At 40.8% G+C, this 144,179-nt stretch overlaps 1 protein-coding gene across 2 annotated transcripts; it reads right to left on the bottom strand.

The window, feature by feature from the left end:
* Nucleotides 1-43,909: 43,909 nt before the first annotated feature.
* On the bottom strand, nucleotides 43,910-122,869 carry LOC148011439 (regulator of nonsense transcripts UPF2). 2 transcript variants are annotated; one of them, XM_087670128.1, is made up of 16 exons: nucleotides 122,692-122,869; nucleotides 109,290-109,377; nucleotides 108,582-108,784; nucleotides 108,069-108,413; nucleotides 107,880-107,984; nucleotides 107,629-107,756; nucleotides 95,582-95,755; nucleotides 74,920-75,001; nucleotides 74,479-74,775; nucleotides 73,878-74,075; nucleotides 68,582-68,683; nucleotides 47,212-47,463; nucleotides 46,908-47,126; nucleotides 46,649-46,819; nucleotides 46,267-46,452; nucleotides 43,910-46,188 (listed from the first exon to the last, which is right to left on the bottom strand). In XM_087670128.1, the coding sequence occupies exons 1-16, from the start codon at nucleotides 122,737-122,739 to the stop codon at nucleotides 45,199-45,201; spliced, it is 3,588 nt and encodes a 1,195-aa protein (XP_087526254.1). In that variant the 5' UTR covers nucleotides 122,740-122,869; the 3' UTR covers nucleotides 43,910-45,198. The 2 variants fall into 2 exon arrangements, with proteins under 2 accessions (XP_087526254.1, XP_087526252.1); XM_087670126.1 differs by having other exon boundaries at nucleotides 74,914-75,001; nucleotides 122,692-122,868.
* Nucleotides 122,870-144,179: the final 21,310 nt, after the last annotated feature.

Here is a 144,179-nt window from a genome sequence, read left to right as displayed (position 1 = left end):
AACACGAAGAAAGCAAAAAGAAGTGGAAAAGACGCATGGCAAAGGCGGAAAAAAGGTAGCTCGACTGAAGAAAGAAAAGGAGAAAAGGCCAAAAGTGCAAGGGCAACCTTAAAAGTCCAAGGCAAAGGCAAAAGGGGAAAGGCGCATTTTAAAATAAAAAGGTGCACCCTGAAATCTTGTAAAAGAGCGCCGGGCTCTCACCCGTGCAATTTGTAAATGTAGATGGGTGGTGGAAAGGAAGCTAGGAAGATAGAAGGACAATGGGAAAAAGGGCCTAAGCTATGGCTGGCTATGTAAAAAGGGGAAAAAGGGGATGACCGCCCAAAAGGGATTTAGGGTTTTGTATATAAAGTTGAAAAGTGAATGAGAAGCTCATTCTTGTGTGTGGCCAAAAGTAGCTCTCCTCTTCTTCTTCTTCTTCTTGTTTTTGCTTGCTTGAGCTTGTGCTTGAGAGAGGGAGTGTGAGAGTGTGAGGGAGTGAGTGTGTGAGGGTGAGGGACCGAGGAGGAGAAGCTCTCCATCTTCTCCTCTCTTCTTCTCTTCTCTTCTCTTCTCTTCTCTTGCTCGCAGTAATGGAGCTTGGAGCTTGGAGGTGGAGGAGGATTGAGCTTGCTTGAAGCTTGCACTTGGATCGTGGAGCTACCGGAGTGTGCGGGAGAGGAGGTAACTCGAACGGCACGAAGGTAAGCTCACTACACCCGTAGATATGGATGGCGCGTCAGTTATGTGAGAGGTAGCCATTAGTGCTCGGCTTGGAACGCTTAAAACAATAAGCGGTCCGTGGGTCTTGGCGGTTGAGTGAAAGCTCCCACACTCCCTTAGGAGTAGACTCTATTATGAACCTTCCTTTGGGTTTGTGAAAGTTGACTAGTATTAATGGCTCTAACTCTATTGACTAGGTTTATGTGAGTTTCTCTTGTAGGAGTAGACTCCAATTTGAAACTCCCTTATGATTGTGTGTGTTTCTTAGTATTAATGGATCTAACTCTATCTCTTCTTTCTTATCCTTCATGGCTTGTTGAATGTGATATACATTAAATGTTGTATATATGCAAAACTATTATATTTCATATGGATGGGGGTGTGTGTGTGTGTGTGTGTGTGTGTGACACAAGTATACACATGCACGTGCCCGCGCACGCGCACATACACACCCCTCCACACACACAAATACATTGATATTATAGATGCTAAGAATTTGGGCATTTGGTAAATGTATACACACATCCATAGTTATCAATAAATATGTGAGAACTCAATAAATACATACACATGTATACAAGCATGCACATGCACATACACATGCATTTAAAGCTAGGATGAGTGGATGTTTTGGTGAGGTTGGGACTTTATGAAGAGGCTAACTTGGAAGAGACGAGTGTAGATTCAAAATGAATAGATGGGGCTATCTTTATTTCAGATTATGTATCCAATTTATTAAATAGTTGAAAAGTAAATGATAGCATGATAACATCACAAAAGATAACACAACATGTATACTCTAACAAATGCACAAATGGCTAAGAGACATCAAAAGATGTAGACAAAAGATAAATTTCCATTGCCACCTTGCAATATGAATCTCCATTTGTATTGCTCTAATCAAAGACAACACAAACATCTGCATTATAAAACCGATAAAAGAACATGCCTCAAAACCAAGAAATACAAGAAATAAGCAATGAATTAACCAAGAATAAGAAAATGGTAGTTGAGCTATTTGAGGAAAAAAACAACATACAACCAATGTGTAGCACAAGGTGGGAAACCCTAGACAATGATTCAAGTTTATCACTTTGTAGTTACTTTTGCAATTCATAGTTGGGGTGCATGATGATTTAGTTGATCCCTTGCTAGAGTCTCCTTCATGCTAGAGTGTCACTACAATAGAATTAGAGCAATAGAATTGGAGTAGAGATGTGGTAACATGACATGATTTTATGGCTATGTTTGTGAAAGGAGGGAAGCCAAGCTCCATATGTTTCAAATGATGCAAGCTCTTACAGAGATAAAGTTCTCTTCTCCTTTTCCTTTGGTCTCTCAATGTCTAGATCCTTTTTTTTCTATGTTTGTGCTATGCTTTTTGAAAGGTACTTTTGATTAACATGAACTTGAAAAAGCTCTCTGCATGGACTGTGTGGATCAAGAATCGCACGTGTTGGTGTGGATAAATAGGTGCAAAATGTGCAGACATGTATTAAAATGCATTCTTATGCACATCCAAAAATGTACACAATTGATTTGAACACCTCTATATAAAAATAGCTCTCTATGATGTTGTCATAACAATAGTGTGCCATTGAGCATGTAACAACATGGGCAAGTTGTAGGGGGTGTGGAACATGTATTTTTACATGTGTCTCCAAACGCACTTTGATTTGACCGCATCACTATAAAACAAATCTCTATGTTGTGCAAACTCACAACTATGAGTGAGTGTGTAACATGGTCGGTGAATTACAGTGGTGTGGGAAATACATTCTTACATGCTTTCCTAAATGAGGTCCATTGATTTGATAACCTCTACATTAAAAAAACTCTATGTGTTGTGTGGACTAAAACTTTAAAAAATGCATTAGCATGGCCATCTATGAGCCTAATTCCTTGTAGTGTATTGATAGAGATATGCTTCTCATGACTATAGAATAATGGTGGTTTGCTAAGAGTCCCATCTTAGAGGTGTGTGACATGCATAATGGTGTAAGCTTTGTATAGAGCTTTTTGGATGTGACATGTCCTCTTTGGGGATTAGCTTTCTCGAGGTGGTATAGCCCCATTGATACATGCATGCATGGCTTCTAAGCATCCATGCTACTCATTTTATTTTGTGGTCTTGATCCATAGGTTGACTACATTGTGTGTCCCTTGGTAGAGAGATCTCTTCTAGCTCATAGGGTGACAGTGAGGAAGATAATATAAGAAGTTGGTACTTTAGGATTTGTGAGCTACTTCTTCATGGATTTGAAATGAAAATCAATTGCTTGGTTTCTAGCTTTTCACTCTTACCGTGCTCAATTTAAAGTTAAACATGCTTGGGGTGTGATGTTTCTAGAATTGACTAAGTTAATCACTCAGTCAAATGAAATCTTTGAGAGGTGTGGTCTTGAGAATAGGCCCATGATTGTGGCAAATTCCAACGTTGATGTTGTAGTGATTGGTTTGAGGCTAGGGCTCTAGTCCTAGGAAGGAGTGGGAGTCACCTTGCCATTTTTCCAAAGTGATATGTAGTGAGATCTCTTAAGTTTTCAAAACATCAAGCATTAACTTCATATCCCCATCTTTTGACAACTTTTTTAAGTGAATAAGAGTGTTGGGACTATCAAAATATGTCATATTTTCAAGATCTAAAAAAAAAAGAGAATTGTGAAATGATTAGTGTTATCCATAAGCAGAGCCAAGGATATTATATTCTTGTACATGTGGCAAACTCTCTTTAGCCCTTTGCTTATCTATGGATTAACAAAGGGCCCTTTTTTGAAGAATTTTGTTCCTAATGTCTTTCATGTTAGTAGGGCTTTGGGTACCCATCAAAGTGTCATACAAGGACACCATCAAGTTCTTTTTTTTTTTCAACAACCTCTCTTATGAGACTATTTGATGTCCTAAGTAGATTTTGGTCCTTGTTGGGAATTGTTCTTAGGCCTCCATTAAAATCTAGATGATATAAGTTTTGATATTTTGGGAGTTCTTTGAAAAGGGTTGCATCCTTTGGTTTTGCTTATTGTTGAGAGAGGGGAGTAGTAGGAATAGGGTTTGTCATGTACCCCATAGTCAAGTCATCAGAATTAAAGATATACATTATCCTTATGTCAACAATCTATAAGTGAATTTTATTATCAACATAGGTTATATTATAATTTTTTAGAGAATATACATATAGAGGCATTTATAAATAGGCCTTGAATAGATATATATATTGCCCTTGTTGTGTAGCTAAATTAAAAGATCAAGGATATTTAAATACCCTTGTCAATCTAGAGTACAATCCTACCTTGTATGAAAAACCTACTTTTTCACCCAATGTATATAAATAAAAGCCCTAATCTTTTGTATATAGTAATAAAAAATTAATATTTTAAAACTAGATTTAAAAAAAGTTAAAACATATCACACATATTGTAACCTAGTTTGTCAAGATATGAAGATTGAATCATTTTTTTCACAAGAGATTTTTTTGGTAATGAGGTAAGGGTGAGTGTATTAGAAACATATTTTCTCTATTAGATAATTGTTAGACCAGAGTGCTTCCTTGTTGTCATGAAAATGCCAACTCCACAACCCCTTCAACTTGTGGTCATACTACCTCCAATGCTCGTCAAAGGCCCCCTCAATGAACATAAAATTGTGTTCACTCCTCAACAGGCAATATTTCAATATAGAAGTAATGATGTGGAGAGTAGGTCATCTCAAATTTTGGGCATTCACAAACCTTGAGAACCTCATCAACAAGTACCAAAATACTAGGAAGTTGATAGCCAGTTATGGATTAGCTATTAGATCTATATGAACTCACATTCACTTCACGACATGTGAAGTTTTCATCAAAACTTATGATCCAAATACAAGAACTATCCTGCTCATCTACAAGCTGAAATTTGGCATGTTTTGAGGAAACCATATCAATATTAATTTTATATAAAAATTGACAGAATAGATCTTAGGAATCAAAGTAGGAACATGAAGCTAACATTAAAGCATAAAAAATGCCCCAAGTGTCTCAAAGATGGGATAATCCAATGGTAAAGAATGATGGAATTGTACTAAAGGAAACATGAGAAGAGGAATCAAGGGTCTCTACTCAAGCATTCCATTACTTGTTCACCTAGAACAAGACCATAAACATGATGGCAAGTCGTCCCAAATGGTTGATGGAGGATATTTTAATAGGGAACTTAGTCAAGCAAGTCCTAAATGTCTTATGGCTAGAGTGTATTACTGAGTCCTTGGCACAATTCCATAAGGTCTTACACAAAGATCCAAGAGCAAAGCTCAACTCAATATAAGCAAAAAAGAGTATCATCAACTATGGTACTACTTTTACCACAATTAATGCTATTAGCCTAGGAGTTTTCATCCAAGACATCTTGTCATTTGAATATCTCAATCCATCTCCACTATGAAGGGACCTATTTAAAGAACATGGAACCTAGGAGGGTTCTAGAAGAGACTAGTACATGAACAATCCATGTAAGAAAATGAGAAGTGGTAGAGGAAAAAAAGATTAGACCTAATCCTAAGTGAAGGACAAGGGATCCCAAAAAAGAGAGAAAGGGAGGAAACATAGATAAGCTCATCTTAAAAGATCTCTAGGGAGGGAAACCAAAGAATAGCATATCACAATCTATGCCACCAAGAAGAGATGAAAGAAGGAATGGAAGAAACTAGAGACCAAAATTAGGAAGAACCAAGAAGACTAAAAAAGATCTCATTGAGAAAAGGAAAAATCACTTCCACACAAGTAGAGGTATTTTTTTCCAAAATGGGAGAAGGCAACTTTAGCAAAGGGAAAGAGAAGATTGTGGAGAGCGTATAGCTTTTCGACCACCTAGCAACTCTCCACTAGTAGCCAACATTGACAATAAGAACTATGCAATCACAAATTTATAAGCTAGCCAAAGAAAAAAACATAGAGGAAATTATCATCATGTCCAAGGAAGGTAGGTAACATTTTGCAAAGTCCACACTCAACCCATGGGAGCATCGCTTGTTGATGCCCAATACAACAAGTGGCTTAAGCACCCTAGAACAACTGTATGAGGATCTCTAAAGAGAAAAGGCCAAAGTTACTTAAGGTTGTCATAAACTATAACTACACTAGATGAGACTAGGGAGATTTATAAGAAATTTTTATGCAACATGATTGGCAAACCTAAGTTATAAGATCTACATATAGAAGAGGATGATAAATTATTGAAAGACAAGGGTAGAGAATTACAAGAGAAAAATGAGAAAAGAGAAGAAAAGAACAAGGAGTTAGGAGAGGTGAAATCTCATTGGCAAAGACTTGAGATAAAGTAGCAAAAGGAACAAGACGTCAAAATCTACTTACCAAATCAAGAGATTTCGATCTTCTACTCCCAATGCCTCTCTTATGCGGCATTTTAGTTTTCTTTCTAAAGAGATAATGCTCACAAAAACCAATATTTTAAAATTTAGACAAGGAAGATAATTCAAATGACACAAAGCTTTCATTCCAATAATTGACATATGCCCCAAATGGCAATGTCATAAAGAAACAAATGGCTACTTGGTAACAACTACAACGTGGTCTTTAATACTAGAAACATGCAAAGGATAAAAAGTACCACATTTTGGCCCTCTAGTGACAACAAGAGATCCCTTGCAAATCTTCCATACACGATCACCAAAGATCACTCCATAACGACAATAATCAAGATCTCATGTACTAATCAAAATTTTTGTCAATTCTAGAACATGCTATACATTCTACAAGACAAAACAAGAACCACTTGGTAGTGAAAAGTGCATATACCAACTCCAAAAGTGATATGTGCATAGTTCTTTTGAAGATGAATGCATCCTCTCTTTCCAACATCATAAATAGTAAACCACTCTCTATGAGAAGTGACATGAAATGATGCTCGAGTATCCCAAAAGCCAATTTTGAGACATGCTATTATCCATGGCAACCAAGAATGCATCACCCAAGGAGGATACATACAAAAAACTTTTGCATTCATTTACCTCCTCTATCTTTGCCTTGATTTTCTCTATCTTTTTTCCATCACTCTCTCATTTGTCTTTTTTCTGTTTTGCTTGTTCTTCCACTTATAACAGTCCTTTTTTATGCCTCCCTTCTTACAAAAGAAACATTCTACATCCTTTTTGTTGCATGACTTACCTCTCATGAGAGTCCCCCCTTACATTTGACCTTCCTCTCACCATAAGTGCACTAGAGAACTTTGAACATACATTGTTTCTATTATTCACCTCTTTAGCAAGACGAGCAAACTACTTTCAACATTAGCACTCATAAGACTACTAGAGGGTGTAGAGTTACTTGTAGCACTTCTAAAAAAATCCCAACTCTTAGGCAAGGTAACTAAATAAGAACATAGTCTTCACTGAGTTATGAAAGACAATCTTTTGAGATATTAGTTGGTTGAAAATAGTGTTAAACCTATTGAGGTGATTAGACATTGAAGCCCCCTCCATGTGGAGATCAATGAGTTTTTCCACCTTGCAAGGTTGCACTTTCTTTTTCATATAAGTCACCAAGATTTTTCCATGTACCATATACACCTTTCTTGATTTTTAAATTAAAATACACAAAGATTGAGAGTGTTAACATAATAGTGGAGCATTCTAGCTCATCCAATTCCTCTTCGACATTTGCATCCATGCCCTTAGGCTCTATCCAACTATATTTTATTGGCTTCACTTGCTTCTTTTGGACCAATATATTATATATTTTCTCTTTTCAATAAGTAAAGTTCTAGCATCAAGCTTTTCAATATTGAAAAAATCATTTTTTGAACTTGATAAAGAAGCTGTAATGATAATAAGTAGAAATGCACACAAAAACAACAAGAGATACCCAACTACAAACTCAAAATAGACCAACCAACTACAAATGGAGTGTCCTAGAAAGTCAAGCAATGGCTATCTAAATATCAAACTAGCATCAAAGTAATGCAATTCAACACTTCTAAAGGTATATGAGTTTTTTGCAAGCTTTCACAAGTACTCCAACTATCTTTTGAGCATAAAACAACCACTGATGAAGACTAGGCAAATTGCCTTCACAAATTGATTTCAATCCATAGAATGATTGCAAGGTGAGCATAAACTAGTATAAGAAAATCTCCAACATGACTAATTTATCAAAATCTATGTGCAATATAAAGCAATGAGTAATTGGAGTGCCTCCAAGTAGGATCTAGTATTATTGACTAATGTTCCGATCTTATAGAAGGGAGTCTGTGATAAAATAGATGCCCTCCTTTAGCTTCCTTGAATATTAAAAAAATGGGAAGCGAGCATGAGTAGCTTGACTAACCAAAATCCATCAATACATGTTGTTTTTAGCATATACAACCTCATAGAGCATCGAATAAGAAATGTAACCCCCTCATAGACGTTGCAATCTCAACAAATCATTAACCCTCTCTGTCTCTCTCATTTTCTCTCTTATAAACACAAGCATAGCCTCTACTTAAGGACCTAAATCAAGCCCCCTACTTAAACCTTCTATTTGCAACAAGTAGGCCACCTACCTACAAAGAGAAGTTGTTCCCACTACTTAAGAAGGCCCTATGCTTGCATACATCAAAACCATGTTCCAACATCTCTTCCCAAGTATCCAAAGCCTTTTCACTTCAATCCTTGCCAGTATTAGGTGTCCAAATCACCCAAATGGACTATTGCAACTTCAAATAGAGCCTCAATGCCTCTCAAATACTTGCTTGACTTAGATCTAGATCCCAATTATGTGAATAGTACCTCCATCAATGTAGAAGTAGCAAGCATTAATGTCAAAGAAGAAGCTCTAGTCCTAAACCTTCACATTAATGCTTGCTCCCATCAACACCAAACCCCACTTTGATATCAATTGAGAGAGGAAGCAATGGTGGGATGCATGGTAGAGGAATACAAGAGAGTTATGTGGGTACAGAATAAATTATACATTTATTCTTTGTTATCTTCACTTATATATGACTACAATATGTACATATACAAGGGGCGCATGCATGGTGATAGGTAATTGGCCTTTACCCCAACATGTATGATATTAAATATCCTCTAACATGGTTTCACTTAACCCGCCATTGATATGTTTCACATTAACTCTCTACCCACATTGTCTATCTAACCCACTAGCTAATCACCACCCAAAGAAGATTCCCAAGAATATTCTCCAAATTCCCATAATTCACACTTAGTCTATACCATCAACTCTTTCTTACTTGACCCAATGGTCAAGTCCAGATAGACCATCTTATATCCATCTAGTCTTCAAGATTAATCCCTTTGAGTGGCTTGAAATGTTGCCAATGCCCCAATGCCCATTATGGTTTCTCCTCATTTGGGAGCCTTGCAAAATTTGGTACTTTGATCATGCACAAGTAACTCGAGAGGTGGGAATTTAATTGAACTCTAACATCTCTTGTAAGTAGGATCTTATTACTTTATTATTCTCAGTATCACTCAAAGAATATAGAATGAGTGTGCACATGTATAGTTAAGGTTAATGACTAAGATAAGCAGCTAGCTACATTGGCTTTACTTCGACAACACAAACACTCATGCACACATGCATAACAAATACTTACTTCCACACATACACTCTACACACACACATACTTCACCCCCATACACTATGACTTTCACATATACACTTGTGCACACTCAAACACTCCTACGTATACATTTTAGCGCGCGCGCGCACACACACACACACACACTTCACTCACACTATTATGGAAATTGCTATGGAAAAAATATGATTATTTATTTGTTTCTTTTAATTTTATTTGTCTATATGCTTCATGATTATGGCTTGTTATGCACATGTTTGTATGCAACACAAATCAATAGATGGTAGAAACTAAAGTGTTTTGTATTGTGGTGAGCAAACTATTAGGTACAATTAAGTAAATGAAATTTTTATGAGTAGTGTACATCATAACACATCAATTTTATATATTTTGGGGTGCTTTATCAATATGAGATCATTATATTTTTGTAGGTGCTTCTTAGCACAAGGTTATTGTGTATGTACACATGTAAGTTATATACTTGGTTATAATTTCTTGAAAGAAAGCTTGGAAAGGCTAATATATTATTTTTGTTGTTAAAATCCTAGGATAGATTTATAGTCTGATATTTCTAGGCAAAAACATGTCATGTAAGGAAAAGAAAATAAAATGCCCAAAAGGGATGCCCTTTTGAATGGGAAAGCTACTCACCCATGCATGGGGGGAGATTGTACCCATTGATTGTGTTGTGCACTCTTTCTCTATTCTCTTCTCTCTTGCAATTTGTGAGTTGATTCAATTTTAAATTAATATTTATTATTATATGATGAAGAACTATAACATTGATATCAGAGCAAGCTGATTGGTCTATGTATCAACATCATTGGGAGGCATAGATTCATCCTTGAAAGCTATATCATCACCATTATCAAGAATCTCTTCTTTAACCACAAGTCCAAATTTTTATTCATTGATTCATGATTTGAAGGATCTTCTTTCATATACTATCAAAAGGGGTGAATAGATGTCAAGAAGATACAAAACTCTTTTCTTCTTCACTATAACATGAAGCATAGACTCAAACCATTTCTTCAATAGGAACATCATATACCAATAGTGGTCTTGGAAGAGTAGGCGGTATTGCCAAGTAATATAAGAGACAAGAATTGGAAAACACAAATTTCAAGGCACTGCTACAATGGCCTCAAAGCCACCATCTAGACCTTTAGATTTTGTTATCAAGTCCATCATCAATAGATGGCAATTGACATCTCCTATACATTTCGTTGCCTCTAAAAGTTAATGTAAGATTTATTTTAAAGATTTGAAGTTTCAAAGCTAATACAGATTTGATGATTTGAGTGGATTGAGGTTTTTCTAAAAAGGTGATATTATTTAACTCCCCTTACTTACATTATAGCCTTTTTAAGGTTTCAAGTGAAACCTTTTATACCCCTATTCATATGCACACACTAAAAATTTCATCCACTAAGACTTGGTTCACATGCATAGAATTAAAAATCACTTTGCAAGCTCCAATTTTTTAAAGAAGCATGTTCACATGAAATAACTATTATTCTACGTGATTATTTATTTTAAGGGAGTTCAAAAGCTCATTCCTACACATTGAATTCCATCTATAACATTGTCAAGTCATTCCAACATGGATGCAGCATATACGAAATCACCTTTTCCCTAGATAACTTGATAGAGACAAATTGATTTACTTCAATGTAATCTCAATGAAGTTATTAAAGCACTTCAAGATTTGAAAAGGCAATAAAATCCGTATAGTGCAAAGATGAAAATGACCACATTGCTTGCATTCTATGAGGCACCTTCAAAGCATAACAAACCAAGAATGACCAAAAAATCAGCCATAGGTCATTCCAATTTTTTGAACTTTATGGTAAAAAGGATGGGAAAACTAATTTGTCTTGATTAGACCAGTTCCACAAACTACTTCAATAAATAAACCTTGGAGAAAATGGAAAAATCAAGTGTGACACCAAATATACAACAAACATTCCATTGATGGAACTTCCTCCATCATAATACCAACCAAAAACATGAAAAAAGTTTCAAGAAAAAAGTAAAAGAATATTTCCTTTCACCTCAATTCCATCTTTATGCAATGAAAAATTGGGAAACTTTGATGTGGCAAGAAGGTGATAGCATAGCTATCTATACTGAAAGATTTTGGCAACAACTTTTGATGTTGCAGATACTTTGAGGAAGTCCTCGAGAGTATGCCACAATAGAAATATGAAGACGATCTTCAATGTGGCATCCAAGTTAATCTAAATCATCTTAAACACAAAACTCATAACGATGTTATTTCCTATGCTCATGATTCGGATAAAGAATTCCAAACCATCTCCCAAATTCTTCTTGGAAAATAAATAAACTAACAAATTGCGGCCCTTCAACAATAATCACAACCTTAAAAAACCCTTCAATCTTTATCACTCTAATTCTTTTCTACCAAACCAGCCTCCAAATTTCCAAAGTAGAAGCAATACTTATCAAAAAGTTAGAGACAATAAGGTGTTTTATCCATAAATCCAAATTCTCAATGCAAAATATTCAAGCCTACTTATTATCAAAGTGAATACCCTAGTCATCTTTAAGTGAATTGCCATGTAAAGCTTCCATCTAACAACAACAATAATAGTACGACTCAACTACACAACATTGAGGAGGTACTTAAGTATACACTTGATTGGACTAGGAATTCTTTACAATAAGAGGTATCAAACGATAAAAATTTGGGTACACATATCTCTTCGTATGATTTTCTTAAAATGAAAGGATTAATGAAAGATTTCGATGTTACTATTTTGTATGACAATAGTTCCCATGATTTTATTGTTGCAATTAGAGTCTAGTCCTTCATTTATAAAGTCAAGTCTACATTTTAAGGCATCATATCTAATGGTACACAATAATTTAACAGGCTAAAATTTTCCATGGGCACAAAAAAAGGAAAGTGTGACTTCCTAGTTTCACCTCTTTAATCATTAAACACTATCTTTAGTATCCTTTTAGACATTAGTACAATCCACACACACACACACACACACAATAACTTTAAAATTTCAAGGCCAATCTATTTCATTGATTAGTGACCCTAAAATTGAATTATTCCTGCCAATTAGCCACACACACAAGCTAAATGAGCTCTCAAAAAATAATAAAAAGCATGTATGATTTTTGTGAGTGGAATTAAACCTTCTGAGACAAATCTTTTTATTTACCACAATACTTGGATTCATATGAACATATTTGTACTCATAACTATCCTCCTAAATTGCCACTATCTCATGGAGACCCAAATCACAATGTAGAACTTTTCCTTGGGTTAATTCCACCACACAAAGCTGCAGATAGGCATAGTCATTTGCATTAGAAAGAAATTCAAAGACAAGTGATTGAGTTATTAGGGAAAAAGGTTCAATCCAATCTATCTCTTCACCATTTGGTGCACCTATCCTTTTTGTTGAAATGGAAAACAAAATGTATTAGATTTGTATTGGTTACAAGGTACTAAACAAAGTGATAGGAAAAACCCTATTTCAAGAGTAGATGATCTATCGGATAGAAATAGGGGGACCAAAAGTTTTTGTAAAATAGAACTTAAATCGAGATATCATAAAATTTCATGGATTCTGCCAATGTTTTTAAGATCATATTTAGGACATAGATCGGTCATTATGGATTTATAGTCATGCTTTTTTCAGACTTACTAATGCACCAACTACATTTGTACAGATGATAATTAAAATATTCTTAGATTCTACTTGCTCTCTCTTCATCATCCTTCTTTCACGCACATATATATATCTCTCTTTTGGACACAACACTTGCTTTTCTCTTTGTGCATCTTGCTTTATCTATGGACGAGGTGAAAGGTGAGAAGGATCGAAGCTTGCACTCGAGAGCTATGGCAGGAGAGCAAGAGCAAGAAAGAGAGAGACAAGAAATGGGAACTCCAACAGTCACAATGTGTGACCGGGCCTTCCTTTATTCAAACTATCACTAAAAGAATAAAGAATAAAGTGACAGTGAACGGGCGCTCGCCACCTGCAGTGTGTAGTGACGGTGACTGTCAGTGTAGTAATACACGGGCGGCTAGGCAAAGGCACCTTTACCCCCAAAAACCTCCCACTTAAAGGCAAATCTGCCCTAGTGAGGAGTGAAAAGAAAAAAGAAGAAAGACAGTACAACATGTACACATGTACAACAGGATGAGGAAAGACATCTTCTCATCCCACGCCCATCAACCTCCTGAGGAAGGCAAAGCGCTCTGTAGAGAGGCTTTTCGTGAGAAGATCTACAGGATTCTGGTTAGTTGAGATCTTGACAAGATCAACAGACTTATCCTCAACGATCCCACGTATGAAGTGATACCTCACCTCAATGTGTTTCGTCTTCGTATGGAAGACCGATTCTTGGCTAACTGAATAACACTCATAGAATCCGAATGCAGTGTAGGGATAGCATCAATACCAAGGTCAGCAACCAAATGACCCAACCAAATGGCCTCCTTGCAAGCCTCAGTGGCTGCAACACACTTGACCTCTATAGTAGAAAGGGTCGTGCATTTCTGCACCTTGGACATCCAAGAAACAACACCTCCAACATAGGTGAATACATAGCCAGAAGTGGACTTTCTACTATCTGCATGTCATGCATAATCAGAGTTAGTGTACCCCACGACTCCTGTATCCTGGCTGCCATAGCATATGCACATATCTGCAGTGCCCTTCAGGTACCTCATGATACCCTTAATGGCATCCCAATGCTTCTTGCCAGGTGTAGCCATATAGCATGCCACAACACCAACTGCAAAGGCAATATCTAGATGAGTGGCGATCATGGCATACGTAAGACTGCCCACTATAGATGCATAGGGAATCTTGGCCATCTCGGCCCTCTACTCATCTGTCTGTGGACAATCAGCCTGTGATACCTTCACATAAGAAGGCAATGGATAGCCAATAGGCTTTACGTCTTGCATGCAGAAGCACTCAAGGACTTTATGAATATACTCCCTCTGTGACAAGTAGAGGAGTCCCTGATGCGTGTCGCGTCTAATGCGCATACCAAGTATGTGAGAGGCTTGTCTTTCATCTCAAAGCTCTTCTTGAGCTGAGCCTTAAGAGCATCTAGCTCATCATGAGCTTTCCTTGCTATCAGCATATCATCCACATAGAGTACCAAAATCAATAAAGAACCATCACGGGCTTTCTTCATGTGAAGACACGAATCCATAGCACTCCTGTTGTAGCCCTGTGACTGCATAAAGGCATCAAAATTATGATACCACTCCCTAGGCGCCTGCTTCAAGCCATAAAGACTTTTCTTCAATTTTCACACTAGATGCTCCCTGCTAAGTTCTGCAAAGCCCTTAGGCTGCTCCATATAAATCTCATCATGCAAGTCCCCATGTAAGAAAGCCATCTTGACATCCATCTAGTATAAATCCAAGTCAAGCTGAGTAATCAAAGCCAAGACTAAGTGCAGGATGGTCATCTTAACCACACGAGAAAAGACCTCATCAAAGTCCACACCATGATCCTGCTTAAAACCTTTTGCTACCAATCTAGCCTTGTATGCCGTCTTGGGGTGTCCAGGGGTACTTTTCAGCTTGGACACCCACTTGCATGACAAAGCCTTCTTGCTCGTAGGCAAGGAAACCAAATCCCAAGTGTCATTCTTATGCAAGAAGTCTATCTTAGACTGCAGAGCTCTCTCCCAAGAGTGACTGTCACCCCTGCGCATAGCCTCATCATGAGTGAAAGGCTCTCATGCATCTATAACCAAGACATAATGCATCGAGGGCTGAAATCTATCTGGTGGACGTCTATCTCTAGTAGACCGTCTCACAGCAGGCTCTGCTGCCTATCCAACACCCTGACCATGAGCATCTGCTGCAGTTGTAGGCTGTCCAACTGACTGTGCGGGAGCTCTCGGATCCTCTTGAAACAACAACTCTCTCAGGCTGTCGATGCATCTTGTCTTCATGGAAGACTACATCATGACTATGGATGACTTCCCGTGCCGCCTGCGGATCCCAGAGATGGTAACCCATCTCACCTGCATCCCCATAACCAAGGAAAATGCATTTGACACTCTTAGGATCCAGCTTACTTCTCTTGTCCCTGGGCACATGGCAAAATGCCTCACATCCAAAGACACGGAGATGCGCATAAGAGGGAGGTTTTCCAGTCCATACCTCCTCTGCAACCTGGAAAACCAAACCACTAGAAGGTGATCTATTTATGACATGCATAGCTGTACTAGCTGCCTTAGCCCAAAAGCTCTGTGGTAGGCTTGCATGGCTAAGCATACTATGTACATGCTCCTGGGTGGTTTGATTCATCTGCTCAGCCAAACCATTCTGGGGGGGTGTAGGGGGTGGTCAACTGACGTTTAATACCCCTCTCATCACATAACTACTCAAAATCACGTGAGACATACTCACCCCCATTCTCTATCCTTAGGCATTTTAACCGATACCCAGACTGGTTCTCAACCAATGCAAGCCATCTTTGAAACACAGCCAAGACATCGGATTTCAACTTAATGGGATAAGCCCAAACTTTCTGTGAAAAATCATCTATGAAAGTAACAAAATACTTTGCACCACCCATAAACTAACAAGGCATGGGCCCACAGAAATCCGAATGTACCAATGCCAAGGGCTCACTCATGCGTGGCCTACCAGATTTCTTATGCGTAGACCTAGTCTGCCTACCATAAAGACAATGCTCACATGAATCAAAACATGCATAATCAAGGGACAGTAAGTACTGCAAACCAGAAAGCATTTTCATTCCCTTCAAAGACATATGGCCCAAACGGGCATGCCAAAGAGATACATGTGGGATAGAATCCACAAACAAAACATGATCAAGGGAAGAAGCGGATACAATCAAGGGATAGAGGGTGCTAGCCTTGGTACCTCTCGCAATCACAAGTCTGTCACGAGTGATCTTCCACGCAGAGTCTCCAAAAGATACATGATAACGTGCATCATCAAGCTGTCCAACTGACATGAGACTGCATGTCAAAGCAAGTACATGACGTAAATCTTGCATAACAAAACTGCTTCCAGAAGAAAACTGCAGCCTAACATCATCAATGCCCACAATATCAAGAGAGTTGTCATCACCCAAGCGCACAGAACTTGAAATAGTATGGTATGAATGAAACCACTCTCGGCAAGGTGTCACATGAAAGGACGCACCTAAGTCCAAGATCCAACATTGTGCATACATAGAGTGTATCTCTGTCATCTAGGAAGTACTAGAAGAAGCTGCAAGGTTATAATCATCATCAATATCCTCAGGCTACATAACATTGATCTCTTCAATTTTAACACTGGACTTTGTAGGCATTATGCTGCGATCAGAAAACTTATCTTGCACTTTGTCTTTCCCCTTATCTTTGCGCAGTTCATGGCATTGTGGGCTAATATGGCTCTTTTTCCCACAATGGTGACAAGTAACATTTGCATTCCTGCCACGGGATTTGTTACGTGACTTTCCACGAGACTTGGACTGAGATTTCTAAGAATCCCGTCCACGGCCATTGCCACTGCCATGTTTTCCATATACATCATTCCTGCCTCTAACTATCATAGCATGCGACACACAAGAGACATCCAAATTCTTACGATTAACCTCTTCCTGCAGAAGAGCACTCTCAACATCAAATAATTTCTAGCAATAGAGGCACATAATGCAGTGCAGAATATATCCCATGACTCATTAAGAGTACCAAGCAAGAAAAGAGAAGTGACATCCTCTGCAAAAGTGATGTCCTGCGAAGTCAAGTTCTTGAGTATAGCATGGAACTAGCTCAAGTGAGCAGACATGGCCACATTCTCCTTCATGCACAGATCCATAAGCTGCTTCAGCCAATACATCTGACTCACTAGACTTTTCTTGTCATAGAGATTCTTAATTTTATCCCACAACTGCCATGCACTCTGTTCTTCCTCAAATACATTGTAATTAACCTATTTTGTGAGAGATAATACAATAGTGGACTTGCATAACTCATCAAGCTCAAACCATTCCTCATCTGGCATAGTTGCAGGCGGCTGTCCCTTGAACCTCAATGGTTTGATTTGTGATTTCTGCACCAATACTTGCCAAATCTGGCTCTTCCAATAAGAGTAATTCATACCATCAAGCTTAGTGATGTTGAAAATAGCATGATCAATGGACAAACTTGCCATAATGCAGGCTGGAAGACTGTAGACAGTTTAAAACTGCTTGTTGTTTATTGTAGAAAATGACAAAAAAATCACCAAAATCGAGAGAACAGAGTTATATGCTTGCTATAATAAATGACAGCAAGGTACTGTGAGAGGCAATTGCTGACCAAATCACTACACCAAGTCAAGAAATGACAGCCAAGATATGACCAGCTATAAACGGGCATAAATCAGCACCAAACAGTCATTAAGACCTTGAGCAAACACCCAAACATGTCGCCAAAGCATCCGTCAATGAAGTAGGCATACCCCCTGGACAATAGGGCAAAGTATATAACACTAGCAAGACCTGACACCAGTAGGTGTATGCTCACAAGAGTGCAAAGCCCAAGCTCAGTTCAAAAGCAATTCCAAGATATCAATGCATGAACCATGCAATATGTAAGTGTAAGAGATCCCAAAGTCTCAAGTATCTGCAAAATGCTCAAATAGCATAAACCTCTTGCTCAATGTTGGTCAAGCATACAAGATGCTCCCACTGGCTCAAAAGGCAGATAAACGAGCTCAACATCTCAAGCAAACCAAGTCAAAGTACCAAAGACATGTAACCAAGACAATGCCTCAATAGCATCCAAGGTCGTAATGGAAAAAACCAAGTCATAACGGAAAAATCCAAGTCAATGTCCAACTACTCAAGGGAATACTCAAATGAATGTCGAGACGAGCTCAAACAACTACAATCCATAGCCAAAGCATAAAGCATTCACCAAGACATCATAACTCGTACTAGTTAGCGTAGGCATAAACCATGTCATAGATGAAATGCCAGCTGCAAAGAAGTGATAGTCAAAGCCAAATCGAGCTCTAATCTTAGCTCAAAAGCATTTCAGAGCATAAACAAGACATGTAGCATAGTCCAAATACATCATGACATCATACCGAGTAGCCGAGAGCACCCCGTGACCAATAGGCATAACCCAACTGTAGCATAAATAGCTTCAGCCCTAAAGTTTCCAGCAACATATAACCTCTATAAATTGAGCAAATCAGTGCTCAATCCAAGCTCAAATCCATAGGCAAACCATAGGCATACATTGCCATATGTATAGGCATCAACCGGGCATAATCGGGCATCAAATGTCAAGACCTGTAAGCATAAAATTGAAGTAACAGGTGGCTGCCCTGTTTTGGACAGATCTGGGATTGTTCAAAACAGTCAATGGCTGAGCTAAATCACCTCCAAATATGTCTCACATAAGAGGCATAACATCCACAAGTGATCCAGTATCAATAGACATCAGTATAAGCATCACATAAGCCATAGGCATACAAATACATGTTGTCTCATACCTAAAATCTATTACAGAATATTCTATCATCAAAATTTGGCAAATCCAACATCACCATTGTATCCAGAGTGTGTCAAAATCCCAACTTAGACTCTTACCTTGCCTAAATCGAGTTCCGAATGCCCGAGATATGACAAAAAGAGTGATTTTTGGGCTAGATTTTGAAACAGGTGCAAAAAAAATGTGAGTTAGCTAGGGGGGTCTACTGTCCCACATGTCAACAATGGGGCCCAAAGGGGACACAAATGGGGGCCAAAGAAGGCCTACACCAAGCCTCAGTAAGCCTTGATAGGCTGGAAGCAAGATCCAGGTGAAGGAAGCTCCAAGAGGTGTGAGCTATGGCTGCGCATAACCTGTGAAAACCCTGTTTACCTAGACCTGTGGACTAAAGTAAAACTTTGAAATAATGAAGAAATACCTCAATGTCAATGCCTTGATGGTGCCTCAATAGGCAGGGAAGAAGCTCGGGAAGCTGGGGAGTGACGGGAGCTCAAGAGAATGAGCTATGGCTGCCGGGAAGGAGACCCAATAATGTGAGTGGGGAGTCGATGGGAAGATGAGAATGCCACGAGCCAAGCTCAAGAGTCAGGAAGACATGCTCTGATACCAGTTGAAAGGTGAGAAGGATCAAAGCTTGCACTCGAGAGCTATGGCGGGAGAGCAAGAGCAAGAAAGAGAGAGACAAGAAATGGGAACTCCAATAGTCACAATGTGTGACCAGGCCTTCCTTTATTCAAACTGTCACTAAAAGAATAAAGAATAAAGTGACGGTGACGGGTGCCCGCCACCTACAGTGTGCAGTGGCGGTGACTGTCAGTGTAGTAATACACGAGCGGCTAGGCAGAGACACCTTTACCCCCAACACGAGGGAGATAGTGAGGATGATGAGAATGCAAATCTTTTGTGTACCTAGTTTGTGGAAGAGAAGAGGGACAAGCTTGAGGTTGAAAGCTCAGCATTCTACATAGATTTTGTGGGAGCATTCCTTTGTTTTTCTTTCTTCTTTTGGTGTTTGTGGGAGGGTCATTCAAAGTGGTGTACAACTTGGGGAAGCTCAACCTTAAGTCAAGAAAGACAGAATGTGAAGTGGAAGTTATGAGTAGGATTGAATGTGATGATTGAGAAGACAACAAAATTTCTATTACCAAAATTTTCTTTGCAGTGTGACAACAATAGATTACTTTTCTCGATTCAATTCATGGCTAGCCTCTCCACGCAGATAGATCTTGTTATCTCCTTTAGCAAAAGAAAATATTGATGTTGTTGGTCTATTTGGGCAACACTAGTATATCCAACATCTTGCACACTATGATTCAACAGTGACTTTGCTAGTGCAAGAAAGAGCTAGTTTACATTCCAAAGAATATATCAAGCCGGCTTAGCGCAGGTTTATCATTCAATGTTGGGTTGTCTTCCATGTTTCAACATCCTTCACATCCCTCCTTCTCACGGATTAGGCACCCTCTCACTTTGAAGATCTTGACTGCATGTTCTTCACGAGAGTTCTAGCAAAGCTTCCAACTTCTTTTCCTCCCCAAAACCTTATTGTCTTTTTGCAAAAAGTTCTTTATTAAACCATATAACTTTTAAAAAATTAAAACCCAATACAGAGACCCTTCTTCACATGCTACGTTGGGCACATAAATATGTGGCATGCTATCATGCTCACAAGCAAATTGGTGGGCATCTTCATGGATTGTTGTGGAGTAACATTCCTTTTGGAGACTATATGATGTTTTTTAGTGTGGGAGTTTTCACGAGTCCCTTCCCTGCAAGCTCATGGCAAGTCATCTTTCCCCTTTTTGGTTCCCCTTTTCCCATATTTGTAAGGATTAAATCCAATATAGAGTAATCATAAAATAATGTACCTTGTTTTATCATATCCTCTAGTTTTAATACAAGTAATATATTGTCAAAATGATTGCTTAAGTTGAAATCTTATTCTTTTTTTAATCTAGCTTGCCCAACCCTTTTTCATTAACCCATTTCAATTTTAAGTAGGTGATGATTCTTCTTCAATGATTCAAAAGGATGCTTCACTTCTTTGTGTGGGAGTATGATGAAGCCCAAACATATGTAAAATTTACGATATTTCAAAAGGATTCTACCTCAAGTAACCTCCTGTCACTTATCTTTCTTATGTATTTTCAAAGATAAATTCCTTGGTGTAATGCAAAATGTTATATGGTCTATCATGTGGACAAAGTGTCAAGGTTCTAAAGTCCTCATTTTTTTATGTCATCAAAAGACTTTTTGAAAAGAAATATTAATATTGGAAGAGTCGTGTGAGACATGGTTTGGGGAGTTGCAACTACTTGCTCTCTCCTTATCATCCTTCCTTCTCTCTCTCTCTCTCTCTCTCTCTCTCTCTCTCTCTCTCTCTCTCTCTCTCTCTCTCTCTCTCTCTCTCTCTCTCTCTCTCTCTCTCTCTCTCTATGCATCTTGCTTTATCTATGGATGAGGGAGACAGTGTAACGTGTCCACCTGTTCCCTTTCAGGACACGTCTTAGCAGCCCATCGGGAAGAGAGTCTAGAAAGCTCTGCCCGGCACTCCCATGGAATGTTACGGGGTTTGCGATCTAGGTCTTCCCGAGTCTGCCACGTAGCGGAAGTATTCCAGTCGTTCCCACTTAGGACCGACCTGAATCAGGGTTTCCCTAATGGTCAAATTTCTAGAACGATAGCTAGCGTCGAACCCCAAGCAAACTACTTTACGCAGAAACGTTAGGGTCGAAGCGGATTCATGCTGCACTTGGTTCAAGGAGAATGGGAAACGAGAGGGATGCAAAGTTTGACCTCTCTTCCCATAAGGCATAGTCCCATTCCATTCCCCTAAAACAGCATAAATCGGGATTCCAGTAACCTGAACTCTAGGTCAGCGTTGCCTACTATTCATTTCCTTCGAGAAAAGTTCCTTGTTGACCATTTCATTTGAGAAAAGTTCATGGCCAACCGGGACCACCCATCCATAGGACAGACCCATGGCCACATCCACCGCACTTTCCTCATGGTTGCTTTAGTTGTCTAATTACCTACCACATTTAGTTGGACACACATAAAACAGCTTCCTTAATTAGCCAGTTAGACACCAGTTCCTTCACGTAATCTTAGCACTTGACATAGAAAAGCAGTTTCAAACAAGTTCCTTTTCAACAGGTTATCTTATTATCTTCGAAAAGCATCATATAATCCAGCCCGTAGGCTAATCCATAAATCTGCTTAAAGGCAATTCATAATCCGCCCGAAGGCTATCCAGCAATCCACAGGGATTACTAATCGAAGATTCCGCCCGTAGACTAGTATGCAGGCCTCGAGATCCAATCCAGAGTCACGTTGGCCTCTTGTGCAAGGCTCGGAAGGCAAGGGATTTACGGGCAGAGCCCCCTGGCACCAAAGTGTCCTCCTGCTCCAAGTAGTGCCCAACGGAGAGACCTCTCACGGGGGGTTCGGTCCACGTTCCCGACGTGGCTAACAACCCCCTTGGTTAGGGTCAGGCAGACAGTCGGGAGTAACTAATGGTGCCTCTCCCTTCAGGCCTTCAACCTGAAGCATTAATTATCTTTCCATCTTTTAGTTCCTTGAGCAAACAATGCAAACAGTGCTCCTAAACTGTTATAAGCACAATCAATCTAGTGGTCATTTATTTGGCCAACTGCTAAGGAGTGAATCCTTCTCTCCGAATGCACCCAACATTCAATCCGGGATCAATTGCAACTTAGCAAGGTCCCCAAGGGTTTGTTTGTTCACCCTTTTGTCCTTGGGTTAGGGTCATACCTTGTTAACCCAACTTAACCAACACCTTAGGTTTCATACATTAACAGTAAATCCTGGCGACCATGTCGCTCTAACTTGACACACGACGCAGGGTTTAGGGTGTCTTCTTACCCAACCCAACCCTAATTGTACTAGGCCGACAATTGGTCCTAGGGTTTCCAAACTCAATCCGAGTTTTAGCATTAGGTCAAACGATCCTTAGGGTAGAAACCCTAGATCATTGTTTGCATGAGTGTCCAATTGACCCAAACATTCCGTGAATGTGGGTAGGACCTTTGGGTTTGAGGACTTCGACTTGGCATCCAAGTACGATACTAGGCTGCATTTCTGGCATGCCAAGCCCTAGCTAGTACTTGAGGTGTTTATTGTGTCGACTAGTTATGCCTATATGAAACCCTAACAGTTATAATATCACAAGTGATTTGGATAAATTGACCTACTTGTCTTGCGACAAGGACAATCCTTTCCTAGAGATGCTAAACTAGTTTGCAAGACGTCACAATACATGTAAACATGCGAATCATTACTTCTACACACCAAAAGGTTTGCAATAACCCTAACTTTTCTTGCTAAAGTCATTACGCATAATAATTTGGAGAGTAACTTACATAGGGCCTACTAGGTTTTACATCAAAGAATCATGCCTACAACCCTTTTGTCTAAGCTTTAGAATTTCATGCTTTGATAAGCCATGCAATCTTTTCTAAATGCAACTCGATGAAATGAAATCATTAGACTCTCAACCCTTTCCCCTCTCTTCTCCTCTCTCTCAAGCTAATAAACCTTTAGAATTTCCCTCCTAAATCACCCTCAAATCATCCTTAATTGTAGTAGTAATGTATAAATTCTCACTACTCTCTCTCCATTATTGCTAGATATAATCTTATTTTATGAAGATTCTCTATATTTTTTAATAGGAGAGCTCTTGGACTCAAGCTATGGGGGCGAGAATTGAGACAACTCACCTATGATGGAACTTGATTAAGTACAAAATTGGTCAATAAAACATCTAGATGGAGCTTCCACATTGGTGGAACCGCCTTAATGCAGCTTTGGTGGTGTTAATTCCTATTCTATCTTAATCTCCTCCCTAAACACCCTCAAGGCCTATATAAAGAGGCCTTCTCCTTTGTAATTTTCAAGAGAGAGCCAAGATTCCTTCTTCAGCCCTATTGAGCCTTCCCCATTTTCTCTCATGAGCTTATGCAATTCATTCCCTTACTATAGCTTATGCATGCTCTACAATATAATAAGCCCATGCTATTGGTGTCCATATTGTGTATATTGGTTATGTCTTGAGGGTTCTCCATCTCTTGTGCCCTCTCAAGTTTTATTGATTCATCCATTTTTTGTAGTTCTCTCTCTCTCTCTCTCTCTCTCTCTCTCTCTCTCTCTCTCTCTCTTTTCCTCTCTTCTCCCTCACAAGCTCCTCTCCCTCTTGCATAGCATCCTAGTCCGCTCTTCCATGACTAGGTGGTACCTTACCTCATTCACTTTGTGGCGGAAGGGAGTTTGGCATAGTATAGAGGCTGCCATACCGAATTTCCTTTGTCAACTCGAGTGGAAAACCCTACTAGTGCTCCTTAGTTGTATCATCCCTTTAAACGCTTCAATGGAATTACATATAAGATGTATCATTATTCTAAGGGACCACTAGTTGGTTATTAACAAGCTAAGATCAATATGCAAAATATGCGAGAGGTTATATTACCTCATCCCAAAGAAAGGGTGATGGATTTTACTATCTATGGAAATGGAGTGGAACCACAACTTAGATGGTTTGAACATGCGACACCTAGGGATTTTGTAGAACTTAAACAAGTCATACATTATCTGGGTTGTCAAATTCAAGGTGAAAAAATCGAGGATCTGCATTTATTAATTCTTAAGCTTAAGGATAAACAACGGTCTTGGAGTTTAGATGATCAAGAATGTTTAGAAAAGAACAATAAAATCTTACGTCAATATCGTCGTAAGTTGCATGCTCAATATCCATGTGATTCAAAGTAGATACCTAGCATAATTGATTTTATCCAGTCCGCATTTATAATGAAGTCTAATAAGGATTTAAATGCCACTAATGATTTCTTGGGTAAAAACTGGGAAATATATATCGTAAAATCATTTTCTGAGATAGAAAATGTCTATAGAATAGAGATTGATGGTGCTACTCAAAACAATCTCGCTATTATTCCCTATACGGCTTTATCCTTGGTACATTCTATGAATGCGAGGAAAGAAAGAACCAAAATCGAGTGCCATGAATATTTTGCTTGAAAATGTATCAATGGGATATTTGAGAATCTACCTACAATCAAGCCTTGAAAAATAGCCTCTTTGTTGCTTGAAGAGCCCGAAGTGGAAGTGATTAAAATAGAAATGGCAGAAGGGAAATATTTAAGTCTAGGAGCTCAATTGGAATCCCAAGATCTATCCTATTACATATAGTGAATGGGTTTCCCCTATTGTGGTAGTACCCAAGAAGAACTGTAAGAAGATTCGCATTTGTGTTGATTATAGAAATCTTAATAGCAAAACGTGTAAAGACAATTTTCCTTTGCCATTTACAGATCAAGTACTTGATAAAGTCGCAGGCCATGAGCTATATTCATTCATGGATGGATTTAGCGGCTACAACCAAGTGTTAATCCATCCTGAAGATCAATCCAAGACTACCTTTACTAATGAATGAGGTACATTCACTTATAAAGTAATGCCTTTTGGCTTATGTAATATACTCGTGACATTTCAAATAGTTATGATTATTGCTTATCAATATTTTCTTCAACAATGGATGGAAGTTTTTCTAGACGATTTTTGTGTCTATGGAATGGCAAAAGAAATACCCGATCAATTGGTGCAAGTGTTTAAACGTAGTGACAAAGTAGGTATCTCCTTGAACCCTGATAAATGTATTTTTGGAGTGCCAAAAGGAACGTTGTTGGGGCATATCGTTTCTAAAGAAGGCATTGCTATGGATCCGGCTAAAATTTCTAAGATTTTTACACTTTCACCTCCAACAAACCTTAAGCAATTATGTAGATTTTTGGGGCATTTAAATTCTTATCGACAATTCATTTTTGATTTCGTAAAAGTGGCCTCACCTTTGACAAATTTGCTATGAAAGGATACTCCTTTCAATTGGGATGATGTCTACTAGAAGAATTTCTTAGCAAAAGTTAATTGAAGGACTAGTATTGGCACCCTTGGATTGGATGAAAGAATTCCATATTCATGTTGATGCATCTATGTATGCTATAGGAGCTATTTTATGTCAAGCTTATGACAATAAGGTGGATCATCCAATTTATTATGCAAGCCATAATTTAAGTGATGTGGAAAGAAATTATACTACCATTGAGAAAGAATGCTTATCAATGGTATTTGTGGTGGAAATTTTTTTCATTATTTATTAGGGAATAAATTTACCATTTATGTGGATCATGAGGCATTGAACTATTTACTTAATAAAGCAAAACTTTTGAGATGTGTGATTCCTTGGATGTTGTTATTTCAAGAGTTTGATTTTCAAATAGTTACTCGTCCTGGTAGAGCTCATGTTCTAGCAAATCATCTTTCACGATTATTAACGTCTGATAAGGAAGAACATGTGGAGGATGATTTAGCAGATGCATCACTTTTTATTGTGGAGACGCAAGTTCCATAGTATGCCAATATTGCAAATTTTCTTAGCACAGCTCATTATCCATCTGGTGTTGATAAACGATGAAAGCGAAAAATTTTAATGCAAGCACGCTCCTACAGATTATTAGGTGGTTACCTTTATAAATTCTTTCCACATGAGGGTATTTATCGACGATGTGTAAGGGAAGATGAAGTCCATGTGGTTCTTAAGGCATTGCATGATGAGCCATGTGGTGGCCATTTTGCCGGTGAATCAACAACGCGGAAAGTTCTATTAGGTGGTTATTGGTGGCCTACCCTATCTAAAGATGCTTATTATTATTGTCGAAAATGTGATGTCTTGGTCATCCTTCAAAGAGTTTTGCTACACCTTTGACACATATATTGGCATTAGTACCTTTTGAGAAGTGGGGGAATTGATATTGTGGTTCCAATTGATCCGCCTACCAGATATAGATCTAATCGTTATATCTCGGTCAATATACTAACTATATTACAAAGTGGGTAGAAGTGAAAGTGCTTAAGACGAATAAATCCATTGATGTGTCTAAGTTTACGTATGAGAATATCATTACGCATTTTGGTTGCCCACTTGAATTAGTAATTGACCGAGGCTCCCATTTCTTGAATGGTCTTATTAATAAGTTAATAGAACTATATCAAATTAAGCACTGCAAATCAACGCCTTATTATCCCCGAGCTCACAGGCAGGTTGAAGTAACCGATCACATTATTTGCAGGATTTTAACTAAAAAAGTTGCTTCTCACATGTGAGATTTTGATGAACATTTGTATGAGGCATTATGGGCCTATAGAACCACTCGTAAGGAGACAATGCAAAATACACCCTTCAATTTAGTTTATGGAACTAATGTTATATTACCAATTGAGCAAGAGTTGCCTACTCTATGAATTGCCGTCTCGTTACAATTAGGTGAGGATGAATCGTTGAAGCAAAGGATTTTACAATTGGTGAGGCTTATAGAGCTTAGAAGCAATGCAAAAACATCGTAAAGTGTGGCATGATCAAAACATTAAAATACGAGAGTTTAAAGAAGACGATTTAGTTTTATTATATGATAGTCGATACTACAAAATTTCTAGGAAGCTCAAAATTCATTGCTTAGGACATTTTAAGGTTGTTAAAGTTTATGATAATGGTTCTCTTGATGTACAAGATATTAATGTTGAAAATGAGATATTTAGAGTTAATGGCCTATGCCTTAAACATTTTGTGACTTAGTTTAGCTGGGTATAGTTAGGTTAGTGGTTAGAATAATCCTTTAACTAATATATATTTGGATTTCTTTTCTTTTGGGGGTTTTTAATGGGATGCAGGTATGGCTTTTCTGTGGATAGATGCGCTTTACCCTCGTCTTGATGTTGATAGTTATTATCCTATTCATGTCGGGCCTTATAGTATTCCGCATTTTCAGACGCATGACAAGTTCTTATATGCACTGAGAGGAGAGGCCTACTGCGGTTCTTCTTTTGTGATCATTTTTTGTTTGCAATACCATCCACCCTTTGGTTGTAGACAGTGTCAGCAGCACTTTTTCATGCATGTCAACTTCTGTGTTGGCAATGTCATACACACTTTCGACGCTAATGGAACTATTGTCATGCAAGATGCTATAGGTTACACTTATCAACACCACAATTATGATAATGTATTCTCACCTGAGCATGGTGTTTCTCAATCTAGGAGAGAGCAACAGGATATCAAGCTATTGTTTACCGTTTTACTCCATCATATCCCGATGATCAAGTTAATGTTAGTTGTCATTGTTGGGATTATATATGTTGGTATATGGATGTGACCGAGGGCTACTCTTTAGAATGTTTACTAGTGGCACCTATGCCCTATTATGACGATGTAGCTGCGGTTCTGCTCCATGATGTGATGGAAGTTTTTAGGGATGCACTTGATAGCCGGTCTATGACACCTAATGCGTCTACATTGGAGGCTATTCATGAGTATCCTATATCTGATGGTTTAGTTGATAGACTTGACTTAGATAGTGTGGATGATTTTGGATAAGGGTTGTTGCTTGCAGTAGAAGATCTTAGAGAGTTTGAATATTTTAGTTTACATCTTTTGTTTTCTTAGAGTCTTTTGGGGTTTCTAATTTATTCTATATATTTTTTAAAAAATATACAAAACAAATAGTCATCTTTTTAAAAAACTTTTGGCTTGTTGATACCTTTACATTTTAGGTTCTAGCGCACTTAAGTTTAGTTAGTCTTCACATGGTTAGGTAGTTAGTTGCACGCATGGTTGGGATACTCCTTTAGTGTGCTAGGAGCTCATTATAAGGCAGTTTGACTAGATAGTTTTTACATTAATTTCACTCTTTATTGATCTAACATATTAATGGTTTAGTGGTTAGTGGTTGAGTTCTGTGTAGGTTTGATGATTATTGCAATTTGCAAACCACTATATGTTTATCTTCTCATTATTTTGGAGTTGCAATATCCACGTACATAACAGGTTGTTTCATATCTAATCTCTCTATTTATATTTGTTTGAAATAAGGAAAAGTTCAAAATATAACTTGATTGAAATCATTTAGAGTTTTTAAAACCTAAATACCTACAGAAGAAACACAAAACTTAAATTTTCAAACACATACACTGAAAGATATATAACCAATTTAGTCTATATGAGAGTCCACCCACATGGGATGGGACTTAGCACCAGGGAGTAATTGAAAGGGGGCGATGTGTGTGCATGACATAGTGAATTTCCTTGTATGGAAGTCTGATTAGAAATCCAATAGGGTTTTTTCCTATCTTTTTGGTCTTTTTTTTTTAAATGATGTCGGGGTAGCTGAATAAAAAGGTTCTCTCCATGAAATTTTGACTAGGAGTAGCGTGGACGAGAGATGCTGAGCTGATGAGTATTTTTGCATATCATTTGCCTAGCCAGTGTGACTAGTATTATGTGCAAGATTAGATTCCTCAAGCAAAGTTGTTGGGCTAAAATGTTTGTCCGTTCAATTAAGTGATGTATTCTTAGCCTTCTAGTTGATTTGTTTAAAAAAAACTAAACACAAACTTTAAATCCAGTCCAAATAATAAAAGTTTAGAAGAGCCTATCTATTTTTTCTTTGAAAAGAAATAAAAAAAAGAAAAAAATGCCCTGAGACTGCATTGTTAAAGAAAGAAAAAACAACACCGAAAGAAGATAACCATCGCCTCTGAGGTCCTAGTAGGCTATAGGGATTTCCTTGATAGGTGCCCTGCATCCGATGCCTTGCATCTCTTTGGGTTGGAACCTTTTGGGAAGGATAATAAATGTATATACTCTTTTGGCATTGAAAGATATCCACTACTATTTTTTTAAAAAAATAAACAAACACACAAAAACTCTGGACAGTTGGAAGTTAGGGACCATTGACTAGTTGTTCTAGTAGAACATGGAGGGTTAGCAACTAAACCATTGGCATCCTATTTGGTGTCGTAATATTAGCTTGCTTTGTTTGGGTTCTTTGTTAGGCATGGACCTTGTCAATGATGCTATTTTAGAAGCAATATTCCTAGTGGGATAGTAGTGTGGCATTTTCTTGCTAGAGGGATTCTTGTTGTTTAACAGCTCTAGAAAGCTTCCTAATTGGTATATTCTATGCACTGGATGAAGCTATGTTAGGCACTTTATTGGGGAGAGTGAGTTAGGGGAATGTTAGTATGCACAAATTTTTCTTAATTGAAACATTTGTCTTGCTTGCTTACTAATATGACACAAATAAATATTTTCCTATCTTTTCAGTGTCTACTACTTTTCTATGTGTGGTTTTGCAGTTCTTGTAGTTGTGCTCACGAGGACGCTTCGTAATCAAGTGAGTGAGAGTATATTTTTCTTTTAAGGTTGTGTAGTAGTGCTCGTGATAGCTGTATTCGCGATGCTAGATGTTCGTGATGTAGCTCTGCTCGTGAGGATACTTCACAATTAAGTGGGGGAGAATGATAACACCTAGAACCAATGCCTAATATTTCAAAATTTTACACAATTGGCACGTTGTTACCAACTTTTTATATTAATTTAATGTAGATGGAGTGCTCATTGTTGTTGTTTTTGGAGGTCATGTCTCTGCAGTCCTGGTGGCCAGGAGATGACAATACAAGGAAGCTTTTGTATGGGAGAAAGATGGTGCTATAGACAAAATCTAATAGATTTCCTTAGTGAATCCCAACCATGACCAATCTAAAATTTTCCCATAGGGAATTATTATCACCTAGAGAAGATAAGATCTTGTCTTCTTTCCCATGACTCCCCTCTTTCCAATACCAAATTTACTTTTGCTCTGCAATGCAAAGCACAATTCATTTGGGGGCAGTTTCAAAGCCAGTAGATTGGTTGCGTGACATTGAGTTCTTTAGCAACATGCTAGCAATCTTTGAAGATCTCTAGAGAAGTATGGAGACACTTGAAGATGTGATGTTACTTGCACTTGTTATGCTATTTTTCTATTCACTGATTGGACTTCAGTTCTTTGGGTCAGAAACTATTCTAGCGAGCATTCTAAAAGATGTGGTACTTGAGAAGGACAAGAAATTGACATGGAGCGAAATATTTAAAATCAAATTTGAACAAATGAGGACGAACTATCAATCTAAGGTTAAAACTATGTTTTATGTAGAAAAGATTTTGGGTAATGCTGCATCAATCGATACAATAACCATAATAATGGTTTTATTAAGGTTTAGAAAAGGGGAGGGGAAAGGGAAGTATCAACTTACAATGCTGGAATTATTCATTCCCCAAGTTGTAATGTTACCGGATGGGAGCCGGCTAGATCCAAGGAAGAGGATCAAGGATTGTTTTCAAGATGGATTTGAAAGCTGTAATAGAGTGATCAAGGATTGTTTTCAAGATGGATTTGAAAGCTGTTATAGAGTGCTCAAGTGGTCCTACGTCTTTCACCTTGAACTGCGAGAGCAACGATTTGGATGCAAGAAACCATTGAGTTGATTTCAATGGTGAGAATCATTCATTGTTTGACTGAGATGGATTAAAGAAAAATGGATTCAAATGGTGCAAAGAGAGTTCTGGACATGATTGATTGGTTATCTTATGGTATTAAAGATGGACTAGGTGCAAAAGCAATACTGAGTCTGTATGTTGGAGTTTTCCAAGCATTACTTATTTGATATAGTTGCCAAGGAAAAGAGTTAGAAGACAAGGACTTTGGATTGTTGAATGAGAATCAATTTCTCTAGATTTTTCAGCCAACTAGAAATAAAATTGATGACAACTGTTTAGCGCAAATATTTTGGAGCTTGATAAAAGGAAAGGGGAAAGGATATGAATTACAAGAAAATTTAAAAAATCAAAAAGGAGGCCATTGGTGGACGTTGGGAAAAAAAGAAAATGGGGTCATAAAGATTAAAAGGGTGCCATCAAGGAGAGAGAGAGAGAGAGAGAGAGAGAGAGAGAGATACTAATACCCATATCAGTTTCCTCATAATCTCTAATCGCCTACTTGAGCAAATAGGAACACCCGTGATTTCCTTAAAGAAGAGAGCTCCATCTGCAACCATACCCACTTCCCCCTTTGAAGCCGAAAGAGGCAATGCTATGTTTATTGCAAATTCAGATGCCTGCCACACAACGAGTCGTGTCTTGCATGCTTTGATGCAGAACCATTTGGAGGTATAAATTGATATGCCTTCATCACTTCAAGACCATGTGTTGTGGCTATTTGAAAGGGCTAAATGAAGCCAGAGATCAAGAACGGCAGAGAGAGAGAGAGTTATTTGATCATTATCAGCGAAAAGGGTGGTTAGTACGTGTCAGTTAGATGGTTTGATGGATCCGTTTGCCTTGGCATTATCGGCACCCCCTAAGGGTGGTTAGTACATGACTCTGAGAAAAGAGAGAGATGTCTCCGTGATCAGGTATTCCAAACCTCAATGTCGCGGGTGGTGATGGTAGCACGCATGAGGCTAGCAGAGACACACTCCCGCACCACCTCAACCAGGAGGAGGGCCGACCTGAAGCGCGACGGCAACCATGGGGGCCTCAACAATATTAGCCTCTACAACAACCGAATGAACTCCATCCTCCTCGGCATCCTCTGTAATTCCCTTCTCCTCTTCAATCGGATAACTCCTGCACGCGCTCAATCGGAGTACTGAGTGACGTGTATTTATCGATGGATGGATGGATGGATGGATAGAGAGAGAGAGAGAGAGAGAGAGAGAGAGAGAGAGAGAGAGAGAGAGAGAGAGAGAGAGAGAGAGAGAGAGAGAGAGAGAGAGAGAGAGAGAGAGAGAGAGAGAGAGAGAACATGAGGAAGAGGGCGCCATCTTTCTGAATGAATTGGAGAGATGGAGAGATAGGAGGCTTTCCAAGCCAATCGAAACTAGAAGATTGCAAAAGAATGTAATTGGAGAGCACGACGGGAGAATTGAAGTCAATGCTTTGTCATTGAAGATCTTCACCATGTCCTTCATGCCAATCTGGAACTTCAATACCTACCTAATCTGAAGTGATATGGTAGAAGAACAATCTTCCTGCCTTCCAATCACTTCACTTCGCTCCTGATTTAGTGGAAGCACGATGGAGATATTCAATTACCCTCTCCCCCTTCACAAGTCGTCATCTCCAACTCCATGGAAGCCATAGTCTCAAGTTCAAAACTAATCAAGATTAATCTAAAAGAGTTCTAAGGGGGGGCCATTCATAAGGCAACCATACACTTGGCAAATAGATCTCTCAAGAGACGATAAATAATGAGCTTGCAGGGCACAATGACTAGATAGAATTCTTCTTGGTCGGACTACAAAGGACATGGTTTCCAAAAGTGTAATTGCAACTCTTGTAATTTACATGAGTGTCTTAACTCGTTTAACAAAAATAAGTGATCCATCATAAACATTTCTTTGGTTTATAATTTTTATAAAATGTATTTATCTCATTTTCAAATTTGAAAAGTTGTTTGTATTTATGTATGTTTGATTTTATATTTTAAAAATAAAAAACAACTAAAAATACTTTAAAATGGTTTAAATTTTGTATAGATAAATTCTTATAAAATATTTTGTTGAACAATTATGAGATATAATATTTTTCTAATGAAGTATACACTACTAAAAATATTTCTAATTTTTTCAAAAAAAAAATTATAATATGTTTAATATGTCTTAAAAATTTAGAAAAATATTTAGATGAAAATTACAGTATTTATTAATAAAATTCATATTTTTAACTCAATAAAATTTAGCATCTTTCATGGAAAAAGTGAGAATATAGTTTTGGATGCTTATGAAATTTTCTTGGGGTTAGAGAAAAAAAAATTAATTTGATGTTATTACTTTGAAATATTATTAATATAAAATATAGTGTTTCCAACTTTATGCAAATTAAGAGTGTTGACAAAGTATTAAGTTATACCATATGGGACAAGAGAAATGTTTTTAAAAAAAGGAAAATTAGATTTTATGGGTTTGTGGAATGTTAGTTTATTTGTTTTGAATGTTTATTGATTAATAAATAATAAAAGAATTTATTATATAAAGGCAGAGATGAGATAATTTAAAGGGAATTTAAATGAAAATGTGTCGATAGATCCATTGGATCTATGCTACAATGAAATCAATTCCTTAAGGGATAAAAATCCTAGGTTTTGTATCCTAGTGTTCAGTGTAGAGATCTAGCTGTGAAGATTTAAGAGATGAAGTGTAAGAAATAAGTAAGTTTACTAAGTTCTAGATATTAGATTGGTTGGACTACTAGGAATGAGTGTCGTAACTATTGAGGAAGGTTAGATAAATCATAAGAATTAGTTACTAATATTACCTATTCAATGCAACAACTTGCAACAGTTGGCTTGGCAACTCGGTTAAAAGTGGCTCGTTGCGGTCTTTGGTCATTCACCCTAATAATGTACACACATGTTTCCAACCGTTCATACACACATACTACTGTTCAGGACATGCATAACCTAGCACTAGTGCACACACTAGGATACCAACACACTTCTGTGCCACCTCATACTAGAACATTCATGCACCTAAACCCCAATCCTTCACACATTCATGCACACCCACCATCCACTTATCAGCACAAACCTTCATACTCCCATACACTATCCTACTTGTGTACTAGTCAACTAGTGCACATGCATTTACTTTAATGCACTTATACACTTGACCTCATGCCACATCATTCACAACACCATAACATACACCTAATTTCACACATGTTAGCATACACATCAAGGCCACATTCATTGATTATGCATACACTTTGGGCAATTGGGCTACAAGGCACTCTAGCACTTAGAGACACAACCCTAGGGCATACATAGTAGGGCACATCAGGGTTTCATCATAAGGTTTAGGCATGACTTATCCATCACACATTTTAGAGCATCATTTGCACATTGACACCATAATCATTAGGCTTTGCACTTTGTAAAAAGCTATATTGGTCCTTTAGGCCATCCATGACCTAGGAGAGTGTCTTAAGAATTTTTCCTTCACGAACACCATTAATTGCACCAAGTCCCTAGTGATTGAGTTAGTGAATTAAGAAATATCAAACCACAAGCCAAGCACAATGGATGATATTTCATTTCTAGCCACCCTTGTACAAGAGGTTGAGGAGTCCTTGGAAAGCTACTATAGGATTGCATACTTTGACTATGCACAAGTCACAAATGAGGAATTGGAAGCAAAGCTTATGGTTCTCAAGGATAAAAAAACTAGTACTTTTAGAAAGCTTCTTGACCACATTATGGACTTAGTTGAGATCAACAACATGTTTATAAACATAGGGATGATAGGGTCATCCAATGAAGCCCTCACAAACCTCGTCCAACACAAGCTCTTTGGTCACACTAACCTACTCACTATTGGAGATCATATGGCTCAAACTGTTAAAAAAATAGGAAATACACTAGTCCGATGTAGCCAAACAACCTACTAATAAATATCATGCTAAAGATGAGCTATACATTTTCATAGAGCAACTTAAGTAAGTTTGTGAGGTTTATAAACTCAACGGGATGCCCAAGCAAGCTAAATATTTTGAGCTCTACATGGGTGAGAAGGGTCACAATTAGTTTACAAGCCTCCATTCAACTAAGTAGGCCTCTTTTGTAGTCCTTAAGACTCTCGTCATTAAGAGATTCATAGAATTATGCTTGAATTAGGAAACACCCAAACCTAGGACTTGATAACAAAGGTTATAAAGTAGGACAATAATAGCTATTGAAAATGATTAAATTGTTCAAAAAGGCCTAGTTCTACCAAGAAAATGTGTAATGTTGATGATTTATCATTCAAATGCTCTAGAACAAGCCAAAATTTCACTAATTATGGATGTTTTAGGCCTGATGCATCCTTTTGTAGAGCCCCTAAATGACTTCCTTATCATGTCCCTCATGCTTTAAACATGGTGCATCCTTCTATAGAGCTTGTAGACGACTTTGTTATGATGTCCCTAATGTTGACGTCAATATATAACCACTTAATTATGTACTTCCCTATACTAGACAACAACAACGACTTTGCTTTCTCCACCAGAACAAAGACAATTAGTTCATTGGTCTAATAGTAGCAACCCATCTGGCATCCCATAGTCACTTGGGTCAATCATAACTCACCATGATAGTGATGCCACAATGCACTATGTTGAAGAACCACTGAGGAAGAGGATTACACCATGTCTTTTGTGATGAAGAAGGGAATACAATCCCTATGGATTACCAACCAACCAATACCAACCATGATGCTAGGAAGAGGTAGAAAAGATGAGCCAATATTCAGTCTCTAGAAACTATCACCTATTGGACTTATATACAACTTGATCATATATCCACCTAATTCCCTTAGAAACAAGATCATCCCAAGAAGAATGAAGCTAACAAAAGATGCTCCAAATGTGGAATCAATCACATGTACCTAGACTGCCCAAATAGAAAAGAAGCTCATACTAAAAGGCCATAGTACCCACAATATCCTTGAATCTCATTGTCATAAAAATGTTGAAAGATGAAGATGTGATCCCCATTTCCATTAATGCCATCACTAGAATGTAGGATAAGCAAGAAGGATTTAGTATCCCTAGACCGTCTTTAGCAACTAGCTCTGTCATTGAAAGAAGAACTCAAAGAAGCAAGCTAGGTGTGTAGCCCTCGGGTTGACAAGTGAGGATTAACATCACTATGAACATTAACATCTAGTGCCAAGCATGGTAACCTTTGCTCCAAATGGTCACCTCAACCAAAATAAGTGAGTATCCAAATCTAGAACATCAACTAAAGTTGACAAGTAAGCTTAAGAACTAGGTTCTAGAGGCATGGATAGAAATCATAGCTAAGAAATCCAAGGATAATATTAAGATAAATGGTGAGGCTAGTACAACCCCCTTATCTTCCCTAATTATCCCACCACACCTTTGGAAGACCTATGTAGAACTCAATGAACACCAAGAACCATACGCCAATCATTATATGAAAATAAACAATGAGGCTAGTACAACCTCTTTATCTTCCCCCACTGATTGGCCCCCCACACCTTTGTAAGATCTAATATAGAACTCAACAAACATCAAGAACCATAGGCCAATCATGCACATTGAATGAAGTTTTGCTATCAAGAAGTAGAACCTAGAAATATTGTATCCACACTAGCCTCCACTAATGTCTCAACACCATTTGGTATATTATTCAAGGAAAATCCAACCATTTGTAGAGGATCAAGACCTAGATTGATGTAAGACATGAAACCAAGACTATTAAGGATACTTCACATGATCCTATACACAACTCACTACCTGCCCTGGCACTTGGTGCTCTAAAAAGGTGTTGACTAGCATACACTTCTACATGTGGAGGCCCTTGGTGACTCCACACAAAGACGCTATAGACACAACATAGACCTAGGGGTACCCCAACCTATTCTAGAATATTAATCAAATTCCAATCTTCTAATTCATTTGAGAAGGAAATATCTTAAGAAAGCTCAAATGAACTCAAACTCTAATGCAATTTCTCAATGCAAGGCCCAAGATCTCTCAAATGCTTGAATAAGTTCAAGAAGGAAATCAAATTATTATTATTCTTAGTGCCAAAAACCAAGTGAAGCCAAACCCATTGAAAGATTGGAGGAGTCAAAAAAGTGAACCTTGTAGAGGATAAGGAAACCCCTCAATCAACTTTTATTGAGATGAGGATTTGAATAAGGAAGATGTAGTGGCTTATTCATACTTGAGCTCTGAGATGTGTTTGGTTAGAACTATACAAACCTCAAATAAGTGCCACTCAAGTGCTCACTCATACCATCCCTTTGTGGCCAAACACCAAACTTGTCAAGTAGAGACCCTACCCCATGAATCCTTGCTATGCCTAGCATGTGAAGGAAGAGCTCAACAAGTTACAAAACACATGATTCATTTATGAAATTCAACATGTTGACATCTATTATCATGGTACTCAAGAAAAATGGCAAGATATGATTATGCGTAGTTAATTACAAGAAGTTTAATGCAAAAACAGAATGTGACTACTATTTTCTTTCTTACACAAACCCATACTTGAGAGAGTGGCTGGGAAGGAGAGTTATAGCCAAAAGGTGGAGCAGTAGTAGTGGAAGCATGAGAAAAAGCAAGAGAGAAGCATGAGCTATGTAGGTTCAAGTAGGAGAGAGAAAGAGGGTATGTGGAAACTCCAATAATCACAATGTGTGACATACCTTCTCTTATTCTATTGTTATGTAAAGAATAAATAATAAAGTGACAATGATGGGTGGCCGCCACCTATAGTGTACATGTGTGTGGGCATTTAGTACAAGTAAATGTAAGCACCTAGGCATAGGTGGCCTTTAACCCCCAATAACCTCACACTCAAAGGTGAATGTGCTTGAGTGTAGAGAAAACAAGAAAAAAATGACAAAGTACAATGTGTATATGTAAATACTATAGGATGAGAAATAGACGTCACCTCATCCTACACCCTTCATCTTCCTAAGAATGGCATAACGATCCAATAGGAGACTTTTAGTGAGAAGATCTACAAGATTTTCATCAATCGAGATCTTGATAACCTATATCTACTAGTTCTCAATCACCTCTCTGATGAAGTGATAATGGACCTCAATCTACCTAGTCTTCGCATATATGAAAGACCATATTATGTGCCAACTACATGACACGCATAGAGTCCAAATGCCATGTAGGAATCATGGTTATACCAAGCCTAACCATAAGTCCTCCTTACAAGCCTCTGGGGGCTACAATGTACTTAGCCTCGATAGTAGACAAGGCTGTGCATTTCTACACCCTAAACCTCCAAGAAATGGCACTTCTAGCAAATGTGAAGGCATAGCTAGAGATGGACTTCCTACTATCTCCATGTCCTACATAATCAGAGTTTGTGTGGTCCACAACTCTAGTATCATGGCCACCATAACATATGCATATATTGACAGTTCCCTTAAAGGTATCTCATCATACCCATCATGGTGTCCCAATGTCACCATATAATGAGCCACAATTTCCCACTACAAATGCTATGTTAGGTCCAGTGGCTATCACGGCATACATCAAGCTACCCACTGTAGATGCATAGGAGATCTTGACCATCTCGGCCCTTTCATCATCTTACTAGGGATAATTTTACAAGAGTGATCTTTGCATGAGAAGGCAATGGGTAGCCAATAGGCTTACCATCCTACATATGAAACTGCTCAAGGACTTTACGAATCCACTTCTTCTATAAACAAGTAGAGGAGCTCCTTAGAGCAATCGCGCATAATGTGTATACCAAGTATGTGAGAGGCATGCCCCATGTCCTTCATGTCAAAACTCTTCTTGAGTTGGGCCTTAAAGCATCCAACTCATCTTTAAATCATCCAACTCCTATCAATTAGCATATTATCAACATATAGTACCAAAATGATAAGGCTACTGTCATGGACTTCCTTTGTGTAAAGGCATGGATCCATATTACTATAGGAGTAGCCTTGGGAATGTGTAAAGGCATCAAACTTATGATACCACTCTCTAGGTGCCTACTTAATTCCATAAAGACTATTCCTCAACTTGTACAGTAGGTGTTCCCTGGCCTTTTCCTCAAAGCCCTTAGGCTGTTGTATATAAATATGATCATGTAAGTCTCCGTAAAGGAAAGTCATTTTCACATCCATGTAATAAAAATCCATATCCTTCTGCACACCCAAGGCCAATACCAAGCAAAGGTTACATACTGAATACATCATAGAATATCTCATCAAAATTAACTCTCTTCTCCTACTTAAAGCCCTTTGCAACCAATCTGGCCTTATATGATGGCTTAGGGTGACCAGGGGTACTTTTTAACTTGTATACCCACTTACATGGCAATGCATGTTTACTATTGCAAAAAAGAAACCAAATCCTATGCATGGTTTTTCTATAGTGAATCATACTCAGAGTACAGTGCTCTCTCCCAAGAGTGGCTATCACCCATACACATAGCCTCCTCATAAGTAAGGGACTCACCAGAATCTATCACCATGACATAATGCATAGAGGGCTCAAAACTTGAAATGAAGTCCCCCAAATCAAGAAGCCAACATTAAGAGTAAGAAGAAAGAGTATTGATCAACTAGTAATCATCTGAGCTATACTCCAAGGCATTTATCTCTTCTACCTTAACACTAGCATGTTATAGAAAGTGTTTTCATAACTACATTTATGATGACATAGTCACTTTAAAAAATTACTTATGAACAATGTTGTGATTTATTCACGCTTTCCCTTTGCATTTTTTGTGCCTATCATTATTCAATACCAACAATATCACACAAGCCATGTACATTTAACATGATGGAGAAGGACACTACTAAGCAATGTTATCTTCCACTTCACTTGTTCATCATGAAATATGTGTTTTGCATCATTGGCATACACAAACCATTTGCGATTGGTGAGTATAGGTCTTCAAAAACTTGGGTGCAATATGGGGCTTTTAGGCATTTTTGAATTGCAAGGTATTGCTCATAAACAAACCATTTCTAAAATCTTGCATCAATTTGTGGAAGCATTGCTTGCATTACGTATGTCACTTTACATCTAAACTCTCTAAGGTTTTCCTAACTATTACAATGCTCTTGACAAGGTTTTCACATAGAAATTGAGTTGGAGTCTCCTATTAGTGTGCATATAGTTTTTAGATACTCAATTGAGGCTCATAACATTTACACATGGTGATCAAAAGTTACAGAATGGTTTTTCTCACATAAGCATGATCTAATGATTCTAGTTCTTCATTAACGAATAAAAGGTAGACTTCCTTCAACATATACTCGTTCAAGGATCGGAACCTAATGTAGCTACTAGAATTTCCATAGAGAATGAAGAGAGCTTGCAATACTATGCCTCTTCCTTTGTAGTTGCAATATGTTAAAGCTAGACCATTCACTCTATCATCTCAGGAGATAGTGGACAAGATGAAGCAATCGTTCTCACTATTTTCTATGCAAGAGCCAAGAAGAGGAAAGAATAATGTGACAAAGAACTTGAGGAACACATGACAAGGGATTCATGTGGGCATGGTCACATAGACAAGATTGGTGACATGAGACTTTAAGTAGCAAGGAGAATGCTCATTGAGGTCTTATAATCTTCCATGTAGTCTTGCTTTCCCAAAGCACACTTCCATGAAACAATGTTGAGATGGTGTGCTTTTTCTATATGTTTTTGAGGTTTGCATGAACAATTTGAGGCTACTCTATGGATTGCACCCATGAGCTTTTGGCATTTGGGAAACTATTAGCATGGGATTTTATAGTTTGGCATTGGTGCTCAATAGTAATCTATTTACATTACTAGTGCATTTAGTTGAAGTACAAAACTAAAATTATAAGGTGTGCATGTTGTATAGCTTATAGAGACTAATTTGGTAGGCCTTTAGACGTGACCTTGCCTCAACACTTTATTGAGCTATATTTTGGGTTGTATAACATGGTTAAAATGTATAAATAATGAGAAAGGAATAGAGAAAGTCATACTAACATCTTGTAAGATACCTTAAAGCAACATAACATAGCGATATAACTGAAAATTTTAGTTACAAGCATTTTTTAGAGGGTGCCATATGCATGGACAAAAACTTTTTGTTCAAGCTATAAGAGATTGCATAAATTACTAACCCTAAAAAATAGCTCGATTCTTAGGCTTTTTGAACTATGATGGCTTTGCCATCTCGATGAACTACACATTTTCCCTATTTCTTAGAGTTGCTTTTGTCTTGGCGGTCTCACATGGCTGTGCTTTGAGTTGTGTCGATGTATGAGCTCATCCATAATCCACATTTTGATTCCCTTGAATCATTTTGATTGGTTTAATGCTTCAACTTTATATTTTATGACTCAATTTCAAAGTTGCTTGATTATTCCCTTGTTTGGTGTGATGAGCCATGGTGTCACCCAATCGAACACTTGCTTTTCCAATTTGGCCTTAGCCTATATGACTCTTAACATTCTTGGTGGTATTTATGTAGTTCTAATTTTGTTTCTTCATACCATGTGTTAGGGAGGCCTCCTAGACGTGTGTGGGATTCAATCCTCTTTTGCAATATAGCTTCATTGAGTATTGGAAAAATAACATTATTGCACATAGTTGTTTTGATTTTCTTGTACACCTCTTGTACTCTCTTTGCCAATTTCTCGCCATAGTCACCTCCAAAGACAACTTTTCTCTAGCTTAGCTAAGCATGTGTACACTTTGGTGAGTCTTTCATACGCATGGCTCTTGGATTGGCTTGGGTGGTCGCGTGCACACACACACACACACAAGAGAGAGAGAGAGAGAGAGAGAGAGAGAGAGAGAGAGAGAGGTAATACAAAGTAGTCAAATGAGCAAGACATAAATTGATTTAAATTATCTAACATACATGGCCACATCAAAACATCCCTAATTTTCTCCCATGTGACAATACAATGATAGAAACTACATTTAGATTTGAGATGAGTTTTATTAGATGCATCTATTCCACAATCTTAGCCAATGCCATGATGTGTTGCATGTTCAACAATGAGCTTTGTTGAGAAGCATTTGTCAATTTTTTAAATGAGCCTATAAAGCATTGGGCAATCTTGTTTTACCGAACGGAATGCTAATGATTCTATGAGAGACTAATGTAAAGAGTTGAAAATGGTATCATCCAAGCAATGGAAATCAAGCACCATAACTCCCATGAAATTGATGTACTCAAAAGAAATGTTCAGGTATTTCTTGTAATGATGGTTAGACCATCTAGAATACTCCATTTTAAAAGTAAGTAAAGATCGACTTTCATAGTAGTGTAAATATCACAAATATTACCACCATTTTGTCGTATGCATTTTGAAAAGGGATCTAGCCCAAGCTTATGAGAATGTGTTGCTTAAGAGTCATCATTTGGAAAAAGTAAGTTTACCGCTCTCTTGCCTTTGCTCACAAGCATATATTATATATTTTGTTGGAGGCTTCTTATAGCTCCACCCATTTAGGCCATCTTCGTAAGCAATCCTTCACATTTGGTTTTCTACGTGCATGACTTGATGGATCGAATTACGTTTCTTCTGCTCACATAAAGCCAAGTACCTCCAGCTCCTTCCATGTTCTCTATTGGACAAACGTGTGAATTTGGAGCAATGGTTTTCTTGCCCGTTCTTAGACCTATAGGCAACTTGTGTGAGTTGCATGTACCTAACAATTTGCAGTGAATATATTAGACAGTCCAATTGCAACACTATCATATCGATAGAAACAGGCATTGTAGAACCTCCCTTTTCAAGTTGGGAGGAGGGCATGGAGTCAAGGTCCTTGAAAGGTGTTATCACTAAAGAAAGTGGGAGGAGAATGAAAAAATCTTCCATGGAACCCTCTTTATCAAACAAAGGCCCCCAAACAAGTTATAAGCCATGATGGAGTTAGGGGCAAGGTGGCAACATGTGTGGGCAAAAGACAAACAAAGTCATGATAAAACATCAATCAACATAGGGGACAAGGACTAGTTATCAAAGCATTGATTTTTGACAACCAACATCTCATATTCCATGTGATTAGCCAACTTTGATGTTGTTCTAAGTCTAGCATAACTGTCGTGCTTTTGAAATTTTGCTAATCTTGGTTTTCTCAACTTCAACAAAACATTTGCTTTTAAACGTTAAGAGATTTGCAAGCCTTGTTGAAGTTCAATTATACAATTAAGATTCAAACAAGCAACATTCTTTTACAAAAGGTACATTACAATCTACTTTGTAAAGCTCCGACATACAGGGGGAGCAGTAATGGTGACCAAAATGCGTGTAATTTGTTTAAGTCCTATGATTTAAGTTTGAGACTTCAAACAAACTTTGCTAATAAGCTTTGATCACACATACAAGTTAGGTGATGTTTGATCACAAGATATCCTTGGTTTGCCACTTCTCACCACATGTAAAAGGCATACATGATTACAATATGTACAATAATGGCATACAACATATAATTATGGTAATTATTTAGTCAGTCACTTCTACTCATGTTAAGCTAAAGGGTGGAATCACCATATCCATATCCGATGGAAGAATACACTTAGGCTCCAATACTCTCTTAGAAGAATCTCACCCAAGTTAACGAGCGTGTGGTAGCCCAGACAGATACTAGTATGTGATTATAACATTTTTACACAATAACCTCACCAAAGTTAATGGGCACATGGTAACCGAGACAAATACTAGTGTGGGATAATGTCATTTTTAAGCAAGAACGATTCATACCATTGTGCTACAGAATCCACTGTTAGCAAGTGCAGTACATTCCACAATGTGCATAAATTTTGTTAGTCCTAATCCAACTCCCATACTACTGATGGTAAATGGCTGATCGCATGCATTCTAAACTTACTAGCTTGGGAAAGGCTCCAAGGTACCATGTAGTGTTATGTTTTCAAACTGGAATCTGCATACAGAGAAAAACCAATAAAGATGCTCTTCAGCATAGAGTATGACAACCATAATAGGCCTTTGATAGATATACATGCTATTAAGCAGTTAGCAGTGGGATCTTTGTTCAGTATAGTACACGTTTGAAAAGTGGTACTGAGAGACTGCAAAATCAGAGAAACCTCGAAGTAAAGAAGAGCATCCATAAACTGTAAGTTGTCTTGACCAAGGAAGAGGAAAGACTCGCGTAAAATAATGATCCCATGTTGTCTTTTGCGACCCCGGTAATTACCAATTATCAACAAATGAATTGGCAAAATATCAGACAGATGACAGTTACTTCAAGGTTTGCTTTAGCGATCTAAAGCACCTGCTTTTTTTTTTTTTTTAAAAGAACGTACAATTACAGCATTTACCTGGGGAGCTCATACAATGCGTAAGCATTCTGCGCACTCATGTCAAGTGCAATGAAGACAGATTTAACTTCAAGCTCTAGCTCGTATACAAGGATACTAACTGGACTCGGGAGTAATAACAGCTTTCATTCTAATGTCTGCTTCACATCGTTGGGAGCCATATTCTCAAATCTGCTCTGCTGGGCAGATACAGGGTGACAATATACCAAGCCCCAAATCTTGGGTGCAGTTGACTAGCATATGTGCCTCCTCCAGTGCTCCAGGTTTAGTAAAATTGAAGAGCGACTGTACGAGGACCATTGGCCTGTGAGTGAGGCAAGTATATACAAGAACAGAGAAGGAAGCACTGATCAACTGAAGCTCGTCAATCCTAAAGGACTTGGGGCTTTCAGTAAACTATTGTCCACTCCTGCAATGAGCATTTCTATTACAATATGACCAAGTAATCCGTGCACAGACCAAGGTTGAAGTCCAGCTGAGGACGAACATGGACCCAGCAGCTGCATTCTTTAGCACAGGAGCACTTTACACACCCGTGAATACTTTACTTACACCTGTCATTTCAATTTTTCTGTACAGCACCGTCGGATCAACAGGGTGGATGATATACCATGTTAGCAGGCAAGGATTATCACCTTAGAAAGTCCACTCCATACCCTTCTATAAGTTGTTTACCTTCTGCGAGCATATCCGGCACCCACAGGCCGCCTTTGTCGTGTGTTTGTAGACCTTGAAGACCCTTCCCAACCTGCTCTCTGTGTGTAACTCCTGGTTACTGTCATACCAGATGGTGTCCAGTTCATGGGCTGGGCTGCTGCACTCACAGTATCTTCTTCTTCGCGGTCATTGTATTCCAACACAAGCCTTTTTATATCCTGCTTCTCCTCCAGCTCAGCAGCCTCCTTTTGCTTTGTGCTCTGCACTAAAGAAGAATCTCGAGGAATATGCAACTGCTTTGTTTGTTGCTTATTTCCCTTCTTCACAAGAACACGGAATGCAACATTATTTCCACCATCTTGCTCATCTGCTATTTCATCTCCACTCTCCATATCTGTTGCTCGATTATGATCTTTTGACCCTTCAAAGAGGCTCATGGGAATTGTCATGTTGACAGGCCGAGATCTTATCTCTAATTTGCGTGAGTCTATACTTTCCTGCATTACTGCACGTAGTTCACGCTCAAACTCTGCCTCTTCTGCAGGATCGATTTCCATCACTTTTTTTTGTTTAATTTTTACATGGTCCTCCTCCTCAGAAACCGGTTGGTCTCTTGCCTCATCATCATCATCTTCCTCATCTCCCTCATCATCTTGATCACCATACTTGTCTTCATCCAATTCATCCTCTTCTTCTTGTCCATCTGCATCAATACTGCTACTTTCCATATCTGTTTCTGTTTCTGTATCATGATGATCTGTACCATTGTCTCCCTGTCCTGTGCCATTTTCCATTACCTGCTTTTGTTCTCGTTTACTGATCTCACTAGATTTGGGACTAAATCCATGTATAAGTTCAATAGATTCCCCGGTAGTTTGATGCAGTTTATACTTGGTCTTTTCCACATGATTAAACTCTTTTTCTTCTAAATCCACTATTGCAAGATTTGCCTCTTCCAGAGTGGAGAAACGGACCATTTTCGGTCGCAGCTCAGCAAAAAGATCCTGGCATCAAAAGAAAGTGTTGGATCTTGCCACACTTTTGTACAATGAAGCACAAAGCCCAAGAAACTGAAATCTCACCTGAATATCAAACTCTACATCCAAGGGAATCGGGCCTTTGCCTAGAACATAATTTTGGAAATATATCAAAAAGCGATCTAATCTTCTTTTAGATGGGCCTCGATCAAAGAAACGTCCACAGGTCTCCAGGAGCACAATTATCATACGCAATCGAAAACAATCCTCAGGTGGATCCAAAACATCTTGCTGAGGTTAAAAATTAGAAGAGGAAACAAGTTATCAGTCTCTTAGTGTGGTGGAAACATAAAACCTTATCTGAATAAAGTTGAGGATACCAAGCCCAGTGCCAATAGCAGAGTTTCATTATACAAGTCGATTTGTGAAGTAAACGGATTAAAATAACAGGTAAGAGAGCGGACACAGCATCAGTTTAGCTTCTTACCTCTGGTGTGCCATATCCAAAAAATATTATGAGAAACAATGTATCAAATATAACACATGAATCTACGAGACAATAGTTGTAGAGCTCTCCAAGAAAGCGCATATGTGCTATCCTTTTTTGCTGCATTCCATATTCATTCTGCTCAAGTCCCACCCTTATCTCCTCAAGAACCTGCATACAAGAATTAAATTCATTTTATAGCAGCCTCAAACACAGAATTATTTAGACTGTTCCAAAAACTCTGTTACAGAGAGCCTACCTCATCAACGACAGCTATTGCAAATGCTTCATGATATCGGCTCAAAAAGGCAGTGAGGGATGCAATTAAATGAACTTGGCTGTATTTTCCTTTGTGAACCTTCATAAAGCATTTCAGTATGTAACGTTCACATTCATTCCATGGAAGTTTGCGAAGTTGGCGTAGAACATGATCGATGGAAGATTTGTCCAAGTCTGTGAAAAGCAGCTTCCGTATATACTGCAATGTGAAGAACCAACAAAAGTCATGTATTGAAGGAACCATAATATAGCAGCAGTAAAGACTGAGAAAACTAAGAACTTGCCTGATGCAAGGGTGGCCGAACTTTTGTGATTCTAGCTGATTTCTCAGGTGGTTTGCATTGATAATATGCATTTTCAACCATAGTGCTATGTCTAGCATCCAAATTTTTTACATTTTTAAGACGCATTATAATCTCTAGCATGTTACCCATTCTTATGGTTGTTTCAGGAGAACGATATAAGAAACGTCCACAGGTTTCCAGCAAGTTGCATGCTACATCAATATTGTGGTGAGTAAAGTCATCCAAACAACACTGCATACCAATTGAAGTATCAGATTAGTATATCAGGATTGAATTCTTCAACAAAAATATGTTTCAATAGGACCGCATGAAAGTATCAGAACAATCCAAGAAAAACTAAACAGGATAGTTTTGATAGTTTTAGTATCTATTGGCATGAAACAAGAAAAATTAAACAATCCAATCAAGGAAAAGGCTTAAACAAGATAGCTTTGATATCCATTGGCACGACATAGCCACAAATTCACCTCGGAATTTCTCATAATTATGTGGCTTGCATGCAAACAGGTACCTCCTTTTGATAAGTACCAAATGATCAGTTACTAACTTCAGAGTTCAAATGAATCCCCCTCACCACTGTTCTCGAAAAATCCGGTCCTTCCATCCCTTGGCCTCTTGTACTGCAGCTTATAAGATAGATACCCTCCCTTCCTCCTTTCAAGCCTACCCTTCTGTTTTCTGTTGGCAAGCTGGAGGCATGGTCATAGATGCAGTGAATCACATTGTGGGGTTTTTGTAGGGGTACTAAAACCCTGCACCGCATAGTTGTTGGGTTGCAACTTGATCATATAGTGGGGGGAGCTAGCTTAGTAGGGTTCCCCTCACCCCACTGGGGTAAAGGGGCCAATAAAGTAGCGCCCTCCAAAAGGAAAACACACCCCATCCCAATTGAGTCACAATTTTACAAGAAACATGTGGCTTTTTTAGCCACTTAACAATATAATATGAATTTTTTAAAATTACAAATTAGCTTTTGAGCCATGTAAATTTTTTTATATTTTAGATTTTGTAAAACCCTAAAGTAATGCATCCTCGAGTGTCACTCTATTGGCCCCTCACTGTCCATCTTTTATGAACCTTTCATTTGTAACTAAGGCTACTTGATAAAAATATCAAAATGTCCTAATATTTTTTCTTTGAGCTCTATATAAGATAAATAGTTTGACCATTAAAAAACATTTATGCAACTCACTTGGAAAAAAGAATTATAATGGAGGATTGTTAGATGACAATCTATTGGCCCCTTTACCCTAACCTTGGGCACGACCAGGCTCTTATTTTCAGATCGATCCCTTGGAGTGGCAGCGTACTATGCCTACATGGCCGCATCTATGACATGTATGTACCAACACAGTAGTAGCACCACAACCTTACCTCTGCATCTGAAGATCTGCTTTTCATGCCACTATGACATCTCATTAGACAGAAGAAGCAGGCCCACTTTGCCAGGATTGGGAAGGAGTTCTACCAGCTGTTTCCAGGTCCAGACTGCAAGGAATCTTGGAGGGGATTCAGGCAGCATCAGCATGTAATCCCCATTATCTCATAAAATGTTTGGTACAAATATGCCCATTCCCTTTATCATGCACCTGATCAGTCCCCCTCTCCCTCATCTCTAGAGCCTCAACCCACTATTTAGCCCTCTTCTCACACAACCATAGTGAGTGGCACTATTGATGACTGCAGAATGGCAGAGCCCATGACCATGATGGATTGGTGGCCAGCCATTCTGCACATGCTAGAGATCTATTGTCTCCCTTGCTAGTGTTTAATAGAGCCCTCTGTGAGGGGTTCCCCCTAGTTCAGCCACCAATACCATAGTACAACATATGCAGCTTCTTCAAATCCTGCCCATCCCGTCGCCTGCTACCCCGCCCCCAACTGTTTCCTCGCACCCACCCCTGCCCATCGCCATCACCTATGGCCCCCCTCCCCCGCCTGTGGCCCGTCCCCCCTGCTCATCGCCCCCGCCACTTGCCTGCGGCCTGGTGGCGCCTGCCCTGCCTACGGCCTAGTGGCACATCCGCCCTACCAACACCCCCCCCCCCCCGGTGGCATGCCGCTCTGCTATCCCCCCCCCCCCCCCCCCCGGGTGGCATGCCGCTCTGCTATCCCCCCCCCCGCGCTACCCTTGCCTCCTCCGCCTCAAGGCCCGGCCAGGCAGACACACCACCTGATTGGAAAGCAATAACTCCCCCCCCCCCCCCCCCCCCCGGGTACCACAGCAACGAGATAGGTAGGTTCTCAGCAGGGACACACAATGGAAACCTTTGGTCAGACGCCGGCACATTCTGTGAGTGCCCCCAGTCAAACACCTTGCGCATCATCCTCTCTAAGGAATAGCTCTTAGCCGTTCGTGCCACAAAGCTGGAGTTGGAAAAAACACCGATCTTTGGTCAGGTCGTTAGACACTCCCCATCGAGGGCCCAGCTCTGCAGGATTGGCTCCACTCTATTTGGCATAGCGCAAATCACGGAGGCGGTCCTCATGGGCCAAAAGATCTTCATGGTTCAACTCACCTCTGCAGACGCAGCTTGTGAGTTAGTGGAGAGCGCACCCTATGCCTCCACGAAGGGGGTCATTAACATGGTTCCCTGGTATAGCAGCTTCACAGTGGAGACATTTGCGCTCCATAACAGATTTCTCAAACATCCAGTCACCTTACTTTTCCCTAGACTGACAATAGAGTACCGCCAGTTAGTGGAGGACTTTGGACGGCTCTTCGGCACAGTTCTTCCTGCCTCCTTTGCAAATGCAACAACAGCTGCAGGAGTCCCAAAGGTACGAGTGGCCATGAAAGACACAAAGAGTATACCAAAGTTCCTGGAGATTGAGACAGGAGGTCACTGCTTTATGCAACAGGTCATTGTGACTAGGCAACCAGGGCAATGTCTGCGTTGCCACGACTTTGGGCATCAAGCAGCAGATTGCACGCGTTTCGGAGCCAAGGCGGCTCCGCCGACAGGCCCGCAGCTGGACGTTGACAACTTCACATGAGTTCAGAGACGACAAAGAGGGAGACGGCACGGGGGACCGCAGCCAACTCCTCAAACGCAGCCTCGACAGCAGGAAGCAGGAGGGCGGGCGACACCATCTCAAGGATGGTCTCCAATCCTCGCCAAGCCTCAGTCTGCACTCCTGGAGGCCCTTCTGCAGTAGGACCTTCGAGGTCTGTCCTCCTGGTGTGAGACCGCGGACTACAAGCTTGCCCAAAAGAGCCATACTCTGATACTCTGGGTCAATGATCCCAAGCCCTCCCTCTAACCGATGCTGGATGATGGTCACCCACGCCACCTTGGCCCGAGAGTCTCTGGAACCGTCCAACTCGGCCAGAGGAAATGCTGCATTAGGCAACGAAGTTGAGCAGCACAGGACAAGGAGAAGCACCAACATGAGGCAATGTACCAAGTTGTCGCTAGGAGGATCTGGTTGACCACCAGGGCTTGACCCACAAGGGAGAGGCGAGCAATACTCCAATAGGTCATCTTTTTTCGAATAGAGTCGAGGACTGGGAAAAACTGCTGGGCGGGGGTGATGTCAAGTCCCACCTGAAACCCTAGGTAGCGGAGGGTCTGTCCTCTGCACACCCATCTAAATCCCAAGTGGACGCTCCACTCTGTACTGGATTCCGGGTCTGTAAGCAAATGAACCGACTTCCGCCAGTTGATTTTCACTCCCGTTGCAATACAGAACACCTCGAGAGCTAGTCTCACCCTCTCTAGTATCAACTCATCGTCCTCTATGTAAAGTGCTATATCATCTGCATACTCTGAGTCTAATAGCTTCGTCTCCTCTCACTGGAAGTCGGAGGCCGCGTAACCCACTCATGTGATCTGAGGAAGTGAGACATCGCCTCTGCAAAGAGTAGCAAATAGATACGAGACCAGTGGGCAGCCTTGCCATACCAATCTCTCCAGCTGAAACTCCTCCTCTCTCCTGCCATCTATGAGAACCTTGCTGGTGGTCAAACTATAGAGTGTGGAGACCTCATGGATCCATGCTTGGGGAAAGCCCAACCTCTCCACGGTGCCCTCCAAGAAGTCCCAGTCTACCCCCTGGTATAGTATTTCTCAAAGTCCAGTAGTAGTACCGCCAATCCCTGATCACTGTGCTGTCTAGAAGCACGGGGCGGAGTCGCCTACCAATCATCTTTGCCAGTACCTTATAGGCAACTGGCAACAGGATGATTGGTCCCCACTGGGATAGCTCCAACCGGTCTCCCCCTTTGGGGAGGAGATTGATAAGACCTGCTGATAAACTCCCTCGCATCCGACCTGAACTAAAAGTCTCCTGGAAAGCCAACAATAAGGGGTTTTTCACTACGTTCTAGAAGGTGGTGAAGAAGGCCTTAGAGAGGCCATTCTCTCTCAGGCATTTTTGCCTGTCTTGTGTATGGAAAGCCTCCTCTAATTCATTCTCTGTGAAGGGGGCTAGGAGGGAGCATCCCATCTCCTTTGTGACGAGGGACAAGATGTGATCTCAGACCTATTGTCTGCAACGCTGTCCTTTGGTCAAGGCTCTCTTGCTAGAAAAGGCATTTGTAGTAGTTAGTGGTAATCTCCATCACCTCGTCTGGGCTAGAGCGAATCCTCCCATACTGATCCCGAAGGTTGTGTATCTGCTCTCCTGAGGTGCGGGGCTGGTGTGCCTGAAAGAACTTCATGCAGATCGTGTCCCCCTTCCGCGCCCAGAAGGCTGTTGAGGTGCGGAATGAGAACTTCGAGCGCCTGTCCTCTAGGTCGGCGATGGCTGCTTGTGCGCGCATCTCCTGTGCGTGGAGGATGGGATCCCTTGGTGTCTCCTGTAATAATATTTGCATGGCTGCTAGGTCCCATCGGAGTGCTCTCTCCTCCTCCTAGCATTGCTGCCTGGTCTATAGGGCCAAATCACAACGGCCCATTTCACCCCTCCCCCAAATCCCCCTTCCTACGTAGCTTACTTCGTGTGTGGCAGGGCCTCCGTAAGGCCTAATTCAAAGCCCTCCAGGTTGCCAAGAGGAGACAGACCGTCAGCCAGTGATCTGGAACCCCTAGGTCAAAGATCAAGAGGAGATACAGATTGACGAGCGTCCCCCCATCCAGTGGGCTGGTTGGGAGGCCGGCCCAGCTCGCACCATCAAGACCCGATGGGAGGTGTACAGGTTGATAGAGGAGGAGGTGTTGCAACAGGCATCAGGTTGCCAGAGAGGAGTTGAGTTGAGGAGAAGGGAGATTGACGCAACAATACCTCAGGAGTGTCTTGGGCCCCCGACACGAGAGCCAATAGAGCTTTGGGAGGTATAAAACCGCTAAGTTTTCACCGACAAGTATCCCCCTATAGGTGGCAAGCAGAGTGGGCGGGCTGCGCCCTATAGGGGACTTCCTTCACCGTTCAAGAGGGGGGGCGTCTAGCCCTTGACAGAGGGCAGCAAGATGAGGGGATAGCTTCCCTTTCATGGAGGAGGATTCGGGTGGTGGGCCTTCAGGGAAAGACATGGCGACTGGACCCCTGTGTTTTCTGGAAGGAGCTCAGGGAGTGGCGCCTTTGGATCTAGGAGGGCAAACCACTTGATGAGGTGCATAAAACCACTTTAAATCATGAAACCATGATGGTTCATGCATGACACGTATGCTTTTATCTCATTAAGGGTAGTATGGGACACTACTAGCAAGAAGGGCGTACTCACGGGGCCCATGTTGCGGGTGGTATGGGACACTGCTAGCAAGAGGGGCATACTCACAGAGCCCATGTGACAAGGTATGTTTCTTATTTGGTACTCGTGTTCAAGTTTTATATTGGGATGATGCTTGTGCGCAAGAATTTTAATGGTTCTAATTATTAGATCTAAGGAGCTACCACTCCAGGGCTATGGGAGACTATCATTGGCACTAGAACTCTTATTGCCCATATAAGCATCAGTAAGTTTTGTTAGGACAATAACACTTGTTTTGTTGAAAAAGTTCAGTCATCCAATTCACAATGTAATTCAATCTCTTCTAATAATAATCTTAATATGAATTCAAATGTGAGTATTTGGATCCAATACTGCATGAGTATGTTGGTGTCTTTCCGTCCAATCTATCTGACAGACTTCCGTCGTCTCGTAGAACCTTAGACCATAAGATTGAGACATTGCTCAATAGCCATCCCATCATGGGGTATGCTTGTTCTTCTTGCAAGAAAGAAGGATGGCACAATGCACTTTTGTATCAATTACAAATATCTTAATCAAGTGACCATTAAGAATAAGCATCTATTATCTAGGATGGAAACCTTATAGATTGGCTTTGTGGTCTGCGATATTTCACTAAAATCAACCTTAGGTCTGGTTATCATCAAATACGGATAGCTTCAGAGAATGTCTTGAAAACTACATTTCAAACACCATGACGATATTATTAATTTTTTATCTTACCTTTTCGATTGACCAATCCTCATGCAACTTTCCAACAAATAATGAATGACTTATTTCGTCCGTATCTCAAAAAGTGGATAGTCATTCCCCTCAATGACATCCTTATTTATAGTAAGTCATCAAAGGAACATGTGAAACATTTACGCATCATTTTACATCTCCTAAGACGAGAGCAATTATTTGCAAAACTATCCAAGTGTAATTTTTTTCAAATGAAGCTGTTGTACCTCGGTCATATCATCTCATTTGACGACATTCGGATTGATTCTGAAAAGGTTCAAGTAGTGCTTGATTGTCCATTCTCGAGACCATAAAGCAAGTAAAATCTATTTTTAAGTTTTACTAGATTTTTTCAAAAGTTCATAAAGAACTATGCTCATGTTGCAAAACCCTTCAAATCTTTGCTTAAGGCTATTCGAAGCATAGCAGCTAAGAAACGCATTTCTTTGAATTTGAAACTTATGAAACGTTTCTTAAAGTATGAAACGTTTCTGAGAGTAAAAAACGTGGGTGTTTTTAACTTTTTTTATTTTTTTGGTGAGTTGGAACCCAAAACATGGTTTTTTTTACAAAAACTAATGGGCAATGTTAAACGTGATGATGTGTAATGACTCGTGAGGGCTCATGATTTTGAATGAGAGACTGATTTTTTTGTGATTTTGTTTAGTTATTGAACTTTGTCAATCTAGTATCTATTCTTGTCTTGAGATTTGAATATTATACGACTTTAGTCTCATTTATGAGTTATTTATGATATATTATGATTCATTATTGATTTTGATATTTTGTCAATTTGTTTTGAAATGAGAATCATGATGTTGCAACTTGACTCTGTCCATATTATAGATAGGCTATTTACATGTTAATTTCAGTTTTCTTTGTATGATATGTATGAAAAATAATGTTACAGTTCTAAACCATAGTATGGCTCTAACTTTGACATAAATGACAAGTCAATAATGAACCATTCTTTGTTTAAGAGAGAGTTCCATAGAGATTTAGAACATTTTTCCCCAATCAAAACTATTAAAAGTCCCTATATAAAAAAACCCACGTTTCTTATTTTACCTCGTCTTGAAAGAAATTTACGAAACACGTTTCTAACGTTTCATTTCTAAACATTTCTTACGTTTCTGGCTGCTATGATTCGAAGCAAAGAGAGGCATGTTAGTCTGCCGGCTATTTGGACTAGTAAGCTCGATCAATATTTTCAAACATTGGACTAGTAAGCTCCATCAATATTTTCAAACATTAAAACAGTTAGTTAGCATTGCATTGATATTGCAGATTACCAATCCAAATAAACCTTTTGAGCTTCATATAGATACAAGTGATTATGCTTTAGGTGGTGTCATTTGTCAAGATATGGTACTCTAGATATTTCCATTCCCTCTATGCAATGTTTGGTGATAGGAGATGAAATTCCCTTTATGTGCAAACGCATCCAAAGCTCTATTGAACTCTCAGTTACTACTTCTATCCAGCAACTTTATTCTTCTTTTTATGAAGAGGTTCAACTATCCAAGGAGGAGTTGAATAAAGCTAATACTGAGCTAGCCTTTGCCCAAGAATCAACTATCTGCAATACTAAGTCATTCCCCAAACAGATAGCTTCAGTCATATTGTGATAGAAGTGGAAACATTCTCATTACTTGGACGTATCACAATTTGTTAAAATATCGAAATTACTTGTTATCTCATTTATTACTTGTTTGTATGGTGCCTCATTTATTACTTAGCGAAGCTTATGCAAAATTTAAACTTAGAAATTCGCCACAAAAAGAGCGCAACTAATATGGTTGTCAATGCTCTTAGTCAAATTCCTGAAGTTAATGCATTGTCCTTCTCCGAAATCTTGACTCATAATCTTCATTTGGTAAGATTTGACTATTAGTTTAAGAGGGTTCTAGTTGCCCAAGAAGCTTTGAAACTTCAAATACCCAAAAGCTAGCTACTAAGAGAGAAATGACGGAAAAATATTCCATTCATAATAGATTACTTTTGAAACAAGGCAAAGTATGCAAGCCCAATGACCAAGATATCTGCAAGAAAATTTAGTATGAGTGTCGTGATGTGCGTAGCATTGGACACCCTAGGACTTTGGCCTTACTTACTCACTACTTTTATTGGCCACATATTAAGACTATGGTTGAGTCTTATGTACGTGAGTACTCGCAATGTCAGCTTAAAAAGCTGAACAACACAAACAAGCAAGAATATTGCATTCTTTAAAAATTTCCAATAGTAAGTGAAGTAGCATTTCTATGATTTTGTAGTGGGACTATCCCATACAAATCAAGGTCATGACTCAATCTAGGCAATGGTCAACGATTGATAAAATTGAGCTCGATTCATTCCCACAAAGTCAACTGTGAGAAGCCACAAGTTGGCTAGTCTCTTTGTCAAACATCTTTCTAGACTTTATGGTTTGCCCTATGAAACAATTAGTGACCGGGATCCTAAGTTGGCCATTTCTCACAAACAGCTTTCTAAATACTGGAAACTCAATTGTCCATGTTGTCCTCCACACATCCTGAAACCAATGGATAGACCGAATGGACAAATCGAACAGTGAAGAATATGTTGTATGCATATGTCTCCCGCAGGCAATCCGATTGGAAGCATTATCTTCCTCAGATTGAGTTTGATCATAACAATGCTAAACATTCGGCTACTACTTATAGCTCGTTTATGCTTATATATGGTTATGAGCCGAAACTACCCATTGCCACAAAGCTTAGGGATATTAAAATGCAATCCGTAGTTGACTTTCTATACAATATGCAGGAGATGTTGACGACTGCTAGGGAAAGCATTAAAGCAGCCCAGGATTGTGCTAGGGTTTACGCTAGCCATCACTATACTCTTGAAGAGCTCCAAGAGGACGTGGATTTACCTTAAAGTCCCAGTGCAATAAGTTATCCGTGAGGATGCAACATGACTAGTCACAATTTGATAAATATCCACACGATTTTCCATACAAAGTAGAAAGAGAGAAAGAGAAATCTGTATTATAATTTGAAGGAAAGGAGCGACAAACAGCACAATCAGAACATACACTCTGATGTGGAGCTTGAATCTCCCGACCACCCCTGAGCTAATATCACGTACATGAAAAGAATCGTAATCTCACTCTCGCTCACAATCTCAATCGCAATCACATTTACAGTCTCAATCTCGGCCTTTGGAAGAAGAAGATGATGATGATGATGAATGTTCGCTCAACTTTTTGCCAAAACAGCTTAACACATCCAGAATAGGCTTTTCCAAGAATGGCACATTTTCCAAAAAAAAAGTGCATACCAAAATTGACACAATCTTTCTAAATTGGCACTCACATGCAGACCTACCAAACATAGAAAGAAAGCATGAACAACATGATATGTTTTTTTTCTTTGGAGTGTTGAAAAATATATATATTTTTAGAAGGCTCATATCTCCAAAACAATGAAGAACTGGACCGAGCCTATGAGGAGACAATATATTCTCCTTGATCTTATCATATAAGGTGTTGCGCCAGACCATGATATTTAGCTTTATTGAATACCCAATCAAAAGGACACATCCCAGTCCCCACCACTGCATGCCAAATGCCCGAGAGGAGGGCCCAAACCTTTCTAACAAAAGGACAAGACTTGAATCTATGACGGAAAGACTCAACAATAGTGGTACATGAGAAACAATTCCCATTAGAAATACCCTTGCGGTAAAGCGTCAATGCAAGTGGAAGGCCCTCCATAAACATTCTCCAAATGAATACCTTACATTTGAATGGCGTCTTGTTGATCCATCCCTTCATCATTGCCAATCTCTCTCTCTCTCTCTCTCTCTCTCTCTCTCTCTCTCTCTCTCAATCAATCAAGTGGCTACCCTAGTAGTATACTACTTGTTTTTGTTATTAACCCACTGACCCAAGTTCAATTCTCCCCTTTGTAAGACCTATACTGTCGAGCTAAAAATGCATTAGCTTTACTTACACAACCCCAAAACTTGAGTTTAATGAAGAAACCTAGTTTATTTAAAAGAAACGCAATCCTAGAAACCTAATTTATTTAAAAGAAATGCGATCCTAGAGAGTCTCTGTGTACCATAAGCACAAACCCACTTGGGAGGGCCCAAACTTTCTACAGATACGTATGCTGCCCTCCATTCAGCATACAATCTCGTTTTTGCAGATTTCACGTATTTCAGCTTGCTGCCCACACCCCGTTCGCGGAGAACATCTCAACCGAAGCTGTCCATTGCTGTCTACATCGGTTGGCGCCTGATTTCAGCCCTCTTCTCTCAGTTTGGAGCTGATCCTAGTCAGGCAACTGCTGTTCCTGCACAAAGCTACTACCGTACTGCCTGCCACGTCATCTGCAGTCTGCATTTGGTGGTTTTCTCTCTCCTACATGTTGTCCTACCTGCGTTTTTAGTCTTTCTCTCTCCTCACTGCCGTCTGCATCAGATCCAGCTTCTCATTGCTACATTTGCTAGTGTTCAACATCCAAAGGCTGCCTTGCTGCGATTCAAGATCCATTTAGAGTACAACACACTCTCTAGCTCATTACCCCTACCCTGATCCTTGAGATACAGGAGTTTGAGGTTCAGGATTCATTCACTGCATAGTGTGTTTGCTGCATGAGCATTGTATATTCAGCAATTATATCACATGAGTTATTTTCTGTGTTCATTGTCTTTGAGTTACCCTAACCCTAACTGAGTTCTTTTATAAGCTGCCTTGTTGCGGTTCCGGATCCGTTCAGAGTACGACACACTCTCTAGCTCATTACCCCTGCCCTGATCCTTGAGATACATGAGTTCAAGGTTCAGTATTCATTCACTGCATAGTGTGTTTGTTGCATGGCCATTGTATATTGAGCACTTATATCACTTCAGTTATTTTCTGTGTTCATTGTCTCTGAGTTACCCTAACCCTAACTAAGTTCTTTTACCAGTTTATGCTTTGTCATACGATTGTTATTTGTGTTTCTGTGTCAGAGTATTTCTTTACATAGTATCAGAGCGTGGTACTCTCTAAGAAACCTAGGCCTTTCATCTGAAAGCTCTCCACAAGAAGTAAGAACAACAGTAGGCTCAAATGACTTCAAACACATCAACACCTATTTAATCTCGAGAACAACCTATGCCGAGAACCGAGCGGGAATGGGTAGAACAACTTGCTCCACATAGTTCCGACATGGTGGAAGACACTTCTGACAACACGGAAGAAAGGCTATACAAGCTTTCCACTAAAGAATATCATGTGATCATGGACTTAAGACGAAAGAAGATTGAGGAGCTCAATCGAAGGATTGCCCTTCAAGAGAAGCTACTCAATGAAGGTATACATGAATTTCTCTCTTCAGATGTTGCGCGTAAATCTGATGATATTGCAGGACCATCGAGACCTCCCTCAAGGATGGGCCCCCCTGTTGGAGAAAGAGATCCGTAGTATGTTCCATTCTTTCGTCCTCTTCCGTCCACTCCAGTGCAAGGTACTTTAGATTCGTCTTTTGTTCCTTCGCCTTTTACCCCTTCAGCTTTGCAATATACTAATAGAAATCATGAGAAAGATAGAGTACAATCAGCTGACTACGAAAAAGGATCTCTTGAGGACCAATTCTTGTATGTTAACACACGTCGTGGGGATTATAAGAAAAAGCCAAGTACATCTTCTTCTAACCTTCCTTCTTTTCAGTTTACTTCTCAAAATCAGAATGAATTTGGTGTTCCTATTTCTACATTGCATGGTGCATCATCATTTCATTTTCAATCATTAAATGGTAAAAATAAACAAAATGCATCTGCACCTTTCACATCACAAATTCAAAACCCACCCATCCCACCACATTTTTCCATTGCTCCTCCACTTCCTTTTACACCATTTACATTCCCCTATCAAACACCTCATGTTGCACATCACACCGCACCAAGGGATTATGGAAACATAGGCACCACCTTTAGGACCTCATCCTTTTTTCCATCAGGTGGTGTTCCACCTACTTCTCACACACTTTCGGAATCATTGCAGCTTGGGTATCCCCCCAATATACTAGGCTAGTTTTAGCTTACTCGGTCAGTATTTCACAGCACCTAGGATATCACACTAGTTTGCATGTCTTCGTGTGTTGTGTTATTTACGGTGTACATATTCTTATGGCCTGACATATGGTTCTAGTTTATGTTTGCAAGGGTACACTGATTCTAATTTGGCAAGAGATCTGAACACCCGGTGTTCTCATGGTGGCTACCTCTTTGCTCTGGGCACGGCTCCCATTTCTTGGTCAAGCCGTAAGCAAGAGACGGTGGCGGCTTCCACGGCCAAGGCTGAGTACTTGGCTCTCTTCAATGGCACCACCAAGGCTATCTACCTGAGGAGTTTACTGGCAGCACTTCATTTCCCATGCGACTCTCCCACCGTTGTCGACTGCGACAACCAGAGTGCCATTGCCCTTGCGGGCAATCTGATCATTACACCACGGACGCGGCATGTGGGAGTCTACTTCCATTTTTCCAGAGAGCAGCTTGAGCTAGGCAATATCCACCTAGAGTTTGTACCTACATCCGACAATTTTGCTGATATTTTGACCAAAGCAGTCAACCGGCTGGTTCTTCAATACCTATTACCTAGGATCGGTTTGGGTACACCTCCCCTACTTCTTCAACTTTACGTGGAGAGGATACTTCCCTCTTGCTTTCCCTTTCAGTTTGAGCAGGGGTGGCTTCTACTCTTGATAGTGACAATGATGATACTTACAGTTTTTAGACATTCATTTATTTATTGTATTATGGACATTTGTAACTTCATCCGCACTGTCAAAATAATATGATTGTATAAGGGCGCTTGGGCAAGTGAACAATTCCCTTGCGAGGGCACTGTTCAAGTGGCATCGTTGCATTGCATCTTGCATGAGCATGGCATCTTGCATCGCCCTTTGCATTACCCCATGCATTGGCATTCTATTCATGTACACATAAGATGTGCACATTTATCCCTTTTCGTTCTTTTGGAGTGGTTGACTCTGGATCCACATATTCGTGGCATTACCCATGGCAGTCTCCAAGGCAGTTTGTCCTTAGCTTGCTTGCTTGTCTTGCTTGCTTCCCAATTTGCTATATCCGCACCTTAGCCTTATTCTTCTTCACCAACATCCAGTAATGGTAGGGATAGTATGCTTGATTTGTCAAGGTCTTGGGTCTGACCATTCTTTATCTTTCTCCCGTTTGGGACACGGATACTCAATAGGACGAAAACTGATTTGAACCCCCACTAAATGCTAAATCTATCAAAAAAAATTTAAAAAACACAAAGAGCAATCCATAGCCCATTCCATCCGCCTTTGTAGAGCTTGGTAGGCCACTGGGCAGCCGCCGTGTACCCTTTGTCCAATGCCCTATCCTCTCTAGGGTGATCACTTGGGCTCCCTTGGTAAGATTACCATCGCCTCTATAGTCTTAGTAGGCCACTTGGCAGTCGATGCACACCCTTTGTCCGATGCTCTGGTTGCTTTCGGGTGCAATACCTTGGGGTAAAATATCTTTCTCATGGCACTGTTGTTGGGCCTGAGAGGGGGGTGTTGAGCTAAAAATACATTAGCTTTACTCACACAGTCCCAAAACTTGATTAATTAATGAAGAAACCTAGTTTATTTAAAAGAAAAGCGATCCTAGTGAGTTTCTATGTCCCATAAGCACAAACCCACTTGGGAGGGCCCAAACTTTCTATAAATACGTATATTGCCCTCCATTCAGCATACAATCTCGTTTTTGCAGATTTTAAGTGTTTCAGCTTGCTGTGCACACTCCGTTCGCGGAGGACATCTCAACCGAAGCTATCCATTGTTGTCTACATGAATTGGCGCCTGATTTCCAGCCCTCTTCTCGTAGTTTGGAGCTGATCCCGGCCAGGTGACTGTTGTTCCTGCACAGACCTGCTACCATACTACCTACCACGTCATCTACAGTCTACGTTTGGCAGTTTTCTCTCTCCTGTAAGCTGTTGATCCCAGCCAAGCGACTGATGTTCCTGCACAGGCTTGCTACCGTACTGCCTGCCACATCATCTGCAGCCTATCTTTGGCAGTTTTCTCTCTCCTGCAAGCTATCTTGCCTGCATTTTTAGTCTCTCTCTCTTGCAGGTTGTCCTGCATGCCTGCGTTTTTAGTCTCTCTCTCTCTCTCTTGCAGCCTGCGTTTTTGGTCTCTCTCTCTCCTCACAGCCATCTGTATCAAATCCAGCTTCTCACTGCTGCATTTATTCGTGTTCGACATCCGAAGACTATAAAACTGGTATATGACTCACATAAAGCAGTAGTTCCTTCAATTAACACCTGGACTTTATATACACACACACAAACAGAGACCTCTCTCCCTCGCTCAACACCAAATTGGCCCCGAAGACCGGCGCCCCTCTCAGTATTTCTTTATCAATTAAAAGATAGAAAATTACAAAAATGGCAATGTTCTAAAATACATAACCTATGAACAGTTGGTTTTCATTTTTTGAGTAAATCCCAGCTGCATAGGAACAGTACAGCATGTCCAGATCAATATCCCTCACTGTCCACCGTATGCAGAATTCATTGTTCTTACTGTCCAGCACACTGTTCTTACTGTTCAGCATGTGCATAGTTCACTGTTCTTATTCAGCATGAGCAGAGTTCATTGTTCTTACGATTCAGTATGTGCACAGTTCATTGTTCTTATTCAGCATGAACAGAGTTCACTGTTCTTACGATTCAGCGTGTGCACAGAAAACACAGAATTGTACCTTCGATGGAATCAATCCATCATGCAAAGCATTTCTTCTGAGAATAGAGAGAGAGGTGATCAGAGGGAGCAAGCTCTACCTCCGTGCTTGAGTCAGAGACGTAAAAGTACTCTCCATGGCTGGTTTTCTTGCAGCAATCTGCCCTCAGCTCCTCAAAACTTCATTCTCCTATCTGCCTCTTATGCCTATTACGTTTTTTTTTTTAATGCTCTCTCTCTCTCTTTTGGGAATTTGTGCCACATGGCATACATGTAACAATTTTCCCGTTTAAACCTTCCGGTCTAAAATTCTCCATGATCGGTACAAAATTTGACCTGGACACAGACCAGAGAATTAATCCTCGTGTAAAAACGAAGACAATGACGCGAACAGATTCTAGGGTCCAAAAATAGTATAATGACTTTTATCATTGCGACTTTTATCATTGCGACCACATCAAAAGTGTAATGTGGCTCAGTTACAATGACTTTTATTCCGTGAGCATTCTCACAAGTGCATCTTCTATCTTGGCCAGGCTCATTGTCCTACACCATCTCCAGTGGCTAAGCACACAGTCCCAAACCACTGGCATTCTATTCTTCAATGCCCATTCAATATGAAACTGGTCTTAAGGCTCAGACAAACCATTAGTCCAATTTGTCCCAATGGCTACCTCTTCTGGCCATACAAAGATCCCGCTTATTCCAAGAGAACTCTGGGGGTAAAAAGCAACAGTAATAAAATATATTTATTTATTTATTTATATAAGTAAATAAGAAAAACAACTGTAAAAAGTATCACCACCTGGTGACATACTGCCTTGCTACAATTCGAGATCCGTTTAGAGTACGACACACTCTCCAACTCATTACCCCTGCCCTAATCCTTGAGATACAGGAGTTCAAAGTTCAATATTCATTCATTGCATAGTGTGTTTGCTGCATGAGCATTGTATATTTAATAGTTATATCACTTCAATTATTTTCTGTGTTCATTGTCTCTGAGTTACCCTAATCCTAACCGAGCTCTTTTATCAGTTTGTGCTTTGTCGTACGATTGTTATTTGTGTTTCTATGCCAGAGTATTTCTTTACATATACTAAATGACAGTATGGGATGTAGAAGTTGAATCGAAGTCATTCTCATTACCACCTTGTTTAACTTAACCAATTGAGCTACACCTGTTTGGTCCCCTCTCTCTCTCTCTCTCTCTCTCTCTCTCTCTCTCTCTCTCTCTCTCTCTCTCTCTCTCTCTCTCTCTCTCTCTCTCTCTCTCTCTCTCTCTCTCTCTCTCTCTCCGTAAAAGGTAATTGTATTAATTACGAAAAAAGGTACAAGTTGACATGATTACAAGATACACGATGGCTCTAAGCCAACGTGTGTAACATCTCAGTACGAAACCACGAAAGAGTTACACAAGTCATGGCAAAGACGCAGAGGAAATTGCCATATCCCAAGGAAGTAAGTCCTCCTGAGGGAGCAAGTCAGAGTGCTGAATGAGATCTATCTGCCAATGCAAGAGACCTTTAACCCTGGCAATGTGTCCCAGAACATTAGAGCCCGAATCAAAAAGAAAGGCATTCCGAGTGGTCCAATTATGCCAGCATCCCCAGTATCTAAGAAAGTGGAACAATATCTTCATATGCAACTATGTCGGTGTGGGGTATTTTGGGCGTACAAAAACCCAATCAAAAGGGCTTAGTGAGAAACCAACCACAGCTCGTCAAACCGCTAACAAAAGCGACCAGATATTCTTAGCCAGAGGGCAAGAAATAAATCGATGACGGGCCGATTCCACAGTAGTGGTGCAGAAGAAACAATTGCAGTTAGAGATTCGACGCTTGGAAAGGGCTGAGGCAAGAGAAAGACCACCAATCATCACCCTCCAAAGAAAGACCTTGCATTTGAAAGGTGTCTTGTTCAACCAACCCTCCATCACCGTTGCCTTCCACCATGACTGAGATTTCCGCAATCCCCATAAGTATTAGCTTTAGTAACCAGCCATTGATAATCTTTAATCAGAAGATGGTACACCTAGTTAGCTGAGGCCTTTTCCAAATTCAACCGACCTGCAAGGTCCCAGTCCTGCCAAGGACGATCCACAGCAAGGGCAGGAAAGGGTTGCCTGCTCTGGAGCACTAACAAAAGCTGTTCCCATAAATCACGGTATCCACGAGGGATTCTGAAAAGCCTCCTGGCAGAACGAAACGATATGAAGACATTACGACTGGCAAGGGTGGCATCTACAACTAAAGTCAAGCCCAAACGGGCCATGCGGTTAAATTTTGGTCTGAGCTCATGTTTGCCTTCCCATGAAAGTAATCTCGAGGCTGCCAACAATTCCAGTTAAAAAGAGTTAGTATGTAAGCGGTCCTCCACTGGATACCAACGCGCCTTCTGAAGCAACACTTTCCAGGAGCCGACCAAACGAACAAGCAGGGATGAGGAAGGACTAGAAAACCGAGAGTCAGCATTAAGAACATGCCACCAGGAGCTCCGAATTTGTGTATTACCATGCAGAAGGCCGCGGTCCTCGAGAAAATAACGGGCTATAACAGCCCATGGGTGATGATCCATACACATGGCACGAAAAAGAGACCAACGAAGTTCTCTCTCTCTCTCTCTCTCTCTCTCTCTCTCTCTCTCTCTCTCTCTCTCAAGAACTTGGTCATGCAACAAGACCTTTACCAGTTGTATATACACTCACCCTTCCCCCAAAGATATCAGACTAGAAAGACCACTTCATGAGAACTATAGCGAATGGCTTCATTGAAAGATGCGGGTACCTAGATGTATACATACCACGTGAGAGGTAGGTAGCCATTAGCCAATTCAAGGTATCCTCTCACCAACTTGAGATTGAGACTAAGAGGGCAGCTGCCATGTCCAAAGTTGAGTGGATCTGTAGATTATGCCAGGAGGAGACGAAAAGCAAGAAGCATTAAATTTGCAGATGCAGAGTCTATAGCACAACTCGAGCTAGATACTCCACACTATTTGGAGAAACACCTCCCTCAAACTAGTCATGGAGGGAGCCCCCACACCAGTGACGCTTGGGTTGGTTCCTAGTTGAGATTCAGAGGCTCCGCACATCACTATTTTTTTTGGGTTGGGGGGGGGGGGGGGAAGGAGAGAGAGAGAGAGAGAGAGCACTAGCCATCCTTCTACTTGGCTCTTGCCCTATGCTCCTACATGTTGAGAAACCTATTCATTAAGTTATTTCATTACTTTAATTCCTATTTTTGTTTCCATTTACACCCCCAAAAAGGCTTTCTTTGTATCATTGATGTCTAGGTGCCACCCAAGAGTCCAGAGAGTTGGAGCACCATACTAGACACTTCAATTGGTGCTACCCGAGAGAGTCTCGGTGCCACTTGAGAGAGTTCAATGGCTCATGTGCCTATAAATAGGGTATGGGGAATTCATCCATACTCCACACTTACTCTCTCATTCATTCTTCATCATTCCCTCATCACACCTTCAGCCTCGGCTCTCTACCACTACTGTCCACACTCCTACCTTGGCAGATATCTCAATTCATGGTGCTATCCAGCTGATCGCGATGCCATTCCAATAGGTGATTTCATTCTAGAGGTCTTCTTCACATTGCCATCAGCTCCAGACACTCCAAATTGCTATATTTTCAGCCTTGTAGTATGTTCTTCATCATCCCTAGTGCTGCATTTGCTGGTTTCACTCCTTCAGCTGGTACAGCAAATCATCTTCATCATTATTGTGTGTTTCCAACTTCTGCTGCCACCCCAGCACCAAGCGACAATTCCCAACCATCAAGCACTTTATGGAGGCTGCATTTGCAGCAGTTTCAGGCCCTTTGCAGCAAGTTACACCTCTTTCTCAGCCCTACATCAGTTACCTGCGTTTTTGTGTTTTCTTCACTCTTGAAAGGCTACCTAACAGTTGCTGTTTGCAGCAACTTACACCGAGAGATCTTCATCAATATTCTTGTGTTTTCATCTCTAGCTGGCTTCCCCAGTCACCTTGATAGCAGCCATCATCTTGGAGAGATTTCAGCATATGGTTCATCTTTGACAGCTCCTGAGGACTATGTTTCGCTCCCTCTACTACTGCCCTTCATATTCGAGTGTCTACTCTGACATTCCACTCCCCGAAAGACTGTGTTTCTCTCCCTCCATGAAGCAGCTCTTTGCCTCATCATCAACCCCTCTGCTCGAAGGACTATGTTTCACTCCCTTCACAATGCAAATTTCTTCTAGGTGTTGTTGCCTGATCAGCCAAAACAATGCAATCATCTTCAAGCTTGCGCTCGTATCAGCTTGATTCATCATTCATCATCTCCTCCTAATTTTCAACTTTTTCTTCTCTCAATAGTGAAGTGACACAAGGAGTCCCTACGGATAGACATATATACTCCATTGGTATCTCTCTCTCTCTCTCTCTCTCTCTCTCTCTCTCTCTCTCTCTCTCTCTCAAAAAATCAACCACACTTTTGTTTCCATTTATAACACCATTTCCTTTCCCCTTCCACATCTCACTTTTTTGTATTTGGGTAGCAAAAGTCTCTCTTTAACGTACAAGTGTAAGCTTTTTGTGGAATGGCATTGCAAATTTCATTTACATCATCTTGATTGCATATTTGGAACAAAAGGAGCATCTCGTACAGATTTTTGATCAATTAAGCCACCCTAATACTAAATACTTTCACCTTAGCTATATGTTTGAGCTGTGAAATGTGATATCGTATACTTATTGCATTGTTTTCCGTGCTTCATACTCTCCTTACAACAAAGCATAATGTAATAGCGGTCTACTGTTAAAGACAATATAGCTAGTCCCTTCTAAGCCAAATAAAGAAAGACTATAGGCAAGCTCTAAAATTGCATACGCACACATGCATATACATCCTCTATGCATGTGTGCATGCACACGTGCATGTGTAGAGTGTTGGTCCTAACGTTCCCGTTCCTTGACCTTAGCCATTTCCCCCCCATTCCAAGTAACTATTTGTTGGAGTGTCTAATCCCTTACAGCTCCCAAAACACAGCAGCGGCAGTCCACTTGTAATGAAGATGTCATGGGCAATAGTGGAGGGAGTAAAATGTAGTCATCTGGGCACCACCATGTCACTTATGTATCCAGGCAGCCAAACACAAGGTTTGCTAGTTGAAACGGCAGCTCCACAAGCTGCAGAGGATGAGGAAGTTGATGACAACAACAGGCCATAGTTATGGGAGATGGGGAAACAGAAGGGTAAACGGAAATGGCAAAATTTGGGGTTTCAGGGAGTTTACAGGTAACTATAGGGATGAGAAAGGTAGAACCGAAACCGGAACAAAAGAAGAAACGAAAACCTTGAAAGGCAAAAAAAGTGGAGTTATGGGTGTTTCTAGTAACTATGCAACAGGCTAACCTCCTCAATATCAAAACGCAGGGTTGAAACTGCAAAAGACAGCAGTTTTGATGATGGCAACAAGGGTAGCTGATACCAAAAGACTCAGGCAGCAGCACAGGAGGCTGGTGGAGCAGTAGACTGGCTAGGAGACCTCCAGAATGCTGGGAAGCACCAGAAAAGGCTGTGTTTGATAGCAGCAGGTACAGCAGCAGTGACAACTCCCTGAAGTGCAGGCGAAACCCTCCAGAGGCAGGGTGGCAGTCTGAAATTATGGGAATCAGGCGGGACAGTAGGCAACAGCTCCTGTTCAGTGTATGGGCAGCAAATGGTGGCACCGGATGGAGGTGGAGATGGCTAGCTGGTTGCACAGATGGCTGAAGAAGCAAAAGTATGGAATAAAGGATACATAAACATACTCTTCTATAGAAGAATTTTTTGGCATTTATCCTCCTATTCAAAATAAAGCCTTTTATTTTGAAAATGCTTTTAATTGCCTCAGGGCTGTTTTAAGGAGTGTAAATTAGGCATTAATGCATGAGATTAATGCATGCCTTAATTTAGTGGCTTAACACTTCATATGCAAATAACCTTGCATATTCCAAGAATCATTGTACATGCATTTGTCTTGCTAATAAATCCACTCTCCCAAATCATGCATTAAGAGACTTCAATTCACAACTACAACTAGGTCAAAAACTCAACGAGTTGTATTCATGTTTTAGGATTAGTACAAATGGTCAATGAGCTTAATACTTTCGTGCAAACACAAGAAATGATTGCCAACTCAAAACCAAACCATTTTTCCAAAGGAAGCCATTCCACCAAAAAAGAATATCAATAGAGTGGACTAACCTTCAAGCAGCTAAAGACAAGTCCAGGTGAAGCAACTTTGAACTTTGCCAAGTCCCCAATAAAACGTATGTTCCGTATCTTTGTCTCTATATTCATTTGATCCTGCATTAAACAGTGAAGGAAAAAAAAGATTACTTACTTTGTTTCCAGAGTATAGTAGCTAAAGTGTGCAGTAGTCGACTATCTATTAGGCATTCCTTTATTCAAAATTGCCATTGGAAATGCCCTTCCAAGTGTTTAGAAAAGGCTCCCTTGCGGTTCCAAAAGGAGCATTAATCATAAAGATTTTTCTATGTTTTTAATGGACAAACATTGATTATCTTTATCAGAACCCCATTTACCCACTTATATTTTAAAACTTTGGCATGTAGTCTAAATCTACTTTCGTTAACAATTATCAAGATGGTTTTGCTAAGGACAGTCTTTCCTGTTTATGCAATGAAATGAATGAGAAATCAAACCACAACAGTTCTACAATTATGGCTACCTTTCACTGGAATCAAAGCTATAAGCATGCCAGAGAGACTATTCATAATTGATCTTTTGAAGTTGCACCTTACCAATCAAGAGCATATTTTGTCTATAATGATCCAAAATCTTCCAATAAGCAAGAACTAGTTGACCAATATACACAGACACACACATCAATGCTATACAATACTTGAATATTGGAAAAACAATCTTAGATGAGGCTGTTTTGATTTGAAGCAGTCATGACTAATGAAAGTTGTACTTGTGTTCCCCTTCATTCACAAACCTCACTGGATTCAATGAAGTCTAAGCCCTCAAAGTCGGCCACACCATCAAACTTGAGAGAAACCTTACAAAGCACTGTCCCCACCAATTGTGCTTCTAAGTGGCAGCTTGCAACTTGCGAAGTTAGTCTTGACTCTTGACTGATCGTCACTTGAAGTAAAAAAGGATTGAATGGACTCCATCGGCTCAAACTTTTTAGTCTGCAGCTGACCATAGAGTGACAGCCCTCATGGGTGATGGAGCCTTATACATTTAGAGGACCTCCATCCACACCTCACAAGATGATCCATAGGAGGTGACCGCCACTAGGACTCCCTTCCAGATGCATCAGAGGCGAGCCAAGTATCCCACGGCATTATTTGAATCCCAATCAAGGATTGTTTCCTTGAATTTTGGACGGTAGCAAGGTCTTTGAGGTGAGGAGCTGATCCCCAGATGATGTACCACAAATGCTTCTATAAAAACCACACCTTCATAATAGCACTCCAAGTAGAATAGCCAGGACTCCGGCCCTTTAAACTTATCATCAATGTTAGTTCATGGAGGTACCATAGGAGGCGGTCAGATAGCCCAATGAATCAAGGGTTCAACAGTTCGAGCACATTTCACACACACACGCAGTGAAGGAACAAAGAGAATGAGACAAAGTGTACTGACCAAACACAACCAACAACACACACACACGTGTGTAGAGAACAGAACAACAAAAAACACAGGTTCCACAGTAATGAGTAGGTCCAGCCCAGAAATGCAATCTCTGACAGGTGGAACCACAGGCAACAGTTTCCCCACCCTTGGTGACACTAGGACAGCCCGTAGTGCAGGGTTTGCAGCAATCTGGAGCAGGAGGACAGGCTGTCCAGCTCAGATATGAGGTTCTCCAGCTGAGAAATAGGCCACCCTGCAATAGAAGAAGGGTTGGGACAGCAAACACAAGGTGCCGCAGCTCCAACAGTAGTACCATGTAACAATTGCAGACCTGTAGCAGTCAGTGGACAGCAGCAAACAGCACTAAAATCAAAGATTCTAGCTATCTAATACCGTGTGAGAATGTGCAAATGAACAGAAGCATGAAAAGGCAAAGCAAAAAACTGACACAAAGAATAGTGAGAGATGAACACAAATTCTGAATGAATGAACAATGGAATCCATAAAGAGAAGCATGAGATGAACAGTACAATACCACTAAGGTACCAACATAGTGACCAGCAGTGCCTCTGATCTCCCTCTCCAAGGATGCAGCGATGCAAGATACAACAAAGAGTGGAGGAGGAGCATGAGTAAATAGGCAGCTAGGCTGCTACCTAGAGAACAGGTCAGAATGAGCTGGCCATATGGCCATAAAGGCAACCAACTGAAAGCCAAATAGTCCTTAAATCCATGAAATCCAAAAAGCTAACAAGAAAGGCTGCCCATTTCTGTTATCATCACAATCACTAATGGCATTCTTGTTATCATCACACTTAGGTCAGTCCTGGCATTGGAGCATCCTTCAAACAACAACCGTTTGTACTAGAGGAGCCTCTAGAGCCACGCCTCACATATATCCTAGTGGTGGGTGTGTTACAACTCGAGCAATGACAACATTCCCTACAACTACATGAGACTAGGCACTCTATCTTTTTCAGCTCCATGTAGAGGTCTTGAAGATGGCCTCTTGCCCCTCATTATAATCTTTGTTCACAACTTTTGAGATCCATACCTCACATAGGTCCTGATGGCTAGTGTAGTGCTTGCAACTCGAGCCATTACTCACCACCTCCTATGGGTACATTAGACTCGACAATCTATCTCTTTCAGCTCCACATAGAGGTCTTGAACATGGCCTCTTGCTCCTTATTACATTGTTTGTTTACACTTTTGAGAGACGGCCCAAACAACTTCAACTCATCCACATTAACCTAAAAGTTACAAGATTGTACATCAAATCATATTCATAATAACTTCATTTACAAGCACAAGATTTTGAAATTTACTAAGTTACCTGCCTAGCCATGGGCATCTCATGCATGGTGTATGGCACACACAAGTTAAAACAACAATAAAATTAGTTGCTCTAACTATTGTGTGCTAAGCCTATAGGCTATTACGAATCTTGGGGGGTGTGTGTGTGTGAGAGAGAGAGGATACACAGACCAATTTCTTCCACACCTTCTAGATGAGCACACCTACATTAAGTGGAAAAAGTCAATGATATACACTTTATAACACAAACAACCTTGGAAAGAATTTTTTACTTCTAAGCTACAACTCACATGCACAAGTACTCTAAGGACCACTTTTTGAATGGCAATTGGTACCCAAGTGACTCCAGCCAAAATAACATTATAACTACAGAGAACCGTTTTCCACACACTATGTTTGTTTATGGTAATTGAGTTTTTATGAAAAATGAAGAAACATGAAAAAGGTGTCAAAGTTCTAGCTCTGCAAATATCTGCTCCTTCAAATTGCATGGTAGATTGAATTTTCTTAATGTCCATGGTACCACCACACCACATGTTCCTGTTGAGCTAAAAAAGCGTTAAAAACTGATTAGCTCTTTGAATTGAAACAAACCCAAAACATGTAAATTACCAAAAGTTTCATTAAAGGGTACAAAGTCCTAGAGAGTTTCTATGTCCCATAAGCAAAACCATAATTTGGGAGGATCCTTCTACATCTATAAATAGGCATGCTGCCCACCATTCGATCTATCCTTGGCTTGCAGGTTTCCCATCAGCCCTCTTCAACTAGCTGTCTAGCCCCCAATGACTACTACTATGTGGTCTACAATTGTCGCCCAACCTCCCACTGTTGCCAATGATCAGTTGCCATCATCTTCATGCGGTTACATTGATGTGTTTACCAGTTCCAACCCCAAAGACTGCCGCTAGTTTGCAGCCTGCGTCCCTTCCATTTCCAACATCGGCCTGATTTGTGTTTACATCTATAGCAAGTTGTTTTTGTGTTTTCAGCACTTTTCTTCATTAGCATCTGCTCCGACTTGTGTTTAATACACTCACGATACATCTCCAATGGACCACACTTTGACACCTCCCTTAGCCTTGCTATTGGAGAGCTCTGCCCTTGAGCATTCTGTACATCCTCTCATTCATTTACAGCATTGATTCATTCACTTCAGAGTTCTCTTTCTTCTCTATTTGTGTTTGTGTTTTTGCATTTTGTGTTTTGCGCTAAGGGCTTGCATTTATTGTGTTACTATAGTGGAAAGCTCCAATTTGGTCCAGACAAATCGTGAGCAGCATGTGAGCAACAGTAAGGACAAAGAGCATTCATGGTCTGATCCTAATTGTTAACATAATGGGGTTGTGCTAATGGAAATTGACAGCCGCATGAAGACTGTTGTCACTTGTGGCAGCAGCATCAGCAACTGCTAGAAGTGGAAAGATCTACTGAACTATATTCAACCTCAAATCTGCTCCTGTGCTGCTACAATGTATGGCTATACTCACATATTTTGGCAGCATAACTCTACCCCAACTTACTGCCTTATCTTCTGCTGACCCTTCTTCTTGCTTCTCCAATCATAGAGCAGCTAGATGATAAAACATGAGACCCCAAGAACTATGGTAAGACCTGAGGGGATGGTTTGTCATTTGCACAAGCTTTATTTTACTGTGGCTCATCACCTAGTGCAGCTTTAGTGTGCCTCAAGACATGTCTCCTTTGGAATTTGCAAGTGGAAGCTATGGAACCCTTTCTTCTTTAACATCACACAAGGAGAGTATCAACCATCAAATACCCCACTACATGATTTCTGATGCTAAATTAATCGCCCAACTAAACTGTGAGAAAGACACAATACTCTTATTTTGTGGAATGGCTATTCATACATGGCCACACCATCAGTAACCAGTGATCAGCCAATCTGGATCTTCAGGCATGCTCGAAGAAATCTTATAAAGCATTTGGAATTGCATTGTGAAACATTCTGAATGATCGTCTTTCAGCTTTTTGCCAAACTACCCAACAGCCCTCTTCATTGTTAGCAGCAGTTGCTTGGGTTTCTCACTCATAAGGTGAAAAACAAGACAAATGAGGCAAGTGCTCATAACAGCTGCAAAGAGATGCAGTCTGCAAAATATCACTGCTCACACAAAATCCAAGCAAAGTTCATGGTACTGCTTGGGAATTCACTATTGACTCTGAAGGCAATATGTCAAGAAGACATTAAATTCCCACAGGTTATGAAACGCAGAAATCACTTGCAGCCAGAGCACATATTTACTTTTCTGGGGAGACTTGTTTCATTAAAAAATGTAATAATACACAGTCCATGTCACAAGGTGAGACATCTAATAGTCAAAAGCAATAGTGAAAGTATTCTAGCCAGGATAATTTCACACTATTAAGTTACATTCGCAGAGACTCCAAAGCAGCACAACAACGTGAGATTATAGCTATAGAGGTCACATCCATGAGGACTATTTGCTGCCTTCTTACTGAAAAACTCCTCAGTTCATGATCCCTTGTAAAGTTTCACTTTCACTTTCACTTGAAAAATATAAAGATCATGTCAGGTATTAGACAACCACACCTTCTTGTTGAGTAAGGAGTTGAATTCCTCTTCTAGGAGTTGTAGAAGCATTGGAGCAACATCCTTCATACAAGTTGATAGAGTAGCTACCATTCGCGAATAGTAAGGCAACAATTCTAATGATGTTCGAGGTACACCAAATAATGCTCTTACTAACTTCTTCCTGTTGCTCTTGGAATTTACGTAACAAAAGTCAACCTGTGTCATCAATAGAAAATGGCACTTGAAATTAATTCAAGACATGTGAAGCCAGTCTTAGCTAAAAGTAACAATCACATTTCTTAGCAGTTGATAATAATCTGTCTTTGAACAAATGCTTCCAAACACAGATTTTACATTCTGGTCAAACCCCTTTCCACTCAAAGTCCTTCTGAGCATTAACTCTCTACCATGCACATATGTTTCTGAAAGTTTCACCTTCACAATTAGCAATACTTAAATGCTACAGGACAGATTGAACATGATCATTAATCAAGTTCACAAGATAACAAGTCAAACAAAAACTGCTCATCATCGGAAAACATATTTTGAAAAGGGCAATTTCTAAAAAGGTATAACTCTTCTTCATCACATGTGAGAAAGGCATTCATCAAACTTGTACCGTCAGCTGATCTATCAAGTCTCGGCTGACGCATCCAGGAAGCCTTTGAAGCAGACTGTCTAGATTTGCTCCTTCAAGTCCCTTGACTTTCTCCTTCTCATGTTCTTTTTCCATTTTCCTGTCAACTTCTTTATCCTTCCCTTTGTCCCCATCTTTGCTTCGGTCTCTCTCTGCTTCTTTCTCTTTAGTTTTCTCTTCTGTTCCAGGTGAACCATGCTCTGGTAGCAGCTTCTCAATTTCTTGCCCTCCTACTTCACTTGCTGCTGCTACTGGTGAGCCAGTATCAACATGCAGATCCTGCAGATTTTACTCTCAACTTAGAACAATCAAAAGCACAGTATATACATTCAATGGAAATAGTGATTCACATTGTATGAATACCAGTTACCCAGAAATGGAGCTTCCATAAATAAACAAGTACCTCCAGGATTGTACCTGTACCTCAGATGCCTTCGATGATGATTGTGTTTGATCCACATTCTTTGGCTCTGATTCACCCAATAGCACAGCTGGTACAAATGCCCTAAAAATAGCATGAAAATAATTAATTAATTGCATTCTTAATGCTTTACCTACCAAGAAATTAGGGCCGTTAATGGCACTCTTGATGCTATGCCTACCAAGAACAAAGCATCCAACCAAAAATGTAAGCTACAAAATACATTTCCCTTTATTGCGTATGCACCATTTCGCATACAATGTAGTCACAAGGAATGGCCACTTTGGGTTTGGGAACATCAGCAGAAAGGGTCACTTCTTCCCATCCTATCCCAATTTCTTGTCCCATGTGGCCACTATGAAGATATGCTAGGGTTTGCACAAAGAAAACACTCAAGAGTGTACAACACAAAGAACTTAGACAAAAAAAAAAAGGAACGTGAATGTAAAAAAAGAATGATTGATTGGAAAGAATATGATATAGATGCAACTCAAGGAGCAAAGATGTCCAACAATCATGGTCTCTTGTGGAAGTGGACTGAGGGAGAGTGCCGGATAGTGCTGCCTTACAAGAACCAATCCCAATTGTAGTAATACCACCAAATCTGGGTAGATGGAGCCGAATGGTGCCGAAAGTGAGTGATGTCATGCAGCAGTCATGGACCAGACAGTGATATCTATGACTAAAAATCTGACGTACATTTCTCGATATTTCACCAACAAAATTTTGGGACAGTTTCACCTCACATTGCCAGCATCTCCTTCAACACTCAGCTGCATCAACTTCATTTCAGCAGAAATTTGTAAGTTTTTGAGTTCCACATTACTTTTCTATGTTGAAATTCAGCTCCCTCATCTTCATTTCAGCTGAAATTTAAAAGTTACATTTCTATGTGATGTACCTACGGGGATTTGTTGGACACCACCAACTAGTTACATTTGTCCATTACACACACCAAGAAATGAAAGATCAAAGGGACTTGCTCAATATGTTTGGAGACAACGATAAACCAACCATCCATTGTGGACATACATGATGTGTCGTGCACTTATAGTAGCAAAACAATTATGGGGATATGTATGTGATAGTGAAGTGAGGCCAATAGGCTCTGTGGTTTAGACAAATGCAGGTTCTCGTCCAGCTCATCTGAAACCAGCCTTCCTTATTGGATAGGGTAGTATTAACTTGATCAAGCACTAATTATAGCGGGCATAAATTTCACACAAACCAAAAATACAAATTTACCACTTAATCTTGGACAATGGACTGCTTGTAGGCCCCCCTTGCAAGTATTTCTTTACTTTTTATTGCAAATTGGATGGAATATACTAAGATTCCCTCAATCTCCTTCACTCTCCAATTGCCCCTTATTATCACAAATGACCAACAAGCCTTCAAACCAATTTGCCCTTGGTTTGCTAAGGGATTTGGCCTTCGCCGTGCTCCTTGGGTGACAAATTCAACCCCAAATCTCTATTCACTGAATGGCCTCTTGAATCTCTTGAAATTTCCCGATTTCAGTGACTGAAATTCGAGTTTCTAGGCCTTCAAATCTAAGCACACTTCCTGAGATGGCTGTCAAACCCTAATTTCTGCTGTAAATTAGGGTTCACAACAGAGATCCATCACAATCCCCACCTTCACAAGCTAAAACTACTAGAATTTGCTGAAGGAAGGTGAGAAATGGCTAGAGAATGAGAGAATTTCCCATAGAGAGAGAAAACTCAGAATTTCATCACTAGAAACTAGTCAAATCAGTTGTTGCCCTGTTTTAATGTGCATTCCCTGCTGTCATCAAGAGGCCCAAAATGGGCTGTTGCCCAACCCAAACTGCTGCCACCTAGAGTCGGGCTGTTTCCATGTCGAAAGTGCATGAATTATAGTAATTCTTTCTCATAAACCTATAAATCCCTCTCTGTACCATGGAGAACATGACACTCATATCCCACAACTCAGCCATCCTACATTAAAACAGCCCCTATGCTATTTCAACAAGCATTACACTACACAGCAAATGACTTCCTTAGATCGGACAACAAAAGCACTAGATTCTAACTTCAACTTTTCTTTTAACTTCTCAAATGCTGAAAATTCCATTGTTGTCCACTTAAACGGTATACCCTTCTTTTATAAAGCATGCAGTGGAGAGTCAATTTGTAATAGGAACATAGACCTATGAAACTATGGATCTTATGCACATTCTTCAAAGGTGGCCATGAGCGTATTGCCTCAACCTTTGCAGGGTCTATGTGAATATTATCAGCCAACACTATGTGCCCCGAAAAGTGAATCTCATGCAAGAACTAACTTTTCTCCTCATTTATGACCAATATGTGCTTATGTAGCTCATTGAACACACTGTCCAAATGCTCCCTGTACTCTAACTTATTCTTTGAGAAGAAAATCATGGTTTCAAAGAAGGTGTGCGTTGAATCTAATGATATCCACTTTTTAAATCAATATATCTAAATATTGTTGCCCCCTACAATTTATCCAAAACATCATCCATTCAAGGATCAGAAAACCAATTCTTTATCCTAATTTTATTCAAAGCACAATAATCAATGCATTTATGCCATGAGCTATACTTTCTCTACACCAAAAGCACTAGAGAATAAAAGGGAGATGAGCTAGGTTGAATCAGTCCTTTTTCTAACTCCTCATTCACCTAACTCATTATCTCCTCTTGTTGGGCTACACTTACCCTAAAAGGTGGCTTAATAGGAGAGCTACTCCTAGGGAAGAGATCTATACCATGATCTTCAAGCTTTTCAAGCGATACTCTCCCTAAAAGTGACTAAGAAAAGCAATCAACATACCTTTCCAAAAATGAAATGCGATCCTTTTCCAAGTTAGACATGTTCCCAACATTTTCATTATCAACCTTATCTTTAGTGAAAACGAAGTACATTGAAAGGTGAGTTTTCATTACTTTAGAAATGGCAATTGCCGATATAACAAGGATAAATTCCCATTTCAATTCTACATCGAATGTATGGGCCTTGCCCTTATGTTGAATAGTGATCACTTTAGCATGGAAATCAATCACTTCATGCACTCGATGGCACCAATGGCATACGAAGCAAGACAATGCAACCCTTAAGTGATGCAATGAAAAACTTTTTGTTGTTTGCATATTCCCATATATGCAAGCAAATGAGTAGTATGATTGGCTCTACTTTAGCACGGAAGTCAATCACTGCATGTACTAGATGGCACCAAGGCGTACGAAGCAATACATCACATCACTCAAGTGATGCAATGAAATTCTGTTGTCCATATATCCCTATATATGCAAGTGAATGAGTAAAATGACGAGCTCTACAAGGCCCTTACATGTGATGCCAACTTTCTCCATAGGTCCCATCTCATCCTCTCTAATGCCTAGATAAACTGCCATGTCGGAGGAGATAAAGTTGGCTTGTGCCCCATTATCAAAGAATATCAACATATGTTGATCTCTCATTTTTCTCTGTGCCCTACATCATCATCATTGGTTAATCACTAACCACATTGGACTTCTTGTTGTTCCAAAGCCTTTGAGAATGACATCTTATTCTTGCCCTTGATATTCTCCTTTGGAGAATTCAAAAATCTCTCAATTATTGGATCTTAGCCAATTAGGCAAAGATATCATGCTCTCAAGCGAGCGTTACAATAGTCATCATATTCTTCACTTTCTCATTGTTCATTAGCATCTTGTGGCCTAGAAGGACCTACTTCTTCGTCCCACATTTTCTTCTTGCCACCCATTATGTGAGCATGTTCCAAGATTAGGCATTACATTTCCACCTTCACTATGTGCATTTTTAGATTGAGATGCATCATCATTGCTTGATCCCACCGCACTATAAGAAGACATACTTGCCGTAATCACTTGGTTGAATACAATTTCAACACCAGAGAAAAGCTTATGACCTTCAATCATGTGCCTCAAGCCCACCAATTCAAGGGAGTTAATGGTGCCCCGGCAACGAAACCATGAAACCAACCTTCCTTCTTGGATAGAGTAGTAATTAACTTGATTAATCACTAATGACAACGAGCATAAAATTCACATAAACTACAAATACAAATTTACCATTGAATGTTGGACAATGGAAAGCCTATTGTTGGCCCCTAAACTAGCACCCCTTGCGGTATTTCTTTATCTTGTGTTGCAAATTGGACGGAACACATTAAGATTCTCTAAATCTCCTTTGTTCTCCAACCGCCCTTTGTTGTCACAAATGACCAACAAGCATTCAAACCAATTTGCCACTTGGTTTGCTTCGGGAATTGACCTTCACTGTACTCCTTGGGTGACAAATTCAGCCCCAAATCATTGTTAGTTGAATGGCCTCTCAAATTTCCTAAAGTTTTCTAATTTTAGTGACTGAAATTCAAGTCTCCAGGCTCCCAAGGTGGCTATCAAACCGTAATTTCCGCTGTAAATTAGGGTTTACAGCAGAGATTCATCAAAATCTCCACCTCCACAAGCTAGAGCTACTCGAATTTGCTGAGGGAAGGTGAAAATTTGCTATAAGCTGAGAGAGAATGCAATAGAGACAGAAAATTCAGAATTTCATCACCAAAAACTGATCAAATCAGGTGCTGCCCTATTCTAGAGCCCATTCCCTGCTGTTGTCTGCTGCCATGAGGCCCAAAATGGCCTGTTGCCAGCCCAATCTGCTTTCCATCTACTGTAGGGCAGCCTTCCAAGGTTGTCATCTGCTACTTCAGGACCTTCTAGGGCTATCTATCGCTTGCTGTTCCAAATTCTGTTGATAGCTGCAATGGCCTACAAACTACAAGTATAGCTCTCTCTCTTTGTTTTTGGTAATAGATAATTTTTTTAATTACCAAAAAAACTACAAGATAACAAGATTACAAGGTGCAGAATGGCTCTAGGCTGTCATGCATAAACCAAATAGAATAGCAGATTTAAAAGAACAAGAGTGCAGAGAACATCATGGGACTAAACGGCTTCACAAATAATCAAGGGTTTTGACGAGATTTTGTCATGTGGGCCTAGGCCTTTACTTCCAATGTCTCCAATATACCATCATCTTCAAAGAAGGCTCCCAGTACTGCAAAGGGATTTGAGTCTTTGATGTTCAGCTTGATAGGAAGAAGGCATGTCTGGAATGTGGGGGATAGAACATGGATATTTGTGATCCCATCGAGTGATGACTCTACCAATAGTATCAAAGGCCAGTTGAGCGGGAGAGCCACAAGCATGCGGTGATGACTAGCGCAATTGCTGCTATTGTTTGGAGGATGGTGGATCTTTGGCAAGAGCAGGAGCTCAAGTAGTAAGTGCATCAGAGGATTTATCATGGCGACGCAAATAATTACAGAGGGAATCCTATGAAGAAAAAGGCTCAGCGAGTGCATCTCTCTCTCTCTCTCTCTCTCTCTCTCTCTCTCTCTCTCTCTCTCTCTTCTACAAGCTAAAATGAGCTCCTCCAAGCCTCCCACCAACCTTCCCCCCACTTGCACAGGCAAGTTTTCCAAGTGGCAACCTTTGTAACCCATCTCCAGCAAGTTCCTACATTATTGACTTAATTTAAAAATTATTTATTGCTCAAAAAGATAATTTAACCGGCCAACAATTAAATTGGCTGGACCAATTTATCATTCATGAGGACTCATTACCCTAATTCACGCCCAATCCCTAGTGTCACCACTGACACTTAAGGCTAAGTAAGTGATCTAGGCCAATTTCTAACACGATGTACCACCTAGTACTTGTCAAACACAACTTATTACAACTTTTGCCTTTGACACCCACTGACATCTTGAGGTCCCTCGCCTCACATTGTGAAATAACTAACTTGCCCATCACATGTGTAAGTCACATTTGCACATTTAATTAACTTTTAGTCAAATGCTAAGCAAAGCATCAAAATTTCATGTCCTTATGACATCATCCATTATTGGTAGTGGGTCATCCACTCCAGCTCCAATTGCTCCTCCCATTGCTAATCAATTTGAATGGGATAGAAGAGATGGCCAAGCACATGCATTGATTGCATTGCCGTGCAAGAGACAAGCCATTTTGCATATTCAATCATGCACAACAACCAACCAAGCATTGGATGTATTTGCCTCTTTGTATCAAGTGTGTGATGAGACCTATGTTATCGATTTATCCAAGCAGCTTGAGATAGAGCATATGACTAAGGGTCATTTACTTGTTGCATGCATCACTCACATGAAGGATCTCAAGGAACAACTTGCAAACATTTATGAGATCATCCCAAATGCATCTCGTGTCTACTATCTTGGCTAGTTTGCTAGAATCTGACCACAGTTTTGCCACTACTCTTTGTTTGCTTGCAAAGGGTAATGCAAATTTGTACTATTTTAAAGAGTTAATATCCTTCTTGTTGCAAGGAGAGCAATCTCGAGATGATCGCTCAAGCATGGTTATGGATAGTCATGCATTTGCAGCCAACCACAGGCAAGAGAAAATCATGGCAACCATATGATTCTAGGTCAAAGGGCAACATGTCAGAAGTGGAAGCATCAATGGAAGCCCATATGTATACTGAAATAGACTATTAAACACAAGACAAAGAGAAAAGAATAACACTGAAAAAGAAGAGAACTCAAAAGAATGCTTGGGAAATGAAAGCCATATACTAAGACATGAGACAATCGTGTATAACAGTGAGTCACTAGCTGCAAGGACACTAGCACTTGCTCGCCTCTCAAATCAAAACCTCCAAGTGATGAATACAATGACTGAGGAGGAGGAGCACAAAATATATAGGCAATAAATATGCCGTAAATAACAATTAGTCGACCAACACTAAATGGTAGCCGATTGGCATCAAAAAGCCCTAAAATGCACAAATAATGCACAATAAAAATGCCTAAAGTAGATAAGATGTGCCCAACCCAATCTAGCATGCACAAACTCACATATAAGCTAACATATCTGCTAACATCCTCTCTCGGATCATGTGTGATCTAATATAATACAATATACAATGATAATGTCCCATCATAAAACATACAACAATGTCCACCAAAGTAGAACCATGGATACCCAAGTAATGGACATGCAAGCCACCACCAAGGTGCCTCGGAGAGAACCTGATATAAATGTTGATTGTACCAGCTCCTGAAAATAGAAAAGAATCAAAGCAGCTCTCAATGTTTATCAACAATGTCTCGTAGTAGCGTATAAGACCATCCTATCAAAAATGCTTTTCAACATATGTGACTGCAGATTATCCACCTTTGGCCAGACCGACAAAGTGCCCTCTCATGTGAGCTCATACTAGGAGCCAATCCCGCTCTCTGTCAAATACCAGTCCATCATGAACCTGGAGGTCAATCCTATCTCCAAGATATGAACCTGTTTGGACTTCTGTTGATACATTAGGGACGTCCCTCTCTGGAACATGTACACCTATATATCTATACAGATGAGGTTCACTACTCCATCTCACCACCCTCTCACACTCCCTCTGTGGCAACCAAGAGTCATGAGGAATGACTGCATCATCTATCCTAGAAAGCGGAAGAAGGGGGTTGCCAAGCCCTTCCCTCAATCAAAAGACGAAGATCCCTTCTGCACCTTAGCCTTCGCCTTGGCCCGGACGATCTAAATTGGAATCAAAGGAGAAGGATGACTCATAGAGAAGTCCACATTCTGCTTCTTCTTCTCCTTCTTCCTAGAAGCCGCTAACTCTTTACAGTCCTTCCGCAAGTGTCCCTTCTTACCACAGTGATAACACTTGCCCTTGAACTTCTTCTTTCTGTCACCCCTCTCAGAAGCTGCAAGAGCCTCACCCAAACCTATATAATGAGATGTAAGCATGCCCTGTAGATGCAAAGATGCCTCGTGCTCAAGCAACATGAAGGACATATGGGCTCATAGGTGTCGAGGATGTCAGCACCCTCAAAGAATTGGCCACTCCATCAAACTCTAGGGGGAGCTTGTAGAGTACCGTCCCCACAAGATGTGCCTCTGGAAGAGTAGACTACATGTGTCGAAGCTGGTCCTGTAGCTATGCAACACAAAGCAAAAATGACTGAATAGTTTCCCTAGGCTTGAACTTCATCTACTGGAGCTGTCCATATAGTGTCATTGCACGCATGGTGGAAGGTGCCTCATACAACATTTGAAGCTTCAACCATACTTCTGGAGATGTCCTGTAGGAGGTAACTACCGGTAGAACTTCTTTAGAAATACATCAAATAAGAGCAAAATAAGCACGTGCATCCTCCATATCCCATGTTAGCACAGCTTCCTCATTATTGTCCTAATCAAAATCAACAGGTATTGGAAAAGGACGTTGAGGACGCGGAATACCTACACAAACAATGTACCATAACCGCTTCTGCACAAACCATGCTTTCGGAACAGCACTCTAAAATAGTCGATGTGGTACTTGGTACCTTAGGATTATACGTTCATGTCATTCCCATATAGAGGATGTGACCTCCCAACACTCTATTCTCTCTTGTTGTTCACTTGTTCACTATGAGTGACTACATGCGTGCTACCCTAATAGGGGTATTAGAGCCATACCTCTTAGCCATCACCATCACTATCTGAGCCACCATTGAGCCTTGAGCTCGGTTGCTCTCCTCCTCAGTAGCTGTCCTAGACATTGCAACCCAAGAGTTCCCACCTGCCTGTTGTTGCCCAACAGCTTCTGTCACATCGTTGGTGCAATTGAAATTTTCCCATCAGTTGGTCGCTACCTACCCTCACCAACATGCATCCTACTACCCATCACTAACAACCTATGTGTTGGCAAACATCAACCTGGAGTTGTGTGTGTTGACTTGCTCCACCTCACCCCTATCTCGCCTCACTGCCCATCACCTATGAATTGCTACATGTTGGGTCGTCACCTCCCATCTACCCAATCTCTACTAGCATGTCCATCGTGGCCAGCCTTGCACACACCCACGACTAACAGCCTACACATGCTCCTCATCATTTCCTGTTGTCACGTTGTGCGCCCTAACCGTAGCTTCTTCCGACTACTTGCATGTTTGACAAGACAACTCTACCACATCACCTAGGCCTTGATAACCTGTGTCCTACTGTTCACCTTTGAGTTACACAAGCTCCTAATCGGATGTAATCTCTCCACAAACACAAATTTTGGGAATTTCTATAGATCAAACACCGATTTCCACCAAATTTCTTCAAACAAATTGGGGCTTTTGCCTAACAACCCCAAATTTCATCCAAACCTTGGGGATTTGGTGTTCATTGCACAAAAATTACCCAATTTCACACCAAAATTTTGGGGCTTTTCACCTACGAGCCCAAATTTCAGCAAATAAATTTGGGGCTTTTGTGAAATCTATCCGAATCCATCGACATTGGGGCCAATTACACCTATATTGACATTTGCAAATGTTGGAGCCTTTTCAGCTGCAAATTCTTCATCGCACATCATCAATTTTGCAAAAAAAATTAAGTTTTCTAGGCTTTTTCTTTGCATCATTTTTGTGTTGCTTCTGCATTTGTACTTTAAACAATAGCTGGTCACAACTACTAGCAATTTGCAACAAGGAAAGGCACGGCAAAATGATTTGCTCAACATGTTTAGGGACTCCAATAAATTGGATGGCACTAATTATCCCATGGGGGCATACATGATGAAGCATATTTAAGTCCCCAAGCAACTTTGGAGTTATATATGTGGTTCAAAGGTTAGATCTACATGCCCAACTACACAAAATGCTGCAGGTTCATCTAGTTCATCCATTATCACTAGTGGATCTTCCGCTCGAATCCCAACAACTTCCATTGCAGATCCGTTGAGTTGGAAAGGTGTGATGCCCAAGCTCATGCTTTGACTGCCCTCTCATGCAAAATACAAGTTATCCCACATATTCGGTCATGCGCACCAACCAAGAATGCTTGGGATAAGCTTATTTTATCGTATCAAGTGCGCAATGAGGCTCATGTAGCCTATTTGTGCAAATGCCAAATAGCTTCAAATGGAGCATATGACAGAGGGTGATTCCATGGATGCATAGAGTAATGTGTTAAGGACATAATAGAGCAGCTTGTAAATTTTGATGAAATAATTCATTATGCCTCTCCTCTTTCTACAATCTTGGCTGGCCTACTTCATACTTATCAAAATTTCTCCACTACACTTCACTTACTTGCAAAATGAGATGCCAAGATATACGCATTTGATGTATTGGTGTCATTGTTATCGCAAGAAGAGTAATCACGGGTGAATCACTCTAACATAAGTTTGGAAAATCAAGCATTTGCAACCAGCCATAGAAACAAAGGAAAGTCAAGGCAACCCTCAAACTCAAAGGATAAAGGAAAAATAGCTTCTTCCACAGACTTCTCAAGTAGCAACGATGAGGCTGCTAAGAAAAAGAGATACAATTATTGCAAGAAAAAGAAACTTGTTGTTCAACAATGTAGAAAAAGAATGGCAAGTGAAAAGAGGAAACAATTGAGCATGAGTGTTGCTGAAAATTTAGCAAGCGCGAAGCATGCAACAGCACGTTTAGCAAGTTTAGACATTGGTCAATCTTATGCTTTTGTTTTGTGTTGTTTGTATTATCCTTCTTCACATGCATATGGCTTATCAATGGCTAAAAGCAAGAATACATGGTATTTTGACAGCAATGCTTCTACGTACATAACATCCTTTCATGACTTATTTGTATCATATACAAATGTACAAAAGGAGGGATCGGTTGTATATGCAAATAATGCTTCCCATTATTAGTAGATGGGAAAACTATCATGCTTAAAAAGGTCTTGTATATGTCTTGCATAAAGAAAAACTTTCTTTCAATTTCAGCCATTGTGTGTGCCGGTTTTGTCCTCAAATTCTACATGGATCGATGCAGTGTCTATGATTATAGTGATGGGAATGCTCTCATGGTCACCGACACATCCTACAATGGTCTCTATCAACTTGATCTATATAAGAGGAGAGCATCACAAGATGCGTTACAAGTTAATGCACCATTATGGATGACACTCAGTTATGGCATACTCGGTTTGGTCATCTTAATTATGGCAATTTGTTTCTTTTGAGAAGTAAAAATATAGTGTTTGATCTCCTTCTGTTGAAAGCACCTACTCATAATATATGTGAGAGTTGTGTACTTGGTGAAATGCATCGTGCTTCATTTCCCAAAGGTGGATTTGTGCGTACTGATCAAAATTACACCTTGTGCATAGTGATATTTGTGGAACCACACATGTCAAATCCATCGAAGGACACTTGTACTTTGTAGCCTTCGTTGATAACATGACTCATCATTGTTGGACACATACTTTGAGGCACAAATTGAAGTGTTTGCATGCTTTAAAACCTTATTGGCCTTGGCTGAAAATGGCAGTGGAGGCAAGCTAATTACACTCCGTACAGATTGAGGGAGGGAATACATGTCATGAGAGTTTCTATTTTTTGGTTGAAAGGAGCATTACACATCAATGTACTATGCCTTACACAGCTCAATAAAATGGTATGACTGAAAGAAATACTCACACTTTGATGGAAATGGCACGCTGTATATTTTCACACGGTAAGCTATCCCCAAAGTTTTGCCTTTATGTATGTGCTGAATCGTAGCTCCACTAAAGCATTGGTTGGACATTGTTGAGCTAAAAATTCATTTGCCCATAGATTAACTCTTTAAAACCACCCCAAAATAGCAGATCATTAAAAGTTTCATCAAACGAGGGGTGGTTTTAGAGAGTTTTTGTGTCCCACGTGCAAAACCCTAATTTGAGAGGATCCTTACACATCTATAAATAAACAAGCTGCCCACCATTCAGCCGCATCCTTATCTTGCAAGTTTCAACCATCAACTCTCTTCCACTAGTTGTCCAACCCCAATGACTACTGCTACATGGTCTACAGCTGTTGTCCAACCTCCCACTACTACTGTTGATCAGCTTCCATCATCTTCATTGAATCTTTTTTGTGTTTTCAATACTTTTCTTCATCAGCCTCTACTCCAACTAGTGGTTACTACACTCAAGATCCATCTCTGATGGATGATACACATTGACACCTCCCTCAGCCCGCTCCCACGAGAGCAACTGGCTCTTGGACAACTTAGCCCTTCAACATCTTGTACATTCTTTCCTTCATTTACAACACATTCATTTAGCGACTTCAAAGTCTCTCTTCTCTTTTTGTGTTTGTGCGTTTTATGTTTTGTACTTTGAGTTTTGCATTTTTGCATTTTGCATTTAGAGTTTGCCTCTTGAGCTTTGCATATCACTATCTGATTCTTTGTGTTTTAATCATGGTCGTACTTTCTATGCTTCCTCAATGCAAGCCCTAGCATATCTTCACAAATGTATGCCTTCTGACTTGCCAACAAGCAAATTACATAACTCCCATGTGTTGCTTTTATGAATAGAGTCCATTTCTAACAGCATAACTACTATCCAATGCTCATCCTGTAAAGCATCATATAAAGAGATCGGTTCCTCATTGCATGCAATAGCTACAAGTGCTTGCGCAACCAAGTTACCCTATACATGGCAAGCAGTTGCTCTAGTTCCACCAGGAAATGGACTGTTTGTTGTCCTATGATGTATCTAACAGCCATCTAGGGACTGTTTTGGCTTCCCAAATAGAAGCCCTCTCATCAACCACTTCATCATCAGCAATGCCTTGATCAATGGGCTGAAAATCAGGCTGTTGTTCAGCATGTGTTTGCTACCGTAAACCCGCAATAGGTTGCTGAAATTGACCAAAATTAGGTGCACTTAGCTAAAACAATGTGGCAACAAACAGTCAAACATGTCCATGGGCCCCCAATGGGCTGATTTTTGCAGTCCATCAAGGGCTGACCAGCATATTCAGTGACTATCACATCTCTACTAGCAATAATCTTATTCATGGAGAGTTGGTGCAAGTGGTACCCTTTACTTTTGCACTGTAACCAATAAAAATGCATTTGACCACCTTGTCTTGCAACTTATGTCTTCGTGGCTGTGGCATCAAAAGCATATGCCAAACAACCAAAGACATGAACGTGGGATACTATTGGTTTTTGGCCATACCAAGCCAATGTGCTATAGGCAAAAAGTGGGTTTACAAATTAAAATGCAAATTTGATGGTAGCATTGTGTTGAGCTAGAACACGCTTTACAATTGATTAGCATTTTTAAACAGCCCCAAAACACACTTAATTAATTTAAAATGCAAAATTGGTGCACAGTTCGGGAGAGTTTCAATGGTCCCCCAAAGCCCTAATTTTTGGGGCACCGCTCAACATCTATAAATAGATAGGCTGCCCACCATTCAACCTAACTCCTCTTGTGCAGATTTTAGCCATTAGCCTTCTTCCACATGGTGGTCCAGCCTTTGCAATTGCTGCCACACCTTCCACAGCTCCTTTAGTACCTAGTATCTTCATCCATTGCTGCCACCCACTATCCAGTGCCCCACACCTGGCTGCGTTTAGCATCCCTATCATCGTCAGCCCCTCCTACTGCTTGCATTTGGACTCTACAATCCCACATGTCAGGTGGCAGCTCTCCACTCCTCTAGGCGACCTTTTGGAGCTTGCATCTGGCCCTCCCCTTTGCAAGCAATAGCTGACTGTGGTCTTCCTTCTCTAGGCACCAGCTCTATTGCTGCATTTACAACTTCCTAGTGCCATTCTCTGCTCCAAACATCATCCCTATTGTCGCCTCTATCTTTTGACTCCCTGATGATCAGCATTCAATGTTTTCCTCATCTTCCGCACTTTGACTAGTGGTCACAGCACTTGGGATCCTTCTCCGATGGATGTCACTCTTCGACACTATATTGCTCTGCCCGTAGGCATTCTGTACACTCTTACATTCATTTACAACATTCATTTACTTCTAATTTTCTTCTCTCTATGTTTACCTCTGTGTTTGAGTTTTGAGTTTTGCACTTGGGTTTTGTGTTGCGCATTTAGGGTTCGAGTTTTGCTTGTCACCATCTCAGTCTTTGTGTTTTAGTCCTGGTCGTACATGTTGTGTTTCCTCAATGTAGACCCTAGCATATCTTCACACATTGATCACTACAAGGCATGACTTGTTAAAGAATATGCCCAATAGCATGGAATTGACTATGATGAGACATTTGCACCCACTTCACATATGACCATCATTCATAGAATCATTGCTTTGTCTGCCCATTTTGATTGGCATGTGCATCAATTGGATGTTGTGAAGACTGCTTTTCTAAATGGTGATCTTCGTGAGGAGATTTATGACACACAACCTCAAGGCTTTGTTCAGAAACTCTCAAAGAGTAAACTATGCCGGTTGCATAAGGCCTCTATGGTTTAAAGCACCCACCTACAGCATGGTACGAAAAGATACATACATATTTAATTGCTCTTAGAGCTTTAGAAATTTGTACACTGAAAGCAAACTTTATGTCTGCAAAGATGGGGATCCAGTTTTTCATGCTCGCACTAAGGTTGCACATTGAGGTGCATTATCATTATGTCAAAGAGAGGCTCCATGTAGGAGAAATTGACTTGGTTTATGTCCCTATACAGGACAACTTAGTAGATATGTTTACAAAAGCTCTCTCTAGAGATAATTTTGAAGCCTTTCGCAAGCTCTAGACTTAATATCATTTGGGAATTGATCTACCTATTTCCTATACACATTCACATCAATCACTCAAGTGGGGTTTGTTACACTTATCATGTTCCTCCAAAGTTATGGTGTGAATGCTCCCTTATCCATGAGCACTTTTTACCTTCTATAGCTCAAGAAGGGTTTTTTTTCCCTGTGTGAACACCATATGGATAGATGGAAAGATACAGTGTGTGATTGTAATCATGTGGATGACCTTGTTGTCATAGGCACATCGTAGAATGGCCTCTATCAGCTTGATTTGTATGACAGCAAGAGCATCAAAGAATGCATTAGCAATTGATGTTGAGATAATGGATGACACTGATGTGACATGCTCAATTGCTCATCTTACTTATGGTAGTCTGCTTCGTCTTAGAAACAAGGACATCATGTTGGATCTCCCTCCACTAAAGGCACCAATCAAAAATGTATGCAAGTTGTATTCATGGCAAAATGCATCTTATTTTTCCCCTAAAAACAAATCCATGCATACTCATCAAAAATTACGACTAGTGCATTGTGACGTTTGTGGTCCCATCCATGTCCAACACACCAAGGGTTACTTGTACTTTGTGACATTCATTGATAATATGCAATGTCATTGTTAGGTGTGTGCATTAAATCACAAGTCAAAAGCATTTGCATGCTTTAAGAGCTTCTTGGCTATCACTGAAAATACCAGTGGATGTAAGTTTCATAGTTGCATTTGTACTATGTATGGACTAGTTTATTCTGTATGGTTCGTACCATATCATATGGTACGTATCCGTACCAATTCATACCAAAAAACAGGCTATTTTTGGCCTATGAAGAATAGACCATATAATATCTTCCAACTCCCAAGCCTTATGTTTATTATCATAATTCCAAGCCTTTCTCACTCTCTCTCTCCCAACTTTCAAGATGAATATGCAATTCCAGTCGCATCCCTCTCTCTCTCTCTCTCTCTCTCTCTCTCTCTCTCTCTCTCACAAAAGAATGAAGAGCCTCTTTGTCCATCCACCCTACACTTTGTTATATGATGTAGGATGTATGATGTATTACATATACACTCCCATCTATCTTCTAGTACCACGTTGCACATGAGGTTTTGCTGGTTACCCTCATGTATTCATCCTATTAGCTCAAGTGACATTGTTATTTTAGCTCTAAACATGTGTTCTATTATCTATAATCCAAAATAACCAAGTTGTTTTTTTTTTCATACCAATGTCGTACCGTACCTTATAAAATCTTAAGGTACCAATTAGTACCGTATTTTATCGTACCATACCATATTGTACCTTTCGTACCTGACAACCCTAGTAAGCTTGTCACTCTCCATACTAATCAAGGGGGGGAAAATATGTCATGAGAGTTAAATGCTTTTTGTGTCTTTGAGGGTATTGTTCATTAATATACTACACCTTATACACCTCAGTAAAATGATGAGAACTGAGATGAAAAATCGACCTCTTATGGAAATGGCTTGTTATACAGTATCACACAATAAGCTACTCTCAAAATTTTGGCTAGATGCTATGATATGCCCAAGATATATTCTCAATCAAAAGCTTTGGCAACATGTATGCATTATGAGGCTTGCATTGGCCGAAGCCAATGGTGCCACATATATGAGTCTTGGGTTTTTTGACATATGCTTTGGTGCAATAGCCACATGGACACAAATTACAAGACAGAGCTGTTAAATACATTTACAATGGATAGAGTGCACAAAGTCAAAGGTATGTTCGTATCAACCCTCTTTAAACAAGATTTTTGTGGTATTTGCTGAACATGCAGGTCAGCCCTTCATGTTTTTGTTTTTTAAATATATAGCAGCAAAACCAGCAAGGATTTATATGCTGATCAACAGCCTTCTTTTCAGCCCATCGATCTATGTGCAACGAAAGTGAAGTGGCCCATGAGAGGGATGCTATTCATGATGTAAAAACAATCCCCAGATGGCTGTTTAACACATTATGGGACAGCAAACAGCCCATTCCACTTCTCTACACCGATTGAGATAGGCCACAAGTTTACACTTAAGGACACAAGAGATCCATTTAATACCTCTATCTATCAGGAGGCTATAGCTGCCTATTGTTCTTGTACAATACACAACAATATATTCAGTTTTCCTCAATTGGCACTCTTCATGCACAGCCCTAGCACAATCATTGGCAAGCAATCAAAGGTGTCGTTTGATATCTCAAAGGAAAAGAGTCATTGGGCCTCTTCTACCCTTAAGGCACTTCTCTTTGCTTGCACACATTCACTGATAATAATCGGGTTGGTTGTTTTGAAATTGGAGTGTCCACTAACAATAATTGTTTTATGCTCGGTGATTCCTACACTTCTTGGCTAAGAGAAGTAGTCTACAATGGCCACATCTAGCTATCAGGCTGAGTACATGGCAACATTTACAGCCATGTTGAAATCTATATGGCTAAGACACCTCTTGGTTTATCTTAATGTGGGACTGTAAACGCCCCGAACAACGTAGTATGCTTAACAATTATGATATTCGCTTGTTTTCGAGATTTAATATAAAAGAGAATGAACACTTAAAGCTGAAAATGAAAGTTACTCACAAAATTACAGCCATGAAAATGGAAAAGTAATGGAGAAAAGATTGAGGGTTGAAGATGGGCAAACCCCCCCCCACCCGAAGGAATGTATTTCTGCTCAACCCAAGTCCCTTAGGGAAGAGCTCAGTTACAATCAACCTGAGAGTAAGGAGAAGTAATTCTCACTCTCACAAGATCATGCAAAGATGTACAAACACACATGCATTATCTATTATGCAATGATAAGAACTGATTTCTTTACAGTATGAGAGAAGAAAGAGGGGAAATCAGCCTTTCTCCATCGTTGAATAGTAGTACATGGATAGGGCTTGCTTCTTGTTGCTAAAATGGAGGAAAGAGCTTGAGAAGGAGGTGCTGTAATGAATTTACAGGCTTGCTGTCCTGTAAAACAGCAGTGATAGAAGAGGGAATATGGAGGAATTTGATAATGGAGAAGTGGGGAATGATGATGGGGATGGATGGGGCCAGTTTCTGGCTATCTGGGGGTGCTATACATGAGTTTACAGCAAAGAAAAAATATGCTGAATGAAGAAAAACGAGCTCTTATTTATAGGAGAGGGAAGAGCTAGTACAAAAGGGGAAAGTGGAGTAGCACAAGACAAGTGTCCAGCCACATGTCATGAGATGTGACAAGTGGTGGGACACTTGGAAACTTGTGTGACAAGTGTCTTGACACTTGTCTCTTCTCTATGGCCTTCCTTTTTGGGCTGAATACTGTCAAGAATAGAAACAACCAAATTTAGTAAGCACAGTCAGAGTGCAGAACTTACTATTTTTAGAATGACATCCCTATTTTTTAGGACTAGCATTTTTAAGCTAATTCGAGGCTCCTAAAATTTAGGGACCCCCCCAATATGGGTGTCATATGAAAGCTTTTTCCGTGTACATCGCAAAAACGGTATCAGAATCTTCATGTGACTTTCCTATGCAAAGAAATGTGCATTTCAAGCTTTCAACCCACACATGCACATTATACAAGCATTTCATGATCATGCCATCTTGTTAATTGTAACTGTCTGTTCTGGTGGATCTAGCCCACACTTCAAGGCATCAATCTTTTATGTGTGCGAGTCTAACCCTGATATGCGTGAGTTCTGGTCACAGGCGCCCAATCAGGCCATATAGGTGGAAGTGTGAACTATCTTTTCTCTAACCCACCGCATGGGTCCACCATAACCTGTGACCACTCATCAGTGGCCAGCTCCAATGCACTTTTCTTTATATCTAATTAGTGCAAAGGAAATAAATTTAATAAATCATTATATAGACAAATTAATGAAAAAGGATACAAATTCTGTTTCTATAGAGTTGTGACAAGGACAGCAATCGCCCACTCTTATCTATATTAACAATCAAAGTGCCATGGCAGTTGTGAGGACCCCAGCTTTCATTTACTATTCATTTACATTTACTGTCTTTTCAAACAGTTGCATCATCACATAGATGGTTGTAACTCATGGTTGCATAGGCCACTTTGGCCCTTTGCAAACATTCTGTGATTTATGCTTTATCACTCATGATTGTACCAGCTAGGGGTTTCTTTTTGCTTTTAGCTCTACAGCTCTTAGCTTTCATTTACTATTCATTTACATTTACTGTCTTTTCAAACAGTTGCATCATCACATAGATGGTTATAACTCATGGTTGCATAGGCCACTTTGGCCCTTTGCAAACATTAACAAATCATTTCATTTCATGTCTCTCTCAGTATTGTTCATTGTGTCGATCTGTGTGCACACGCGCATGCACACGCACATAGCTGAATATTGACCCAACAATCTATGACTAAACATTTGTAGAGGGCTGAGGAGAGCAGGGCACCATGCCGGACATTGAAATGCAGCAATCTCTCAGGCTCGAACAGCAAAACTTAGCAATGTGCAGCCTGGAGACAGTCTTTTAGTATCAAATATGATTGATATGTCTGAAATCTGATCAACCACCTGCTAAATGGCAAAACGCAGATCATCCTAGAGTGTATGACTGAAAACACAGCTGATGATGATGAAAACGTAAAGTTGCTTGATGTCGCCTATGGCCGTAGACAGGTTGCAGCTGGTGGATCATGGTGAATGATCAGGTGGCCAGCAGATTATTGGATGAACTATAGATGCATTTCTTGGGCAGTTCAAGGGACTAGGTGCCCCTCAAACGGTGGTTTTCCCAATTCACTTTTGCTCACAATGTGCCTCTCAAGGAGAAAATTGTGGTTGATTATTCAGCCGCAGTTCCATACTTTCATGATTCCTTTGCCAATGCCTAGCAAGAGATCTCAAAACTTAATCACTTGAAATTTTCATCTCACTATTCTCTTGAACCCTTCAGTATAGGGGGTGAGGAGCATAAACTACCGATGCATCTTTGAGATACTATAGATGGATACAAAGCACCATTCAAATTTGCTTAGGCTGATAGCTTGAATCAATATGTCTTTGTAGGACTAAAGACAGAATAGATTCAGCTACAAAAGTGGTACCTTCAATTCCTTCTACACATGCTTGCTGCTGGCTGAAAACCATGATTCTATGCAAGCTCACTGTAGCCATCTAGAACTTGTGATGTCAATGCACCTACTACCATCTCATGTGTCTGTACAAGCTAGGGCTTCTAGCTATGTAAAATCTTGAAGGACCTTGACATGTCCTAGAAATTTTTAGGATGAAAGAGTAGCCTTTCACTGTTTGAACATCCAGCCTTTGCCACTCTAGAGTCTGTTTGACACCTCAAGTATGTTCAATACTTCTTCATTTCCCAGAGAACCATCAAGTTGTGCTACCTAAGATGGCTTTACCAAAAATGACTGACGAAACAAATAAGCAAGCCTACTGACAAAAGCCTTTCACTGTCAAGATCTCAAGAGTTTGAGAAGTAACACAAGTATGTTCGATACTTCTTCATTTCCCAGAGAACCATCAAGTTGTTTTACCTAAGATGGCTTTACCAAAAATGACCGACAAAACAAATAAGCAAGTCTACTGACAAAAGCCTTTCACTGTCAAGATCTCAAGAGTTTGAGAAGTAACACATTGGAAATGTATATAGCATCACAATTTAGATAGAAGCAAACTTCTAATGCTGTGAGCACATAGGAAAAATCCCCGACTCCATAGTTTGATCTCCAACTTAACAATAACAAAATGCTATGTTACATGTAATAAGTGATGTTTAACATTGTGAACTGAAAAGTATACTAGATGTTTAATCCATATGCTTTTGAGTCTTCAGTACTTGTACTAATCTTACAACATTAAAATAATAAGCATACACAGAATTTTGAGTCTTCAGTACTTGTAGAATTCTTACAATATTAAATTAATAAGCATACACAGAATTGACAATCACAGAAAGTACACTCAATCCACATATTGTACAGCATATGTACATTGGAAGCCATCCTGTGAGTAAAAATAATATTGCATGCAAATTATGAGTATGTAGTTAACTGACTCCAAGCCAAGAAATAGCACTTAAGCAACATATGGAGCACCAGACTGGGCATAGAAGGTGCACCTCAGGTCTGGCAAACTTTCATAGAAAGACCTTGTATCATCATCATCCCAAACAGACTCTGGTGCTGGAGGCTCCCTTCCTGCCATCGAAGTATTGTCTTCACCAGTGGTAACTCTGGTTGTGTGTGCATCTTCTGGCATTACTGGTGGCTGTAAATCCATGGCCTCAGACAAACTGATAAAAATAATATAACCGTTATTATTTGGTTAAGATCTTATGATTCAGATCCAACTTGAAAGCACAATCTACGTAGATTCTCATACATGGTCAACTATTAACAAGTTCAAGTACGCCATTGCTACAGCCTACTGCACATGTACTATCAGCAACTGCACTTCTATTTTCCACCCTAAAAAAGATTGTGCCTATCATCTAATGGCTCAGTTAAATGAATCAGTATACAGGTTGGCACACCAACAGGTCACTGACTGCCCATACACTGCTCAGATAGTTCACGCAGAAGATAAATAGTATTTTGTCAAAAGAAGCATGGATCTTTTTCTCAAATTCAATACTTGGCTTGCATGCATAATAGCTGAGTTGTTGAGTCCTTAGTTTTATGAAAATCATGAGACCAAGAGTCAAGAAGCAGCAAGAAGTTTCAAAAATAGCTCCAGAAGTTGGCCTAACTGATAGTAGCATTTGTAACAGTATAACAAGGACGTTCTTTACATCAGTTAGTCCATGAATAGCAAAAGTAAGACTCACATGCCCACAATGTGAAATATTTGGCAAAATGTTTTGCAAATTGTTAAGGGGAACACCTTTAGGATCAAAGGGCTAAAATGAGCACAACACGAGCCCAAGAATTCTTGTCCAGTACTCCTGTAGAGTGTTCAAGATGGTGTATAGGGTTCTTGCATTACGTTTCTCATGAATGTGTCGACAAAAAGGGGGCCCCAGGGAGCTGCAACTCCATGGCCATAGCAGACCATATTTGAGCACCACGAACTTTGTACGCACAGGTAATAACTAAAAGTTTTTTAAATTGCAACAATGTAAAACATTGTTCTTGTTGATGGCTAATGTCACATGATAAGAGAGATGAGATATTGTCAGGTTAGTAAGAGAGAGCCGAGATGTGTCATGTCAAAGAAGTAAAGAGAGGGTTTAGCTGCGTTTCGTGAAGAATGGGAGTTGGCAGGGTGAGGACAGCCGAGTGCAGCTAAGGCAGTGATGATAGGCTGGTCAAAGTTGCTAAGAGCCAAGCGGCCCACACTCGGGGGAGCAAACCCTGGCAATAAGCTAGACTAAGTGTTGCATCCTAGAAACAAATAGGATGGTAGACGCGTGCAGGCAGGCAGGCAGGTGAGATGCGTGGCAGAGACTGGGCTACACACATTGACACCGTGGTCAACAGTCAATAAGTCACATGCCTATGTGGCCAGATTAGCCACCCTTTCCAAATTACAAAGGAACAAGTAGTCAGAGACCGCCCAGCAGTTGCCCTTTTTTAGAAACACAGAGAATCCATGGTCACGTATGTTCAAAGGCATTTTTGACAGGATGGTCTTGTATGCTCCTGTGAGACATTATTGACAAACACAAAGAGTTGTTATGTTTCTTCTCTGTTTTTCAAGTTCTGGTACACTCAACATCGACACTCAGGTCAGGTTCTCTTCGAGGCACCTTGGTGGTAGCTTGATCAACCACTACTTGGGTATCCATGGTCTTATTCTGGTGGCCTTTGTTGTATGGCCTATAATTAGTAATTATCATTGTATCATTCTATTGTATCAAATCAGCCATGATCTAAGAGAGGGTATTAGCACTTTGATCACGTAGTGTATGAGTCTGGGCTATGCCTGACATTACTAGGTATTTTTGCCATTTGGCATTTTATGTTGGTCATTTTGATGCTTATTTTGGCATGTATTGCTGGCCTACCTGCTACCATCTATGACACCTTTTTGGCCTATATATTCTAGGTTTCCTCCACAATCAATCATTTCGCACCCGGAGGTTTTGTTGAAGAGAGGGAGCCGGTGCCAGTGCCTGTCCCAAGCATTCTTATGGGTTCTCTTCTTTGTAGTGTTCTTTTGTGTTTTTCTCATTTGTCCTTGTGTTCAGCAATTTATTTTAACATAAGTTTATGCTTCCATTGTTGCATCCACTTTTGACACAATTTTCTGTGTATTGAGCTAAAATTGCATTGGCCTAACTTAAACAGCCCCAAAATACACTTAATTAATGATCAAACCTTATTATTTTAAAAAGAAATGCGATCCTAGAGAATTACTACGTCCCACATGCAAAACCCTAACTTGGGTGCCCCAAATTTTCTATAAATAGACATGCAGCCCACACTCTCCCTCAACCTCGTTTTTGCAAGTTTCAAGAGCTATATCCCTGCTACCCACACCCCGTTCGTGGAGGACATTGGGATCAAAGCCTTCCATCACAGTCTACATCTATCCAGTGCCTAATTCCAACCTCTTCCACCTGTCACCTACCTCCTAGAGCTGTCGCATCATCATGAAACTTATGTTTACTGCTATCAAGGCCTTCACTGACCGTCGCCATCATCTACATTCACTCGCCATTAGTAGGAGTTGTCACCATCATCATCTTGCTTGTGTTTGCAGTCAATCTCTCTCCTCTAGCAGTTGTCATCAGCATCTACATTGTTGCCATCAGTTTTCACTAGTCGCCAATCAACAATCACCTTGCGTTTACCTATTCTACACAGTCGCCAGGTTTTCTCTCTCCTCTACAATGTACATTTGCTACATATTTCCTCTCCTACTGCTTGTCTACATCAAATCCAGCCTCTCTAGCTGCGTTTACTCATGTTCAACATAGAAAGGCTGTCTTGCTATGTTTCGAGATATGGTTCAAGGTACAACACAATCTCTAGCTCATAACCTCCACCTCGATCCCAAAGATACGAGAGTTCGAGGTTCACCATTAACTGCATAGTGTGTTTGCTGCATGTGCACTATATATTTAGTAGTCATTCACTTCATCATTCATTGTGTTCACTATCTCTAAGTTACCCTAACTCTAACTATGTTCTATTTTATCAGTTTGTGCTTTGTCGTACGATTGGTCTTGTGTTTTCTACGTTTAGAGCATTTTTTCACATGGTATCATAGCTAGATACTCTCTGCAAAAAACTTGGCCTTTAATCGAAAAGCTATCCATAGAAGCAAGAAGAACAAAAAAGGTCAGATGACTTTGAACACATTCACACCACCGCTCTAGACTCCACAGCCAAACATGGACAGAAACGATCAAAAGAGGCCTCCCAGCTTGCTACTGCCCGATCTAACATAGGTAGAGAACATTCGGACTACCATGGAGTCCATAGACCATATCAAATTTTCATTACTGAGTATGATCTCAAACTTATGCACATGGCTCAGCAGGAGGTTGAGGGTAAGCCTGAGTTATCTCCTTTAGATTCAATGCATAGAACTAATGATCTTGCAAGCCCTTCGGAATCTCCACTACGAACTAGCCATTTGCAAGTGGAACCTGGCTCAGATTACACTCCACTTCCACAATATTTCTTTTCTCCAATGCCAAGTACAAACCCTATTATGTCAAATTCTATGCCAACTGATTTTGTATTTATGTTGAATCGGGGGATGCTCGTGAAGAAGGGACTCTTCAAAATAACCTTTGGTTTCTAAGTAATGAGAAAGACAAGTATTTCTTTATGAACTTAAAACTAGGTAAGAAACTGAAAGAAAAACTTGTAAGTATTTCATCCCTTCCTTTTCCTTCAAATGATTTTATTTCTCATGGTCAATTTGGAGTAGATGCATCGTCATTTTATGCATGTAATGAACAAAAGAAACCAACCATATTTCGCACAACATTATCTATCACCAATACATTTGGGCCCGCACCCCTTCCTCCCTCATCTTCCGCTGCACCTTCCTTTTTGATTCCATTAAGTGCACCACATTTACCACCACACACCACACATGGGGTTCTGAACATTTAGGCACAGCCTTTAGGACCTCTACATATCCGTTTCCAAATAGTATACTTGTGACGAAGGCTCGACCTTCCACACACACACTTTCGAGTTATCCCTCTCGGAGTGCATCCCAAACATACTCAAGTGTGGATCGTTTGGTATTGCAATTTGCCTCTATGGCATTACCTAGTGGAACATCGGATCATTATGTTGTGCCCTAGCCGACATTTGGACAAGGCTGTCGTATCCCAGTGCCTCCACCTCCACCTACAATACCATATGGACCTACGACCATTTCGGTACCTCAACAGTAATCAATACTCATTGGACACCCACCATTACCCCCTCCTCCTTATCCAACACTACCATCTTATCCTCCACTCTACCCCACCTATCCATCTTCATGTATACCTCATGGTCTAGCTCCTCATTTGCCAAGCATGCTTTTGATGATAAGACTCGTTTCAACTGGTCAAACTACACCACTTGGTGTAAACTAATGAGACATGTCTTAGACTCTCAAGACCTATGGGATTTAATGCAAGGGTTGGAATCCCAACCTGATCCTACACTTGTTCCATATGAGGTCATCCGCTCATGGAAGGCTCGTAACGCCTCTACTATTGTTGAGCTTACATAAGGCCTATTCCTGAGTTTCACTCTTAGCTTTAGCATTTCGACTTAGCATCTAAGTGTTGGGCACACTTGATTGACCACTATGCAGCTTGAGATAGGACCCATTGCATCAATTTGAACAAAACAATCAAATCATAGACAAGGATGACTTGAAAGTCAAGTTGGCCAAGTATCGGCATCTCCTCACTGAGTTCTCAACCACTAGGGCTCCTAAGTTCTTTGACGATCACATCACCCTCTTTCTTAAAAAGCTGCCAAGAAAATATTTCCATTTTATACAGCAGGTGATTTTACAGCCTCATATACCAACCTTTTATGAGTTTGAGTGTCACTTGTTACGTTATACACAGTTGTTCACTCAACTTCATAACATGTCCTCGATAGAGGGGGCTCTCGTTGCATCTCCTCAGAAGGAGCAGCAGGACAAGGGCAAACAAAATTCCAATCAAAATCAAAATCAAAAGAAGGCTAGTAAATCCCTAGGAACCACAAGATCCGCTCTCAAACCCAAATGGCAAAATGTACCTAAGAAGAATGTATTGTCAACATTGTCAAGAGGCTGGCCATTATGATGACGAGTGTCGATCTAAGGCAAGAGGCACACAACCAAAATCCAAGAATCAAACCCCCACACCCCAATTGGGTAAAACCCAGCAGGAAAAGTGGGGTAGTGGCAACCCCTAGCACACGTAGTGGCGAGGCCAGATCCACACTGCCATCGGTCAACCATCACAATCGGCAAACTACTCACCTCCAAAGGGTTTTTCTAACTGGTCTATAGAGGCCCACATCGTCTCCTTAGAGACATCAAATGCAAGTCTTGTTCACATCTGCAAGTTGCCTCCCCGCGAGGTGACCACACAGGCCCACTTGTCACAGTCGAGCACATTAGCACATGTTTGGCTTGTGGACAGTAGAGCCACCCAGCACATAACTCCTGTAGAGGACATTTTCATTTCCCGAGCCCCGACAGCCGAGAGTCCATGTAGAAACAACTTTTCAGTCAAGATTTAGGCCTAGGGTCATATCAATTTTTCCACTAACCAAGGTCTGGACCTAGCTTCGTTGGATGATGTCTATCATGTCCCCTAGCTTGGGTGAACTTATTGTCCATTCAACAACTTTGCCAATTGGGGTTAGCAGTTTTCCTCACAGCGATCACAATTGATGTCGTAGACTGTCTGACTGGTTTAGTGATTGCTCAAGATAAGGCATAGCCTTATGGCCTTTACCACATGACCCATTTTCTTACCAAGCCGATTGCCAATGATTTGGAGTTCCATCACTTCCAAGCCTTGGCCCACTACACGAGAGCCCAGGAACTCCGAGTGTCTTTTGGCATTTTCACTTGAAACATCTTGGCTATGACTCTCTTTATGAGCTATCGCGCTAGAGGATGGTTGAGGGTCTTCCATGCCTAAAGCTATCTCAAGAGATCTATAAAGCATGTCAAGTAGGTAAGCAATATCATACACCCTTCCCTCAACAATCTACCACCCATGCTAAGAAACCCCCTAGACTCATTCATGTAGATCTTTGTGGTCACACATCCATTACTACCTTAAATGGCACACTATACTTCTTTTTTATTGTGGATAATTCTCTACGTACGTGTGGGTGTACTTCCTTAAACACAAGTCAAATGCCTTCACTTATTCCGGTGCTTGGGTGTTGCTAGCTTATAACCAAACTGGTCGTCGTGTGGGTACTGTGAGGAGTGATTCTCGTGGCGAGTTTACCTCCCACGAGTTCACTAAGTTTCTATAGGAGCAGAGCATTGCACGCTAGCTAACCTCTACCAACTCCCCTACACAATGAAGTCGTAGAGCATAGAAACCAAACAATCATGAATATGACACGCTCTATGTTGTTCGCAACAAAGCTCCCTGAGCACCTTTGGGTTGAGACTGTTAACACTTCAATGTACATCCTTAACCGTTGTCCAACTGCACTGATCCCTAAAAAGATTCTGTACATGGCATTTTTTGGCTCTCGCTTGTTGTTTCTCACTTCAAAGTCTTTGATAGTCGTACTTATACGCACACTCCTCATGACAAGATAGGAAAGCTCACCTCCTCAAGCAAATATCTTGATCTTTGTGGGCTATTCTTTCAAAGCGAAAGCCTACCATTTATTCCATCCTCAAACGAACAAGGTGATCGTTATGAGAGATGTCATCTTTGATGAGAGGGGCATAGTACAATCTTCTGTTGGGCACAGAGACATTTTAGGCATTTTATTTGCCATTGTTTATTGTGGATTGGCATTATTTACAGCCAGTTGGCCAGCATTTAATGCCGGCCGACCTATCATATTTTAGCCTAGATATTGTCTGGCTCCCTCCTCCACTTATTCACATATTCATTCATTATTGGACAATTCTTGGAGAGAGGGAGCATGTGCCAGTGCCTCCACAGCCGATGACTCACATTGTATCTATACTGTCTCATGTCTTGGTATATGGATTCAATTTCCCGAGCATACATCTGAGTTCTCATCTGTATTGTGTTATCTCTTTCTTTTCTTTTGTCTTGTGTTCAGCAATTTATTTCAGCACATGTTTATGCTTTCATTGTTGCACCGCTTCTGACACTACTACCCACTCCTAATCTTCTTGCAGATGCTTTAGCTCCTGGGGCTCCTCCATGAAACCCATTACCTCGTTGATACCAACAAGCGATGCAGGATTGGGGGTTCCTTCCATCCGATTCCACTCCGAAGGGCCCTAGAAGGTCTACTTGGCTTGCCCCTCACACTTAATATACATCACTGTTTACAGCTGATTATATTGCATATTTTGAGTCGGACAATTGGCAAGAGGCTCTTCACGACCCTCTATGGCATGAGGCCATGGAAAAGGAACTAAATATTATTGATCGAAATGGGACTTGGACTTTAGTGGATCGTAGTCAACAAGACGAAGTGGATTTTTAGAACCAAGCTTAAGGCTGATGATACTTTAGACAAAAACAAGGCTCACCTTATAGTGCAAGGTTTCAAGCAAAGGCATGACATTGACTATGAAGGAACCTTTACACCTACCGCTCGGTTGATATCCTTTCATCGATTGGTTGCGCTCGTCACTCATCACAATTGGCTGATCTATCAAATGACCAAATGACATCAAACAGTCAAGTCTCTCTCTCTCTCTCTCTCTCTCTCTCTCTCTCTCTCTCTCTCTCTCTCTCTCTCTCTCTCATCATGGGAGCCATGGCAAGGTTTATGGCGAGGTCTTACTACTCCTATGAGGGTTGCTGGTGGTCACTTCGGCTTGAACTGCGATTATCAAGGCCGGTTCTTTTTCAAGGTGAGGAGTTCTGGTTGTGTGTTGATTTTTCTTGGTGAATTAACTGTTATGTTGAATCAAGTGTTTGCTAAATGCGGTTTACTACCCTCTAGGTTTTTAAAGGCTGCTGGTTCTACTCATCAATGAGATTGTTTAGCTCTATGTCCATTCCCTTGTAGTTTCTTTGTCATGGGTGCAGCTTGTGTTGTCTGACATGGTGATGATTCTCCTTACTCAGTTGCCATCTCCTGATGTCTTCTACACCAACTTGCTTACCTCCAAGATTCATGAGACTCTTCTATGGGAAGAGCTAGCTTTGCTTGTTTTGGAGCATGAAGAGAGACTCCAGGAAATTGGTACTAGTGGATCCAGTCTTACTAAGGATTTTACTGCAAGTTTGGGAGGGGGGGTAACAAGAAGGACAAGAAGGCCAAGAACAAGAAGAAAAAGCAGGTTCATCATTCAGAGTCTTCTTCACGTTCTCAAAGAAGCCTAAATGCCCACAATGGGAAGGGCACTCACCCCGTGGAGAATGTTTGAAACCCTTACCTTCATTTAGAAGTGAAGGATAAAGCTAAAACATCTAGGCCCTCCTTTACTTTTTCACCAACTACCACATACGAGTCTGTGTTCCTTCATATCCATGAGATGGAGGAGCCTTCTCATCAGTTGTCTAGTCTTTAGAGAGGCCTTGGCTTAAATGGTGCTTCGAGTAACATGACTTCCTGAGGAGATATATTACAAGATCTCCGTTCATCAAAGGGTATAGTCACTATTGGTTACATGTGTTTGGTGCCTAAAAGTGGTGTTAACATTTTGTCATTATTGTCTGACAGTCCATCAAGCTCCGTTTTAGAAAGTACTATATGTTCCGAACTCAAGCTTCCCACTCCTCTCTATTCATGGCCTTACTAAACTCACTACCGGGTTATCTTCATCGAGCAAGCCGTCTTTGTTGAGGATTCTTCTTCAAGAACTATTTTATAATAGGTTGGCACAAGAGAGGGCTATACAAGCTCCATTCCCCTTTCCTTGTGCAAGGTCCTTTGAGGTAGTTGTCTCTTACTGCACCCGCTCCTGATTGTGCACCATCTATCCCACAAGTTCCATGCCATCCCATCCCCCATCATCTCCTCTAGCAGTTTCTTCGTAACCCCCCATTCGTCTGAAGAGGGTGATAATATCGATGATGCAGCTGTGGATTCCTTGGCCCCTTACGTTTTAGAGGGGGATTCCTGGGATCATGAGCAACTACTTCATCGACGGACTTCTTCGGCATTGGCACTTCTTTTGCCACCCTTGGATTCATTCCACCTTCTTTAGTCTTCCACCACATCCAAGATCTGAGAGAGGATGTTAGCAGTCATGTGTGTCATGCACAACACAATCATCTCCTGCCAGTGAGCCGTAGTCTAAGTTAGACAAGGACATTAGGACTCTACCACTCAATCTGTCATGTGTTTTAACGAAGAAGGAAGCTCTATCTAGAGCATACATTTCTTTTTCAATCGGGTTTAGGATTGTTCACATTTGCTGGTTATTTTCCAACTCAGTGCATTTCTTTTTCAATGGGTCTAGACTATATTCACATTGGTCAAGATGGGGCAACTTATTCACTATTTGGTAGGCAATCCTCCCTAAAAGTTGTCATATCCAATGGTCCCTCTGTTTGATGCATGCTCATGCTCCCCTTGGTCACAATCACCTTCACCTTGAGTTCCTAACTTATATGGAATACCAATTTGAAGGCTCTTCTCTAGGCCTATCTAAGGCCTAAGGAAATCCTAAAGCCATGCCTCTGTGAAACATCCATCTACAATCCTCGAGTGTGCAATGGAACAAGAAACATGAACACGGAGAGAGAAGGGCAAAGAAAGACTGCAATAAAAAAGAGAATGGAAGAAGAAAATCTGCATTGACCTGAATGAAAGCTGAGAACAAAAGAGGACTGATCAATCCCTGCATGCAGCCCAAGGCATCAATGAGCACCAGATCAGGTTGACAACGGAAGGAAACACCAGAAGATGGAAGAAGAGTCCCTATATGGCGGAAAGTGCTGAAACCTGCAAAAATGAACCTGTAAATGACCAACCAAGTGTGGAGAACAGCTATAAATATCTCAAATATGCCAAATGTGGCTGATCTGCTCCAGTAGGCGACAAAAATGCTGGCTGCCTAATCTCAGCAGCAAAGAGACATACCCAACTCCAAACTTCTCTCTATCAAAGTGGACTATTGGTCACTATCACAACTCACAATTCATTGACCACATTATAGCTTGGTACATCTGGACAGCAAGATGTAGTTAGGCTAGAGATTCAGATCGCATGAACAGGAGGCAAAAGGCCTTCTTACACATTTGGAAATCTGGCACCTTCTTGGACTTCCTGATTACTACACCAGTTGTTCTACTGGCCTTGTGCTAGTAACTAACATTTATCCTAAGCAAAGTACCATCCCTCTCTATTTCTCCAAATCATTTTCATGGAAGAATTTGTATTCTGTAATTTTGTCTTAGTGAGGAACAGCACAGAAAAATCTTTAATAGCACCTCTCTTCCTGGAAAAAAAATTCCACCTGGCTGCAGTAAACAGAGGGAGATGACCATCTCTTTGAGTTGTAACTACACTTGCATCAATTTTGTGACTTCAAACTCGTCTGTGAGAGTGCACAACAGAAAGGAACGGAAACACAAAGGCAGTGGAACAGAGAAAGACTGCAACGAAAGAAGAATGAAACCTGCACTCAACAAGATAGAATGCTGATACAAACAGGAAAGCTGAAGAAGATTGATCAGTCCCTGCATGCAGCCCATAGCATCAGTGAGGGCACCAGATCAGGCTGATGATGACGGCAACACCGGAGACAAAGGAAGATTACGGAGTCTGAGTGTGCACCTACCAAGGAAGCAGGAAGATGAGATGAATGATCTGCCAACTGAGTGGGAGAGGCTATAAATAGCCAAATATCCCCAAATCTGGCCAACCTAAAATCTAGGGCCAAAAATATGGCTGACCAGCATTTGGTAAAAATGCCAAAAATGCTTTAAAAAAATCCCGAAAAGGGTGGACAATGTCTGGAAAGTGTAGGCGGACTGTGGACAATAGTAACTACCTAGAAATGTACACAAAATCCCGACTAGAGAAAATGCATTGAACGCCAATAAACTGACTCCTCTAAAATGAGCTACCTCCTCCGTCAAAACAAGTGATAGACAGGTCTAAGCTCCTAAAGTCCTCATCTAACTTAGGGTGAGGCTCATAGGCAGGAGATGACAATGCATGACAAACATGACTGCTAACATCATCATCATGAAATTGGTTTTCCCTTTTCAAAATGACCATGCTGTAAACGAGAAGAGCACGGTAACCATGAAACGCATTTCACCACGATTGAGATGTGAAACGCATTTCACTACTGAACGTTTCAAGGTGCAGCGTTTGTTCTTTCATGTCATGCGGCATTTCACTTAGGACATACCCAGGGGTGAAACATTTCTGGCTGAAATGAAACATTTTGAAAGTGAAATGTTTCAGGGGTGAAACCTTTCGCGGTTACCTTGGCTTAGAAGAGTGACATGAGAGGAAGTATGCTGCATTGCATCTCTAGATCAGCCAGAAAATTGATTAATGCCAATCAAAATTTCCTAAAGAGGCTCATGTTGAGGTCATTTTGGCCCAAACACTCAAGCATCATATGTTGCTTATCTTTATCCCTTTGACTATATCCTTCCTTGACTTCAACATTGTTCCAGTGCTAAACTCTCGTGATCATGCACGTGATTTGATGGTGGCATAAAACCACATAATGCTTAGCGTGTTTGTGCTATCTTGGATGACCTTATTATTTTGAAATTGGTCATTGGGTCTCTAAAAGAGCAGAGAAGCCACAACCCTTGAGCTGTTGTAGTTGTCAAGTCTAGATGGGTACAGAACTATCTCTGTGAGCACAGATGATTTTCAGCAGCTTTTCTTTGCATCTTCACTGTCTTCCATTTCTTATCCTCCATGATACAGACACTGAATATAGGTATGCACACTTGAATGAACAAATTGTCAATCCACATGTTTGAGAATTTGCAAGCAATGTAGAAAAACAGTCCACTTGATTATCAAGAAAAATTTATGCAATAGAAAAGACAAAGATAAGAGGCAGCAGAATGAGTTCCTTGAAGTTTCCAGACAGACGGAAACTTACGATGCAACACTTCGAAAAAGATGCTCATAAGATTTTCTCAGCTTCTCATACTGGCCTGCATTTTCTTCACTGAGTTCACCCTTTGCATTCAACATACGCAAATTTTCTTGTTCCAACTGCTGAAGGCACTGCACATAACAAGGAACATACAATAGGCTTTACTGTGGTCCTCACAGTATTTCTGATACTCTGGAGAAGAGTCGATAATTTATTGCATGCTGAAGACTGACTAAAACTTGAAATCACAATACCCTATGCTCAGAATGTAGAAGTTCCACCACACCATCGTAAAATGCCTGAAACAGTTTCCTAAGCAGCTTTTTTTGATCTGAAGTGATGCTGAGTTCTTTGTAGATCTGCAAAAGCATTGTTTCTTTCTGGCATGAGAGCACTTTTTCATTTCATTGTTTTATGAACAAGCAATGCATTTACTCATATACCTCCTCTTGTAAATCCTGACCCATCAGAGGCAGCCCCAGGAAAACCCTACCTTGGCGAGCAAAGCTTACAAGAAGTGACAAGTTGGTTTGAACTGTATCACGATCTCTAAGATGCTCAACATTTGAAAGATCACGCACAATGCTCACAAATACACCTGCATCTTCAAAGACACCACAGTAGAATAATTCCACTAGCAACCTTAGTGTACTGCGCTTTCTCAAAGCTCGTACGCTTCTATCTCCCTCCACATCCTCAGAGGTCTTCCCTGGAAAAAAGGCTTTTAGTAGCCCTTGCAACAGGCTGGGGGAAAAGTCCTTGTATCTCTGATGCAATAAAGAACAGACCTGGAAAAAAAATTACAGGCTCAGCAACTGAGGTGTGTTGCAGAAGGAAAGGTGACAGCTGCATCTTGCAATACATGAACATGCATCTAGAGCAGCAAAGTTTTTAAAACAGCACGCTCAAGCCAACAGCTATCAAGGAACTTATGAAAGGGTGCCATCTTGAATAACCTGTACAGCTGCATTGATGTCTGAGCTTTTTAGTTTTGCCTCACAAATAGCAGAAACAGCTTCACTAACAAATTTACTTAGGTTAACAGCCTTCAGCTCTTCCAATAGCCCCTCTCTCTGTTCTTCATTGATTTGTTTCAGTCTCTTTATTACGGCAGTGTTGCGCTTGATACTAGAGTCCAGACTTCTCAAGAAATTTGCATCTGTAGACGAGTCACACAAAAAAACTGGTGTTGAAAAGTCATCATAATATGCTCAATCATGTACATTCACCCTAGAATCAAGTCAAACATTGACAACAAAAATCATCTTTAAGCTCTCTTGATCAAATGAGATCCAGCACTGCAAACTTTATAACAAGTCTAAACATGGTTATTTGCAAAAACTTCTGGATATGGAGTTTGAAGCAACTCTAAGATCATAACAAACTTACACCTAAATGAAACATGCGATATGACTTCCTTAGATTTGTGTAAGCAAAACATAGCACATGCAAGGCTATTTGACTGAGCAACTGCAATGCTGCATAAGCAGACCCTGAGAAACTTAAGACAATTGTGACCCAAACAAAGTTTGCCCCAGAAGGTCCCTGTACACAAACTTAGACCAATCCAAATTAAAACAACGCAAGCACCTACTTTAGATGGAGATGGCATCCATGTGCAAAGAAAACAAGTAAAGCACAATTCCCATAATCATGAATCTTACCAGGTCTTTCTGGAAACAAATTAGCTTGTCGTAAAGCGTGCTTTGCCTCTGCCAACTTCTTGACTTCCTCTTGGCGAGCCACCGCCTCCTGACGGAAAGAACTCATCATTCAACTTACAAGCAGGCACAAATATCACAATGAAAGACAATGCTGGAAAAACTCAAATCATTCAGGTTACAAGTGGCTACAAACATCAAATGAAAGAGAATGTTGAGGTTCATTAGCTCCTATACACACTATACATTTCAGTACCATATCATAGTGAACCAGTCCCTCTACTATTTATACATGTCCAAAGTACCAAGTGGTGACTTCATCTCTACTCCAAATATCCTAGAAGACTTGGGATTAGGACTTGGAACAGTTTCATACATGAAAATAATCTTAACCAACTATAATTTTCATACACTTCTCGGTTCAGTTCAAAGAACCCACTTGAAACCAAGACCTCAAGTGTTTCCTCCCCCTCTTACCTCTTCATATCCATATTGCATGTATGTGGGTGAACACATGCATTAGTTGAGGGGAGAAAGACTTTAGAAGCTGAGTCGCATCTTTGAGTAAAGACATTGGCCACTAGCACCAAATTTTGTTGAAATGGCTTACAATTTTCAAGACCCAGCTTTGGCGTCTTAATGTACCAATGCTTAATGTTAGCATTCTGCTTTTGAATTTTCAGCTCTAATTTTTTGTTTCTAGCTTTCTTTTGCAAGAAAAGAAATTCAATGAAAACCCATCAGCAAAAATCATCACTACAGTACAAAGGAGAGAATTCCCAAATGCATCAAACAAATATAAACACACGTAACATACATAAGGAGAATTTCTAGTACAAGGGCTAACACAACCAGTATGGTGACTGATAATGTCAAACCATTTGAGGGATCTCTAGATGGAAGGTATCAAAGTCCCATGGTATATTACTTTGTTCTCATGCTTATGTGATGGATTCCATTGCCCGTTCTTGATCATCTGTCATTTAGTCTGTCACCTCTTCTCTCCAGCCTCTCCACTGCCCTCACACCCCTTCAAGAGGACATTGCGATTCGTGGTTCATGGCTGTCTTCATCATCTTCCTTGTGCTACGGCACCCTTGTTCCCTTGTATCACATTCACTCTATGATTCAGATCATCATTTCATTCATCAGAGTTTCTTCTCTCTTCTCTTCTCTTCTCAGTGTTCACCGAGTTCACTCCGTGTTCCTCCTTGCAAGCCTTACTCTCTCGCTGATACTTTGTTTTTTGACATGGTATCATAGTTGGATTTGCTCAAACAACGGCAAAGATCCTCCACTCCAGTGAAGGCAAAGACCAGTGGCGGGTTCGGCATCCACTTCTCTTCTTCTTCCACTGCATCAACACCCTAACAACTAGCTGCTCCCTCCTATGTTTGCTGTTTTCCAGCCTGCGTTCAAGGCTGCTCCTACTGCCTCCACTTCCCCTTTGCTGCATTTCTTACTGGCAGCTCTTCTGTTGCCTCCTCCCTACTACTCGTGGCTCAGCCATACTGCTGGCAGCTCCTCCCTGTTGTTGCACCTGGCGGTATTCCCTGCTGTTGGCGGCTCAGCCAGACTGGTGGCTCAGCCAATCTGCTAGCAGCTGTTCTCTGCAACCTGGCAGCTCAGCCAATCTACTGGCAGCTATTCTCTACAACCCGACAACTCCACCATACTGCTGTACCCTGCGTTTTTCTACTGATTGCAACCTCTTACTACTAGTAGCATCCTCCTCCCACTGGTAGCTCACTTCCAGCCCTTCCACTGCCCTCCCAACCCTTGAGGCAAACATTGCAGTTCATGGTTCGTGGCTAACCTCTTCCTTCTTCAGCAACACACACTGGTACCTATGGCTTCTTTACCAACAAATGACCAATCTACTAGGTGCTCCATTTGTGGCATCACCAGACACACCATCGATGCTTGCCGACTTTGACCTTTTCTCCCCACCCCCCCAAAGTATATGTGTCTCCCACCCGACACTACCTTTGCCACCTCTCCTTTCTGGGCCACAGAGATCCTTCTGCATCAGCTATCAGAGTACTATGCTCAAGGCAATAATACGCATCCGATGCGTACGAAGTCCTTTCAAGCACATGGAGGATCGATTGGCACTACGACCTCCTGGAGATCATCACAATGCAGGCGATAGTTTTCTCCCACCTATTTTCGGATACAGTGGCTACCAAGGCTCGCAGTTCGGCAAGCCGCTCCATCGAGAGACAGTGATTGTTTGATATGGTCTCCTCGTCAGTCCCCGCTCCTTTGAGAGACAGTGGCTGCTCGACTCTTTCCTCTTCTTTGGCTTACTGGTCCACTCCATTGAGAAGCAGCGATTGTTGCCCACTCATTACTCAGTCTGAGCCCCACCTTTCACCCTCACCTATTCAAGTTCAAGAGGCCACCTCTGGGAGTTATTCACCACCCCAGATACCTTCTTTGGCACGATCAGTGGCACTTCCTTCATCCTCAAACATTTCAAAGTCTGTGATCCATGAGTTTTTGGATTCCCTATCTACCTCAAAGGGGGGATTCAGAGGTGGATAATCTTTCTTTGCCCTCCTAGGGAACATTTACATCTACTGCAACTTCAAAGGGGGCTCCTATTCCTCCAATTTCACAAGGGGTCCCCACCCACCGCTCAGTCTTTTGCACACCTTGGCGAAGGCCTTTTACCTTCTTCTTCTTCTACCCTTGGATGGGGTGGCTTCCTTCCAACGGTCATCTCACCCATTGATAGCTAGGATCTCGAGGATCTACCTAGATCGGGGCCTTGGAGGTTCAACCACGACTTGGTGATGAGGCCTTCATATTCCTTCTTGCATGGATGCACGGAGCTAGTAGCTTCTTCCCCGAGGTTGAGTTTCAGGTTCTCCTATTCACTCTGTCTACTATTCTTGTTATCGAGTCGTCTGTGCATAAGCTAAGCTAAGAGTGAAGATACAGAGAATTGAGAGAAGGAGAGTGAGAGTGAGAGCACGACACAATGGGTATTCAGTACAATGACGAATGTGCCACATTTTAGGTTTTGAATATATATAAAGTACCAAGTGTAAGGGTGCATTCACACCCGAACACAATAAAAGGCATGGTGAGACTTTATTCCCAACAACCTCCCACCTAAATGCAACGTGTCTGAAGGTAGAGGAAAGAATCAGCTAAGTGTATGTATGTATAAAGCTGAAAGACACATATACTATCCAACCCCCATCATCTAGCGACAATGAGCAAACCGCTCGGCTAGGAGACCTTTCATAAGGTCTATAGGATTATCATCTGTATATAACTTGACAAGCTTAATTCCTTTGCTATCAAGTACATCCCTTATGAAGTGATACTTCACCTGTATGTGCTTTGTCTTTGCATGAAAGACAGGATTCTGTGCTAGCATGATAGCACTCTTGACTGTCACAGTGGAGAATAGGAACCTCTATAATCCCAAGCTCTCTCACCAGACATGAAAGCCATAAAGCCTCTTTGCATGCCTCTGTGGCAGCTACATATTCTGCCTCTGTAATAGACAGTGCAGCACACTTTTGCAGCCTAGATATCCAAGAGATTGCTCCTCCTGTGAACATAAACACATATCCTGAAGTAGACTTCCTGCAGTCAGGATGGCCAGCATAGTCTGCATCCGCGAAACCAACAATATATGACATCCTTCTCTAGCTTGGACATGTTCCCAACATTCACACTATCATCTTTATCTTTAGTAAAAACAGAGTACACTAAAAGATGATTTTTCATTACTTTAGAAATGACAGCTACAGATACAAGGACACATTCACCTTTCAACTTTTCATTAAAGTGTGAGTGTCTCTTTCTTATGCTGAATATTGATCTTTTTTGCATAAGAATCAATCACTGCATGCATATGGTGACACCATGGCATACCGAGCAACCCTCAAGTGAAGCAATGAAGAACTCTTTGTTATCCACATATCCCTATATATGCAATTGAAGCTTTCTAATGAGTGGTGTGATAGACTCTTCGTAGCCTTTACATGCCATTCCAACTTCCTCCATGGGTCCCATCTCATCCCCTCTAATGCCTAGACCGGCTGCCATATCAATAGAGATGAAGTTGGCGCGTAAATCATTATCAAAGAAAATCAATACATGCTAATCCCTAATTTTGCCCCATGCTCTGCACAACTCAATAGCATCATCATTGGGCCAATCACTAACAAAATCAAGCCCCAATCCTACTGACGTTTTGGTCTTCTTTCCTTTAGAATCTCCCTCCCTTGCAATGCGACCCTATTATTTACAAATAAAACATTTATTTGCGGCTATCAATTTCCTATGTTGTGCCAATGTTTTCAAGCCCTTTCTTTGTTGTTTTGGCCTCTCTACATGCTGATTTTCAGATCTGCCCCTTTTCTCAATCTTAAACAGCTTTTTATTTGGCTTCTCCCCACTCTCTAGGAAGTGCTTTGAATCCTTCCCACATAGCAAAGCAACGGCTGTAGCCACAGTCTCTATGAGTAGAGACATGCTAGACATGGTGGATTTAATGCAAAAATCCTTGATTCTTTCGAGTAGCCCACAAATATATTTTTCCACTTGCTCATGAAGGAATATAGAGCAAAAAGAAGTAATAGGCAGCAATGCATCCCAAAACTTATTAAGCTGTCATGATGTCCACCTCAAAGGTACTTGTCAACCAATTCGATGCAAACATTTGCTTGAATTGTACTCACGTTGACGGTGCCCTACCTTGCATCAAAAGAGTGGACCACCACTGCAATGCATTCCCTTTCGTCGAGACTCCATGAAGTTCCCCCTTGAATAGGCTGCATCGAATTGCTAAATGAAAGTCAAAGCTTTCAACCTATCTAGTGCACCACTAGACTCAAACTTCACTGCTTTTCCACCCTCATCATAGTCTTTTGCTACCCCTTCGGGTGTCACGTTATGATACATCTTGCTCCTACAAAAAGGGTACACTCACTGAATTTATATCAAAACCAACACCAAACGGAGCATTTGCATGACCAGCATATATTCCTTGAGCCCCATAAGCATTCGGAGGTGCAAATGCATTACCAAACATGCTACTTTGTGCCCCAGGCACAAGCCAATGCTGGCATGCATAGGGTTTTGCATATTTCCAGCCATACCCAAATACATTGGGCCTTGGACACCATGCATTGGCTGCTGTATACCATGGGGATTTGTGCATCCATTGGATTGGCACTTCTATGATGGCCTTGCATTTGCATTCCTTGCCCCGTAGATACCAACTGTTTTGCTTCATTAGCATCCTTGGGAGCTTCAAATGAAAGATTTGGCATTACCTTCGGTGCACCTTGCTGTTCCGAAGGTGTAGAAGATGTCATCTTCTTCTTGTGTTTACTGTCCTTCTTGAGACCATTCAAAAATCAGGTAAATTGAGGATCCTTTGCCAATTCAGCAAAGAGATTTACTGCTATCCTCATCTGATTCTTGAACTAGTCATCAAATTCCTCTTCACCATAGTTACCAAAAACCGGGAGCGGGAACAGAAAGAGGCGCCAGGCAAGCGGGAGAGGCGAGAGTCGAGAGGCGGGCCGGCCACACAATCCGGCCAGGCAGTCGAGAGGCGTAAGAGGTGGGAGGCGGATCAAGCAAGTGAGAGAGGCGGGAGTCAGCTTGCACGAGGCAGGGCAAGAGTCACGATAGGCGAGTCATGACAGTAATCACGAGAGCCGGGAGTCGAGCCAGCTAGTGCGAGATGGGACAAGACAGGATCGATGTTTTTTTTTTTTTTAAATGTCCCGCTACTGGAACGGCCATTCCAAACAAGGAACGGCCCGGGACAAGCGGAAACGAGACAGGGAACGGGTTGAAACATTCCGCCAGCGTTTCCTAGGCTCGGACCTCCCGAAACGCATTAATTCGTTCCCAAGTGCCAAAATGGGCATTCCTTGTTTCTATGCTCTTCACCTTGCTGGTCATCACCCTCATTATGCCTTGAAGGCCCTACAACTTGCCCAATAGCAACATTTTCAGTTTGTTGTCCATGGTCTGAGCCTTGTCCAAGATCAAACATTGAATTTTCTTCATTCCCATGTGGAAGTTCATACTAAGAGGCATCACTGTTGCTTAATTGCATCTCACTATATGAAGACATATTGTTATACTTACTCAACTAAGAGCAAAAATCAACAATAGCACAAAGCTTTGGCTTGTAATCAAGTGCCTCGGCCCACCAAATCAAGGGATTGAGTGGTATCCAGCAATGGAACCATGAAACCAGTCTTCCTTCTTGGAAAGGGTGGTAATTCCTTAATTAAGCACTTAATTACAACAATCAACAAATAAACATAAATTGAAGTGTGCAATTTACCTTAATAATCTTGGACAATAAACACCCGGTTGGCCCTAAAACTGACGCCCCTTTCAGTATTTCTTTAACTTCAATTGCTAATGGATTGAGTACAAGTTGAGATTCCACAATCATTTTTGTTGATCCAAAAGCCCCTTGTTGTGCATACAATCAACAAGCAATTTCGGCTAATTGCCCCTTGATTTTCAACCACAAATTGCACAAATGGAACCACCAATTGGCCAAATGTTGCCCCAAATCAAAATGGATGGCCTCGTATCTGAAATCCCTATCAATTCCACAAATTTCAGGTGCTGATTTCAGTGTACGATGCCTTCTCTTGCTGGCTCGAGTCTCAAGGTGGCTGCTGAACCCTAATTTCTGCAAAATTTTAGGATTTACAACAAAGATCTCTCTATTGTCCACCAAATTTGGCTGAGATCTACTCAAAATGGCTGAGAAATGCTAAGATCTCCTAAGAATGGGGTTGGAGAAGATGAGAGAAAGCCAAGATGAGAGAGAAATCTGATTTTCTTCACGAGAAAACCCTAAAATCTACCTGCTGCCTACTCCAACCTGCATTTAATGTGGTCACCTATATTGTCAAGCACCTCCAAAATGCTGTCACCTGATCAACAATGCTATTGCCAGCCCCTAGAAGATGACTCCCTACAGTCCCCTGCCTGTTCAGGCCCCCAAATGGTTGTCTTCTCTACAGGTAAATTGTTGTTTTTTTATCAGAAAATAGACCAACAGCTCTCTCTCTCTCTCTCTCTCTCTCTCTCTCTCTCTCTCTCTCTCTCTCTCTCTCTCTCTCTCTCAAGTTGTAAACTGACTGAATGGCTGACCTAGCTCCCAAAAACGTTTTCTCAGTGTGCATAGGCATTTTTGCCGAGTGGCAGCCTTTTAAATCCATTTTTCAAACTTATCCAACCATTTAATCAATTTTCAGAATTAAATAATCTTGAAAATTAATTTCAACCCTTCTGACCCTACCCAAAATTAAATCTGCCCATCTATAATTAAATTGGCTAGGCCATTTGCAACCTAAAGTGGTCCTGAACCTCTATTGACCCTTAGACTGCCATTAATTAATTAATTAATGCTAGTCCCTAGTGTCACCACCGACACTTATTGGCCAAATAACTGTCCCAGGGTCAAAACTGACACCAAACTGACCCCCAAAGCCCAACTGGCATAACTTATCACAACTTTTGCCTTTGACATCCACTACATCCTCGGGGTCCTTGGCCTGTTACCATGAAATAACTACCACGTGCATCACGTGCTAAACAACCTTGCACATTTGATTAATATCTTAATCAAATGTTATCAACAAGATTAAAGCATCTCAAAATTTTATCCTCGTGACAAATAACACTATGCCTTCAACTTCTTCCTATCACCCCTCTTTAAAGCTGCAAATGGTTCATTGGAGCCACCATACTAAGGAGGAAGCCTCCCTTGTAACCGCAAAGACACCTCATACTCAAGCAGCATGGAAGACATATGAGTACAACAAATTGGCACCAACGATGTCTGGGCCCACAAAGCATTGGCTACTCCATCAAACTCTAGAAGAAACTTGTAGATCACAATCCCCACCGTTGAAAAACCACTTTTTCAATTTACAAACTTCATTTAGGGTTTGGCACTAACAACCCTAAAAAGGGTTGTGTCCACATTTTGGCCACTTTTTCACTAGTGCTCACACAGAGATGCACCACTCTAGACAACTCGTGCATATAAATAGGCAGTCACTTTATTCATTTATTCACCACCTTTGGTCACCACCACCACTCCACTCATTCTCCACGCCTCTTCTTCCATCATTCCAACACTCTTTCCACACCGCTGCTACCCACACCCCTTGCAAAGAACATCACAGTGTGTGGCCTTCTTCCACCCAACATCAATGTCCACCAATTGACATCTACTTCATTGTGCCCCCTACCAGCTCTCCCAACACATGGCCACTACCACTACACGCCAGATCTTTTCCTCCCCATTGGCTCATTGCCCTATCCACCAACCTTCATCACCCAATTGCTACATCAGCCTTATTCCATTATGCCCCCTGCTTTAATCAATACTATTGGGCCTCTATCCAACCATATACTCAACAAGCCGCCCATTACTATGATATGGCCACAAAACCCATCAGTGACCTCCAAGGCACCTCCACATGCATCACAGCAGTCGGCTCTCCCGCCAACCTTCCCTTCCACACGTGGCCTCATCACCACATCCTCTCCCACTCTCTCCCACACACATGGCAGCCTCAAATGCATCCCTACCACCATGGCAGTAGCACCAATCGACTGCACCCCACAAGTTACAACACATGGCAACATCAAAGGTGGACCTTCCTAAGGCAATTCAAGCCACCTACTCCCCTCTTTCATTGACTGCACTATCACACTCTGCATCCAACCCATTTTTGTATGCTATCAACTTAGCAAGATCCTCTCAATCGCCATTAAACAACAATATCTTAGTGTCACAATCTCATCTTTCACATTCTCAATCATCAATGTCCATCTCAAGCTTTCAAACACCTAGAAACCCCTCCCTTCCATCACTATCATCACATGCAAATCAACCTAGCCCACCTCTCTCCATTATTATTGATCTTAGTGAGCTTTCCGAAGGCATGGCCTTTGTTGAGCTAAAAAATGGATTACATGCTGATGAGCTCTTTAATATAGACCCAAAACATGATTTTAGTGAACTCCCCAAAGGCATGGCCTTTGTTGAGCTAAATAATGGATTATAAGCTGATAAGCTCTTTAATATAGCCCCAAAACATGATCATTATACCAAACTCTCCTAGAGAGTGTATGTGTCCCATAAGCCAAACCATAATTTGGGAGGATCAACTCATCTATAAATAGACAAGCTGCCCACCACTCAGTCTCATCTTTGATTGCAAATTGTTGACGACCTGTTCTCAGCTGTCCACACCCCTTCCTAGCAGGTATCTCAATTTGAGCTGTTGTCCATCAGTCAAGTAGCTGCATCCAGCCCTCAATCTACTGTTGGTGATCACTCTACATCAGCAGTTTGCTCAGTTCCCAGCCATTGTAATCAACTTGGCATCATCCAAATAGTTGTGTTTACTGCATCCAAGCCCACACAATCTACGTTTGCAGTCCAGCTGAAATAAATCAGGCGCCAACAAATAATGATTGATAAATAATGTGCCCAACCAATGACTCATGCACAAACTCACACATGAACTAACTAATCTACTTAGACGCATGTCATCCCATCTCCACTCCTATGGACCCAAATCAGAAAGCTTCAATCCATGTAGATTCGCTAGCTACTAACACTTCCCACTATTGGCAACTCATTGGATCCTTGATCTACCTCCTTAACACTTGGATTGATCTTTGTTTTCTCATTGGCTTGCTTGCACGGTTTAAAAGTGAGCCCAAGAAAACTATAAGCAAGCTACCTTCAGGGTTCTTCGCTTTCTCAAGGGAACTCCCGATCTTGGCATCTTCTATCCCGCATGTTCAAGAGACACCATTCTGGCATTGCAGGGATGGACAGATTCTCATAAGTTTGGCAACATTGAGATTTGCCAATCGACAATAGGTTTCTAATTTCTACTTGGTGTAGGTGTTGGTTCATGGTGGAGCAACATGAAGCAACCGATTGTTGCCCTTGTGAGAGTGCGCAACCGAAGAGAAACACGAACACAGAGAGAAGCATAGAGAGAGAGAGAGAGAGAGAGAGCAAAGGATGAGGGAAGAATATTGCACTGATAGAAGAAGAATGGTGATACAATGATGATGGACTGATCAGTCCTTGCACACAACCCACAACATCAGTGAGGGCATCAAATCAAGCTAACGATGATGGCAGCATCGAAGATGAAGGAAGATGACGGAGTTAGAGTGTGTACCCCAGGGAAGAGGAAGATGATGATATGAATGACTACCAAGTGGGGAATGGCTATAAATAGCCACAAAACCCCTAAACTAGCCTATTGAAATCTAAAAATGCCATAAATGTTGACTGATCAACATTTAATGCTGGTCGTGGCATAGTAAATGCCTAGAAAATGCTAGATAGCCACCAAAAAATCCGACTAGGAAGGACCATGTACGGCAAGTGTGGATAACGTGGGAAATGCAGAAACTGCCCATGGAAAACACACTAGAACCCGACAAACAAAAAAAAAAGCATCCAAATAGCCACTGTAGAATGAGTAGCCTCCCCCATCAAAACACATGACAGACCCGTCAGAGCTCCAAAATTCCTTGTTTGACTCGGACTACGGCTCACAAGTAGGAGATGACAAGGCATGACAAACATGACTGCTAATAGCCCTATCATCTACACAGGCTAAATACCAAGCAAGATCTTCTACCACCTGTGAGACTGTGTGGCTTCAGAGGATGTTGGGAGAGCTTGGATGTCCTCATACCCAAGCTATCACTCTACTATGTGACAATGAGAGTTCCGTAGCTCTTACGTGGAGCCCAATATTCACATACGAACAAAGCACATCAAGATCTAGTATAACTATATTCACAAGAAGATCTTGGATGGAACCATTAAGGTGGAGTATTGCAAGACGAAGGACAACTTGGAGAATCTCTTCACCAAAGCTCTTCCTTAGGCCGTTCTTCGGTAACATTCCAGATCTCTGAGTCTTATGCCCCATCTAGGATCTAAGAGGGGGTATTAAAGAGTGCACCTCCTAAATAGAAGGGCAAGCTAGGTGAGCAACATGGGCAAGGCAGCACCATTAGGTTGAGCTACGAGCAACAAGGCACACGCAACCAAGGTGGTGGGCAACCTGTTCACAAGCAACCAACATCATGAGCAAGCCAACAAAGCACTAGGCAAAGACTAATCACAGGCAAGGTAAGGGTCTACCCAATCAAACTAGCAATCACATGGCAAGGCAAACCATATCTACCTAGTCAAACCAACATAGGGCTGGCCGACTATATCTTTTCCTACCCCCATTCTTGCCTATATCAAGCTTGCTCTATTGATCACCATCTTCCAGCTCATGTTGTACACAATGTGTGAGGTTTTTTGAAATTCCCTTTATAGTAGAAGTTTTCAATGCAATACGTAATTGGTTTCTTAATATTCAATATAGAATCACCTCCTTCGGATTCGTAACCAGGTTTGGAAAGGTAAATCAATCATACGCACACAGCTTGTTGTACTTGTTCTACTTTGTTGATTCAACATTTAACATTCAACATTCTCAACATTCTTCAGTCTCTCTCTCTCCTCTCTCCATGTTTAACATCTACAATCGATTTGTGCACATGCTTCTACATCACTGCACTTTGACATCACAACACCTTTGATAGCCCTTCACTAGCATCTTTTGGTTCGATGTGACAGACATAGGTCATGCATTCTTGACTAACTCATTCGAAGCCTCTCCACTCCCATCAACTTGCTTAGTCTATTTGGTTGGACATCTTCATCAACAAACTTCGTTGGCATGCACGTCGTCTGATCTTCCATCACATTTTTTACTTCTCTCCGTCAACCACACCTACGATTTGAAAGGAGGTGTTGTTAGACAAGCTTACATTGTCTTCTTCTACATACATACCCCAACGATATACCTTCAATATGACTCATTCGAGGCCTCTCCACTTCCATCAACTTGTGTCAACCACCCCTAGCAATGGGATTTTCTTTGGAGAGGAGGTCATGCTACTTGGTTTAACATCTTCATCGACGAACTTCATCAACATGCACATGGTCTAATCTTCCATCGCATTTCCTACTCTCCTTCAACCACATCAAGATTTGAGAGGGGGTGTTAATAGACATGTTGCACATTTCTTCTTCTGTGTACATATCTAGCTTGAGTCTAATGAGGACTTTTGGGAGCTCTTTCATTGTCTCGATCCGTCATTCATTCATACACATAAACCTTCTTCATTTTAGGCACATCTAGTGAAGATTAGAATGCATCTACCACTTATCCACTTAAGCCTATTTATGCTACACACTTATGATCAGTGGAGTGCATTTCATTTTTGGCCACGTGGGCAATTTGCGTCCAATTTCAGCCATCAAATCCTATTGATATCAAGTCAGCCTACTCATGCATCTGATGCCTATTTATAGGCAGTACCATGCCCATGCTACCAACATCTAGATGAATCATTAGATCACCCATCATTCCAGCCATCACCTTTCTCACTCATCTTCCTAAGTGAGATCTTTTGCTGCCAGTCCAGTAGCATCACTTATGCACCTTCATTGCGTGCATGGGCTGATTGTGTGCAGCCTTGTACCAATGTTTTAAAATTAGTGTTCCTTCTATTCTTTTATGTATCACCTTTGTTCTTTCTCCCCTCTTTGTGAACCTCTTCCCTTGAGCACTCTCACAATTTCGAGATTGAGTGCTAGTTTCCTGCTCAAATCCGGGATCCATATTGCTTTCAGCTCTGCATAGCTCAGACATCTCCACGTGTCTCTAGCCCTTGTGCTCAAGCTGCTATTTCTTCTACAATTAGAGAGAGCATCAGTCGTACCGTTCCCTCTTGATTCGTTGTATCTTATACCACACTTGTCTACAGGTCATTGTATCCATTCTTCAATTTCTCGTTCCATTAATCGAGCAGTTATTTTTTATTAGCAAAGTCCGTACCATTTGTGCACTTTCCTAGGCTTCTTATCTTCGCAATAAATGCACAGCCTTCAGCCCGATGGGTCCTCTGGATGAATTGAGCTTCTACCTGTACATACACTGTGACAAATAGGCAAGCAAAAAATGCAGAAAATCACGATGGAAAATCGCACGGCAATAGCCAGCTGCGAAAATTTGAGCAGAAGGACCAGCTACCAGAACTTGTTCTTGTTCTGATCGGTTAAGAAAAAAGGCTTTCCACAACAAAGCTTCTACGTCTAAATATACTGTGGCAAATAGGCAAGCAAAAAACGCAGAAAATCCACAATGGAAAATACACGGCCAGAGCCAGCTGCTGAACCTGTTTGGTCATTCTGAATATGAGAAAGCCAGATATCATATTGGGGTCTTCCAATTTGTGGTTGGAGAAAGAAGACAGTGGGAAGGTTCGGTGCAAAAGGAGATGATACCTGGTTCCAGAGGGATCCAAGCGGCGCAGGTTGCGTAGCTCCGGCCATCGCGATTCGCCACGCGCGAGAGAGCCAGTCGAGTGCTCAGTTTTCTTGTCGAACCATGAATATTTCGCGGTCGACAATTGCTTACATACAACAATACTACGCCTTTTGCTTTTCCTTTTAATTGCTTTCATGCGATGGTGCGACTACATTCCTCTTCCCCCCTTTTGGAAAACAGTGCGGACAATTACCAAATTTCGACTATAGTTTTGCTCAAAGGCATCTACGAAGCTTTTCTTTCTTTTTTGGGACGAAGTGTGAAGATATATTCAAAAGGAGTAAATTCTACAGCTGCTAGGGAAGAGGAGCTTCAATACATAGAAGCCGCCTTATGCAACCAGTCATAGATTACAACATGTATCAAATTCAGATCCTCTTGGAATCCACAATTTTCTTCTTGAGATCTAGCAACATGGCAACAACTTCATCTTCTGAGCCTCCAGGATAAGCTTCCTCATGGAGACTTTGCAACTTCTCAGTATTCTAATCCACCTGCAACAAAAAATCTATCTTAAATCCAAGAATAGGATCGATAGAGACATTTTTTTTACTCCTGCAAATCCATATATTCCAAAGAAAGAGGCTTCTTATCCAATTCCAAACTATTAGAGATATGCCATATATTTCACCCAAGATTATCTCTTTCCAAGTGAACTTAGTTGGGTGGACTGGCATTAACAGCACCTACAAGAAACAAAAAAAGTTAGTGTTATGATGATAATTATAGAAAATATGTGATATTGATTCCACATTTGTATTACATCTTGGGCAAAGTCCATTTCCAATTCCTGCCTTTAAAGCCCTTTCATTAGCCCAAAGACCTTTAAGGATTATGAGCCATGTTAGACAAGACATCTTAGGCTAAAGACCTTTCATCCAAATATTAGTAATTTTGTAATTCCATTGTTTATTACTCCAGTTAATGTGCCATCTTTCATTGAGCTTAGCACATAAATCTTTATTGCATACCTAAAGATCTCGAAGGGGCAGAAGAGGCTTATCTCCAATTAGACATACTCCTCTAGGGTTGAAAGGCTGTTTTAGATTAATGACTGCTGAGACGGTGTGGATTCCATAATTGCATTCAGTGGGTTACCATGTTGACTTCAGCTAGAAGTAGGCCATGTTGACTTCAGTTTTTAAAAAAAACAAAGTCTTGATTCTTCTTTTGAGCATATTCAATCCCTTCCTAAAGAGCAATGATAGAATCTAGGATATACCTTCCTTTAATAAGCCCCTTATGTTCCTTCCTTATCCAAGAATTTAGATGTGGAGAAAGCCTTCTGGCCAAAGCCTTAGCACACACTATATAGGCCAAGGTCAGGTGATTGGTCTCCAATTGGAGAGTAGATCTTTCTCGTCTCTCTTTTGTATAAGCTTTACCACCCCTTCATTGATTATGTGAGGTAGGGCTCCATATCTCAAGGATTCCTTCCATACTTTTAGTAGGGGGATAGTCAAGAACTCTTTAAATTCTTTAAAAAACTCATTAGGGAGACCGTCTATCCTTGGGCTCTTTTCTTTAGCTAGAGTATCTATGGTGTCTTCTAGTTCTACTACAGTAAGGTCACCATCAAGTAGGGAGGCTATGGAAGATGGAACCGCCTTCTTCCTAACCAAGGCAATTTTGGCTTTTGCTAATTCTAGGAGAGCTAAAGATATTAGAGAAGAATTCTTTAGCAATTACTAGATTTTATGTATTGTCTTTAGCTTTCGTACCATTGACCTTAGTTAAGAGAGAGACACTATCCTTCTCCTTTTTTTTCTTTAGAATGTTGAACATTTCTACGATTGGTTTATCAGCTTTCCCAACCCACTAAAAGGTGAGAATGATCAAAGCTTGCACGGGATAGCTATGGCAGGAGAGTAAGAGCAAGAGAGAGAGAGACTCACAATGTGGAAACTCCAACAGTCACAATGTGTAACCAGGCCTTCCTTTATTCCAATAGTCACTAAAAGAATAAAGAATAAAGTGATGGTGATGGGCGCCTGCCACCTGTAGTGTGCAGTGGCGGGTACTGTCAGTGTAGTAATACACGGGCAACTAGGCAGAGGTGCCTTTACCCCCAACAACCTCCCACTTAAAGGCGAAACTACCCCATTAAGGAGTGAAAAAGAAAAAGAAAAGATAGTACAATGTACACATGTACAACATGATGAGGAAAAACATCATCTCATCCAACGCCCATCAATCTCTTGAGGAAGACAAAGCACTCGGTAGTGATGCTTTCATGAGCAAATCGGCAGGATTTTTGTCAATGGAGATCTTGACAAGGTCAATAGACTTGTCCTCCACGACCCCACGTATGAAGTGATATCTCACCTCAATGTGTTTTGTCTTTGCATGGAAGACCGGATTCTTGGCTAGCTGAATAGCACTCATAGAATCCGAATGCAGCATAGGTATAAAATCAATTCCAAGGTCATGAACCAAACGGCCCAACCGTATGGCCTCCTTGCAAGCCTGAGTGGCCGCAACATACTTGGCCTCATTGGTAGAGAGAGTCGTACACTTTTGAACCCTGGACATCCAAGAGATAGCACCTCTAGCATAGGTGAATACATAGCCAGAAGTGGATTTCCTACTGTCTGCATATCATACATAATCGGAGTCTATGTATCCCACAACTCCTGTATCCTGGCTGCCATAGCAAATACATATATCTGTTGTGCCTTTCAAGTATCTCATAATACCCTTCATGGCATCCCAATGTTTATTGCCAGGTGTAGCCATATAGTGTGCCACAACACCAACTGCAAAGGCAATATATGGTCAAGTGGCTATCATGGCATACATCAAACTGCCCACAGCTGATGCATAAGGGATCTTGGCCATCTCGGCCCTCTATTCATCTATCTGTGGACCCTGTCTATGGACAATCGGCATGTGAAACCTTCACATAAGAAGGTAATGGACAGCCAATAGGCTTCACATCATGCATACGGAAACGCTCAAGGGTTTTATGAATGTACTCCCTTTGTGAGAGGTAGAGTAGTCCTTGATGCCTATCGCGCTTAATGTGCATACCAAGAATATGAGAGGCATGTCCCAAATCTTTCATCTCAAAGCTCTTCTTTAGCTGAGATTTAAGAGCATTCAACTCTTCATGAGCTTTCCCTGCTATCAGCATATCATCCACATAAAGTACCAAAATAAACAGTGAGCCATCACGGGCTGTCTTAGTGTAAAGACACGGGTCCATAGCGCTCCTATTGTAGCCCTGTGACTACATAAAGGCATCAAACTTATGATACCACTCCCTAGGTAACTGCTTCAAGCCATAAAGACTTTTCTTCAACTTGCACACTAGGTGCTCCCTGCCCGGTTTTGCAAGCCCTTAGCCTACTCCATGTAAATCTCATCATGCAAATCTCCATGCAATAATGCAGTCTTGACATCCATCTGATACATGTCCAAGTCAAGCTGTGCGACTAAGGCTAAATCAAGCGTACGGTGGTCATCTTGACCACAAGAGAAAAGACTTCATTAAAATCAACTCCATGCTCCTGCTTAAAACCCTTAGCAACAAGTCTTGCCTTATAAGCTGGCTTGGAGTGCCCAGGGGTAATTTTTAGCTTGTACACCCATTTGCATGGCAAAGCCTTTTTGCCGTTAGGCAATGTAACCAAATCCCAAGTCATATTCTTATGCAGGGAGTCTATCTCAAACTGCATAGCCCTCTGTTAGGAGTGACTATTACCCATGCGCATAGTCTCATCATAGGTGAGAGGTTCTCCTGCATCTGTAACCAAGACATAATGCATCGAGGGCTTAAATCTATCAGGTGGACGTCTAGCTCTAGTAGACCGTCTCATTGCAGGCTTTGTTGCATATCTAGCATCTTGTCCAACACCCTGGAAATGTGTACCAACTGTTGCTGCAAGCTGTCCAACTGGCTATGCATGAGCACATGGCTCCTCCTGGAATATAACCCTGTGTATCTCTACCACCTTCTCATGCTATCTATGCATCTTGTCTTCATGGAAGACTACATCATGGCTGTGGATGACTTTTTGTATTTGTGGATCCCAGAGGCGGTAACTCATCTTGCATGTGTCTCCATAGCCAAGGAAAATGCATTTGACACTCTTAGGATCCAACTTAGTTCTCTTGTCCTTGGGCACATGACAGAATGCCTCACATCCAAAGACACATAGATGTGCATAAGATGGAGGTTTCCCAATCCATACCTCCTCTGCAACTTGAAAATCCAAACCATTGGAAGGTGATCTATTGATGACATGCATAGTTGTACTGACTGCCTCAACCCAAAATCTATGTGGTAGGCCTGCATGGCTAAGCATATTGCATGTACGCTCCTGGATGGTTCTATTCATCCGCTCATCCAAACCATTCCGGGGTGGGGTAAAGGGGGCAGTCAACTGACACTTAATATCCCTCTTATCACATAGTTGCTCAAAGGAACATGATACATATTCTCCCCCATTGTCAGTGTCCTAAGGCATTTTAGCTTATGCCCAATCTGGTTCTCAACCAATGCAAACCATCTCTAAAACACAACCAAGACATCTGACTTAAGCTTAATGGGGTAAGCCCAGACTTTATGCGAAAAATCGTCAATGAACATCAAAAAATACTTTGCACCACCCATAGACTTACAGGGCATGGGCCCACAAACATCCAAATGTACCAATGCCAAAGGCTCACTCATGCGTGTCCTACCAGACTTCTTATGCATATTCTTAGTCTGTCTGCCATAAAGACAATGCTCATATGAATCAAAACATGCATAGTCAAGGGGCGGTAAGTACTGCAAAAATGAGAAAGCATTTTCGTTTCCTTCAAGGACATATGGCCCAAATGGGCATGCCAAAGAGATACATGTGGGATGGAACTGACTGACAAAACATGGTCAACAAAGGACCCATCAACTATAAGAGGGTAGAGGCTGCCAGCCTTGGCACCTCTAGCAAGCACAAGTCTACCACGGGTGATCTTTCAAGTAGAATCCCCAAATGAAACATGAAATCTAGCATCATCAAGCTGCCCTACAGACATAAGACTACATGTAAGCGTAGGTACATGACATACATCTTGTAATATAAAAGTATTGCTAGTAGAGAACTACAGCCGTACATCCCCAATGCCAACAATAGCAAGTGACATGTCATCACCCAAGCGAATTGAACTAGAGAAAGTGCGGTAGGGGTGAAACCATTCACGGCATGGTATAACATGAAATGAAGCACCATAATCCAAAAGCCAGCACTGTGCATACATAGAGTGAACCTTGATCAATGACATAGCATCACAAGAACTAGCTGCAAGTATATACTCCCCATCGGAGTCATCAGTCTGCATGACATTTATCTCCTTGATTTTGACACTGGATTTCCGCAGGCATAATGTTGTGATTAAAGGACTTTTCATGTACTTTGTCTTTCCCCTTCTCTTTGTGCTTCTCATTGCGCAACTCATGACACAGTGGGCGTATATTACCCTTCTTGCCACAATGATGACATGTCACATTAGCATTTCTCCCACAAGACTTACTGTGCGACTTACCACACGACTTAGACCTAGGCTTCTGCCACGTCCATACCCACAGTCATTCTTTCCATTACCATCTCTGCCTCTAACAGTCAAAGGATGCGACACACAAGAGGCATCTAAGTTCTTACAATTAATCTCTTCTTACAGAAGAACACTCTCTACATCAAGAAAGCTCAAAATAGTAGCACGAGCACATAAGGTAGTGCGGAATACATCCCATGACTCACTCAGAGTCCCAAGCAAAAAAAATGGAGTAACATCATCATTGAAGGTAATACCCTACGAAGTCAAGTTCTTGAGAATAGCATTAAACTGGCTCAAATGAGCAGACATTGTCATATTCTCCTTCATGTGCAAGTCCATAAGCTGTTTCAGCCAATACATCTGAGTTGCTGGACTTTTCTTGTCATAGAGGTTCTTAATTTTATCCTAAAGTTTCCAAGCACTCTGTACTTCGTCAACCACATTGTAATGCACATGTTCAGTGAGAGACAATATTAGGGTGGACTTGCATAACTCATCAAGCTCATCCCATTCGTCCATCAGTCATAGTTTCATGCTACTCGCCATGCATCCTTAGTAGCTTTGATCTAAGATTTCTGCACCAATACCTACCAAACTTGGCTCTTCCAATAGGCATAATTCATACCATCAAGCTTAGTGATATTGAAGATAGCATTGTCAGTAGAAGAAGATTCCATACCATAGTCCAAAATGGTGCAGATAGTTCAAAATTGCTTGCTATTTTATGTTGTAAACAGCCAAAATACCACCAAAACTAAGGCAAAATGACTACGAACTTATACCTAACGATGCTGCCCACCAAGTACCATCAAAAGTACATAAAATCAGGATAATTCAGTATGAAAATTCCACGTCAGTCCATGCATAACTATTTGCTGTAATAAATTACAACTAGGTACGATGAGAACAAATTGTAGGCAAAATGAATGCACCAAGTCAACCACTAACAGTCAAAGCATAACCAGCATCAAGCGGGCATAAATCAACATGTGACAGTCATACGGGCATCAAGCAAACACTCAAGCATGTCAAATGAATTTGTCAATAAGCTGACACACCCCCTGTGTAATAGGGAAAAGTGTACACAACACTGGCAAGACCTAACACAAAGAGGTGTATGATTAGGGACTAAAAAGCCCAAATCAACCCAAGTACATATGTGAGGACCATTGCATATCAACCATGCAAATGCTCAAGTAGCATAAACTGCTTGCTCAATGTATGTTAAGCATATCAAGACGCTTCCACTGGCACAAAAGCCGTAAATATCAAGCAAAGAAGCTCAACAAGGGCATATGATAGCACCAATGCCAAGATCCAAGATCAAGCATCAATAAGTCCTCATGAGCATATAGGTTGCGTAGCATCCGTACATAGCATCCATAGACATCAAGTACATCCACTCTAGCAAGCCGAGAAATAGCCAAAGTAAGCTCTGGGCAATCAAATGTCAAGCCAAAGCAAGGCTCAGTAGCATCCAACTTCAAACAATGTAACGGGCATTTAGTAGTGGCATAGGCCAAGCATGTCAAGACCGGTCAGACATAAGCAAAGTACATGCCATAAGTACATCAGAGATGAAGATCCCAATGCTATGAGAAGCGAGCTCAAGCTCAACCAATGATTTGAGAGCAAATCCAAGCTCTATGTCAATCTCCGAGAGTCACTACATCAATGTATACATCCAAGAAATAGCCCGAATGCAATAGGCATATCCAAACATAAGCAAAAGAGCGTCAGCCCTGAATATTCCAACAGCAAATAAACATCCAAAATTGAGCAAACAGTGGCTTAATCCAAGCTCAAAACCATAGGCATACTTTCCCATATGTATAGGCACCAACCGGGCATAATCGGGCATCAAATGACAATGTAGCAGCATGAGCATAAAGTGTAATGACAGAGAGCTACCCTATTTTGGGTTGCCTGTGGATTGTGTAAAACAATCAATCACTGAGTAAATTCAGCCCCAAAAGCATCTCACATCATAGGCATGCATTCCCCCAGCACAACCGAGTAACCAATGCCAATGCCAACCAAGCATAAACATAAAGTGCTGATGTAACACTGTTTGTGGCTGCTTGTAGATTGTGGAAAACAGTCCTGGACTGAGGTAAATTAGTCCACAAATCAATGCCAATGATAACCACCAATGTCGAGCATCAAGGGGGTGTTTCCAAGTGCCAAATGAAGTGTTTTCAAGCTGCCAATGAGTGCCAAGGGAGGGCCAAATTAAAAAACGAATTTTTTGTAGGTTTTCAAGCTAGTCCAAACTGACCTATGGCCTGTGGAAGGGACGGGCAAGGTCAAGGCAAGGTTGGGGGAGTAGTCAAGGACCCCTAGGAGCTCCCTCTTGAAGGGCAAAGTCACCGGTAGAGAGTAGGCATCACAAGAAGCAAGAGGACATGGTTGTCCTGCTTCACAAAACCTATGGACTAAAGTAAAATAACAAAAGAGAGCTCCAGTACCTCTGAAGGAATGCCCTGAGGGTGCCCAAATGGGCCCGTTAAGTGCTCAGGAAGCTGGGGAGTGATGGGAGCTTAGGAGAGTCGGGTATGGCTACCGGGAAGGAGACCCAATGAGTAGGTAATCGATAGGAAGTTGAAGGAGTCACGAACCAAGTCAAAATGCTTGAGCAACCATGCTCTGATACCATTTAAAAGGTGAGAAGGATTGAAGCTTGCACAGGAGAGCTATGGCAGGAGAGCAAGAGCAAGAGAGAGAGAGAGATTCACAATGTGGGAACTCCAATAGTCACAATGTGTAACCGTGCCTTCCTTTATTCAATCTGTCACTAAAAGAATAAAGAGTAAAGTGATGGTGATAGGAGCCCGCCACCTGTAGTGTGTAGTGGCGGGTACTGTTAGTGTAGTAATACACGGGCAGCTAGGCAGAGGCGCCTTTACCCTCAACACCCACCATTGTCTAGTGAAAAGCTGAATATTTGATGCTTCTTTTTCTTCTAAAAAGTCTCGATTCTTCCTTGACCCTCCCTTACAAAATATAAAACATAAACTAAGTAGGCTACATGGCCAAAGTCTAAGATATAGAGGCTTTGAAACTTTAATAAATTTTTGCTTAAGAATTAACTTATAACTTCATAAAAGCATATGAATAGCACAAAACGCACGTGAACATGATTAATTACTAACATGATTACTACCTAAACTATACTATCTCAACTAACTAAATCGACTAAAGTGTTAAATAATACATAATAATAATAAATAACTATACTAACCAAAAATTGTTAATAGCTACATTCACATTAATTATTATTCACTATAAACTACAAATACAAACTAATTAATTTGTTAAGTAAACTATGTAAATTATTTACTATATGATAACAATGATTTAAATATCAACTAACTATGTTATTATAATTAGCTAAACTATTATCTAAACTAGATACATTATTACTCTTCTCCTCCTTCGTCATCTTCTTCCTCAACTTTCTTGTCTACTCTCTAATGTAGTCGAGAAGTGATTGGCCAACACTAGTGTTCAGGATGTCATGTACAGTGCACTACAACAACTACTATCAAGCAACGCCACCAGTGAAGGATATTATCACCTGATCAAGGGACATTATTGCTCCTATTTGGATGCATATAGTTATTGGTCCAAAAGTTTAACTTTGGGTATTGCAGAGACTATATAGATAGTGGCATCAAAGAGCTCAATGAGATCCATAAATCCATCGGGAGACTAGTCAAAGGAAAGAATGAGAGTGGCAAGGATGGTCTAGGAGACCCAAATGCTTAAACTCATGCCCGAGTGATTGCAATGTGGCCAATCCCTAAAGGCAAGAGTTGGGAGTAGTGGCCATTCACATTGAGGGTGTTGTACAAAGATGATTTGCATTGAACTCCACGAGCTTATCCTAGAAGGCCCCACACATTGACCAAGAGGTGGGATATGGTAGCCTCCAATCTCACAAGCCTCCATCAGTAGGCCCCCAGGGTGTAGTCACATTGTCTTCTTTATAACCTCATATAGGAATGGCAAGTTCAAGATGTTTGCTTTCTCCACCATCCAATCCTTCCACACCACCAAGCCTATCTTTGCCATGCCCCACTCGATTGTCAAGGTTAATGTATCAATGCTAATAGTGAACATGTTGTGCAACTTCAACAACAAGCAAGGAATATCAAAGATTAAATCATTTACATTGGAGCTAGGACATGGCTAATGCAATGGATTGACTAGCCTAATGACAATTTTCTTATATTTCGAATGGTAAAGAAAGAAACAAGCTATTAATTGCTTTCACATGAGCCATCAACAGTGTAGCTTCTCTCTCTCTCTCTCTCTCTCTCTCTCTCTCTCTCTCTCTCTCTCAATCTAAAGGGAGCTTAGATATAGGACTTCTTTCACGTTGTCATCTCTGAACTTGCTCTCTTAGTTGATTTTCATGGTGAGCAACAAATCAAGGAGGTAGTGAGAAATATGATTGCTATTGAGGATGGCTTGCAACATATTTTCACTCATCTTGCCAAGCATGTTCATTTGCCAAATGTAGTCTTGGAGATCTAGCCATTATAGGTAAGGAAATACATAGCCAATATCGAGGGTGCCCAAGACATTCAATAGGTTGTACATCACCACATTTGAGAAGTTGATGCCCAAGATGAGGAACACCGACTTGTGCTTGCTTGTGCCAAAAATCATGTAGAATATGATGTTGTAGAGCAAGGAAAGAGCTCGAGGTGGAGCTAAAAGAGCTAGCCTGAAGAGGTAGTCACTAACCCAAAGGATATCGTGAGGGATAGAATTCGACTATGGTGGATAGGCAAACATAGCATTGTTGGTGATAGCATTAATGCAACTCCTCACTCTACACATGGACATGGCGTGGCAATTGCTCATGTTTGTGAGCCTATTTGAAAAAACATTAAAAGCATTGACAAGGACAAAAGACCAACAACAAATCGAAAAATAGTGCTTTATTGTGTGAACTAGAAAAATCTAAAAATTAAAATAGAAAAAAGAAAACAAACAATAGTCTAAAAATAAGAAAAAAGATAAATCAAAACTTATCATTAGTTGCACATGAAAGAAGGGGCAAAGGTTATTCGAGGTGCCACATGTACCCCCTACTAAATTTGATCAAACTTGTGATCAAAAGGCAAATGCAAACTTTCTAATAAACTCAATACTTGAGGTATAATCATGATCCCTATGCATCATATCCTCCATATTAGAACTTGCCATTTGTTGCTCTCGTGCATGTGTACATGGGTTTCTTCCCCTTCTTGCCAAATTTAGGGATAGGCTTGTTTCTTGACTTTGACATCGACATTGTTTCTTGTTTGTGCCCCATGTATAGTTGCCAAAGGATTTGGAAGGATGAAAATCCTTGTTTTTTCAATCATCTTAGTAAAAAGCCCATGTAATGTGTAAGCATGTTTTCTTTCACCTCATAAAAAAAAGAAAGGTAGGCTTCTTCACTCATTGAACGATCCAAGGGTCTATCATTCTTTGCAACCTATCATCAACAATAACATCATTCTTTGCAATCTATCATCATTAGTCTATTATGGTTTTGCTTTTGTATGAACTAATGAAGATGTCACTCAATGTCTTTGAGACAACTTGAATCCTGAATCATTGATGGACTTGGACGACAACATATTGTTTTAATAAAAACAAATAAGGAAGCATGACAATCAATTTTATCATTATGTGTACCACCAATTGTGACACACCGTTGCCAAAGTTTAAGATCTCCAACCATTCTAAAGTTCAATACTGAGAATTCCCCTACTTCCCTTGCTTGGCTATAGCACTTACTTATCATAGTTCTCTATCAAGGTATCTCATTCAACAATCTAGTAGCAAGCCCCAACAAACAAACATAAGTTATGCTACGGAGTCAATTGTTGTACATCAAATTGAGCTTGCATGAAGTAAACTTCACGTTATGCAATCAAGGTATGCTACAGTGGGGTCAAATACTATAAATCAAAATACGCTTACGTCAAGTAAACTCTACCACATACGCATTATGGGTATGAGTGCATGTCTATCTAGGTTACCTCCATGTGAGCATTATGCAATTCAATTGCATATAAGAGCACAACTCATCACACACATATGCAAGTGCACACATGTACACATACACAAATGCACGCACGCACACACACACACACACACACACACACACACACACACACACACACACACACACACAGAGAAAGGGAGTGATGGATCGAAGGTTGGACTCGAGAGCTATGGTGGGAGAGCAAGAGCAAAAAAGGGAGAGACTAGAAATGGGAACTCCAACAGTCACAATGTGTGACCGCGCCTTCCTTTATTCAAACTGTCACTAAAAGAATAAAGAATAAAGTGATGGTGTGACGGGCACCCGCCACCTGCAGTATGCAGTGGCGGTGACTGTCAGTGTAGTAATACACGGGCGGCTAGGCAGAGGCGCCTTTACCCCCAAAAACCTCCCACTTAAAGGCGAATCTGCCCCAGTGAGGAGTGAAAAGAAAAAGAAAAAAGACAGTACAACATGTACACATGTACAACAGGATGAGGAAAGACGTCATCTCATCCCACGCCCATCAACCTCCTCAGGAAGGCAAAGCGCTCTGTAGAAGGGCTTTTCATGAGTAGATCTGCAAGATTCTGGTCAGTCGAGATCTTGGCAAGATCAACAGACTTGTCCTCAATGACCCCACGTATGAAGTGATACCTCACCTCAATGTGTTTCGTCTTCGCATGGAAGACCGGATTCTTGGCTAATTGAATAGCACTCATAGAATCCGAATGCAGTGTAGGGATAGCATCAATACCAAGGTCAACAACTAAACGACCCAACCAAATGGCCTCCTTGCAAGCCTCAGTGGCTGTAACATACTTGGCCTTTGTAGTAGAAAGGGCCGTGCATTTCTGCACCTTGGACATCCAAGAAAGAGCACCTCCAACATAGGTGAATATAGAGCTAGAAGTGGACTTCCTACTATCTGCATGTCCTACATAATCAGATTCAATGTACCCCACGACTCGTGTATCCTGGCTGCGATAGCATATGCACATATCTGCAGTGCCCTTCAGGTACCTCATGATACCCTTCATGGCATCCCAATGCTTCTTGCTAGATGTAGCCATATAGCGTGCCACAATACCAACTGCAAAGGCAATGTCTAGACGAGTGGCTATCATGGCATATATAAGATTGCCCACTGCAGATGCATAGGGAATCTTGGCCATCTCGGCCCTCTGCTCATCTGTCTCTGCAGACAATCAACCTATGATACCTTCACATACGAAGGCAATGGACTGCCAATAGGCTTTACGTCCTGCATGCGGAAGCGCTCAAGGACTTTATGAATGTACTCCCTCTGTGACAAGGAGTCCCCGATGCCTGTCGCGTCTAATGCGCATACCAAGTATGTGAGCGGCTTGTCCTAGATCTTTCATCTCAAAGCTCTTCTTGAGCTAAGCCTTAAGAGCATCTAGCCAAGACTAAGCGCAGGGTGGTCATCTTAACCACATGAGAAAAGACCTCGTCAAAGTCCACACCACGCTCCTGCTTCAAACCCTTTGCTACCAATCTAGCCTTGTATGCCGGCTTGGGGTGTCCAGGGGTACTTTCTAGCTTGTACACCCACTTGCATGGCAAAGCCTTCTTGCTCGTAGGCAAGGAAACCAAATCCCAAGTGTCATTCTTATACACAGAGTGTATCTTAGACTGCATAGCCCTCTCCCAGGAGTGATTGTCACCCCTACGCATAGCCTCATCATAGGTGAAAGGCTCTCATGCATTTGTAACCAAGACATAATGCATCGAGGGCTGAAATCTATCAATTGGACGTCTTTCTCTAGTAGACCGTCTCACGACTGGCTCTATTGCCTGTCCAACTGCCTGTCCAATGTCCTGACCATGAGCATCTGCTGTAGCTGTAGGCTATCCAACTGGCTGTGCGGGAGCTCTCGGCTCCTCCTGAAATATGACCCTGCGGATCTCAACAACTCTCTCAGGCTGCCTATGCATTTTGTCTTCATGGAAGACTACATTATGACTGCGGATGACTTTCTGCGCCTGTGGATCCCAGAGATGGTAACCCATCTCGCCTACATCCCCATAACCAAGGAAAATGCATTTGACACTCTTGGGATCCAGCTTACTTCTCTTGTCCGTGGGCACATGGCACAATGCCTCACATCCAAAGACACGGAGATGCGCATAAGAGGGAGGTTTTCCAGTCCATACCTCCTCTGCAACCTGGAAATTCAAACCACTAGAGGGTGATCTGTTTATGACATGCATAGCTGTACTAACTGCCTCAGCCCAAAAGCTCTGTGGTAGGCATGCATGGCTAAGCATACTACATACACGCTTCTGGATGGTTCTATTCATCCGCTCAGCCAAACCATTCTAGGGGGGGTGTAGGGGGCGGTCAACTGATGCTTAATACCCCTCTCATCACATAACTGCTCAAAAGCACGTGAGACATACTCACCCCCATTATCTGTCCTTAGGTATTTTAGCCTATACCTAGACTGGTTCTCAACCAATGCAAGCCATCTCTGAAACACAGCCAAGACATCGAATTTCAGCTTAATGGGATAAGTCCAAACTTTTCGTGAAAAATCATCTATGAATGTAACAAAATACTTTGCACCACCCATAGACTGACAAGGCATGGGCCCACAGACATCCGAATGTACCAATGCCAAGGGCTCACTCATGCGTGGCCTACCAGACTTCTTATGCGTAGACCTAGTCTACCTGCCATAAAGACAATGCTCACATGAATCAAAATATGCATAATCAAGGGGCGGTAAGTACTGCAAACCAGAAAGTATTTTCATTCCCTTCAAAGACATATGGCCCAAATGAGCATGCCAAAGAGATACATGTGGGATAGAACCCACAGACAAAACATGATCAAGGGAAGAAGCTGATACAATCAAGGGGTAGAGACTGCTTGCCTTGGCATCTCTGGCAACAATCACAAGTCTGCCACGAGTGATCTTCCATGCAGAGTCTCCAAAACATACATGATATCCTGCATCATCAAGTTGTCCAGCTGACATGAGACTGCGTGTCAAAGCAAGTACATGACGTACATCCTGCATAACAAAACTGCTGCGAGAAGGAAACTACAGCCTAATATCACCAATGCCCACAATATCAAGAGAGCTGTCATCACCCAAGTGCACAGAGCCGGAAACAGTACGGTATGAATGAAACCACTCTCGGCAAGGTGTCACATGAAAGGACGCACCTGAGTCCAAGAGCCAACACTGTGCATACATAGAGTGTATCTCTGTCATCTGCGAAGCACTAGAAGAAGCTGCTAGGATATAATCATCATCATCAACGCTTATCTTTGCGCCTTGCATTGCGCAATTCATGGTAGTGTGGCCTAACATGGCCCTTTTTCCCACAATGGTGACAAGTAACCTCTGCATTCCTGCCACGGGATTTGCTATGTGACTTCCCACGAGACTTGGACCGAGATTTCTGAGAATCCCGTCCATGGCCACTACCACTAGCATGCTTTCCATATCCATCATTCTTGCCTCTAACTATCATAGCATGAGACACACGAGAGGCATCCAAATTCTTACGATTAACCTCTTCCTGCAGAAGAGCACTTTCAACATCAGATAATTTCAAGGTAGCAGTAGAGGCACATAATGCAATGCGAAATACATCCCATGACTGATTAAGAGTACCAAGCAACAAAAGAGGAGTGACATCCTCTGCAAAAGTGATGTCCTGCGAAGTCAAGTTCTTGAGTATAGCATAGAATTGACTCAAGTGAGCAGACATAGTCACATTCTCCTTCATGCGCAGATCCATAAGCTGCTTCAGCCAATACATCTGACTCGCTCGACTTTTCTTGTCATAGAGATTTTTGATCTTTTCCCACAACTGCCATGCACTCTCTTCTTCCTCAAAGACATTATAGTGAACATGTTCTATGAGAGACAATACAATAGTGGACTTGCATAACTCATCAAGCTCAAGCCATTCCTCATCTGGAATAGTTACAGGCGGATGCCCGCTTAACCTCAAAGGTTTGATCTGCAATTTCTGTACCAACACCTACCAAATCTGGCTCTTCCAATAAGAGTAATTCGTACCATCAAGCTTAGTGATGTTGAAAATAGCATGATCAGTGGACGAACTCGCCATAATGCAGACTGGAAGACTGTAGACAGTTCAAAACTGCTTGCTGTTTATTGCAGAAAATGACAAAAAAATCACCAAAATCGAGGAAAAATGGCGAAGAAAGTGGAATCAAAGCTATTGCCCACCAAGTACTAGTGAAAGTACATCATTTCAGAGTGTTTCAACATGAAAAATCCATATCAATCCATACATATATGCTTGCTGTAATAAATTTCAGATTTCAGTAAAAGAGAGCTAACAGTGCCAAAATCGGATCCCAAGGCAATCAGATATTGCCAAGACCAAAGTCGGCATCATGGGGCATAGCATAAGCATATGACGGTCGATAAGCATGAATCCAATACCCAAGTATGTCATACAAACATCTGCTAGTGAGTAGGCACACCCCCCAGGCAACGGGGCAAAGTGTTCCTGCCAACTACCAAAACTTGACACAAGTAGGTGTCAGTTCACAAAGATACGGATCCAAAATTGAGACTTAGCTCATAAGCATATAGTGAACCAAGACATATGATGTATCATCCCAAAAGGTAAGAAGTCTAAAAGTCTCAAGTGTTTGTAACTGCTCAATAGCATGTAACGGTTCAATGCATAAAAGTACCACCTGCTCAATGTCTGATAAGCATTCAAGAATACTCCCATTGGCACAAAAGCCGTATGTACAAGCTCAAGAGCTCAAGCCAAGGCAAGACATAGTGCCAATGACATAAGTCCAAGACAATACATTAATAGTACATCTCGAACATGTAGGCGATAGAGCATCCGTATGTAGCATCCATAAGGATGTAAGACATCAAGTACATCCCAAGATACAACTTTGGCAAGCCAATAAATAGCTCAAGTAAGCTCCGAGAATCCAAGGTCAAGCCAAGACGGAGCTCTAGTAGCAATAGGCTCCAAACAATGTAACAAGCATGTAGTAATGGCATAGGGTAAGCATGTCAAGACCAGTCAAACATAATCAACATACATGCCATAATTACATCCAAGACGGAGCATCCAAATGCTTTGCAAAGAGAGCTCAAGCTCAACCAATGATCCCGAATCAAAACCAAGCTCTATGTCGAGCCCCAAGTGTCAATACATCACCATATATGCCCGAAACATAGCCCGAGAAGCATAGGCACAAGTATAAATGAGTAAAATGACTTCAGCCCAACTGTGTACAACAGTGATTTACTATTCAAAATTGAGAATTTTAGCACCAAAATCAGCTCCAAATGGTTGCCAAATAATAGGCATACATTCCCCTAACATCCGGGCATCAAACGGGACCAATCGGGCATCAAATGACAATGCCAAATAAGATGTAGCATCAAATGTCAGTGTAACACTATCATAAACTGCCTGTGGACTGTTATGACAATCCCAAAACAGTGTTAAATTAGTCAAAATGCTATGCCAACACATCAACCATCAAAACCAAGCATCAAAGCATGTTCATATGCCTGAAATGGAGCCTTTCCAAGTGCCAATGGAGGGGGAGAGCTACTGTTGTGACTGTCAATGTTGAAGACACATATGGGAGGGCTGCGTGATTCCGCCAACTGTAAATGCTAGTTTTGGGGTTGCAAAAAATGGTGGCCAAGCTTCGAAGGGGTCCGGTTAAAGCCAAGGAAGGCCTCAAACAAGCTCCAGCAAGTCTTGTTCAAAGGCAAGTGAGATTTGAAGCAAGGGAGCTTCAATGGTTGCTGCCCCAATCTTTTTTATAGCCTGTGAGACCTAAGAACTGAAGTAAACCCTGAAGAAAATGATCAAATATCTCTGATGTAATGCCCTGAAGGTGCCCAACAATGCTGGAAAGGTGCTCGGGAAACCGGGAGTGATGGGAGCTTGAAGAAGTCAGATATGGCTGCCGGGAAGGAGACCCAATGCAAGTAGGGAGTCGATGGGATGTTGAGAATGCCACGAACCAAGCTCAAGAGTCAGAAAGCAAAGCTCTGATACCAGTTGAAAGGGAGCGACGGATCGAAGGTTGGACTCGAGAGCTATGGCGGGAGAGCAAGAGGAAGAAAGGGAGAGACTAGAAATGGAAACTCCAACAGTCACAATGTGTGACCGGGCCTTCCTTTATTCAAACTGTCACTAAAAGAATAAAGAATAACGTGACGGTGACGGGCGTGGGTCACCTACAGTGTGTAGTGGCGGTGATTGCTGTCAGTGTAGTAATACACAGGCGGTTAGGCATAGGCGCCTTTACCCCCAACACACACACACACACACACACACACACACACACACACACACACACACACACACATATTTGTCTATGGTTGAAATACTTCCATTATACCATGATTTGTGTCTGGATAGGTTCTAAATATTCTTGATATTTGAAGCATCTAACTTGATTTGGTGACAAATAGTTGAGGTTAAAAGGGATTTACTTATATAAAATATGTGCTCTTGCATATTGTGTCTAGGATCTCTATGAAAAAGCTACATTTGTTTAGTCGATCATTGTAAGATAAATTTTTGAGTTCTATTATGCTTCAAAAAAATTTAATGTATAAAGTAAATAATAGCTCTTTTGCTGATCAACCTTCTCCACTTCATCATTAGTGGCACTTTCGAGCGAAACTAGTGCACCATTTGAACCCCCATCCACAATGGTCATGATGCCATATGTCACATAGGAAGCTACATGATGTTGTAGCAAATGTGGTTCTTCCCGCAAGTAGGGAATGGTAGTGCTAGATAATCCGGAGGAGAGTAGGATAAGCCTATTGATTGCCCTATATAGCTTGCACGCATGTGCATCACACACACAAACACTGATTGCCATCAAAGGTCTTCTCTTGCAAGGATCAGCACAACCCCATAACCTCCCCTGCTCCACACCTTTTGATTTCTAGTCTATTGCATGCAACACTCTATTGTGAGCATAGAAGAGTTGCAAGATCTTGGCTATCAAAGTAGCCACTCTTGCCTCTTAGACACCACACACACATGCATGTGCATGCATGCATGCAAATGCACACACACAATTGCAAAGAGTGAGAAAGATCAAGAAAGAACACTTTTTCTTCTTTGGGAAACATGATCTTCACTCTATGTAATAATAATACAATGAAAAAGAAAACTTGTGGCTTTATAAAGAACACCATCTACTATAAGGGTGAGAGAGGGAGATCCCCTCCACAAACCAACTCTCGTCACCTCTCCTCCTTTTGAACATAGGCTTGGTGACTTTCTCGTTTGTTCAAGAGCTAGTAAGTGAAAGCTTTAAATAATAAGCAGTAAAGATTCCCTAATAAATTGTGAAAATTCTCAAAAACTATTTTCTATATATTATAAATGGCTTATTGAACCTATATTTTAGAAGCAAGCTCTCATTTTTGTTTCAATTAAGAGAAGGTTTTTGCCCCTTGTCACATGTCCATTGTGTATTTGTTTTTGATAGTATTGAAAGTCTTATTGATTCTCTCTTTTCAAAGCACCAAAAGCTTTCCTTAACCTAAGGAACCCCTCACCTTTGTTTCTATTAGGAGAAGGTTTTGCCCCTTGCCACATATCCATTGTTGTGGAATCCTAAAATATAGAAATTCTCAAAAAAAAATTGTTACTAAAATATAAAAATTCTCTAGAAATGTTTTATATACCTTTATTTTAGCAAAAAATGGTTTTATTTACCTTTCCTTTAGCAAAAAATATCAATTTTTAAAACCAAGAAGAATGTGCGCATTACATCAATTTGCATGGTAGTGTGCGCATGCGTGCACACACACATATCTACCTTGGGGATTCACAATAGTGCATCCTTATTGACTTTATTTGGAGGTCTAGTACACATGATACCTAAGATCATACCCCACATCAACTCATGGTTCCACCTTAGGGAGTCACCTTTAGATAGAACCCGTAAAAGATGCAAAGCACATTACCCACAACTTGCTGGTCCATGTAGCTATTCAAGGACCACAAAAGAATATAGATGATATTAGCACACCATTGAACAACTCTATCTCAACACTTTAGCCTAATCCATGTTGGATAGACTTGTGAGAGAAATTTTGCGATGATTTGGATAGCCATATCGCTTCCACATTGTATTACATCTATAGTGCTTTGTTAGTATTTTCACTTGTTTGTTATTTCTTAGCTAGATGTTTCCTTTTAGGTTATGGTTTCTTTATTGCATGTACTTGGAAAACATGATAGCCGTTTGAGCTTTAGATGTATCTACTTTTGTTAGATAGATCGATTTGGCATTTTTGTAGGTGTTAATGTGTGTGTATGAGTATGTGCGCGCGGGCACGTGCCATGGCATCACTTCCCTAAGGCTTGAGAGTTTTATATTGGTGCACAGATCAGTCACCGTATGTGCGCATAGTGAGCGTCAGAAGGTGCCCAAGAACAAAAGAACTCTACTTTTTACACAAAAACCAATGAAGAAAGCTTGCACGACATGAACAAGAGACCAATTGGGTGCAATCTCCCCCCATGCCTTGTGTGAGCGCTCCACAAAGTATGTATTTAATATATTATTCATCTTCAAGCTCAAATAATAGCCCAATTTACAAAATAGCACGCTTTTGCTTTTGAGTTTGCTTTTGTGCCAATAAAGAATTAAAGCTAATGGAGGCCCAAGAAGTCAGGCGATACCCAAATACAATGTCCAATACAAGTATTTAAATCGTGCGCCCATGTGCATGCAAAAATAATAAATAAATATCAAGCGCTTTGATAAATAAGCGCGACAAAATATAGGCACCATGCCTAAGATACGCGCCCATAAAAAATTGACGACAACTTGAATACACACTATCTTCCAATGCTTTCCAATGCCACCGTTACTCGCTCTACACATCAACTGAAGCATTCACAATTGTTAGAAAAATAATACAATTAAACTAACAAAAGTGAATACCTAGCGGTCTTCAGCTACATAAATAAATTGGTTAGAAATCAATCCTAACCTTAATTTATTACGAGTGCACACTCTAAACTCATAAACGTTTATTAATTTAAATATGTATTTTGCGGAATCATCCGCTAAGGAATCACCTGTGTACACATAAAATTAACAAAATGCCCGAAAAGGATAGGCGTCCCCATCGACTTTTCACACAAAGAATCCACTTTGTGTATGAGCCCCGGTAATAATAAAATTTTATGGAATCCACCGTAAAACCTCACGGAATCCACCATGAAATATGCCTCCTGGCATCATACCCCCGGGGTGGGATAGCAATTGACCTCAATTGCTATTAGCTCAATGTGGAGCTAGCAGTGTGGGGAAAGCATTTAGGTCTCTAGCGTGCATCCATTGGGCCTCTTCAACAGGATGGTTTTTAAACTTGACCACATATCTAGAATATCTACGACCAGTTCTAGTGGTCATAAAGTCAGTATCTATAATAGTTTCAGGCTCAAGTATTTCAGTTTCATCATCTAGCAAAGGAGGGTTTTCATAGACAGGGTGTATAGGTAATTGGCCTCTAAAAGGTCGTAATAAACTGATATGGAAGGTGTTGTGGATTTTCCAATGTGGTGGTAATTCTAGTTTAAATGCATTGTCATTGATTTTGTGTGTGATCTTAAATTGTCCATAAAATATAGGTGCTAGTTTGACAACTGGGTGTTTATCTACACTTTGTAATCTGCGATTTTCTATTCATAACCAAACATAATCATCAACTTTAAAATTCATAGCCTGTCTTTTCTTATTTGCTTGTTTTGTATATGATTGCTGAGCATTGGCAATCATATCTTTAACTTCATCAAAGATAGTAGCATACATGTTAG

The sequence above is a fragment of the Lygodium microphyllum genome, chromosome 28 (genome assembly GCF_053477565.2).
Source record: "Lygodium microphyllum isolate KBCC chromosome 28, Lygodium_microphyllum_v1.1.10, whole genome shotgun sequence".
NCBI lineage: Eukaryota > Viridiplantae > Streptophyta > Polypodiopsida > Schizaeales > Lygodiaceae > Lygodium > Lygodium microphyllum.
This window is presented reverse-complemented; position numbering and strand designations above follow the sequence as displayed.

Excerpts from the sequence above, each read along its gene's own strand:
- LOC148011439 (XM_087670126.1), bottom strand. The coding sequence starts at position 122,739 with ATGGCCGGAGCTACGCAACCTGCGCCGCTTGGATCCCTCTGGAACCAG. Across the intron at positions 68,684-73,877 it reads ACTCCTTACTCAACAAGAAG|GATCAAATGAATATAGAGAC; the intron begins GTGTGGTTGTCT and ends TGTTTAATGCAG. Across the intron at positions 47,127-47,211 it reads TTCGGCCACCCTTGCATCAG|TATATACGGAAGCTGCTTTT; the intron begins GCAAGTTCTTAG and ends TTCACATTGCAG.